General features: G+C 44.6%; 1 protein-coding gene across 3 annotated transcripts; it reads right to left on the bottom strand.

Annotated features, from left to right (window-relative positions):
- Positions 1-233: 233 nt before the first annotated feature.
- Cpvl (carboxypeptidase vitellogenic like) lies at positions 234-104,194 on the bottom strand. Of its 3 annotated transcripts, none has more exons than XM_032905160.1 (13): positions 104,178-104,194; positions 100,113-100,298; positions 93,275-93,393; positions 80,451-80,565; positions 79,464-79,522; positions 78,534-78,613; positions 73,378-73,444; positions 60,771-60,893; positions 60,306-60,437; positions 55,603-55,701; positions 53,880-54,053; positions 25,810-25,992; positions 234-485 (listed from the first exon to the last, which is right to left on the bottom strand). In XM_032905160.1, the coding sequence occupies exons 2-13, from the start codon at positions 100,285-100,287 to the stop codon at positions 375-377; spliced, it is 1,437 nt and encodes a 478-aa protein (XP_032761051.1). In that variant the 5' UTR covers positions 100,288-100,298; positions 104,178-104,194; the 3' UTR covers positions 234-374. The 3 variants fall into 3 exon arrangements, with proteins under 3 accessions (XP_032761051.1, XP_032761050.1, XP_032761052.1); XM_032905159.1 differs by lacking the exon at positions 104,178-104,194 and adding an exon at positions 70,035-70,040 and having other exon boundaries at positions 60,771-60,944; positions 100,113-100,287; XM_032905161.1 differs by lacking the exons at positions 60,306-60,437; positions 104,178-104,194 and having other exon boundaries at positions 100,113-100,287.
- Between the last annotated feature and the right edge of the window lie 2,406 nt (positions 104,195-106,600).

Genomic DNA, 106,600 nt, shown 5'->3' with positions numbered 1-106,600 from the left:
GCCGCCAAGAGCAATAACACAGAGTCACTAGGACGGATGTGTCATGAGATAAACTGTCTTAGTATTTACAGAACCAGATGATGTTATGAGTCTATTAATTTATTGCACTTTCTGCCCTGAAAGGGCTTAGATATTCCATTAGTGCCTCAGAACCCATTTGTTTCCCTCCCATAAATCAAGATATATGACTCTCACTTAAGTGTGCTCATGAACCCAAACTGTCACTCAAAAGGTCACGTGTTTCAGGGAAACTTTTATTGATAACAAATGCCTTGAAAATATAAAAAAGATAACATTTTTAAATTTACATGATATCTTTAGTCTTTTAAAACAGTATTCTTTGGTGATTAAGATTCCTGTTTCAGGAAAGTAGCTTATGATTTATAAGGTTCCCATCCTCTGTCATAGATGAAGCGATTGATCATATCGAAAGACCTCAGTGGCTGGTCATAGGGCAAAATGTGTCCTCCACCTCGGACGATTACCTTGGAGAACAGAGACAAAGGAACACAGGGAAATAAATAAACACTATTTAAAATATATGTGAGATTCAGAATGGTGTTGCTATGTTGCTCAGTGGTAATGCCCTTGCCGAGCAGATGCAGGTTTCTGAGTTCTGTCCCCAGACAGAAAACAGAAATAAGTATAAAACACTTCCTTCCACAAGCCTTGGAGTTGTATGCTCTCCTAGTGATAAGTTACCTTGGAGTCCAGAGTCCAGAAGCTTTTCAGCTCCAGTTCTTAGATTTTATACCAATTTACATCAATTTCAAAATGACTTCTCTTGCCCACTTTCTGCTCCAGAGCTCCTAACTGAGAGTGAGTGCTGCATTCTTAAGTTGTACCTAGATGGACCTGGAGGTAGGAAAGTTTCTCCATCTAAGTCAGGTTGTAACCGAACAGAACCGACTCTGTCTTTTAATTAGCCAGCTAAGTCTCACCACTCACAAATCAAGGCTGCAAGCCACTCAGCAGCTCTCAGAGGTGAGCGACCAAATGTGGTAGGCTTGTGATTACATATGTAAATGTGACAAGAGTAATCTCAAGGCTCCCCAGATGGAAATAGCCTCATCTCAGAAATGATATATTTTGGGAGCCTCTAAGCTCATGTGTTCCAGATGTTCTGGGGGGGGGGACATGTCATAGTGTGCCATGAATTTTAAAAGGGTTATGCAAACACTTAAACCATCACTTTAAGGTTGATTTTAGTAAATGATTTCAATTCTCCCTGGACCTAGAGATATGGACCTAGCAGGAGAGGCTTCCCAGTTGCGGCTTTTTCACCATCTAGAACGCAGAGGTAGTCACAGTGGGCTTGTGATGCAGACATGTCAGGTCATACTTCTCCAGAGTCTCCTGGACTTACAACAGTGGGCAGGTAGGGATGCAGGGATGCAGGGATGCAGGGGTGTAGGGATGCAGGGGGTGCAGGGATGCAGGGATGCAGGGGTGCAGGGATATAGGGATGCAGGGATGCAGGGGTGCAGGGATGCAGGGGTGCAGGGGTGCAGGGATACAGGGATGCAGGGATGCAGGGGTGCAGGGATATAGGGATGCAGGGATGCAGGGATGCAGGGATGCAGGGATGCAGGGATGCAGGGATGCAGGGATGCAGGGATGAGGGATGCAGGGATGCAGGGATGCAGGGATGCAGGGATGCAGGGATGCAGGGGATGCAGGGATGCAGGGATGCAGGGATGAGGGATGCAGGGATGCAGGGATGAGGGATGCAGGGGTGCAGGGATGCAGGGATGCAGGGATGCAGGGATGCAGGGATGCAGGGATGCAGGGATATAGGGATGCAGGGATGCAGGGATATAGGGATGCAGGGATGCAGGGATGAGGGATGCAGGGATGAGGGATGCAGGGGTGCAGGGATGAAGAAATGTAGGGGTGCAGGGATGTAGGGATGCATTTCCAATAGAGGAATCAGTTCCTGCATACACAGGAAACAACAGGCACGCACACCTACATGCAGCCTCACTCATTAGGAATGGGATGAGACAGAGGAGAGCTGAACTAGCAAACAACCACAGGATACAGGCCTACTGGGATGTGCTTTGATGAACAGATTAGATGTGTGGGGAGTTATTTTTAGTTTCAGTAAAATATACTTAACATGAAATTACATCTTTAATCACTTTAAGGTGTAAAATCCAGTCCCATTTAGCGCATCCTCTATCACTAGTAGGGAATTGTGGATTATTTTCATTGTCCCAAAGGAAACAGCAGCTAAAACTCTGACTGCCGAGTCCTCATCCCTCCCGTCTCTGGCCACCAAACCAACTCCAGTTGTCTGTGGATCTGCCTATTCTAGGCAGAGCCTGGATGGCTGTATAGAGGGAATGCCGGGCTCAGATTTCCACTGTAAACATTACTTAATATCTAATAAGGAGGCTTTGAAGGGACTGATCCCTGAGTAAGCGGTGGAGGACATCAGCTTGGATGAGGGACAGTGTAGGCTCAGAGGAAAGAGTAGAAACGAGAGTGAGGGGGTGCCTGCGAGGAACCAATGAAAGTAAAGATTAATCAGATGTAAAGGCCCAGTGACAGCCGTCCTCCTCCACTGCCCCACTTCAAGCTTCTGAGCCGAACAGATTTGCAGAGGATGGTACTGCGGTTCAGGACAATGAAAAAGGACCCGTGGAAGCTGTAAGAGGTAGGATGGGTTGGAGGAGCCCAGTGTCCACCACAAACTGATGCACGAGAGATAACCTGCTTGTTGGGTTTTCCGATTTAAACTTAAGCTGTCTTCATCACACACCCTCTTGTGAAATCTTGGCCTCTAGCTATCAGACGGGAGGTAGCTACTGGTCAAACTAAGACAAGAACACACTCAGGAAAAGTCACATTGACAAGATAAAGTAACTGAAGACGAGCGTCAGAAACAAGCCATGGACCGTCCGCAGACCCCTCTGACTATGAGTGAGGCAAGAACTATCTGGTTATCCAAGATAACCAGAGCACAGGTCAAGGCAGGGTTGCTTCAGCAACACCCAGCAGGAGCCATCTCCGGGGTTTCCCACCATACCCTTGCAGACTAGCAATGACTGTTGAACAGGAGGTGAAATGTCACTTCTAGATTCCTCAGTGGATCCGAATGTAGCTGTCACCATACTGCGTGATCCTAGAGAAATGCAGACGGAGCTTTGGTGTGGGTTGCACCAGTCATGGGTATAAGAGAAAGGACCTTACGGTTTGACGGGTGTGAGGAGAAAGACCGAAGAAAAGAAAAATGCAGTCTTGGCACTGGGAAACAGCAGAGGGAGGAACAGCCAGAGACGGAAAAGCCTCGGTATCCCAGATGCCAGAGGAAACCCTCTCACCACTGAACTGAGTAGTGACACCTTCTTCTGACCTTCGTAGGTGACATGCTCACACAAGATTCATAAACATGCAGGCAAACATAGCCTGTAACACATAAAAACATACAATGCATACATACATGCATATACAATAAAAATAAATTCTAATAAACCTGAAGCTGAGAACTTAACAGAGGTATTAGAGTAGAAGGAAACACACTAGAAATAGAAGCTCATGTTAATAGGTCAGCAACAGCCAGGCTGGAGCACTGGGAATAGCAGCATCGCATATACAGAGCAGAGAAGAAAGGCCAGAGACTTCAGCGAATCTGGTTATCCTTGGCTGGACTTCACGGATAAAAACATATGGCACAGGGCAAAGGAAATAATTGTCCTGATTGGAAATAACTGTTCAGACCTTATAAAAGCTACCTGTTCTCGGTCTGGGAAGCTCAGCAACCCTAAATCGGATAAATACAGAGAAAACGGCACCTAAGCACGGGATGGTGCTGAAGCTGAAGGCAGGATCGGGTGGAGAGCCGACCCAGCAACCAAAAATGCCAAGTGCTCCTGCAGAACAGCGAGGTTTGCTTCCCCTGGGAAACCTCTTTCCTACAGAGCAGCACAAAGCCACTTGCAACTCCAGTTCCCGGGAAGCTGATTCCCTCTGCTGACAACCTCAGGCATACACCGTGTGTATATATACACTGAGGCATACACACACGCACACAAAACACACACGGAATCAAATAAAACATTGTTTTTTTTTTTTTAAAAAAAGAAAACCATATTCCCAGGAAAAGAAGGAGGGTTAATTATAGAAATGATGAAAATTGGAGAGTGAAAAAGTGTCCCCAGAAAGATTTGCCGGCCTAGCAGCACCTCTTACACATGGAGGCTCACGGAGACCTTTTCAAGGAAATGAGAAGCAGGGCAGGGGTGGGGGGCACATTTTGCCAACCAAAAAGATTAAAGGTTGTTCATCCAACAGAAGAAAAGATGGTCCCTAAATGAGGGACAAAAATAATGGATATTAATAATAATGGGGGGAAAGCGCCACTTACACAAAAGTGGTGTAAACTGAGTGAAAACAGTTAAGGTCTCCTTTTGTGTTTGAAATGTGGCAAATATACCAAACTGGTTCTATTTCATAAATGAGGCTTTCTGTGGCATATGTCTTAGGCAAATACTAAGTGTGGGTACAGGTAAAAGCACATGTTACTAGCAAATTATAATGGGGGAGGGTGATGTCTCAGAACCACTGGATGGGATAAAAGGAGGCAAGAGAACATGGCAGGGGCATCACATGTGAGGGGAAGAACAAAGTTCACAATCAGGCGTTAAGATAGCCGAAACCTCACCATCAAGAACAGACTCCTTTTCAGACAACCCATGGTCAGCGCAGAGGCAAAGGCTGGTAGATCAGGTCGCCCAGCCTCACCCCGCCAGATCAGCAGCGTGTGAACGTACTTAACATTCACTTCAGTTTTTACTTCCTACATTATCATACAAGCCTCTCGCTCACCCTCACTCTGTGGTCCCGATGGGGACTAACGTCAGCTTTGACACTGTGTCAGCTCAAACTGAAGGGGACAGTGCAGTGCGGAAGTGCAGAGCGACTCAGAGCCCGCACAGCTGGGTTCAAGCCCAGCTTGGGAAATCTACGGTGTCTTGCTGACCTCTATTTTCTTACTTGTAAAATGGAGATAAGATTTAAGGTCACCAGGTGTCCCATTTTGCTCAGGATTGAGGGATCTGGGGGAAATAGGACTTTAGTTTTAAATGTAAAAATAGTGTCAGACTATCTGGGATGGGTGGTCACTCAAAGGGGAGAAGAGACCCAATGCTACCTTTCCTGTCTCACAATATCATGTCAGGCCTTTTTGTTTGTTTGTTTGTTTTTCTTAAATTTGATCTTTATTTTTATTTTTTCTTTATTTTATTTATATATTGTTTTTCTTCTCTCTTTTTTACTCTACAGCTCCTTTTTGTATATGTCATGGCTTCCAGTTTAGTGGTTTTATGGGATTCCTGAGTGTGCAAACGAGCAGGTCTCTGTTGCCTGTGCCTCCTCTTGAGCTCTTTTCCTTCTGTTTTTTTGCCTTGTCCAGTTCCTATGTGCTGGTCTTTGTTTTGTCTTATCTTTTATTACATTATATTTTATTTGGTTATTATCCCTTAGAATCCTGTTGATTTTGTAATAAGAGACAGAGAGGGGCAGATCTAGATGGGTGGGTGGGGTGGGCAGGAACTGGAAGGAATAAAGAAAAGTAAACTGTAATCAGGATGTAGCATGTGGGGGGCATCTATTTTCAAAACAGAAAAAATGTTTAAAAAAAATCAAAGAGAGCCTGCACTAGAAAGAATACGCTGTGCTCTGTCTACAACAATTACTCCAACTCCATTTGCTGCTAAGAAACGTCATAAGCACTCAACTGGCCACGAGCTATTATCTAAGTTTTTATGGTCAAAGAAATATTTTCCCTTTTAATTACCAGAGTAAGAGAAGGATTTGCAGCAGTTTAAAAAAAACATATTAACATACGTATTTAGAATGAAAGAATTACAATTCACTCATCGGGGGTGGAAATATTAATCTTCAGATGTGTTTTGATTCCCACATTCGAGATCCCTCCTGCCCTTAGGAGCAGGAGAGCAGCTTGGTCATGAGGTCAAATCTCCATCAGCGGCTTGCTTAACTCCCTCGGGAGCGGGAGCTTACCCCTTTCTCTGGCCACATCCATCATCCATCCCATTCCTTCCCCGTCCCCTCCCCCACTCCCAGCAGGTAGTGCCAACCCCCTTTTATTGTACAACAGACAAATGACAAGCAGGGAAGGAGGCAAGACCTTACTTGTCTTAGCAGAGAAACTGTTCTGCCTTTACCCTTTTTCAGAACTCATTTTATAACACAGTTGTTTGATGCAATTAAAAAGTAATTGAAAAGTCCCTCCCTCGTGCGGCCGTTCTGAATCCGGTTTTTGTACTTGCTATCCACAGGAGGCTGGAAAGCACGACTCAGCTCATTATGTTTCCCTACCCATTCATGGTCTTACTTCACGATCTACATTTCTTTCTTTTGTGTGACGGTTGGGGGTGGAGGCGGCGGGCTAAGACATCGGTGCCCTCTACCAGTGGGGAGGGCTCACAGTATACTGGATGCCACACGCCAGGAGGCTGCCACCCCACCGGCCTTTACTTCCTGCCGAAAGCAAGGTGGGCGGTTCTCACAGGGCTGTGTTGAGCCTTTCCTATGGAATCAGATAGATGGACCACTCGGACACTTCATTGCTCAGCTCCAGACTTAGCGGCATAAAATCAGTACATAAAATTAGCTGAGGTAAAGGTAACAGCCAGCACGGAGCCTGACAAACAGTGCGAACGAAGGCCTCTGATAAACCCCTGGACAATAGTTCTCTGACACTTTTGTCCTTCCTAGACAAACAGAGTACATTCTGGCATGTTTCCTCTTTTTCAAAGTAAACTCAAGTGTCATCGTTTGGATATAAAGTATTCCCCAAACACTCATGTGTTGAAGGGTTGGTCCCTCAGCACCCCTGGAAGAGAGATGGTAGCGCCTTTAAGACAGTGGTTCTCAACCTGTGGGGAGAGTTTAGCAGCCCCTTTTGCAAATCTCTATCTCCAAAATTATTTATATTACGATTCATAGCAGTAGCAAAATTGCAGTTATTTAAGTGGTAGCAACATTAAAAATAACTTAATGTTTGGAGGTCATCACAACATGAAGAACTGTATTAAAGGGTCGCAGCTAGGAAGGTTGAGGACCACTGGTTTAAGAGGTCTCAGTGGAAGGAAAGATCACTGGAGCTGTTGCCTTCTAAAGAATGTTGGACTCTGGCCTCTTCCTGGTTTGTTTTTTCTTGGGGGGGAGGGGTGTTTGTTTGTTGTTTTCCTTTGCTTCCTGGTCACCATGAAGTAAGCAGCTTTGCTTCCCCGTGCAGTCTCACCAGGATGATCCTGTCCTGTCCCTTGGAGAGTGGGATCAGAGTGACCTCTGCTCCTTTCAGTCAGTTCTCTCATTGTGATAGAAAGCTACCACCACACAAAGAAATGTTCGCTGAAACATAAGTTACAAGGCCCCAAACTTCACTGAAACTTTGCCTCTGGAAATCAGATGGGCTAGATTTCAAATATTTGCAGAAAGATGAAAAGACCTGTTACCTGCTTGCCTGCCTGCCCATACCTGCCCCATGTATTCTGGTGTAACTGGCAATAAGGAGTGTCAAGGCTGCCCACCAGGTCCTGGGCATCTATAGCAGAGTACTGAGCATGCTCCAAAGCTGGGCTGTTTAGGGTAACATCAGACCAGACAGGTTATTGAATTTAACTGTAGTATTGACCCACTGTCTACATGGATCCCAGAACCCACAACTGTTCCTGGGTCCCAGGGGTTTGAGGTAAAGAACTTGCTAAAGGTTAGAATGTTTCTGATGACATTTCCTGAAGTAAAACATTGGAATGCAGAGCCCAAAACTGTGAGGAGAGGCAGTTCCTTGGTCCAGCTAACAGTGTGGCAGTCACCCTGCTCGACTCTCCACCATTTTTTTAAATTTCTGATTCTGTTTAGCATTCCCACGAGTGATTTTGTGACTGTTGGTTACGCTTTGAATCCAGACAACAGAAAGTTACTGTTTAAAAAGCAAACTCAATTCTTCGCTGGTTCCCGAAAATGCCATTAATTTTTAAAAACCCATTCTCCATGGGAAGATAATTCTTTAAATGTTGGACTTCACAGTATTTACTCACTTCCCATTTAATGAAATGGTTCTCTTTCGGATTTCAATGGATTATTAAAAACCACTCAGCAGATAAGAGGAAATTATGCATTGTTGCCTAGCTATAATAATACATCAATAAATAATCCACTAGCCAGTGTATTTAAATCATAGAATAAATTAGTTCCCAGAGTATTAACTAAGCGCGATTCAGACAGCTTAATTTAGAAGCATTCTTGTTATACTAAGCAGTGCTCGCTAATGAAGAAGAACCATGTGAGCTAAGGAGGCTGCTGGCAAACACTTAGAGTCAAATTGGGAGTGGCCATTGTTTACGGTTTCCTTTGTTTTCAGGATGCAAGCTGTGTGTGTGTGTGTGTGTGGGTGTGTGTGTGTGTGTGTGTGTGTGATTTTTTTAAAAAAGCTAAGGAAACCAAACAAAAATCTTTTCAAAAGTCTTTGAAAGCAGAGGATGCCGTCCTCAGCGGCAGGATAACAAAGCCCGAGAGTTCTTTCATAACTCCGAGTTCCAGAATAGGGAACACAGAGGGGAAATGGTCTGTGGCTGAAATAAACCACGCAGCCTGGAATATTCCAAATATTCATTATCTCCCCATGTCTAACCTGTCGCCTAGAAGACACCCTGCCCTATCTAAGTGTGGAGAAGACATCAGTTTCACTGGGAGATGTATTAAAACTGGGAGATGTATTAAAATGCACCCACGTGTAGGAGAGGGGGAATGAGAGAGGGAGAAGGGGAGGAGAGGGAAGACAGGTCTAAGGATGGATGAAACTGAGGCAGTTTGGTTTGAATGTGCCGAGTATGCACTCAGTGCTGGGGACTGTGGTGAGCAGTGTGCAGACAACCACCACGCATTAATTCAGTCTCAAGGGCCTTCATGTCCATCAGAAGCCGGCTCTCCTGCTGCCCAATGCTGTGTATGCAATAGGGGATGTATCTAATCAGAGCCATAGAGAAGGAGCTGTGACTGAGGATTGGAATCAGGGAGGGCTTCCTGGAAGGAGCCTGGGAGTTGAGTTTGATAGGCAAAGGGAGGTATTACAGTAGCTGAAGCAGCAGGCACTTTATCAGGCAGGTGTGGAAGGAACCCGGTGGGACTTACTGGCACAGCACTTGTGGGGAGTGACACAGTTCAGGGTTCTAATTGGGAAGCAGGGAGAACAGGATTGAGGTCCTCACTAAGCCAAGTAGAGTTTAGACTTCAGCCAAGGAAGTCGGTGAGAGGCTCGAAGCAAGGAAGAGGCAGAACCAGACTCGCAGTTTGGAAAAGTACTGAGGCAAGGGTCAACAGATGAGTTTAGATTCAGCTAAGAGCTCCTGGGAAAGGAAGGGATTAAACAATGGCAGTTTGAAATACAAAGTCAGCGAGCTCCGAGCTCTTGAGCGGCATCCTTCAGAACACTGCCGAGAGGCAACTGAGTTTCATTTGGGAATTTTCAGTGTGGGAAAGCCTTTGTGCTTTTTCAATGCTCCCCCAAACGCCGCTCTATTTTTACTGCTCTGTGTGAATGCAGCGTTACGCTTTTTACGTAGTTCTCTGCGGTTTCTATGATGAGCGTTAGGGAATGAAGCGAACCAGGCCAAGGAGCAGGAGACTACAAAGCAGATGTGAGAGATACCAGCTGAGGGCTGGGTGTGGGGAGACAGTGCTGGCTCTCCCTCATTTTCTTGTAGGGCTAATGGCAAAGCAGGATCTCAGCAGAGCAAACCAGCTGAAGCCTGTCTCCTCCTTGTCTGGATGGACAGGTGCTGGAAATGAGAAGGATTCTGAAAGAAAGAGTCCAGTTCTCTTTCCCATTGTTTAAGCCTGGGCTGTAGCTGCAAGGAACCGCCGAACCTGATGATTTGACTAGTTGTTTTGTGCTGCTGACTAGTTGTTTCTGATTGCCAAGCCACTGGCTGGTGGAGTTGAGTTGAAAGGGCACTGAAGGAAGCCATTTCTGATTTTGTTTTTCCTTGAATCCAGCTTCAGTGGGGGGATATGTAGAAAGAAACACTATTACAGCTAAAGCACCGGGAGACATGGGCATACCACAGTTGATGGGGACCAGAAAAGTAAGCCGCAGAAGGCAAGAGGGAGAGAGAACTTCAAGCATTAAGACACAGAAAAGATGCAAAGCCCCCCCCAAAAAAAGCCCAGGTAAGTAAAGGATAAGAAGGAAGGAGACCGCATGTTCGACAACCCGACCTCTTAGACAACAAGGACACAGTCATTGTGGAAGACACATGCTATCTAGTCATGTCAACACTGGCACACCATGTTGGGAACAAGAATGTTCACAGTGAGACCATTCATAGGCACAAGGTCTCAGGAGTAGCCTAAGGGTCCACAGCAGTAGATGGGTAAATAACACAATCATGGCACATACTGACAAAGAACAGCAATGCTGAACCCGCCAACATGGGCGAACCCCACCAGTGTAGGCCGGCACGAGGGACATTACCACAAGACACACACTGACTGGGCCCTTTATGTGGGCCTTGAGCATAGAAAGAAAAAAAATACATACTTATAGAAAAATATTTTACATGTAGAGGACTGTTAATACAAATAAACAAAGGAAGAAAACGATAAACTCAAAACACAAGACATTTCCTTCCAGGGGTGGTAGGGACGGGTGGGAGAGGGAGGCCAGGGTTACAGGAACGATGGATCCCTTAATCTGGTGGACAGAGATAATGGGGCTTCACCTCTGCCTTGTCTCGCCTTTCCACAGCATTTGTGCTACCAAGCATGCGTTCAATATTTAATTCTAAACTAGAAAAACAAAACAAAACAAAACAAAAAGCAAAACCTGCCTATTGATGCGGTCACGCTCACAACCAGGAATCTGTGGGAGACAACGCTGTTTCTCTTCTCCCATCAGAGAGCTGAGGCTAGACCCTGTCTTAGCCCAGTAGGTGGGGAGGACACAGCAAAGCAACAGAGCTGAGACAAAGACCAACGCTGGACGTCCCCCGTGCACAGCAGCTCCAGGAAGGCAGAGCTGCCAGAATCTAAACCTTGGGACTCGGGCCGCTGTGTAAAAAAATAAATAGTAGGAACGAAAATAAATACTGAGATCCCGCCCTGGACAGCGCAGGCCCAGGAAGGTTGCCTTCTTGTTTTGAAGCTTGCCTGCTGCTTGCTACATTTTCCTTCTTTTTTCCCCATATGTTAGAAATTTGGAACAAATGAAAAGAAAATGAAAGGCTGTGTGCTCGTCCCTTATTGTCAACAGGTGTGTTTCAGATCACTGTTGAACCAGGAGAGACTGAGGGCTTGGGAATAATTCAATACTGGATGCAGGCATGGCGATACACATCTGTGTTCCCAGCACTGGCAGGGCCAGAGGAATGTAAGGTTGAGAGCAGTGTGGGCTATGTGGTGAGCCCCTGTCTACAAACAGACAACTAAAAGAAGCTAGGAAAGAAATAACTTCTTGCTTAATTTAGACACTTGTACCAGTAGAATACTTTATAGAAAAGTGAGTGGCAAACTCCACCTCAGCTCTCTCATCTCTAATTTAAGTAGAGATGGTTTTCCCACCACAGTGAACCAGTAACCGGACAGAGCTCCGGGTCAATCTGATAAGCATTACTGAAGTAATTTAACCGCTTGAACTTTTAACACATAATATCAGTGACTGACCCCGTGAACACAGAGGGGAGCTTCCTGCCCATTGAAAACAGACTAATGCAGGAGGCGTCCACACAAAGAGAGGCAAATACCACATGTTCACTGGGTGTCCAGCAGAGTGCAAAGTAATCAGTGTACGTTATCTCAGCCATCACAACGCCAAATCTTCCTGTGCACTTCCCTTTTTCTCTTCAAGACTAAATATTTGACTGTGCACTCAGCAATAATGATGCTTGTGTAAGAGAAAGTAGGTCAGAGATGAACACCCTTATCCTGGCCAGCCAGTGTAAGAAATCTAATGTGTCATGGGTGAGGAACCACGTGGACAGGCTAAATAGCTTGCCTGATGTCACCCTGCTAGGGAATAGAGCAGGGACCTACCCAGGCATAGCACGGTTTAGATAGGAAGTGTCCCTCAAAGGGTTCAAGTATCGATGGCTTTGTCCCTGGTTGATGGATCAGATCACTGGAGAAGTAATGGGCCATCCAGGTTCAGGTCTAAACAAAGAAACAGACAAAGAAACTCCACTGAGGAGTTTGAAATCTGAGGGCACTATTGAGAGGTGGGGTTAAGTTGGAGGAAGCTGGCCACTAGGAGCATGTCATTGAAGGACATGTCTCAGCCACTGTCCCAGGCATTCTGAGTCTATGCTTCCCAGTGTCTGTGATCTAAACAGCTCTGCTCTACAATGTGTGTCCTCTCTTACCATGCTCTGCCTACCCATAGGCCCACAGTGCCTGGGTCAATGCCCACGGCCTAAAAGCTCAGAAACAGAGAATGTAAGTACTACCCCTCTCCAAAGTTTCCCTCAGATATTTATTTGTTTTGAGGAACATGAGCACACTGCATCTGTCTTCTCATCCCCTACTCTACAGTGTTACCGGAAGATGCTAGGTAACAGCAGAAGTAGATAGGCTCCCCAGGGTGATAATTTACCTCTCAGCTTCTCAGCATCCCATCGCCAAAGCTAGGCTGGCATTTTGATTTGGGAGAGCCTGTACATTACTTTGAATAATTCAAAACAGTCTAATACATGGATACCTAATCTTTTATGTGTGGGTGCTGCAGGCCCTCTGTCTATCTGATATGACTGTGATGTTAGAATGGGGATGAGTCAGGCTTTCCACAGGGGATTGATTGATTCCAGGACTTCCTAGAGACAGCAAAAATCCATGGGTGCTCAACTCCCTTGACATAAAATCGTGTGGTAATTGCAAATATCATTTATGCACACAGTTCTGAACACTCTAAATCACTTGTGAATCAGGTAAAATACTGACCTTCTTTTTTTTTTTTTTAAATCACTTCTGTGACCAAACACTTGATAAGAAGAAACCCAAGGGAAGAAAGCTTTATCTCAGTTCACAGGTTCATGCTGGGCTAAGGCATGGCAGTAGTACCTGCTTCCTCCCCTGGTAGCCTGGACTTGTCCTCAGAGCAGGAAGCAGGGGGTGGATCAACCAAATATATTTATAGATCACAAATGAAGCTATTATAATGAAATAATAAAGTAAAACACCAACTTGCAATACAATGTGTATGAATATATACATATGCTATTAATGTAATCTGAAACCATTGGCTCTAGTAAGGCTGTGACTTTAAACTAATGGTGAGCATAAAAGTCATTTCCAGATGTCAAAAACAGTACCTGTGACAGGGACTCTGATATGAAAATAGCTCTTCTTTCTGGTGAGATACTCAAAGATACTGCCAGCACTACTGGGATTTATTGCCTACATTCAAAAATAAAAGGAAACGCCAAATTTCATAATTCATAATGGAAGGAAATACTATTTCAGCAAAGGGTTAGTAAAAATAAAGATACAATTTTTTCCCCTTCTAAGTTCAGCAACCTCTTGAATCCAAGCCATAGAAGACCCTTGTCCTAGGCTAAGAAGCTTTATGGAATAACTAGGAAAGACATTAAGTTTACTCATTAAAAGACTACACAGACTGAAACAATAGACTTTCTCCCCTTTGGCATAGAAATCTACCAGCCTCTTGTGGTAGTTGGGCAACAGTGAATAGAAAGGAATTCTGTGTCCAGTGGCCAATGGCCAGGGCTTTGGTTGAGAACCAGCACTCTGGATGGCATTTAAAGCAGACACTGCCTGACACAAGTCCTTGTCTGTCAGAGAGGGACACAATTGCATTACTCTCTACAATCACTGCACACCAAACCTCCCATAATTGCAGTGCAGAACAAAACTGCTAGCTTTTGAGAAAGGAAGCTGACGCTTTGAATAAATAAGAGTGTTTTTCTATGAGTCTAAATCAACAGCCTCCCAGTGGTTAGAGAACAAGGCCCACTTGTAAACCGAAAATGAATGGCAAGAACAGAAGGTGAGATTTTAGCTTAAGTGTTTGGCGGAAGGTTTTTGTGAGCCAAGTGTGGACTCTGCTGAGGGGTAGAGAGGCATCTAATATTGTGACGCTTGTGACCACCTGCTGGTGTTTCAGCAGCAGAGCCCTGCTCTTTGATTCCTAGCTGGAACGCTAGCCAGTAAATTAGGGTAGGATTTCTCAATGTCCTTGTGGATCAGAAGAAGTTTGTCCACACACAAGCCACCTGAGACTCCTGCAAGACGGAGGCCAAAGTAGAGTCAACAGGAACCAAAGACAATATAGGTTCTATTATCAGATTATTTGCTATTCTTTTCCCCCAAGAAGAATCTGGCCTCTCTATGGGATTTTCTTGACGAAGACAACACAGTAGAAAAAGGGTAGTTTGTGACTTTTGACTGCAGACCTTAAAAAGACAGTCAACTCGTTAGTCTCAATTTGACAGACCTGCTGCCATGTAAAGAGTTCCAGGCTAGCATACCACCTAGGAGGCCCCAGAGGGAAAGAGCTCTAGAGAGGGACCCGCACTGGCTATCTCAGCTTTCACCAGGATCTAGATGGATACAGATGTGTGTGTGTGTGTGTGTGTGTGTGTGTGTGTGTGTGTGTGTGTGTGACCTCAACCAACCCTGTCTGAATAAAACACCCAGCCAAGTCCAACCTCTCCAGTTTATTATTGTGAGAAATAATAAACTGTGGCCTTATGCCACTGAGTTCTGGAAGCAATTGTTATAACACACACACACACACACACACACACACACACACACAGAGAGAGAGAGAGAGAGACAGAGAGAGAGAGAGAGAGAGAGAGAGAGAGAGAGAGAGAGAGAGAGACTAGAAAATATTCATGGCTAAGATCAAAAACTCAGGTGACAGCAAATGCTGGCGAGGATGTGGAGAAAGAGGAACACTCCTCCATTGGTAGTGGGACTGCAGACTGGTACAACCATTCTGGAAATCAGTCTGGAGGTTCCTCAGAAAATTGGACATTGAACTACCCGAGGACCCAGCTATACCTCTCTTGGGCATATACCCAAAAGATGCCCCAACATATAAAAAAGACACATGTTCCACTATGTTCATAGCAGCCTTATTTATAATAGCCAGAAGCTGGAAAGAACCCAGATGCCCTTCAACAGAGGAATGGACACAGAAAATGTGGTACATCTACACAATGGAATATTACTCAGCTATCAAAAACAATGACTTTATAAAATTCATAGGCAAATGGATGGAACTGGAAAATATCATCCTGAGTGAGGTAACCCAATCACAGAAAAACACACATGGTATGCACTCATTGATAAGTGGGTATTAGCCCAAATGCTTGAATTACCCTAGATGCACAAAACACATGAACTCAAAAAGGATGACCAAAATGCGAATTCTTCACTCATTCTTTAAAAGGGGAACAAGAATACCCTTGGCAGGGAATAGGGAGGCAAAGTTTAGAACAGAGGCAGAAGGAACACCCATTCAAAGCCTGCCCCACATGTGGCCCATACATATACAGCCACCAAACTAGATAAGATGGGTGAAGCAAAGAAGTGCAGGCCGACAGGAACCGGATGTAGATCTCTCCTGAGAGACACACCCAGATTACAGCAAATATATAGGCGAATGCCAGCAGCAAACCACTGAACTGAGAACGGGGACCCCCGTTGAAGGAATCAGAGAAAGGACTGGAAGAGCTTGAAGGGGCTCAAGGCCCCATATGAACAACAATGCCAACCAACCAGAGCTTCCAGGGACTAAGCCACTACCCAAAGACTATACATGGACTGACCCTGGGCTCCAACCTCATAGGTAGCAATGAATAGCCTAGTAAGAACCAGTGGAAAGGGGAAGCCCTTGGTCCTGCCAAGACTGAACACCTAGTGAATGTGATTGTTGGGGAGAGGGCGGTAATGGGGGGATGATGGGGAGGGGAAGCCCATATAGAAGGGGAGGGGGAGGGGTTAGGGGGATGTTGGCCCATAAACCGAGAAGGGGAATAACAATCAAAATGTAAATAAGAAATACTCAAGTTAATAAAGATAAAAAAATAAATAAATAAAGCTAGCAGACAAAAAGAAAGAAAGAAAGAAAGAAAGAAAGAAAGAAAGAAAGAAAGAAAGAAATTCACTGATAAGTCTTAGCCAATTCTTTTTCCCTAAGAGACTAGAGTTCCTAACTGATAACCATCTTTCTTTGCTCTTGAGTTAATTTTTTATTAGACTCACAAGAGGGTTCATTATCATGACTTTGATACATTCATAAGTATTGTACCTTGCTCTTGTGAATTCCCTGCCCTACTATCTCTCTATGGCAGAGAGAAAACAAAATGTGTACCAAGAGCTTGGATAGTTTGTAGACCACACAGAACAAGAAAGACAGTTTCCCGTGTGGTCTTACCCAAACCACCAGCTCCCACTGTCTTAGCCTCCAGGCCAGAGAAAGCCATGGGCATTATATGGAAGCAGCCAGGCTAACTATAGTCAGACTCTTCTCAAGGGTGCATGTTTTCATCTGGCAGTGTCCCACCCCTGACCTTTTCTCAAGATGATGGTCACTATGGCCTACCCCCATCTCATGGCTGAGTGACTGGGATATTTTGACCTATGAGAAGCATCCCAATGAAAGTCCTCTCCCAGAGCTCCCTTTTGGCCTGTCTTGACTACATTTTATTTCATCTTCCATCTTTCCAACCCTACTTTCCTGCTCCTATACATAATTCCTAAAGTCCTTAACATCTGCTTTTGGAGACTCCAATTGTAGCTTCCATAAAATCTTATTCTCTGCCAAAGCTTTCAAAAACAAAAGTTCCCAGGTGTGATGGTTTGAATATGCTTGTCCCAGGGAGTAGCACTATTAGAAGATGTGGCCCTGTTAGAATAGGTGTGTCACTATGGGTGTGGCCTTTAAGACCCTCATCCTAGCTGCCTGGAAGTTAGTATTCTGCTAGCTGCCTTTAGATAAAGATGTTGAACTCCCAGTTCCTCCTGCACCATGCCTGCCTGGATGCTGCCATGTTCCTGCCTTGATGATAACAGACTGAACCTCTAAACCTGTAAGCCAGCCCCAATTAAGTGATGGCCTTGTAAGAGTAGCCTTGGTCATGGTATCTGTTCACAGCAGTAAAACCCTAACTCAGACACCAGGTCTGGAGACGCAGAATTAGGATATACCTCTCTACAGAAGGCAACAGAGTTGGGGGATGGGTAAGGATGAAGGACTTTTTAAACAAATGCTGTAACAAAGCCAGGGCACATTATGAGTATTAATCTATAGCTGGTAATATAGATATAGGTATATATGTTCTGAATATTTGTATTTACTCTGTTTTTAAAGAACTTCTCATCTTCTCTCATTTAGTCGAATGCCAAGGTTGCATGCATCACTCTGTCTCCTTTCATAATGTCAATACCGCCAGTGGCTTGCTAAAGACCTTTCTGGAGTCAACTGTCCATAACAATCTCCCAAAATATTTTAAATTGTAAAAACAAAACAAAATGCAGTAAATTGTCACCAGGGAAGTACAGGTATGGGTTTTGGCATTTTCTGGGTGACTTTCCTTAGAAGCATCCAAATCCTTAGCTGACTTTCCTTGCCATTTAGAGGCCTTTAGTGGCCATCCCCACTTATTATTTTTTGAATTGTGTGTGGTCACACACACACAAATCTAAAGTTAAAGTTAGTTTCAAAACAGAGTAGCTAGATGGCTGAGGTAGTTTTACTTTCTGTCTGCATATTCATCCCTCTCCCTTCTTTCTTCTCCTCCTAAGACGTACTCTTGGCTTTTAGGTTGCAAAGTTTTGTATGTGGTCTAGATGTACTGCCCAGTACTATGGACATCACCATTGTATGTGCACCCCATGGGCAAGCATGCAGCCTTGGGTCTGCTCACCCAAGTATTCCATTCTTCTCTGCTTCACTGTCCTCTCAGCATCTAAGCACTCTCTGTGGTGTAGTGGAAAGACCTAGATGTACTATCTAACGTTATATACAATGACAGGTCTTTAAAGCATTGAACAAGTTTCTCAGGTGAAGTTTCCAGTTCCTCATTTATATATTAGAAAAAATATCACCATAGATTATAGAGTAGCACCAGGGATTCCATAAATCCAAGGATTAAGATGTACCTGGTGGGCCACAGCACAAGGTCTTGCTAATGCAGGAGTATTGTCAACCATTCTTAGCGTCTCCCCTGGATCCCATCACATCCCTACTGAGTAACTCTTCTTACTCTTGAGTTTGCAGAACAGGTAACCAGACCATAGCTAGTAAGTGGCGAGACTAAATTCAAACCAGGCTTACCTAAACCAATAGTCTGCCTCTTACTCACCAACCAATGACCTCCATCCAACAAGACCACTCTCTGGAAGAGTCAAGCTCTGAGTCACTGTGTTCCTTCCTTTCCTGCCAAATGTCAAGGTATTTTGGAGAAGTTCCAGAGACAAGTCTGAGAGTACTGCGGGGTAGACCTCCCTCAGGGTCGGGCATAAGCTTGCCCGGGGATGTGCTGCAGGGGCTGGACGCTTAGGACTGCTGGGAAGACAGAGGACACAAGCACACTTCCTCTGATCATCACTAGGTTTTTAGTGACATGAACACAGAGAGGGCAACATACCTCCACCAGGAAGCCCATCGTTATGGCCTGGACATTCCAAAGCTTATTTTGTCCATGTCTATGTAGAGCTGAGAATCAAGCAACCTCATGAATAAGCCACATTCTCACAGCAAAGCTCCTAACGGGACAACCTATTTCCAGGGCTTCCCTGGCCTAAACTTATCCTATGGCTGCTGTGTGAAAGTTCTCTTACAGCTGCAAATATGTTTGTAAAATCTCTCAATGTTTTCCAATTGCCCAAATAGAACATACACCCTTGAGCCCAACACTAGTCCCCATGACTCCCTTCTAGTTCTTTCCTTCAAGCTCCAGACCAGGAACCAATATGCTCTCTCCATCTCAGATCTCTTATCCAAGTTCCCATCCACGTTCTCTCTGCTTACTTAACCATCCGACATTTGTTAGTTTATTAATATCACAGGTGCCAGTTATACCTCTTCTTACTAGTGGATGAAGCTGTTCTAACTCCCAACCCAGCTCTACAGCTTTGTTAAAATCCAGTGTCCTATGTCTACTGGACACTGTCACCACCTGGTGCAGGATTAGTGGGGTTTCGAGTCTGCTCCATCACAGGGTTCGGGCCACTTGGGAAGGCAGGACACAGGAAGGTAACCTCACTTACCCCATGCTGCCGCTGGGCAGGCGTCGGGCTGTGGGAAGCCACGTGAGGGACACTGCTAGGGGGGTGGGGAAGCACCGTCTGTGGCATGGGACACAGCTGGAGCTGACTGGGGTCCCTGGGCCTGCAAGAAGGCCAGGGTGGTGGGGTTCTCAGGCTCTTGGGCATCCAGGTGCCACTTCTGGTACTTGGTGTCCTCACCTGGACAGTGAGATCTATGTTCTAGTCGTAAGATGCTACCTAGTTGAAATAACTCATCCCATGAGTCCTAAATAAATGTAGATTGATCCTGATACTGAAAATGTATATAATATAGTACTTATGACTAGCTGAAATCAAGTAAATTAGATGTATTAATTATGCAAAATTTATGTTAACAGAATTCTCACTCAGTAAAATCTACCGAAGAATGAAAATAGACAGGTAATTCAAGCTTTTAGTTCGAGGTTCACAGGGAGAATAGTGTCAATAAATATTTTCAGTAAACATTCAAAAATGGATATGATTAAATTGTTTTCTTCAAAACATTTAGCTTAGTGAAGTTTACAATAGAAACATGTTCCTCAAGTAGTTCAGCAGTGTGCCTAGAAACCTGATACAATTTTAATATATTCCTCACTGAGTCAAATAACGTTGGGGAAAAAAAATCATTGGGGCCTAGAACAGACCTGTAATCCAGGAAACCGAGGCAGGAGGATCATAAGTTTAAGGGCATCCTCAGCAGTGTAGTGAGATCTTGTCTCAAAATAAAAGTAGCAAGGAGTGGAGGACATAGGTCAGAGGTAGAGCACTTGCCCGGCCTAGGGAAGACCCCAGGTCTGAAGCAAACAAAAACCAATGAATCATCCATGAGCTGGCATGATGACCTCTTTTCCTACCTCCAGTCCTTCATCCCCAACCATCACCAAGCAGCTCCAAGGCACTGAGCGGGAGTTGGGGAGAAGGGGTGGTCATCCCAACACGCTTAAATTATGATGCAGAATGCAGGTTCCCTGTGTGAGGCATCTGCTCCCTAGAGCTAGGATATGTGGGCCTCCTGCTTCTTTTGTTCATCCTTTAGAAACCAGCTCAGCACCGGTTTACCTTTCAGTGTGTCGTGCTTTCTTGGGAGGAGTCAGATGGCTTACTGTGATAGCAGCCATGGTTTTCTGGCTGGTGAGTGGCCAATTCCTCTGTGACACACAATGCCCTGAGCATCAGTCTGGCTTTCTAAATGGGTAGACTTGTGCAAGATGTAAAAAGGACATGTGTGAGTCTCAGATAATATAGCAATTAGCAAGATGGATTGGGGGTGAGCTTGCCTGAGCAGGTGGCTGAGGAGATCTCCGTGTGCTTCTGAGATTTACATCTCTAAGATGAGCATGGTGTGTCAGGGAGGTACCATCTATCTGCCCTTCATAGCTCAGAGTACATATCTGCCCCCACAGCCCAAATATGAATATCTAGCTTCCCCTTGTGAGCTGGCTTTGAATAAAAAGTACGTTCTTAGATCATAAATTTCACCCTTTATAATTTTCTTTTTGCTATATGCATCCTTGTAAGCAACCCACGGAAGGACAATAAAAGTAGAAAGAAGAACACTCTCTGTGAATCATGTCAAAGGTTCCTGGCAGGAAGACAGAAGGGACATCTGGGATGTTCATGATCGAGGCACCGACTAATTTAGCCTCTGGAGATGACACTTTCCCACCTTGCAGATAGCGGCCATCTCCCTGTGCCATGGATCATGTTTCTCTTGTGTCCCCCCTTCTAAGGGCAGGAATGACATTAAATAAAGGCCCTACCTTTGTGCATTCATTGACCTCAGGTGCTATCCCTGCCATGTATTTACATGGGGTAGAGTTATAGCAATGGGGTATGCGTGCTTGTACATGTGTGTACACAAAACATGGTCCACAGCAAGCAGGCTACATGAAATCTTAAAAACATGAACAGCTGGGTTAACCAACATGTTTAAAATAGGAGTTTAAAAAAAAAGAAGTATAGCAAGCCAGAAGAAATGCCAGTAGAAAAGAAACTTGAAGCATGAAGAAGAATGTGGCATGGTTTCTGGTTTTGTTTTGTTTTTGTTGTTACTTGTTTCATTTTGGTTTTTTTTTTTTTTTTTTGCATGTGTGTGTTGTACGGGGGGTGATTTTAGGAGATCTTTGGGTAATTAGTTTTCTTTCTTTCCAGTCTAGGCATCAAACCCAGGGCCTTAGCTGGGTGAACACACCTAACACCTAAATACAATCTTGGGGGGGGGGTGAGAGAATAGAGCAAGACCGGCCCGTGAAGGAGTAGAATCTGAGAATTATATGAATATGACAAAAAAAATATACACCAACTCAAACCCTTACTTTCCAAAAGCTAAAGAAAGCCATGAAGCATGCACTGCCGTTGTCCTAGTTTCTGCTGCCGAGACAGGAACATGATCAGAAGCAGCAGGGGAGGGAGGGTTTGCTTCAGCTGACACATCCTGCTAACAGTGGATCACGGAAGGAAGTCGGCACAGGATCTCTAGACAGGAGCCTGGAGGCAGGTAGTGACACAGGAGCCACAAGGAGTGCTGCTTGCTTCCACTGGCTTCCTCCTTTGCTTTCTTATGCACCCTAGGACCACATGCCCAGAAGTGGCACCACCCACAGTGGGCTGGACCCTCTCACATGAATCCTTAACCAAATAAATATAAATAAAAAATACATACATACATACATACATACATACATACATACATACATACTATGACTTACAGACTTGCCTACAGCCACATTTAATGAGAGCATTTTCTCAATTGCCATTGCCTTTTCCCAGATGTTTCTAGCTTGTATCAAGTCAGAATAAAACAAGACGAGACCCACTCAATGAGGACAGGAACAGGGATACTCATCTTCGTACCTTCTAAGTCAGAATAGTAGAACTGCTGGGAAACAGCATGCAGAAGACCTTGAAAGGCCAAAAGCAGAACAAAATGAAACACAAGTCACCTTCAAAGGAAGATCAGAAACGCTAATGTCTGACGTGGCATCACAAGGGTACGGGGAAGACAGAAGCCACAGCCTTCAGGAGCTCGCAGTAAACAATTAGATCCCATTGCACTAGCATGGCCTTCCCAATCGAAGGAGGCAGAAAGGCACATACAGGCAGAGATGCATGAGCGAGCGTGTAGTCGATGTACTTTTAAAAGTAAATACTAAAGATGTGTTTGAAGGGACAAGATATGTACAAAAGACTGGTTTGCCGACAGGTTGAATGTGTAGTGAATTTTCAGTGAGTATTGGTTGGACCAAATGCTATTAGTAATGTCTCTTTAAAACAGACATAGAAGTGTTTTGTTTTTAATAGCAAAAAACTGGGAAACAGGTAAAGATGTGACTATTCTGAGGTTCTCACATTTATCTGAAAAATAGTAAAATTCTAATTTATATTAGCACTAAGTAAGCCTACATTCATAGTGGGCTAGTACTGTTACAAAACAATTTCAAAAGATTGATAACTCACACATGTATTGATAGAAATAATAAAATGACATAAAGCTCCAGGGAGTTTTAAAGCTAAAGGAAACAGAAATATAGAGCCAAAGGAACAAATAGAAAATATATAATAAGACAGTAGATTTAAAAAAACAGTGATTATATTAAATGCAAATGTACAACTCTAAATTTAAAATACTGTCAGGATCCACAAAAAATAAAACCCACTATACTGCATTAAGAAGTATATCTTAAATATGGGTGCCATAAAATGACAAGAAGGGAAACACTGATTTTTTTTAAAAAATGTATCCCATGTGTACACTTTCAGAAGAAAGTTTGTATAGTTACACTACCATCAATCAAGTCACCTTAAAATGAGAAGCATTGCTACACACAAACAGGATGGTTCATAAGAAAGGAAGATTTAGTGCCAGGAATGTGTAACAAGGAGTCTATGGCTCTAGGCAGCAAGCAGCACAAAGTAAAAGGAAAAACAGAACAAGCTTCACATATAGCAGCAGATGCTAAGGGATCTCTCTTGTTAACTGTGGGCAAAGAGAGGTAGAGGATGGGAGGAAGGGAGGCAGGGAGGGAGGGACAGAGAGCGAAACAAAGAGAAGAAAGAAAAGGGAGAGAGACAGAGAGGAGAGAGACAAACAGAGATAGAGAGGAGAGATACCAGAGAGAGACAGAGACAGGGAGAGGGAGAGGGGGGGGGGAGGGAGGGGAGGAGAGAGAGAGAGAGAGAGAGAGAGAGAGAGAGAGAGAGAGGAGAGAGGAGAGATGGGGTGGAGAGAATTGTTATACCCAGCTATGAAGCCCATGAACCACAGTGACTGTAGGGGTAAGATACAGCTGAGGGTGTAAGAGTAGATTTTCTTTGGTCAACAAGCAGCCCTCCAATTGAACTGAAAGCCCACTCAACAGGAGAATCATTCCTGGTTTTATCAACCTAGCCATCCAAGCACCATGGCTGGTGAGGTCATAGAGCTTAGAGAAGAACATTCTTTGCCAATTCTCTAAACTAGTAAGTGCATTCTCAATAGTTTATGCCCTATCCACAGATACGTGTGTCTTTGACCACTCATCAAAGAGGCTTCTTTGGTAGCAGATGGAGACATCACCAAAATCGATCAAATGTGGAGAACAACAAACTGGGGCTTTCCCGCTGACAGCACAACTCCTACTTCTAGAGTTTAGTGAACATTGTAATAGAGGTTATAGAAAGAGAGTAAAAGCCAGAAGACAGGACATCTGCTTCTGGATAATGTGTTCTATATAAGGCAAAGAGTTACATCCATGACATTAACAATATGACTGCTTAAAGAAGATTCACACAACGACAGCACCAGTTGACATTTCAGCATAGATGGAGGAAATCTCACAAGGTCCTAATCCCAATGAAGAGCTATAGCCAATTAGTGGCTAATAAGAAAGACTGAGTCAATCTCCTCCAGAGATGAGCTGTCCATTAGGCTACACAGTCTCACATCAGTCTTAAATATATATGCATATGAGCAACACAAATGGACTCAGCAAGTTATATTCGTATATTTATATGTGCATATATAACAATAATTTGAAGAAGAGGAGGTCATGAACTTGAGAGGGAGTAGGGGGCACAGGAAGTATGGGGGAAGGCTTCATGGAAGTGATTTTGAATTCTCAAAATATTTAATGTAAAAAATGTTTTTAAAAGACCTTGATTGGCATAGAAAACATTACAACCAACAACTGAAGAGTGTGATTGCTTTAAAAGTATAGAGAAAATTTTTGCCAAAACAACCACTTTGAGAGCTGGAAAGTAAATTTTAAATGGTTGAAACCATAAAGAATATGTAGGGTTTTTTAAACCACAAAGCTACAATAGAGTACATTCCCTTCTGCTGATAGTAAATGCAAGAAAGGAAAAGTCAAAATGTTTGAAAATTAAACAGTACACTCTAAAACAGCCTACTGGCCAAAGGAGATAAAACACAGTGGAAACTGTAAATACTTTAAATCAATGAAACTATAATGAATCTTTGTGTAGGCTTAATACCAAGCTAACATACATATAACATACATTGATAAGTACAGGCTAAAGCTTCATCTTCTAAGCCTCTGTCTTAAAGAATTTTAAACGATGGCAAATAACTCACAATAAAGACAATAATATGATAAAAGCATACATAATGAAACAGGACACAAAACTCTAACAGAGAAATCAGCAAAGACAATGTCATTTGTCACTTGAAACCAGTAATAACTTCATTTTGCCTCAGGCAAGAGAGAAATAAATTGCTGATATCACTACAGATCTTTAAGAGGAATTTAATGAAAGTTTTGGGAGCTCATAAATTCTAAATTTTTAGGTGAAATTGAGTAGTTTGTGGGGGAAAAAAATCCCCTAAAGCCTATAATAATGTTTTCTTAGAAACAGGAAAAAGTCATTAATCCTCTGTTCAATTGCATGCATGATTTGAAGTCTTTTCTTAAGGAAACCTTCATGTCCAGATGGCCTTACCTGTACAGTTTACTAACACTGACAGCTATTACTGGACACCGGAATGGGAGAGGCTGACCAAGGCGTGTTACAAAATTCACAGAAGTCTGTTTTCAAAACTCAAAGAGAAAGGAAAATTCCAGGAGTAATACTTAAGCCCTAAGTGGAAGTCACTCTGCAGGGTCAGCTAGCGAGAGAGCTTTTTCTAGTTATCTCTCCATATGGCTTATAAAAACATGTTCACATATGGCGGGAGGAGGTCACACTGAATTTCCTTCAAATAACCGGTTTGAAATAATCAACTTCCCTTTGATTCCCAAATAGACTTGGATTTTCTCATTAATGCTTCTCCACTTTGAACTTTTCCAGCATCTCATTATGTCTTCGGCAATGCCTAGACGCCATGTCTGTGATGACATCAGTGATCTTAACTTTGATATTGGTGCCGTATCTTCTCTGTTGAAGAGGGGGGCTATAGAACATGCATATTTACACCTTGGCTGTTTTATGACTTTGCTTACAGACAGCCATAGCTTACTGGTCTCTGTGCTTCGTGTTTATGTTTACCAACCCACTCCCATGACCCGTGTGGCCCAACCGCTTGCCTACCTGATGGAATTTACCCACGCGCCGCACATAACCTGCCACTTCATCATCAGATTCGAAGATCTTCCAGACCTTTTTATGTGCCCTTCTGTATGCGTATGATCCCTTCCAGTCCATGCTCATCAAGGAGCGTTCTGTCAGGGCAGCGGCCACAATGATGTCCAGCTGGCCATTGTAGATGAGAACCTGAAATGAAATCCCACCCTCAGCAGAGGTGGAATTCGGAAGGAAAATCAAGGGGCAGATTCAGGGATGGAGGGTGCAGCTGAATCAGACATAGGTCCCTAGAGGCTACCCTAACAGACCTGAAGCTCGCTTGCTCCCAGACCACCACACGAAACAACAACCTGAAAGAAACTCCAGTCATGCCTCAGCTAGTACGTCCTTCCAAAGTTAACTCATCATAGTCAACAAACACTTGGGTCCCCAAAGATAAGCAAAGAGGTTTTCCTGGACTCCTTACAACATTGATCTCTTTGGTCTTCAATTTGGTCTGAATGCAGACTTCTGGTTGAGCTCTCAAATTGGATTTCACTGTGTATAGTATCCCCGCCTTCATGATGCAGCCTTCTTAAAGGGTGTAAGCAGAAGTTAAAGGTTGTGTGTGTGTGTGTGTGTGTGTGTGTGTGTGTGTGTGTGTGGTGTTCATGTGTGCATAAACCACTCACTTGACTCTCTAGAAAGAGGCTACATTTTAATGGAACCAAGAGATACTACACCTTGAATTCCATATTCCTCAGTCCTCCTGGGTCAGGTTTGAAGCAATTACAGCTTCTTGAAACAGGAAGATAGATACAAACTCTCAAATCCATTGGCTCCGTGCACTTAAGGCTTCTTTGCTTTGCTATGATATCCATGCAAATCTTTTCCTCCCACATAAACATAGCAGAGAGAATGCCGGGACAGCTTGCTTTCTCCCACACAACTCAAAATTGACATAGAAAGGATTTAGAAATATGGATACTTTCTGTTCCCAGTGACCCCATTTTGCACTCTCCAAAAAGAAAGAAAATTAAAAGTCATACGACTATGCTTGCTGAGTCTTATTATATCCACCAATGTAACAAAAGCCAACAGCCTGGAACTGATGAGTCACCCAAGGGTCAGTGCCTTTGGAGCTCTCTGGGATGCTGTAAAGTCACTTAAGTGAGGTGGCTATGCTCACCATAGATTTGAAATGCGAATGCTGAAGGACAGACATAAGCCATATTACAATTACCTAAGCTGTCTATACACAAACACACATATGTGAAACAACACATTTGGAAAATAACATGGTTCCTGAATTCACACAGTAGAGACCTGAGCCACTTCCTCCTTTACTTCCTGTACTCTGCCATTGTTTTCATGGATCTAACCTGATCTCAATAAAGCATCGCGAACGGAGAGGTTTTCCCAGATTCTGTGCAACCTTGGGTATAGTCTCAGGCTCTGTTTTGGCCTGAGTGGAGAGACCTTTGCTTCGGTCTTCAAATTGGTCATCAAGGGTTCTGCCGCATGTGTTTCCACCTCTGCATGGCACGGACTTCCTGGAAGGCTTTAATCTAATTAAAACCCCAGGGCTTTGACACACGCCCAAGCCTCAGAGAGAGGTGGGCTAGGATCAGGCTAAGATGAAAGTCCTGGGCCTCCTCCACAGCAGCACCCAGCCTTTCATGCTGCTCAGACACCGTCGCCACCCCCTCTCCTACATGGGAACCCAAAGGGGAAAGTCCTTGATAGATTTAAGGCCATTTGTAAAGATTTGACCCAACTGAGCAATAAAATACTTGCCATTGTTTATACAAAACACCGCCTCAAAGGCTCCTAGTACTTATGGCCTGTGTGCAAAGCCTCCAAAAGTATGGAAACAATTACACGTGATGGGGACCAGTGAACAAAGCTCAAATTCCTCACCATTCTCAGAAGGCCTCATTATGGCTGATTAACAAAGATAATCATGTTCAAACTAAGTCCTTCCAGAGGTTCAGTGAGAAGATGCGGATTAATTAGCAACTTGCCAGGTTGTTCGTTCATCTGGGCTGTTCATGGCCACACTGCATACCAGCATCTTTTCTCAGAAGTCACTAGGAGCTATTTTTTAAAATATCATCACTGCATCTTTACCATATATTATTCTGTAGCTGTTGTCAGATACACCAGAAGAAAGCTTTCAATCCCATTAAGATGGTTGTGAGCCACCATGTGGTTGCTGGGACTTGAACTCAGGACCTCTGGAAGAGCAGCTGGTGCTCTTAACCACTGAGCCATCTCTCCAGCCCTCACTACTGTATCTTTAAAACCAATGTAAGATGTTTTGTTGTTGTTGGCTTGTTTCTTTCTTCATTCTTAAGGGACAATAACAAAAGTCATAGCCTTCAGGCTCCTCTGCTCAGTATTGCAGGATCTTGGTGTTTGCTGATCTAAACAGAGACACAGCCTCTCCCTGAGCTGCTTTCCTTATTATTTCAAACTCCAAACAAACCAGAAGACCAACATTCTGCAACAAGGCAGTGAGCATCCAAGATGCATAATCGTGTGTTTGGGGAGTGATGTAGTCCGTTCACTTTGGAGAGCAGGCAATGAATATCCCCTTTTCAAAGCAGGGCAGACACTTTTAATTTCTAAAAGGCACACAAATCAAATGTAGCAAAAGAGAAATCAAAGAAATGGTTGTGAATATCTTGATTACCAACTTGGCTAGCTGTCTAATGTAAGAGAAGTCTAGACATTTTTGCTAAAGCATGATTCTGCATGTGTCTATGAGGTGTTTCCTCAGAGACAACTGGGGTGTAGGTTAGTGAACTTAATGCATGTCTTAGAACCCTATGTGTTACTGCTATGAACAGACACCATGACCAAAGCAACTCTTACAAGAACAACATTTAATTGGGGCTGGCTTACAGGTTCAGAGGTTCAGTCCATTATCATCAAGGCAGGAGCATGGCAGCATCCAGGCAGGCATGGTGCAGGAGGAGCTGAGAGTTCCACATCTTCATCTGAAGGCTGCTAGCAGTATACTAGCCTCCAGGCAACTAGGATGAGGGTCTTAAAGGCCATACCTACAGTGACACACCTACTCCAACAGGGCCACAACTTCTAATAGTGCCATTCCCTGGACTGAGCATATACAAACCATCACAATGGGGAAATGCCTTCCCTAAACATTGAATGGTACCCTCCACCATGTTGGGGGTCCAGATAGAACAAAATGTCAGGAATAGGGGAAGCCTGTGAGCTGCATGCTCCGTCCTCAACAGATGCAGGGTGTCATTGCCTAGGGTGTAGTGACCCTAGACACCAGACTCAGATCCTCCAGGTTTTCAATGCACATTCATACCTGTCACTCCCTGGGGTTGGGGTACGTGACTTCTTGGTCTTTATCAGGCAACCTCTGGACTGAATGAGTAGGTCAGAGAGCTCAGGACCTGGCAGTGGTGAGTGGAGAAGCCCAGATCCATGTAGTCTGGAAGCCATGAGCACAGGCCATCTATTTGCATCCAAAGACACACAGCAGAGGGCTGTGGCAGGTACCATATGCCTGCAGTGAAAGACACGTGCTTGCCCTGGATGCTCAAACACTAGTCAGTAGTGATTTAACTCTATCTGTACTAGACTGAGGAGTTTCCCAGGATCAGCCTTTCAGTGGGGAGAGCATGGAGTCACACATTCTTTCCCACTGGGTGTGCGAGTAATTAAAGCAAGAAACTCTAGAGACAAGGAGAAGAGAAAGACGTGAGATTTTAGCTACACGCCCTTGTCCCATAGTACATCAAATTAAGCAAGGAGCAAGGAAAGACAGTTGGAGCTGTTTTTCAGAGATGATCACAGGCAACACCCTGAACACCTCAGCTCTCCACACTCCTGCCTGTCAGCTGTGAGGCCAACAAAGGGCGAAGTCATTCCTGCCGCATTTCCCTTGCTCCCTGGAGGGCTGGCTGGTTAGCTCAGTAGAACTGGTTGTTTATGTACTAACATGGACAAATGCTTATTGTATGAAAAATGTCAATCAAAAACTGCAGTCTACTTGTTTCTACTCTACAATTGCCATGTTGTTAAAGCACAGGCATGTGTTCCACCTGAGAGAGAACAAGGAAACGTCAAGGCAGCTGCAAGGAGGCAAAAGATGTTTGACTTGTTTGGGCTTGATCAGTGGTCCGAGTCTTTTTGGTCACATGGTTATAGCACTATCCTAATGAAAAAGTTCATAAAGGCAGGGAGACTCAGAGCAAACCAGGCACTGCAGTTTGACAAAGGATATGACTGGGGGAAGAACCAGCAAACTTCCAATACCACCAGTCCCCAGTTTTTCATAGAGACTAGATAGAACAGCGTCATTTTGGTTCGTAGATAATCAGGAAGAAAACCTCATCTCATAACTGAAGCACTCTTGATCAAGGGATTAAGTGATAAGGGTGGCAATTGTCTCTTCATCTTTGATAAAAGGTGGAGGGTGGGATGGTGGATGACTCAGCTGGTAAAGTGGATTGCTACCAAGCTTGACTGACTGACTCTCCCCCACCCCAAGATTCTACACATGGAAGGAGAGAAATTACTTCATTTTATCCTCTCTTATTACATCCATGTGTCCTGTGGCACAATCATCCACGTGTACACAGATACACACATACATAAGTACATTTAAAAAGTGCAAACACGGCACAGCAAAAGTGTTTTCATCTGTATTCTGTGCATCCCTCTAACCATGGCGTTATTCTTACCCACATTACTGAGGCAGGAGCTGTAGGCAATAAAGACACTGTGCTGTTATAGAAGCCACGAGTGTATGAGGTACTGGGTAACCGCTGGATCCCAGACCTTCAAATTCTTACCTACAGCTCCTTCAGAAAGCAACTGCGTCCCTCTAAACAAGAAAGCACTGATTCCCATGGCTAAGTGACTGGTGTCACCAAAAGTCCCTGGAAACTGCAGGTGGGTGAGTGTGAAGCCCAGTTCTTGCCTCTATCAGCAACCTTTGGCAGTTTATCCATCTCTCCTGAGGGTGGCTTTCCTTGATTTTTATTAGAATTTTGTTTTTAGTATGTATTCATTATAAAAACCGTAGGTTACACTATGACATTTCTGTACAAGTATATGTTCTGTTCATCTTTACCTCCATATCACTCTCTAATCCACCCCTTTCCTTCCTACTTCTTCGCTTTACACACACACACACACACACACACACACACACACACCTATAATATATATATGAAAGGAAACATCTGATATTTATTTTCTGAGCATAGTTTCTTATACCATGATCTTTCATTCAATCCACCTCCCTGCAAATGCAAAATTTTATTCTCCTTTCTGGCTCAATAAAACTCCACTGTGTACATATCTACTCAACATTTGCGATATCTGCACCTGTTGGCGGACATCTAGGCAGAGTCTGTAACTTCACTGTTGTGGACAGTGCCTCAATAAACATGGATGTACAAGTGCCTCTGTGGAATGCTCACTTTGGATTCCTCTGGTTATGGACCAGGTGTGATACAGCTGTGCCACATGGCACTTCTATTTTTAGTTGTCTTGGGAACCTCCATAATGACTTCCATAATGGATGTGCCAGCTTGCACTCCCCCAAAACAGCACAGAAAGTTCCATCACCAAGACGACCCCATTCTTGCTTGCCAGCATTTGTTCTCAATTTTATTTTTTATGAAGACCTTTCTCATTTGGGGAAAATGGAATCTCCACTTAGGTTTTTATCAGTGCTGGCCGTGTGTGTGTGTGTGTGTGTGTGTGTGTGTGAGAGAGAGAGAGAGAGAGAGAGAGAGAGAGAGAGACAGAGAGAGAGACAGAGAGACAGAGACAGAGAGAGAGAGAGAGACAGAAAGAGACAGACAGACAGACAGACAGACAGAATGTGTATGTAGGTGCACACATGCATAGGAGTGAAGAGAAAAAACCTGAGAATCATTCTTCAGGGACTGTCTACTTTTGTTTGTTGTTTTCTGTTTCTTTTTTTTTTGTTTGTTTTGGTTTTTTTATTAAGATAAGGCCTCTCACTGCCCAAGTAGGGAGGTTAGCTGGCCAGAAAGTCCCAGAAATCTTTCTCTCTCTACATCCCCAGTGCTGGGATTGCAAATGTCTACTTTTCTATATAGTTTTGGTTTATGTTGCCCTGAGGATTATGAATGCTGAAGATTTTTAATAGATTTCTTGGACATGTGTACTATTGTCGGGTATTATCTGTTTCATTCTTTTGACTGGATGATGATTGGATTAATATTTTAGTGTTTAATTTTTGAGTTCTTTATGTAGCATAGATATTAGCCCACGGTCGGATGTATGGCTGACAATGATTGCCCCATATTCTGTAGGGTGTCCCTTTATTGTAATGATTTCCTTGGATGTGCAGAAGCTTTTCAATTTTATGGGTCCACTGGCCATTTCTTGCTATTATTTCACGTGCTAATGGAGTCTGTTTGAAAGTCTTTGCCTCTGTCTACATCCTGAAACATTGTCCAGTGTTTTCACATAAATACTTTCAAAGCCCATGTCTGTGGTATTCCCAGGGTTGCTGAGGAATTCCAAGAACTGCTTGAGGAGAGGACTTTCCATGCTGTGCCTGCCCCATTCCCTCCTCTCATGAAATCGATGGATGCTTCCAGGGTGGAGAGTCCACTCTTCAAAGCTTCTATGCCTTGTTATGTGGGATCATCTGCTGTTTTGTCTAGTCAGGTCCACTCTGTTTTCTCTTGGTAACTACTGTTGGTGCCCTGTACACACTGGACACTCACTCAAAAACTACACTCACAGTCTCCTCTGCAGGAAGCACTGATATGTGAATTAGGATGAGAGGCTCAAAGCTCTTTACTTACAACTTGGCTGGTGGGCAAAGGGACACAGGGGACCCTGAACAGTGTACAAACTCTCTATCCTCTTTGTTTCCTTTCTTTTCTCAATCCTTCATGTACTCTGAGAACTTTGTAACCCATTAACATCTTTCAACCAATAGTCCCTTGTTTCCGCTGCTAAAAACTACAAAATCTAGATGCAGCCAGCACTGGACCAGTGTCATTCACACCTGGATGAGAGGCCAGGAGCACCAAGATTTGAATGTAACATATCTCACAGAGATTCTGCATGCTTCTCTGTGCACAGATCTGGTGACATCCACACAACAGATGTGAGAATCAATGTGATTATTCACTCAGAGCTCCCAGCAGGAAACCCAGCCTGCAGTAGTTCAGAGAGCTTTGTCTCCCTCTCATCCAGTGTGCTGATTTCCTTACAATGACTTGAAAGGACATGAAGCACTTTTAAAGTAATCCTTCATGATCCATGATGGGTTTTAGACAAAAATTCATTTAAGATGAAATTCACACACAGCTCCTCAGCAGGAGTCTAAATGGCCAGGATAAATCTGCGAGTGCACATGAGCACACACACACACACACACACACACACACACACACACACACACACGTACACACACATGTATACACACACACATTCCAACTCTCAAGAGAACAGCCTTCCAATATTTATTTTATGCACGTTGTTCATAACACCTCAGTTTTCCTTGAAAAGTTGTAGCCATAAATTATTAAATTATTATTACTTTAAAAGCACTTAAAAGTCTGGAATTCAACATCACAAGGAATTTCCCCACACTGAATACTATGCAACTGTGGTCAATGTCACAGAAGGAAGAAAAGAAATCTGCCTTGGATAACATGAGAACCCAGTTTTGTTCTGTCTTGGGAAGTGTGCTAAGCATCTTACAGAACTCCCAGAAAGCCAGGGTTATTGGTCCCATTTTAGATGCAAGGAGGCTAAAGTTCAGGTCTGCTGAAGCCCAGAGCATCTAACAACCTTCTTTTCACAGTGCGCCTCTGCCAAAGGCCCCTATTTACAGATACAAAGCTAAACTCACGGCAATACAAACCTTCTGAATGAGGCGCGTCTGCTTGTAGCGAAGACCACAGGCTCTGCCTGCATTTGTACACGAGCTCTGCACTAAGTAGCAGATAAACCTCAACTAAGCTACCAGGCCTAGCCACCAACATTCCCTCAACATATCAGTAATAATCCCATCGTAGCCACCTTTGAAGCAAAATATACAGCAGCTTAGTATTTTCCGAACGAGATGTGTAACTAAGGCCATAGAATTAGAATCTGACATGGTGGTGCCAGATAGAGCACAGTATGACAGCCAGCAGGGGAGGCTTGTCAAGGCCACATGAAATGTGCAGACGGAAGACTTGAACTCCAGCTCTGACCTTAGCAACCAGGCCTGTGCTCACTGAGTGAGCTTTGTTATGTCACTAACTCATTCTCAGCCCTAGATTCTCCTGGGAAAGTAGAAGTATCTAGAGCTCAGAGTTGGGGGGAGGGGAGATCATGTCATCCTTAAAAGCTTCCTGTAATCTGAAAGGCAGGGTTCTCCCAATGCCATCGTCACTCCTTATCAACAAAGGCAAACTTTTCAGTATGGACTTCCACTACAGGACAAAGGTCTGTATTGGGTGCCTGAGACCTGCATTCATCATCAGGAGCAAGAACGTGGGGTAGATGTCCAACCAGGAGGCAGAGAGCGAGGCCAGAATAGTACATTATCTTCAAAGACCCATCCTACTGACTTATTTCTGTCAGAGAGGCCCCACTTCCTAAAGGTTCCACAACCTCCAAATTTAGTGCCCCCAGTGACAGAGGGGGAGCATGAACTTGCGAGGGACATTTCAGATTCAAGGCCCTGACAAATTCTAAGCCACAACATCATACACTTAAGAAGAGCCTTTGGATGTGACAAGTCATGAAGTTGGTTCCCTTAACAAGGGAAGGTCCCCAGGAGAGTTCTTTTTAAACAACAACAACAACAACAACAACAACTGTGATGATACCAGAAAGGAGCAGCTTGAATTCCCAAGAGGACCCTGGCTGCAGCCAGCCACACTGACGAAGTCCTATCGTTTCCCAATCTACCAAATATGCAATAGGAGCCCAAAGGACAGCAGGGAAACCTGAGCAACCTGCACTCTTCCTACCCCTTAGCCACAGCGAGCTTCCCCACAGACATGCCTCTATCCTCCTGTAACATCCTCACACACAGACCACAGAGCGGTGGTCTCTTACAGTCAGCATTAGTGCTGGTACTGTCTTGTTATTTTTAAGAAAAGAAAAAATATATTTGTCTGTATCCATGTCTCTGTCTGTGAAAGAAAAAAAATCAATAGGTCTCAATCCAACCCAGCTCATTTATTTCCTCCCTTTACTGGACCTGCAGGCAGCTGGGTGTCTCTTCCAGCTGGATGGAAGGAAGTGGCCTTTTGTCTGAGATGGAGCTGAGAGCGTTCTCACTTAGATATGTGACATGGTGTTTGTTTGACTGTTCAATCAGTACATGTTTGTCCAACAGGCAAATATTTATACAGGCAGCTGAGGGGCCAAGCACCTGGGAACAGATGTAAGAAAGGGGTGACCCCTGTCCTGATGAAGCCGACTTTCCTAAACTTTGCAAGACAAGGGACAATTAGAAGAGGAGAGACAAGCTCGCTTTCATGCTTGATGTTTTCCTCAGAAGAGTGGCCAGCACCAGTCAGTTTCACTCTGGCCTTTCTGAAAGGCTAGTCATTTTAATAACTGACTCCATAAACATTACAGATTCTCAAAGCACATAAATCATCAATTCACTCAGGGAGTAACTCAGCAAGGAAGCTGCTTTCTCCTCTAAGGGGTAGAATCAGATGACAATGGTTTCCTTGGGTCTGTCTTAAGGTCATAGCCAGATACCCTGCAGAAGCACCCCAATCCCCAGAGGAGCACCCCACAACCCCAGAAGAGCACCCCACAGAGCCATTCAGAGAGGCTCCATGCTCTCTCAGCCTAGACTTTGCCTCAAATTAAGGATGCATCAAGGCAACCAAGATAGAAGGAGAGATGTGTGCTCATAACATATCCTCTATAACCGAGAAAGGGTTGAGTCAGATCTGTACAAAGGTTCATTTTGGTATGTTTTCATTGTCACAAATATAGAAGAGTAAGAGAAAATAAGATGAATCCCACTTACGGACCTAAACTTTACCAAAAGACAACTCAAAGTTCTCTCCTTCTGTTCTGACTGCCTGTCCCCTCAGTAGGAAAATTACAGAAATGTTGCCGGAGGCTGCTTGGGCCCCTTGGTACAATGGAAAAAGCAAATTAGGCTTTCGTGCGAAGGGTGGGATTTTGCTGTTGCATTTTTCGATGAGAGATTTATGCTTCCATTTTGGCCCATTCACAATACATCATAATGCTTTGCAGACAAACTTATGCTCTTTTTCCCAATGATCTAGTGACCTTAATCTCTAACATTTTGTGGTTTCCTGTTTGGGGAAATGATTGAACAGAAGCCTAAGCTATTCCAGGCTGCACAGCATTCCCAGTGGGCCTCTATCTGTCTTCCTTTTGAATGTCCTCCTGTTCACTAATCAAAAAAAAATCTCTTTTAAAAGAAACTTGCTCTGCAGATGCTAAATCATCGAAACCCCTACAATGCCGTTCTTCAGGATTCCTTTTTTGGCTGCTTTTCTTATCATCCTTCTATTGCAGTCTCCAAGGTGGCTGGCAATTTGCTCTGCTTGAAGCAATTAGCAGGACCCACTGGTGCCTTGCCTCTGAACGGAGAGAATTAATCGCACTAATATCCAGCTCAACAAAAGATGATTCCCGAAGGTTCCTTCAAAGGATGATTCCCGAAGGTTTCTCAAACACCAAGAAGCAAAAGAAAAACTTGAGTATAACATTTAAGAACTGTTCTGACTCAAGGCACAGCTAGTATACTTTCTTCAACAAAGACTTGGCTCCAGCAGTCAAGGTTCACAGTCTTGGCCCTTCTCCTTCCCCGGTTTTGCGGGGATTCGGGATGTATTGCACAGAAAGTCTGAGTCCCCAAGGTTACCAGGAAAGGACTCAGGCAGAACAGTAATGCAATTGTGGAACGAAACAGTAGTAATATCTGCCACCAGGCCATTCTTAAGATGAGAGATTTTGCTTCTGAGTTTAGGCAAAGGGGAAGACAAAAAGTTAGGGAAAGAGAGCTGAAAATACCTGGGAGTAAAGCTGAGAATAACTACTCTCTGGCCCGCCATTCTGCCACTGGCTGGTTTTGCCAAGAAAAGTGAAGATGAACAGGCTGGAGTGGTGTCCAGTTCCCCCTTACAAACAGTTCCCCCTCAGCCAAAAAGTGATCGCCGCTGCTCACTAGCTCATGCTAAACCACTGAGCTGCTAGTAGAGCGAGAAGCAAAGCCAACTTGAAACGCGTTCAGAAAGCCAGCATCCAACACAGGGGTCTCACCAACTGAATGGAACAGCACAATGCAAACGATGTTCAATGATGACCTGGTGTTATGTTGTTCTCCTAAATCTGAATATGAAAATCCTGGTGGTTCATTCTAGGGGACATTTTCTCTCCTTGTAGACCACCTATCTCTCAAGAATATCCACTGACCATTATCAATAAAGGCATTCAAATGAGCAGGACCTTCTCCTAGGAGTAAGCCTCTCCACTCTCACACAGATCTTTCCCCCAGAAGGAGTGTCTTCCTTATTACCATATATATGTATGTATATATTAGGATTTTATAATTATACAGTTAGTCAGTATATTATCAAAATTGATTTCATTGCTACTCACATTTTTAATGAACCTCCTAGAAAATGTAAATGATATGTGTATCTTGCACTCAATTTCAGTTACGAGGCACTAGTGAGCCTTGTGTTAAGTCTATGCTGTCAGGAACTGATTCCTTCTCCACAGTTGCCAAATGACAAAAGTAGCTCTCAAGGTTAGCCACTCTTGGCTGCAATCTGCAGTATCATCAAGCTAGAATAAGGCATCTGGAGACATGGCAGTGTAGGGGCACAGCAGATACTCCAAACTATGTCTGTCAACATGGAGGGCATGAGCTGCACATTTGAACACACACACACACACACACACACACACACACACACACACACACACACACACAATGCATCCTATTGACTCCTCCTGATCCTCTGCCATTACCACTATTCAAATTCAAAAGTAATAGTATTGCTTGCTAGACATGGCGAGGCTTTCCCGGGATGGTTCGAGTGTTTTGGGAAGCGAGGCCCATTTCCCAGCGAGAGTTACCCCAGGTGCAGGACAGCAGGGTGACTTTGCTAAGGGAGAAATCCTAAGCATCCTGCAAAGGACACCAACTGGAACACTGAGGGCCCCGAGAGTAGTAGGGAGAGTGGAAGGGGCTTCCTTCAGTGTTCCGTGAGCAGAGCGTATATGGGCTGCAGACCACCATGGATGCTGGCAGCCCACTGGAACTCTTCTTCCCTGACGCTCTTGCCTTTCAGTTTGAGGGGATGCAGCTCCCTGTGAGTGGAGATCACTTTGTCCTCCTTTACAAGGGGACAGAGCATGAGAGCAAGTAGGCATCCCTTCAGAGAGCCAGCAGCCACTTCCAGGAGTCCAACTCCCATCTGGAGAGATCAGTCCCTAGAGCCCACCTCAGAGGGCAGCAAAGTCAAGGAAACCATGCCAACTTCACAAAAGAAAGCAAAAGCAAGTACCTGGCTTTTCCTTATCGAAGAGACAGTTTTTATCTCCACCGGAAAAGCCGGTGTCAGTCAGGTACAAGAGCCTCCCCCTACACCCTCAAAGGCACCATTCATCAAAGTTACCCCATTAGTTTGCAATTAGGTTAGGGTGGCCCACTTTCTTCTAAAACTACAGCTCCCTCATTTGGAGAATAAAGCATCGCTTTCCCCATTCTTTCTAGAAAATGTCAAACAGGCTAAAAAGATGGCACGAATCGCAGTAACAAATACAGAGACTGTCTGGAGGCTGCAGAGACAATTGAGCAGCAGACTGATAAGAGGCCATTGGGGGATAGAGCAGGAAAACGAGGCCAGGAAGGCCAGGGCCACATCCCTAGGGTTCAGCTTTCATTCAGTCACATGTCACACAGGAATCCTGCCCTCGGTTGCCCTGAGTGTTCTCCTGTAACAAGTCTTGTTTGCAATAACAATAGCACCAACAGTTAATAACAGATCGACCCACAGCAAGGGCGAGGTGGGAAAACTCCCACAGTATAGGTTGGGAAAATCCTTCAATAAAGTCCTCCCAGGTTGCTGTTCTGGCTTCTTCCTTGGGCAGTGGGAAACATGGGAAGCCTGTTTTCTCTCCCCATCTATAGACCAGAGCCAGCTACCACTGAATTAAGTTATGGGTTCTCAGAAGGAGGAGTACGGGGCTGAGTCAGACTGAATGAAAAATAGTTTGCATAATCATGCAGGTGATGATGATGGTGGAGGTGGTGGTGGTGATGATGGTGGTGGTGGTGATGATGATGGTGGAGGTGGTGGTGGTGATGATGATGGTGGTGGTAGAGGAGGTGATAGTGATGGTGGTGAGAAATAGGGGTGATGATGGAAGTGGTAGTGGAGGAGGAGGGGGTGCTCAGTGTAGTGGAGGACTGGAAGAGGAAGAAAGGGATGAGGAGATGGTGGTGGTGGTCGTGGTAGAAGAGGAGGAGGGGATGGTGATGAAGGAGGTGTGGTAAATGGAGAATGCAAACAAAACACAGGTATTAGCTTTGCATCCTGACTCTAGACTGACAAGTGACTCTTTAACATACAGGCCCTATTAGTACCCCAATTTAAGCATTAAATATGAGTAAAGATTATTTTGTTTTTTGAAAACTTTTAATGGCATTTTACTGTCTTCTTCCCCACCCCAGGGGGTGGTGTTAGACATTTCTGTGAGATCCACTGAATTCCATGGAGTGGCCCAGTCATTTTGAGCATTTGCATCATTGGTCGTACAATCTCCGACCCACACCATCTTTGTGAACTCATCCGGCAGAGTTGTCTATTTGTAGCAGTTGGCTTTCACAGCCACTGGGTTTAGACAAGACACTCTCCGTGAACAGCCATCAGCTCTTTGGCTCCACAAAACAAATCCTGTCATTTATTATCTTTCTTTTCGAGCTACCCTCACACTGCCACACTCGGGTGATTCCAGTGTTGCCCTAATCAGCAGCATATTTGTTACAAAAACTTTCTAGTTTTCTTGTTACCCTAACCAACAATATACTTTTAAATTTTTTCTTAGCATGAAACATGTTCAAATAACAAAGTAAATCCCTGGCAAAATGGCTGTGCTCACCAAGCAGAGCAACTTAGCCAAACCATTCCGGGGTAAATCTATCACTGGATGGCTGGACGCAGGAAGAGAGTAAAATTGCACACTGGCTTGCATCTTGAGCATTTTATGGTACTTAAATTTGGAGACTGACCATGAAGAGATGCTATTCAGGTGAAAAATCATACTATTTCATAACTATGGCTATGGGCATTCTTTTCCCTTTGTTTGCTTACATGCTTAATGATTTTAAAAAAGTTGCAAGGCCTGAAGATTCACCTCACACAACCAATTCATTCAATTCAGTACAGTCTTTGCTGGGATTGTGGGCAGCACAGGTAAACTGACTTCACCAGGAGCCAGCAGGAGGAAGTGGCTTCCGTGACTCTACTATTTTTATATGACTCTAAAGGGACAGTTGCTTGTCTGAGGAAGGCTAGGCTGCAGATATAAGGGAAGACTGTCCCAGGATGAGTATCTTTCTCCTTCATGACAGTTCACTGGAAGTTACTTTCTCTTTCCTGAAACTTCTCAGGGAACAGTATTAACATTGCCTTCACTGTCTTCAGAGGGCACGGAAGAAGGGGAGTCCAGCACCAGTTTAAGGTCAATAAAGTCTGCTCCCCTTCCTGCTATCCCTCGGTGACTGAAGAGATGCCTGGATCCAACCAACAGTTGAAGACCTGGGCTCATTTAAATGTGAATGTTGTTCTTATGTTCTATCATTCATCAGACCCAGACTCCTGGCCTCTAGTACCATTAACATGTGTCACTAGGAGATGTTCTTAAGGAAATATAAACAATTAAAATGAGTGCTAAAACAAGCTAAACTAGAAAAATGTAGCCTTTCAACTTCTAAGTCATGTTCATTAATCAGGGACTACTCGGCCCTAAGAGAAGCTCTTTTGATAGCCTCGGTAAATAAATAAAACACCAGTGGTTTGGGTGTTAAGGTTTCAGTCTGCTAGTGAAGCTGGGAAATGTTAGGACCCTGAACTCTGAAGATGCAATTAAGGGGCATTTAATGAGCTGTAGAATGATACTTGACAGGGAAATGTAACTTTATATTTACAATTTCCTGACTAGATGAACTTTTAAACACAGCACATTAAGCCCTATCCTGAGGCCACTTAGCTTTTAAAAGCACGAGTGTGTGTTGGTGAGAATGGCCATTTAGCTAAGATACCTTTCTCCAACGCAGCCACTGCTGGCTGACTTGCGAGAGAGGCAGGTTCCCATTCAAAGGCAGTGTATAAGTTTGGGCCGCACTGGCTTGGTTGTAGCAATGTGTAGCTCTTGTTTGCTGACATGCTGATTTCACAGAGAAAGGCTAACATGATCCGGGCTGCCTTCGGACATTCAGCCCACGCACTTTGTAGGGAGATGAGAACGACCATCAGATGAAGGGAAATTGAAAACTTTTCTAGACAATGAGCACAAGGAAACGTCTTTCCTATAAAGAGCCAGGGAAACTTTTTAAGGAGCTGAAGTTTCAAGCCAGCAGCTCTATGGGAGGAATATAGGCCATGTTTCTAAGATTCTAGAGTTGTGCTATTTGATGGCCACCAATTCTACTATTTTACAATTAGCATACAACCTGTAATCTATACTTACAGGAATATTTACATTTGACTTGTTTGCAAATGCTGTTAAAATAAGAATGGAGAATCACATCTGCAATATAATCAATGGTAATTAAGGTGGCAAATGTCATGTACTTGCCATTTACTGTACACATGAACAGTCCGCCTTTCTGCTCTCTGTCACTCCACCCTTTATTTCCTCCCTTCATTCTTTCCAGAATGACTGCATGCCACTACATACTTCTTGCTAGGACAGACAACTAAGGACACCAGCACCTTTACTGGGGCAGGCCATGGCTGGGTGATGGCACTGGCTGAGCTCCTCCTGTGCTCCAAACGTAAAGGGAGTCATGAGAATCACAGCTGCAGTGGAAGTGGAGCTTTGGGACAACAGGAAAGGGAAGATTAAAGGAAGCGAAGTGTATTAGTGACATCTGCGATCCATCAAGACTTTTATCGCTTCCTTTGTTCCCGTGACAATTCTTTTTCCATTTATTAAGGGTTATTGAGTTGTCTGCCATGCACCTGGCCCTGGACCAAACTATGGATCTAGAGTAGTGAACCAGGAGGTGCCCAGCTGCCCCGAGAATGCGTGTTTTCTATGAGACAAAATACATTTTTTACAGGTCTGAAGTAAATGGGAAGGGGGATTTCGAATTCCGAGAACTGTGACTTCTGACCCTGAATAATCTTTAACACCACCACCAAAACGATGTAATAGCATATAATTTACAGGGCTAATCACAGGCCCCGCACTTGGCTGGCAGAAGCAGGCACAAAAGATCGTGCTAGTAATGCTATTTGGAATTATGGGATCATTTTGTGTTAGTTAGGGAAGATGACAGAATGTGCTCTGGTGGTAGATCAGAGTCTTTTCTCCACCACACTGCCTCACAGTTCTTTGCATCAGGTTGAGAGGATTTCAGGACGTTTTCCAACAAAGCAGCCCAAATGTTTACAATGGTGTAAGTTAAATCTTTGCATAACAGTATCAAATGTGCCTTCATTAAAATTCATGCACACACAGACCCATGTGCATGTGTATTTGTGTGATACATGCTGAAGAATACGTAGTATCATAGCTTATCTATAAGTTTAGAAGCATGATATAAATCATACATGTGCAATCCCCTGGGTACATTGAACCATACAGGGGGATGCAGCCCTGCCCACTGGACTCATGAGCATGGCCTGACGGGAGACTCGATCTCCACCCATCATTCTGGCAAGGACTACACAAGAGAGGCTCCAGGCTTGGCTACACTTTCTTATAGTTAAAAACATCGGGAGGTGGGGCAGGGGAGACGGCTCTGTGATTAAGAGCACTGGCTGCTTGCTCTCTCACAGGTCCTGAGTTCAATTCCCACTGGTGGCTCCTAACTATCTGTGATGGGATGTGATGCCCTCTTTTGGTATGTCTGAAGACAGCAACAGTGTACTCACATACATAAAACAAATAAATCTTTTAAAAAAAATTCTGTGCAGCTTCAGCCCTGCTTCTCAATACGGTGGGGTCAGTGTATCAGGGAAGCTTCAGCCCCACCCATTCATTGCCCTGTGAGGTCAGCATGCCAATGAGGCTTCAACTCCACCACTCATCCTAGTAAGGATTCTACACCAGCAAGGCTTCCATGCTATCATTGCCCCAGGGAACAAGGTGCCAGTGCACCAGGGAGTCTCTAGTTCTACCTGTTGTCCAAGTGAGGAGTGTGTGACCAGGCTCCAACTGTCCATCATACCTGTGCAACCAGTGTGCTCCTCTCATTGCCCCAGTGATCTCAGCATACCCATAAGGCTTTGGTCCCCATGTTCATGGGGTTGCTAGAAGGTAACTGTTACCCCAAGAGGATTATAAGTCCATATGGCTTCAATGCCACCCATTGCCCTAAGGAAGACTAGGCATCTAGCCCTGGGTGGGATCAGGGTGCCCAGAAGACTCCTCAGGAGAGTTATATGATAACAATAAATAATGTAGAAATACTAAAGAAAACCAAAAGTGGGGTACTAGAACTGAAAAGTGCAGGAAGTCAAATAACTCTGCAGAAAGGTCTCACTAACAGATGGGAGGATGGTCAGAAAATAGAAGGTTGAAGACAAGATGGAAATATTGGAGCATTCTAACAAGAAGGAAGATAAATTAATAAGAAATTTTATGATATTTGGGAAACTATGAAAATTCCAAATCTAAGAACTGTGGACATAAAAGGATGTAAAGTACTCTATCCCAAATGCAAGGAGAATATTTCATGGAAATGGTTGCAAAAATACTGCCAAACTAGGGAAAAGAGGCCCGTCAGGATACAGGAGGCATTCAAGATACAAGATAGACAATATCAGAAAAGGGCTGCCCCTCGTTGCCTTAGAACTAAACTATTTATGTAGGAGAGAATGCAGGCATGACACAGCTTGGCACACTGTAGTTCTAAATAAGAGCAAAGCACACCATGCTCCTAAAGTCTGAACACTGACTTCTGCAGTAGTGAGTAGCTGGTCATTGGCCTGCAGAGGAGTCTGCCCTCTTGGATCTCCTATAATGTGCTTTGTCTGCATAGATGTCCTGGTGGTCTGAGTACTCCCTATCTAATCCGAGGTATTGTGCTTACCAACCACAGTTAGAGGCTTCCATTATGCAAGTGGTTCCTCGTGTTCGATAAGGATATTCTGTTCCTTGAAACCTTCTCTGGAGTGCTTTATGTTTACTGACCCGTAGGCATTGCTGTCTTGTCAGGGAACAGCCCTTTAACAGTGACACATTTAGAACAACAGAAATCTTGAAAGTGACAAGAGAAATACTAACTCACATGTAAAGGGAGATCTACCAGAATAACAGCTCATCTGTCAACTGAAACTATCAGCTGTCAAGAGAGCTGGAAATGATGTCTTGCAGGTTTTGAAAGACAACAGCAAGGGCTACCCTAAACCTAGCAAAGACACCTGTGTTTGGAAGAAGAAACCGTCTATTATAAAAATGGGATTAAGAAATTCATGACCACTAAGCCTACAGAAGATCCTTGAAGACCGAAGAGAAAGATAAACACATCCGTAGGCCTACAAGGAAGAACAAACCACTCTTCTATAACAGTTAAGCAAGAAAGAAATAGGAAGACTAGCAAATACTACTATCCACTCCATGATAGGAAGTAATACGCAGCTTTCAGTACTAACTCTGAATATTAATGGTCTCAGTTCCCCCATCAGAAGATGGAGACTAACAAATTGTTTTAAGAAATAGTAGATTGGATAGAAATGCCAGTGTCCCTATAGAAAGACAGTTAAATATATAAAGGCACTTGCTGGTACCCTGGCAACCTTGAGTTCAACCCACAGAACCCACATGGTGGAAGGGAAGAACCTTCTCTCTCAAGTTGTCCTCTTACCCATCCACATAAGCTTGGCATTCCTGTCCAGCAAAATTAATTAATTTAAGAAATCAACAATATGATTCATCTATTTGTTGTTGCCAAGAAACAGATCACATCACAAAGGGCAGATGCTTCCTTAGGGTGAGAGAGGATGTAAAAACAAAAAAACTATCCCAAGCAAATGGATCCAGGAAGCAAGCCAGTCTTGCTAACCTGATATCTGACAAAATAGACTTAAAACAAAAACTAGACAGAAGAGAGAAATAAGGTCACTTCTTCATACGGCTAAAGGGGAAAACTCATCAAGAGAATGCTACAATTCCAAGCACAAATACTGAGCACAGGTGCACCTAATTGCACAGAGCAATTGTTACTAACAGCACAGATCAACTTCAACACAGGAATCATGGTAACTCTGGTGCCCTATGCTCACCAGTAGATAGGACATTAACCTGTCATGAGAAAAACAGAAAGTTGGGTGTGGTAGGTGTTCTAATCCCTGTACCATGGAAGCAGAAACATGCAGCTCTCTGCGCGTTCAACACCAGCCTAGTCAACTTAAAAAGAGCCAGGCTGGGGCTAGAGAGATGGCTCAGCAGTTAAGAGCACCAACTGCTCTTCCCGAGGTACTGAGTTCAATTCCTAGCAACCATGTGGTGGCTCACAACCATCTGGAATGGGATCTGTTGCCTTCTCCTGGTGTGTCTGAAGAGAGTGACAGTGTACTCACATATGTAAAATAAATAAATTTTAAAAAGATCCAGACCACTCAGGATAATATATTGAGACCCTGTCTTATAAAAAACAGCCAAATAAAATAAATATATTAAAATAAACAGAGAAACGGCTAAATTAAATAACATCATGGATCAAATGGACTTAACAGGCCTCTACAAATATTCCGAGCAGTGTAGAGTACACAATCTCTCAGCAGCCCATGAATCGTTCTCTAATTAGATTGTATCTTAAAATGCAAAGGAAATCTTCACAAACACAAGAAAATTGAAATAACTTCTTGTATTCTATTTGCAATGCAACAAATTTCCAGATCATCAGCAGGAGCAACTACAAAGCATGCACAAAATCTCAGAGATGAGATAACACTGTTGAATGGGTGCTTGAAGAAATCAAGGAGAAAGTCAATACATTCCTAGAAACTGAAAATAACAACACCGCAAACAAAAAAAAAATACAGATTCTTAAGAAGGAAGCTTATCGCTGTAAGTGCCCATGTTGAGAAATCAGAGAAATAGCGAATAAGTAACTTATTTATATATCCTAGGAAATTGGGAAAACAAGAACAAGCCAGGCCTTGAATCAGTAGAAGAAAATTAACAATAAGATCAGGACAGACATTAACAATGTGGAAATGAAAAAAAAAATCAATGAAACAGAGACTCAATTCTTTGAAAAGAATAAGTAAGATTGACAAAGCCTTAGCCAAGCTAAACAAAGGGGAGAGAAGCTTTAAGTTGACAAAATTAGAGATGAAAGGGAAGGGGTTGGGAAAGATGCTGATGAAACTCGGAACTCACTAGGGTACATCTTAAAAGCATATATTTTATAATTTGGAAAATCTAAAACACATGGATGATGAACTTCTAGATAAAATGATGTCTCCAAACCAAACCTAGACAACTTAAAGAGATCTACACCAAGCAGTGAGACCAATATCGAAAACAACTCTACTGCCTACAAGTAAGTCACAACCTAGACAGATTCATGGCTGAACCCATCAAACATCCAAAAACCTAATACTAATGCTTCCCAAGAATTCCATAATGTAGAAAAAGAAGGGACTCTACCAAATTCCTCTGACAAGGCCAGCATTATCCTGACACAAAAACTGCATAAAGAGACAGCAAAAACAAAACGAAACAAAACAACAACAAAACCCTGAAGATTAATCTCCCCAGTGAACATGGATGGAAAAAAGTCAACAAAATACATGCAAAACATTTTCAAGAAAATTGTTCATCATGATCAAGTGCGTTCGATTGTTGACATTCCTTATGTTTCAACATATACAAACAAATGCAGCATATCAGCAAATGGACTCAAAGACAGGTAGTACGAGGTCATATTGATAGATCTGCACCGATCAGAAAAGGTTTCTTTTTTAAAGATGTATTTATTTATTATATATAAGTACACTGTAGTTGCCTTCAGAAGAGGGCAGCAGATCCCATTATGGATGGTTGTGAGCCACCATGTGGGTGCTGGGAATTGAACTCAGGACCTCTGGAAGAGCAGTCAGTGCTGTTAACCACTGAGCCATCTCTCCAGCCCCAGAAAAGGTTTTGAACAAAGTCCAACATCCTTCCATGACACATCTATACTACTACTGGGATAGCCCAAGGATTCTGTATCTTACAACAGAGATATCTTTTCATTCATGTTTATTGCTTTTTCCATTCATAATGGCAAGAAAATAAGATCTATCAGGAGATGAATCAATAATTATACATAGTGAGATTTCACTCAGCCATAAACAAAAACTAAGTTATAAAATGCCCAGGAAAGTGGGTAGAACTGTAATTTTTCTGTTAAGTGAGTTAACACAGGCTTAGAAAGGTAAACACAGAATGTTCTTTCTCGTATGTGGATCTTAGCCTCCAGTGTGTCTAAATTCAGGTTTGTCTGAACAATCATTTTTACCTCCTGAGTCGTCTGACTGGCCTGACTTCAAGATATTTGATAGTTTCTTACATATTCTGTGATTTCATTTTACATATTCAAGTATACTATATGTAGTTATTTTATAGTCCATGCATCATATTCCCTGCATATCAACCTGTGTGAGTCTCCACATCTGTCCTTTCTGTATGGCAGCCTGTTTGTGTGTTAAGTGACTATTTTTAAGTTATAGACTGTGACGCTTACTGTTTATTGCCAGTTTGACTGCGTTTAGAATCACCTAGGAGACTCATCTGAATAAAAGCAAAAGCAGGAGAAAGCCACATGAGCGTCAACGTTCCCCTCTGTTTTCTGATGCATGCAGATATGAGCAAGGTCCAGCTATTCTGGGGACAAGCCACTTCCGACACCCGGCTGTTCTTGACATGATGGACACACGCTGAGTCTAAAGAACACACCCTTCCTCAGGGGACTTACTTTTTGTCAGTTATGTGGTCACAGAGAAAAGGAGACCTACAAATTGCATGGAGGTAAGTTTGGCTAGGAAAAATTCCAAGAGACGAATGTCCCTCTAGGTTTTAGGTTGTTTCCGCTGGTTGAGTGGAGACTACCAACATGGGGACAGAGAGGATGCTTTATACCTCCCAGACCTGGTGTTGGGCCCAAGGTTAGTAACTACACTTTGTTTGGACCCAACAGCATGGTCCCCAGCTGCAGACCCTAGAATGCTGAATCCTCAGGATTCAGGCTTCCGGTTTTCTGGTGTTGTCTTTGCTCTAGATCTGCACGTGTTATGACAGCACTTGTAGTGTCCCTGGGAGTTTGCAGTCTTCCGAGTGCTTGAATTAAAGGTGTGCCCACTCTGCCCTTCTCCCTTTCCTTTCTTAGGGCTGAATTTTCCACAGAATGTTTTGATTTCTTCCTCTTTAAAAACCTTATTAAAAGTCTCTTGCAACGCAGATCGACTGACAACCAATTCCTTCCCTTTCTGTTGTCTAAGAACGCCTTGCATATTAGATATCTCCTCTGTTTATTTGTTGTGCGTGTATCCTGTCTGATGTACTCTGAGTGGTTTACATACAGCATTGATTTGCATAAATTTCCTGTCATTAACTGTTTACAATGTTGCTTCTGTCGCTTTTTAAACATTCTCCCTGTGGTAATAGCGTTGCATGAAAATCACTCTTTTCTCTCTCTTGTCACTTGGAAGCTGTGCTACGGGGCAGAAGCTGTTTTGTTCTGTTGCGTGTGTTGGTTTTTGCAGTTTCTAGTGCCATATCTATAACTTAGTGATTCTATTCTTCCTCGAAGGGTCCAGTCCACTAATGAACCTGCCAAAATCATTGTCCGTTACAGCATCCTGATCACAAACTGCTTTTACTCTTATAATTTCCACATCTCCACATCTAGTATCTTCCTGTTCGCACATTTTGTTTTCTAGGAAAGTGCTAATCAAGTATCTTTTTTTGTTTGTTTTAAAATTCCTCATCTGGTATGTTGCCATTCTTTATGTGTTTTGTTCTGGGTCTAAGGAGTATTCAGTGTCTTCAAACCATACTTGCAAGGTTTTGTTGAAAGGTTGGCACTGTGCACTTGGGAGTGAGATGAGAGGAAGAACTACAAGAAACAGGTCAAGATAAGCAGCTGAAAGACTTGAAATGGAAGCACTTTGTGGTCTCTATCCCATGGGAGCCTGTGCTTACAGATTGCAAACTTCACAGAACTGTGGGCCCCTGCCACTCGCTGGTGGAACAACATGCCTAGAGGGGGCTGCAGATGAATAAAGAGAGCTCCAGACTTAGGATGGTTCAGTTTAGTCTTTTTCAACTTTCTGATGGTGGTAGAACTCTTCGTTCATATTTGGAGGTTGATCTTTTCCCAGGTCTGTCTCTGTAGGGACAGCAAGCTACAGCATGTATCATCCATGCAGATCATGAGGCGACAGCCACCTACAGTGTGCCGCAGGACTGGTGGTTTGGATTATTGCATTTTGTGGTTTCAGATGCATTGAAAAATAAAGTGCACAACTAGTTAACATCTAGCTAGAGGAGTACCATGTAAGGTGGCTTCCCAGCTGAAGACTAATGAGAGTAGATTGAGAATGTTGAAGGTAGCCTGGACTCGAACACTAAAATCTGTTAGGTTGTATTAAATGCATGTTCAACTAGCACTAACCTAGCATGTCTAACCTACCATGCTTTAGGGTGGGGGTGGGAGGTTGCATGCAAGCCCTCACCTTATGTAAAGTAGAAGTACCAGCAGGCTATGATCAAACTCCAGTAGGTTTGGTGTTGGGAAAGTAGTTGATCTCCTGGGCAGATCTTGTTAAGATCAAGGTACTTGGGCAAGGTTTACAATGTTTCCCTGTCCCTTCGTCTTACCATCATAAATGCCAGGGAGATTCCTCCAATAGTCTCTGGAGAACCTAAATGAACAACTGCCCAGCTTGATTGGGTCCCCAGTGCTTTGACTAGCCTCCAGTCATGTGCCAATCACAGTTCCATTTCCTTCTGGGGCCCTGTTTCTATGGAGGTTCCTGTCCTTCTGAGGTTGTGTTCCAGACAAGGAGAGAGGCTTCTCTTTATTTGCCTCCATTGTGCTTCTAATCTCCACAAGTTCTAGACAAGAGAGTGGAAATCTGTGAGGCCTTCTCTGTTTTTGTAATTTGGGGGGTTTCAGGTATAAGCCTGTAGGGGAGTGAGATGGAGGGAGAGGAAAGGGGGAGGGGGGAAGGAGAGAGGAGGAGGATGGAGACAGAGTGGAAGAGAGAGAGAGAGAAAGAGAGAGAGAGAGAGAGAGAGAGAGAGAGAGAGAGAGGACAATGTGCGTGAGCTTGATGTGGAGGTCAGTAAATAACTTCAGGAGTTAGCCCTTGACTTATATCTTTTTGAGATAGGGTCTCTTTCTTTCTTTTTTTTTTTTTTTCCTTTTCTTTTTTTCGGAGCTAGGGACCGAATCCAGGGCCTTGCGCTTGCTAGGCAAGCGCTCTACCACTGAGCTAAATCCCCAATCCTGGGTCTCTTTCTTTGTTGTGAGCTATGTACTCCGGATCAGCTGATACACGAGCGTCTGGGAATCCTCCTGTGTCTAAATGCCATCTTGCCATAAGAAGACAGGGACTGCATAAGAGTGGTTTCAGGAGGTGTGCATTCAGGTTCTCAAACCTCCCCATGGGTGAGAGGTCTTTACGCCCTGAACCCTGTCTCCAGCCGCCTCGCACCACTGCTTCGCTTTCTGAAGAGTGGGTTCTTGGATACTTGGGGTAAAATTCTTGGTACTAGGTTACGGTTATGTACATTTCTATCCACCAGGGACTGTTTTCAAATGTAATCTCTTAAACTCACAGAAGCTGGCCTTTTTCTCTCCCATTGTATAATGAGGAAACTGAATTCATGAAGAGTTGAATAAATCACTCAAGCCACAAGCTCAAGTTCACTGTTTTCCCTGCCCCTTGAGTGTGAGCTCTAGGCCACCATGGTCTTCTATTACGCAGCCTTTAAAGATCCTGACAAGATTCTGACCTGATTTAATCTTGAAGAAATTTAGGTCATCTACCAAGTTATTCTAACTGTGCGTGCCTCAGTTTACCACTCTACTACCATCCAAAACCTCAGCGTCTGCATCTCCCATGAGCCTTCGCAATAGCACAGTTGTGCTTGATGTTCACCAACAAACACAGACACCACTCCTGGAGGCCTCCCTCATTCTATCCGAGCTACTGCACAATTGGCGTGCGTGGAGAGAGGACTGGGGAAAGACTCCTATGCTCTTACGAATATAAACAGGCTTGCTACTTTCTATGACAAATTAGAGCTGGGTCTTGCATAAATAAAACCTTAAGGACAGTAATGTCTTAAGCCAATCTATGTTGTTCTGATTCTGTTAGATACACATTGAGGTTCACCATCAACAGTGGACAAAGCCAAGAGTAACCACTGCCAGGAGGGTTCCACCAGCTGTCTCTCCATGAATGCCTGGTCTGTTCCACAGCGTCCCTGTTCATTCAGCATTCAGACTGACTGCACAGTTTGTTCTTTCTTTATTGCCGCATGAATTATCGGCAACATTAAACAATTCTCTTTTGCTGGAGATTGATTCAAAATGGAAACATACAGAGAATAATCCTATTTCACTGGAGTTTACGTTTATAGGTGCCAAGGTCTGAGCATTTCTGTCTTTTCCCCAAAATACATATGTTGGTACCCAATCCCCAATCTGGAGACTTGAAAAGTAATTGCATCATGAAGGTGGAGCTTGTGAGTAGAACTATAAAGCAGTGGTTCTCAACCTGTGAGTCATGACCTTTGGGAGGGTTGAAGGACCATTTCACAGGGGTCCCATATCAGATATCCTATGCATCAGATATCTACATTACAATTCATAACAGTAGCAAATTTACAGTTATAAAGTAGTGATGAAAATAATTTTATGGTTGGGGCCACCACAAAATGAGGAACTATATTAAAGTGTCCCAGTATTAGAAAGGTTGAGAACCACTATAAAGGAATTCTAGCTCCTTCTGCCAAGGAGGACCCTGCATAAGGGCAATAGGACGCTAACTCCCACTCCCACCACATAATTCCCCCTAGGCAGCAGTGTTTGGTGCTGTGAGCAGTAAGCTTTTGTAGAATGGAGATTACTCACTTGAGTGTTTTGTCATTGCATCCAGGAAGACTGAGACAGCTGATTTGAGTAATCAAGGCAGCAAATGAAGACGCTGGGATAACCAAATGCTCTCTAGTCAGTGTGTTTCCCTTTAGCATCCAGTGATCAGCTTGAAGTGATGGGTCAACATTGAGGACATTATATCACCAGGAATGCTGGATGTTGCACCCTAGCCTCAAATGCTTTTCCGGGATGTGTGTGTGTGTGTGTGTGTGTGTGTGTGTGTGTGTGTGTGTGTGCACATCCCAGGGCCCAAATCAAGAAACACTTTGAATTATGTTATGATATCTAACTTTTTATGTCTTAAAACACAAGTGCTAAGTATTTTTTGGTTTAGTAAATTGGGGATGACAAATACCTAGTTCATTATGACAGGTTTCCTTAGTATATCTTTGGCATAGTTAAGGTTAGTCTTATTTATTCACTGGGCATGGATATGCTCATGTGCTTTGGGTCTGCATCTACATAGGTATCAAATACCCAGGACAGGAGCAGTATGTTCTAAGGATCACCAAAGGAGAATGCACTCAGAGAGGAGGATGGGCTTAAAACAGACAAGTACCGCATCTTAGCAGAGCCAAAAGTGAGGATGGTTGAAATGCTGGCCTGATATAGTGAGGTTCCTCCTTCCCTAGAATGTAGGGTCTCTGTATGTTCTGCAGGGGAATAGACTTTACACAGGCGTTAAACCCTGTGTACTAGGACCAGAAAAAGGCAAGCCTTCCAGGTAGGAATATTCTAAAACACAAGCTGGTAAGTATGTGTTTGTTCAGAAGCTTCCTACACCAGAGTGCATACTGTACACTGAAAATCCACCGGAGCATTCCTACCACACACATCATAAGGAGTATGTGTTCTTCATGTTGGAAAGAAACAGTAGGGCTTATGTGTCTACAGAAGCAGTATGTGGGCAACTTGCAAACAGTGGAAATTGAATAAATACCTTGAAGACTAGACTTTCTTGTCTAATTCATACAAGGTGCCTTACAGCACTGGGTGTTGGGCTTTTGTGCATTTTGAGTACCACTCTTGCCTCAGTAGGCAATCCTTCATCACTTCTGCACTCACCCTCCAGGGCTGCCCCACCCACAGGCCATCCCTAGGATCAGAGACAGGTGAAGAGAGTGGTACTAGGAATGAAGAGATACACAGGAGATCTTTTGCCAGATCACCTGCTCTGAATATTCTTCCTGATAGTGGCGACCCAGGGATAGCTCACTGTGATGGCCAACTAGTTGGAAGATGTCAATCCTAAGCATAGTGCCTGCCTTGCTCTGTTCAGAATGGAGTCATTTCTCACTCCAATACAACAGCCCAGTGGGGCTGGGCTTGTGGCTGATCTGAGCAGGATAATCCCTGATCAAAGCCAACAAGAACAATTCCTAAGCAGATGCAGTCTTAGATTACCTATGATGAAGGTGCCATTCACATGTTCACATCATAGAGTAAGCAACAAGCACTATTGATTGTCATGCAAGGCTAGACATCTTCTTGGCTTTATTTTCTTTAAATAGGTAAGTATAAGAGCTTTACTCTGGGAATTTCATTTTTAGAAACCATTAAAACAACAAGTTGGAGAAATAAAATAAAGATGGCCATTCCTAGGTTATAAATAGGACAGTTGGTGTTTTTGATAGGAGGAAGTAAAATAGGAAATAAAAGAAATTCCCCTCTGATCACAGTAGCCCAGGAGTTTGGGGTGGAGCCCTCCCTTCCCCAGGCCCCTGCTCACCTTGTAGTAATTCATGATCTCCTCTAGCCAGGGTTTCACTGACTTCACTGTGTCCTCTCGTAGGTGCTTCTCAACCTCAGCACCATCACTGAAGTTCTGGTTTCCCACATGGATGGCTTGTCTCACTTGTGGGAGTGACAAGAATTTCGGAAAGTAACTTTGGTCCTCGGGTTCCTGGCAGAAGGTACATTATAAGGTATCATGGAGGAAGATGTTAGGCTTGGCCTACTGGAAAAGCTGAAACTCCCTCAAAACACACAGCAGAGTAAACAGGATAAGACTAAACCGTTAACTTTTCCTCATGCTTGACATGCTAATGGGGAGTCCCAGGTCAGGTAAGAGGGACCCTTTCATGGTCCAAACACAGAGAATCACCTTCCTTTGCAGTCAATATCCAATTTGCCCGAGAATGGATTTTCTTTCTCAGACACTAATCTTTTGCAGTCCTGCCTTCTAATTAGCCAGCTCATTGGAGAGAGTGTTGGAGAAAGGAAAGAGGTAAGATTATATAAGGTAATCACTCCATGACCTTGACTCCAAAGAAGAAGGTTAAATGGCTTTTAAGGAACCAGGGGTGGCACCATGGTTCAAAGCCATTGTCTCTATTTGTCCCTTTCTGCTGTTCATTAATATCTATCTCACCCCCACAAATCAACTGTTTATGATTTAGGTGGAAATTATATCACATGTCAAAAACTGATACTTACTAAAAGACATAAAACAAGTTACCCACAGCCCTTATTAACAAACAAAAACACCCCTTAAAAGTGTCTGTAATAGTCATTAAATTTTAAAAAAAGGAATAAGTATCCATCTCTTAAAAGTCCTCCATTTAGGATTTATGTTCAATAAATCTATGCATCATCCGTATTTTTATTTGGGCTGTGAATACATTACTTTCTACAGAAAAACATTATAATCACAAATTTTGTTTCTGCATTTCCTGCCATGTTTTGTTATTGGTAGAATATAAATCCAAAACCACAGGGCTGGGAAGCCCACCAAAACTGACTTCATCTTTTACTTACAAAGAGCTCATAAATAAGTCAATTTAAAAGCTGAATGTATTGTGCTGGTCAGTAGACAAAGAGTGCGCACATCCAAACTGCCAAGCTGGCTTGCTCTGTCTCTTATTCACTTAATTCTGCACAAAAGATATCAACTCTGGCCTACTTTTATGAAAGAAACTACTTGAGTACTTTAAAAAGTATTCCAGAGGGCTTGAAGTGAGCGCTGCCCCGAAGGCTGCAAACACCTCAAGTTAAATGGAAGACAAGGCAAATATTTTCAGGGAGGTTGGGTAGTGCTATTACCTAAGCCATCTTAAGTGCGGAACAAAGAATGTGGATGTTTTCAAGAGACTCAGAGACTGAAGCCTAGACCCAGAACCCAAGGCTGCAATCCTAGCCTGGATCCTTCACAAAACTGACCCAGGGACAAGGTCCAGTAGGGATACTGGGTCAATCAGATATCGTTCTAAACTATCTAGAATATCACGTAATATGGACGGCAACCTAAGAAGCCTAATGGGAAACAACCCCCAAAGGTCAGGAGATGAAATTACCCAACAAATGTTGGGCACGGTCCTCTAGTTTTAAATGAGCTATATTTATATAGCTCATATATATTTTTTTTTTCATATATATATATATATATATGAGCTATATATATTTATATATATAATATATATATATTACTACGTTCTTTAAATTGTGGCCATTACCGTGCACTGTAAAATGTTGTAGTAATTGGTGCATCCTGTCACATTCTGGAAGAAAGATGGACCGGCTGTTAAATCTCCATCTAGCAGTTTATCCAGGACCTAGGTCAGAGAAGGAGAAAGGGGAGGACAGTGTCAGGGAGTGGTCACTTACACGGCCGCCATTGTATCATACAGTCAAGACATTTTTCCTTCTTTTTTTAGGATATCTGTGTCTATATGTGTGTTCTTATGCGTGCAGACATTCATTCACATGCATGATATACATATGCATGTGTGTGAACATGTATGTGCATGTGCACACATATGGAGGCCAAAGACAATCTATCATTCCTCAACCACTGTCCATTGCTTTATTTGAGACAGGTTTCCTCGTCCACCCAGGACTCGCCAAGTATGGTAGATTGTGCTCCTTGGCACAAGTCCACACCACCACGCCCAAGCTCTTGCTTTTACTTGCGTAGTGAGGCTCCAATTCAGGTCTTTAGGATTGTGTGACAAACACTCCACCAATCAAGCTACTTCTCCAGCCCTTCTATTTTAAAATCTTTTTCATTCTACTTCCTAAACATTCATAGCAGGCAAATGCCATCCCTCCTAGAACGTATATTCTAGAGAAACAATTAAGCATGGTGAAGCAGATTATGTCGAGTGTTAGAGCGGTATTGCATTAGGGAACAGTAAGGAGAACAGGAGAGGGAGGTGTTATGGGTGTTCAGGCCTACGTGTAGGGTACACTGAGAAAAGAAGTTTCACTTACAAATGGCATTCAAATTATGACCATTGGCTGGAAGAAAGTTAAGAATATAAACAACCAGGGAAAGAATATTGCAGCCAGGAGATAATAAAACTAGATGCATCAACTTGAGGGATTGTCTGGTGAGAGGGGTTGCTTTCACATGGCCCCCGGTCACACCCACAGTATGAGCAGAGAGGGCATGGGTTGTGTGCTGAGATTCAAGGAGTTGGTTGAGTTTAAGGTCTTGGAGCCATTGGAGGGCATCCATGACTCCAGGTTCAGTTACCAGAAGGGAGGAGTGGTCACCAAGGCCATTTGTTTTTCTCCAGCTACAGGCTACTGCACAAGGGCCACCATGAAGGTAGCAAAGCAGCAGCACCAGCCACGGCTGCAGCTTAGCCAAAGATGCTGAAGGGAGTATTTGTGGAGCTTTGCGGCTTGACTGTGTGAGCCTGGGTTTAGGTTGGATAATCGGAGAAATGAAGTCACGGGGCTTAGGACTCATGAGGAGATGGTGGCTCAGGGAGCTGCACAGTGGGCTGGAGGGATCGGGCATGGCAACTGAAGAAAGGTGTTCCAGCTTCAGATCGTGGGTGATGGATGGTTCTGGAAATACTTTGCTTGTTTATTTATTTGGTTGCTTTTGTTTGTTTGTTCTTGGTTTAGTTTTGTTTTTATAACAAAAATAAGCAACTCAAGGGGAGAACAAGGTTGCAGGGGGGAAAAACAGAGCTAAAGGACAGAGGACCATTCACACGGTCACCAGGAGTTTTGATGGGGGTGATGGAGAATGTGGAGACCCACTGTAGACAACTGCCCTAAACAGTGCTTGGTGATGCTCTCTGAGGCTATGAAATGCAAAGCTCAAGGCTTTGGGACGGAGAAGAAGGTGCCCTGGAAGCGGGCCTGGGTTAAGGCTGGAAGATGAAGAAAGGAGGAAGTTGAGAGTGGGGAGCGGTAGTGTTTTCTTTCTGCTCCTGCTGCTGCTGCTGCTGATGTATTTTAAGTGGGCCCTCTGAAAGGATTGTACAACATGAATTTCACACATTCTTAGAAACCATCGATCAAGAATGAGTTTAGTTTATTAGAAGATAAAACACCATCATCCTCATGTTCTGTGAGGACACTAAGATTCTCAGAAGTGCAGTAACTTGGCCAGGGAACCCACACTGATAAGAGCTCTACCTCCTCCATGCCCTCAGCCTGTGCTCTCAACCACACGCCTGCTGCTGTACTGCCTGCCGACGGCAGTGCATCCTCTCCTCAGTACCGCTGCTTGTGCAGGGTCCCTGTCTAGAGATGTAGGGTCTGGGTGAGGATCGAGAAGGTTAAGGAACCATCCAAAGTCTGCTAGGCATGCTGGGAATCTACTCTGGGCTGCATCTAGAGATATGTCCACACTCCATCTTCAACCACAGAGATACCTGCTTATTTAATAAGCGTATAGGTTCATCACCCTGAGCAGGTGTCTTTAATTTGCCCAGTAGATGCTAGAAGTTGTACTGAATGCACACATCACTGGTGGAATCAATTGGCTGGGGTGAGGGTGGTGGGCCGGTATTTGGCACGCAAGTGTGAGGGCCCACATTCAATCCTCAGTACCTGTGTAAAACCCCTGGGGTCGTGCTACTCACCAGTAATGTCAGAGATTTGGAGATGGGACTAGGTAAATCGTTGGGTTTTCTGATCAGCTTCTGTACCATTATCTAGGAGAGCCCCAGGCAATATGAGAGATCCTGTCTCACAAAGAGAAGTGGAGGGAACATCTGGGGGGGAGGTCTGACTTCAAACTCTGGCCTCCCATATGCATGCTTAAATACACGTCTGTGATAGCGTGTGTGCACAGGCACACATGTGCACAGACCTCACACACATACACACTCTCAATTTTAATTAAAAAAAAAACCCAACAGGTTGTTTTCACCAAGAAACAAAACGACTTGCTGTGTAACACATAGTAGGACTAGATTATTTTGAAATCTACTTCATAATCAAAGCTCGTTTCACAGAGAATGTTCTGTGAGTCAGAGCGTGGTTGGGAGAGATCAGCCATTCACCCTTGGAGAATTGTGGGAGATCTGATGGCTTGCTCTGGCCTCTAGGGCACTAGGAATGCAAGTGGTGCACACCATGCACATGCAGGCAGACACTCGTACACTTAAGATAAAACAAATACAATTTTAAAACAAAAGGGTGGAAACATCAAACAGGCTGTTGGACTTGAGATTTTGACATCTATGTCCTCTTGAATTTCAGGATGTCTTAGCATCTTTAGCTAACCTACTAGGCGCTGCTTTGTCCATTTCCTTTGACAACTCAGAGGCTTTAATCCACCAATCAAGATCTTGGACCAGTGATTGGAGAGACATCCCATACCTTCAAGGACTGGTAGGGGAAGTGTTTTAATTCTAATTTTCTACTGAACTTGGTTTGGGATAGACGTGCCATAGTCTCACGGACTCTAACCATAGAAAGCGTCATACTTTTCAATAGTTTTCCCAATCTCTGAGTGCTGTGGCTGTCACAGCGCATGCCTCAGACACCGTTTTGCTTCCTTCCTTCTTCAAGCCTCTCAGCTGGTCTTGCTTCAGACACTGCTTAAAAATCTCTGTGTGCTTCTTCAAAACCGTAGTGAACGTTTCTCTCTTGCAAACCAGCCTCGCACAACATGAAAGTTCTCAATTCTCAAGCTTTCCTCTTTTCCCCATCTTTTCCCTCAGCAGGTAGCCTAAAGCCCAAAACTTTTCCAGAAGATACTATTATTGCCAGCGAAAGCTGGATCTTACATGCTCCCGGGACAATCCCGCTTCCTTCGTGTTTACAGCTGCACAAGGCATCCGGACTCCACATTTTGCAGCCACATCTGGTGCCCTGACCCAGGAAGGAGAGTCTGGGCATCCTGTCTAGGGCTGGGACCTCCCTTTCCTTCTCCACCCATCTGCACAGCTTGCTGCTATCAGACTTCAATGCAAACCACGTCACCTCCTCAAGGGATCTCAGTAGCATCCTGGTACCCTGCTGGTAAAATGAGCATCACTTTAAATCGCTTCTTTTCTCCCCAAGTCTGTATGTCTCTTGTTTCGATACAATTGGCATGTCTGATGGTCCTGAAGGTCTATTAATATCAGGCCTTGGTGTAAACAGTCACAATGGCTTTAGGCACATAAGGCACATGAAGTGCATGTCTCAGAGCAAGCAGATGGAGGTCCCCATCCCTTGCTCCATTTACCCGTGTGTCAGACAGGATGGTTCAATAGATGCATAGCAAAAGGTCTGAGGGAAGATCGTTTGCTTTGCCTTTGCACTGGCTAAAACATACGGGTTCCTGTATCTTAGTATTTAGTGAAACGTTACACCGTAAATAACCAAAACCCAAAGAAAAACAAGTAGGTAAAGTCTCAAATCACATCATCATTCTCATGCTCAGGTGTTAGGTTACCTGTGTAATAATATTCCCCCACACTGCGTCTCTTAGAAGCTGTCTCCCGTTACACGACATGTTGTAGACTTTGATCCTGACTCTTGGAGGCCTATGCCTTAGGTTACACACCAGGTCGTCTCTACGGTTGAGCTACCGCTTGTGGACATAACCCTTCGAAATGTGTGCAAGCATCTGCTGAAGAAGCTCAGGCATCCACTTCCCAGGTTACCTTGCTCCTAATTTCCATATGTATGCTACAGAATGCCTTCGGGCCCCACACAGCGTTTAAAGAAATCAGGACGACTAATGAGAGCCACAGTCAGATAAGCTTGCCAGAGAGATCTGGGGTTAAAAGTACAGCCGAAGTGAACTCAGAGAAATGCAGGTTGTGCTTTTCTGCGTGTTCACTCATTCCACCTCCTGATCACAGACAGAGGAGAGGATAGATGCCATCCCAAAAGCTGGATCACCGGGGTGTGCCTCCTGCCCCTCCTCTCCTCACATGGTTCTAGTTGCTCAAGGGTATCCTGGGGTCCCAGCACTCACTTCAAAGGCCTTCATCCACTCCTGCTCTTTGATGTATTTTATGCACTTGCGACACTGCTTCCAGAAGTGCCTTCGCTGCTGTTCATCCAACAAGCCAACTTCATACAGGAATGTCGCGTACCCTCCTATAATCTGGTGACAGAAGGGATACGTGAGTGCCATGGAGAGAAGGTTGGGCACCCATTGCTTCGAGAGGAAACATTTGACGTATTAATTTTTGCTGGGATTAGTCAAGTCAGGCAATTAGAAACACAGACATATATAACAGAAAAGTCACATATACGCACAATCTCGAACTGGTTGTAAGTTGACCCACTGAAAGGTTTAGCTAAGAATTAGATTTGAGTGAAGTGAACCTTATTTTTTTAATCAGTTAGGCCTCTAGGGCAAGAGGGGTGTTCACTCAATTCAAAGGAATTAGTCTCTGTAAGGGACGGATTAAGAGAGAAGAGACAGGACGCCAACCGTTTCAGGATCAGTGTATGCATCTCCAAGGGCAATTCCTTTCAGGCGGATCTTGAACCTTCGCACAGGGTTGAGGGAGTGGATATAGTATGCTATGGCCGGAACATATTTCCCTGCATAAGACTGAGAAGGACAGATGTTGAGATGGCAGTCCCAAATCGATCCCACACACAGCTGCACTCGTTAACAAGTACTGCCCACTTCTTTAGCTCACCTTGAAAGTTCTACAGTAACAAAACGCTCTGACCTAGTATGCTGTTCTCAAACCATATGGCCCAAGTGATGTGGAAGCATGCAAATACCATGCTATATGCAATCGTTCTAATGGTCCTTTCGAACCAAAATGACCTGGACCACGCAGGCCAGGTGTCTCTTCCCAGGAACTTCTATTCCAAGCTCTGTGGGTCCCTCCCCCCATCAGCCATCACACACCTCACACACCTGCTGTCTCAGGATGTGGAGCAGCTGGAGAGCAGGGCCCAGGTGGCAGTGAGTAAGGCAGGGATGAACCACCCAGGAGTCGGTTTTGGAGGACAGCTCCTTAATTGACATAGCAGGGCCAGATTATATAGCTCAAGTTAGTGAGGAGGGGAGAAAAAAAGGACAAGGGGGGAGGTGCTCCAGCTGGGGAGGGCCCCTCCAAGCCACACTAGCCAGATTAGCAGACTGCCAGTGGCAGGATTTCTGAGAAGCCAGTTCTCCAAAGGCAGGAAACAGAAGCCTAACTGGCTTTATTACCTCAGGGCCTTTGTCTCTATGGAGTTGAGTAGGCCTAAGCAGGATTTGGGTAGGGAGCAGCCCCACTCCTGCTGTGCTCTCTGAGAGATGTCTGGGATATGGGCAACACACTCTACCGACATTTATCCGGCTTGGGAACCCACAAAGTTCTACTAAAGGAAAGAAAAAAATCTAAAATCTAAACCTAAGACAAGAATCTGCATGATGATGCAAAATTTGAAATCAGCATATAGTAAAGGAATAGAAGAAGGTGCAAACAAAATAATATTTATTAGTCACAAATTTTCATTGAACTTATCCGTGTTTTCATTGATCTTTTCTGGCACGGGATCCTTTTCTAGGGCAAAATATTTGTGAACCAATTCTCCTCTAACAGACATAATACTTCCACTTCCCAACGATGTTAGAAAGTGCTCTTAGTGACGCAATTACACAGATTAATTTGTTTTTATCATGTAGGACTATTTTTAAGAGTCAAGTCTCTCTTTCTACAACATGGGTCTCAGAGATGAAACTTAGGTCCTTGGACTTAGTTGGAAGCACTTTCTCCTTTTTTTTTTTTCCGGAGCTGGAGACCGAACCCAGGGCCTTGTGCTTGCTAGGCAAGCGCTCTACCACTGAGCTAAATCCCCAACCCCTGGAAGCACTTTCCTGCCGAGCTCTCTCTCTCTCTGGTCTGCTCAGTAATATTTGAAAACCCAATTTTACTAATCCCACCAAAAGCTTCCTTCTTGGCTTGTCCAGTTTAATCCAACTATAAACTCCATGTGTTCAGAATGAAGTTCTTGATCCCAATGCTTCTGTGACATCCCTTGCCACTCAAGTTAATCCTGCTCTGGATGTGCAGATCAGAAATCTTGGTGTTTCTTTCTCTTGTACCCCTCAAAGTTTGTCATGGAAGCTCAGTCCTATTTCTTCTGTCATCTGAGGTACAGTGTCTTCTTCAATGTCTGCTTCCTTGCCTTACTGCAGCCTGGGTTACTGTAATGGCTTCCACACTGGTCTTCTCTAGCCCTTATCCACTCTATTGTTTCAGACAGTGGTACACGTAAAACCAGACCAGACCATGCCACCCCTCTGCTTAAATCTTTCAGTGACTCTGCCCTGGATGAAAGCAGAGGCTTTATTAGAGACAGAAAGGCTAATGTGACCCACTCCTTTCAGCAGCCTCACTCCCTGCCACCTTCTCCCTCATCCTTCTCAGGCCCCACTGGGTACCAGAATGTTCCCTGCATGCACCGGGGCTTTTGTGCTCATTTCTCTTTCCTCCTGGAATGCTTCCTCCCAAGTATCTGAATGGTTCATTGTCTCAAGCCCTTAAGTGAGGCTACCTGAGCAGTGTCCTTTTTGGCTTCTTAACAGAATTTTTTAATGTTCCTATTTTCTTGTTTTATAGCTTTTAATTTCCCTCTTAATCCTTAATCTTCTTCAAAACCTCGTACCTACTCATCATTTTACGTCATTGTGCTTCCTCCCATCCTAGAAGATGCCTGAACACAGGTGTAAGCATCTACTTTGCTTATTTTTGTTCATTGTGCCCGGTGTTCTTAGCACTCAACACATAGCTGTGAAATGAACCAGTCCATGTGCATCCGGTAAAGGGCAGTGCACGGGCATTCACAATAGACCAGAGGCTTTATACAGGCATCTGTGAGTCCACTCCTGGGACATTCCCAGGGCTCTTCATAGACTTGGAGCATCTACCTGCTCCTGTAAATTGATCTATACCATAGTCACTCTCACAGGTTGCTTCAAGCTAGGACACAGGACTTGGAGAGGTTAAATGGTAAGAGTTGGAATCCCACATGGTCTGATCTACTCCAAAAGTCTAAAGTCCTTTCGAGCTGATAAAAGCAGGGTAATTCACTAACTTATTTGGGACCTTGTTTGCACAGTCCTCTTGTGCAACAGCAGTTTCTTAGGTAAAGCAGTGAATCAAAACACTTCCAGCAGTTATACTCAGGCATCTGGTTTAGTTTCCTTACGTTTACATGCAGATGGGTTTACGTGTCGGAAGTTTAGTTTGGTGCATAACTGTGCAGTGTGCTCTTGGTGGAAATAGTGAAGATTTATTTGATAAATTTCCGTAGGATAATACATTTTCCTGAGTAATCACTTAACTGGGAAATATGTCACCCAGCCTTCAGTCAGCCAAGGCTTCTGAGACAAGCTATCTGCCAAGATCATCGTGCTAGATACTTAGGGAGACACAAAAGTGAATTAAACACAAAAAGGCCCTTTGGAAGATTACAGTTACTTCTAAAGACAGATTATAGAAACTGTGTCTCCAATCCACCAGAGCAAATAGACAATTCATGAATTACATTCCCATGGTGTGCACAATGACCAGTGTAAACAGGCTCTCACAAGCACATGCGATACATGAATGACTGATCTCACATTACCTTTAATTATTTTTCCTTTGTGGAAATTGATACAAGTGCTAAAAATGTATACACTTGGCAATAGTATCTCTTGGGTTGTATTCTCCATACATTTGGTAGATAAAATTTACTCTTTCTGAGATGGAAGGCCATGTCTTTTACACGGTTATGTAGTCAGTGGAGGTAAATTTAGCCTAAAATATGCAGTGTATGGAGCCTTCCTGGCAGTCATTGTACATGGCATATAACTGGGTAAGAAATGAAAAGGGACAGTATATTTGTAATACCCATTCAAGATTTTTGAGCTTCATCCATGGACCAAACTATTCCACGTACCCTAAATATGAGTCCAGTTTACAAGAAACCTCATCTTCCTGTATTTCACACCAACAGGAGATGCGGTCTGTGAATGCTAATGGCGTACCTAGTTGGAGTCCCCTCCCCAGGCTTGACTGCTTCTGCAGTTCTCATTTCTCCTAGCAAATCATATTTCAGTCAGTGGCCATAGAATGTCCTGTGGCTCTCAGTCCCATGCCAAGACCTGCTTTCATCTGTCCCATACTCGCTAGGCAGACCACTCAGGACAAACAGAACAATGAGATGGGTAGTCCTATAATTGCTTCGAAAACTGCCATGTTCTTCAGTATTCTGCCCACACCCACTCTCCTGGAGCTGGGGGTGTTTATCTCGTCCTTTGTCCCCAATGACTATCACACACTTCCTTGCTTTGTGTCAGTGTGACAAATCCTTCGTTGTCTTGTTCATTAATCATTCCAGCCTGAGTGATTCGGGCTGCCACACCGTAGACAATTACAGGATTATTTTGTGGGGAATCAACACATTACAGTGAGATTTCTAGTATTTTTACGTTCCCCGTTGGGATGTTATTTCTTTGTGCAAAAGCAGACTTCTCATCCTGGAGTCATTCATTTCACAGTTTAACAATTCACCGCCTGTGACACACACTTGGGCAGACAACAGGTTAACAAATCAAGTATATTCTATTTCACCTCCCCTGACATATATATATATATATATATATATATATATATATTTTTTTTTTTTTTTTAATAGAGCAAAACTTCATATCTGAGGGGCAGGGAGTGTAGTTTCTGCCTTTAGGTTAGAAATACGCTATGGTTGTTTGTGCTATTCCTTTGGACCTGAAGACGAGAACACCCACCCTTTGGTTCTGAATTATGTCCTTAATGGCGACAGGGGTGACCACAACCAGAACTCCAGTCCTGAGTCTTCTCTGACCTCCCAGTGGCACTCCCCAGTGTGGGTGGACCGACAAAGCCCCAGATCCAATCATAAAAGCTCAGAGCAGCATCAAAGCCATTGTGATAGGGAAGAGGAAAGGTGCTGCCAGGAACAGACTTGTTATGTTAGCGGTTGGCAGTGACCTTCGAACAAGGAACTCAGCCAGATAACCATATATGTCTCACCACCCAAACTCGACGAACGTTAGTAATCAACACATCTGGATCCCAGTCCCGCCTTCTAGCCTTTGCTGAGATTTAAAGGAGCTGTGAGCTGCCAATTCTAGCGCTGCTTGTGCTTAGGACACTTTCCCCTTGGTGACCGTAATCACATCCACCTCCAGCAAGACGGACAGGAACATCAGTCTGTGTGTGTTTGTATTTGCTTTATTTCCTGGAGCTCAGAGTAGCAATAAAGCTCTAGTTCTTCTTCATCAGAAGCGTGGCAGAGTTCAGCTCTCAGTCTTTTATTTTGCCCAGGAGAGAAAGGTCTTGACATCACAGCAGCGCACGATTTTGATTCTTGGCCTGCAGTCCTGTGAGTATTGGTGCTGGGAACGGTTTCATGAAAATCATGTCAAGGGCTGCTGTGCTTGTGAAAACAGTCTGCAGACGGTATGGTGCTCACCTAATTATCCATATGTGTAAATGTACGATGAGATGCAACGTAATTATGTATTCGTCCCTTCTTCCCTTGTCCTTTCTCCCTTCTCCCATGTTTCAACTGCATTCACTGCTGATTTACCTTTTTCCTGTTTCTCAGGTATTGAGAAGGAGGAAAGATTTTTAGGCCTAAAACAAGCTTCATTCAGCTCCTTCAAAGTGGGGGTGAGGCAGATAATAACAGTGTGCTGGAAAACAACGCTTCTTTACACAAATGTGTGGCCATCTGCAGTTTATAGTGTGTTTAAGTCACATTTACCTGTGTTTCATAGCTTTTTAAAAAATGCAGTTATATTCACTTGCTGCCTTGCTTCTAGGTATAAATTTTGTGGTAAAACTTTTCATAGCTTTATCAGTAACGATGATTATGTCTTTTCAAAGAGAGACAGCTGCCCTGGACAGGGTTTCTTCACTCACAGTTGGACATAGTCCTCAGCTCTGCCTGGTAGAAAAGGCCAGGGGATTTGCCACCTCAGTGGTAGTATGTTGAGCCCCCTCAAGGCCATGCTGAGCACCCTGCCCTGCTCAGAACATCACCCCATTTCCATAGTCACATGGGGCAAGATGCCTCTTTGAAGAATTCATGGCTGGACTGAGGGAACTCTCTCTCCAGAGGGTGCAAAGTTGGCTACCTAGAAAGAGTTGTGCACATGTAATGGGGCACAGGTCTCTCCAAACACAGGCTTTGGAGCAGTCACACTCACTTACGGGGACAGATCAAAGGGGAAAGCACCAATGCCATGAACAGAGTTCTTTATACACACTGAAAACACAAGAGAGTCACAAAGGCCGCAAAGACCAATGGAAGAGCGAGTCAAGATGAGGCCAATGCAATCCTGACTTCCTCTCGCCTTGAGGTAGATGGGAATCTCACTTCAGCTCAGCACCACTGTTTTCTCTGCAGAGGGAGGTGTGACTTCAAATGGTCAGGTTGGAGAACGAGCAAGCTGTGCCAGCACCTCCACGTTTTGTGGTAATCTCAACTTCCTAGACATTTCTAGACCGTGCGTCATCTGACTGAGACTGCACTGCGGCGATGAAAAGGGAAGCTTTTTACAAGAGCATGGTATTGTCAGCCCTCTCTTCCTCTTGACTGGGAGCTTAGATAGAAAACAGCAGAATCTGCAAGCAGAGACATGGGGCAGGAACATTTTGATCTGCAGCCAACTTGCAGTCACACCAAGCCATGCAAAGGTATGCGCTGACCTCTACGTGATAGGTAATTTCACTTTTAATACCGAGGGTGTGTCTTTAAAAAATATGTCACCCACCGCTGCTGTCTGGTGCAGGGACACAAGATGCATCCCATCCCCATCTTATTCTGACCTCAGAGCCAAACTGGAAAAGCCCAGCTTGCTGCCAACGGCAGATGAATAAACTCCTTTGTTTAAAATGGAGACTCCAGTTCATTTGACTTGGAAATAATGAGTATGCGCAAAGGAGACCACAGACACAAGCTGAGGCCTTGGAGCTCTGTGGCTAGGATTTAGAAGGTTGAAGCTGCATAAGTGATTTACCTTCGACTTGCTGCCCCCACCCTGGATATCTCTAACGGGGTCCCGGTGTTGTGTCTAGACCGTACTCTCCAATCCAGCAGGACGGTTCACTTTAGACAAAGCTTACGACTTCTGTCTGCGCACTCACATTCTTCCCCGTGCAATTTGAGAATCAGTAAATATGAACTGATTTGATTTGGATATAATCTTTGAAAGCCAGAGGCCCAACTTGTAAACATTTCCATATGCCCTTCTTCAGCTCTTTGGGTTGCAGCTTAAACCTTTATTTTTTTTTTATAATATTAAACTCATTAAACAGTCACAAATCCGTTTTCAATTCTAAAAGAAAATATTGGCAAGTGCAGATGGATATAATTGAAAATAGACGTTTGTCATAGACTGAAGAGTTAAACCAGCTTGAATGCTATCTCATAAAATTCAGCAAGTTCCATGGCCAGGAAGTAATTGCATTCCAGGGACCTCCAGTCCTTATATCACTTGAAACTTCCATTTGCTCTATAAAACTTTATGATCAAAGCTAAGTCTTTGTGATTAAAACTAGGTCTTGGCCAGAAAGACAGACATCCGAAGAACTAGGGTGCCTCCTCTCATTTGTATAGAGGTGTAACCCTAGAGAGCTGCAGGAAATAGGAAGGGGGTGTCAGACTCCGTTCCAGGAGAAAAGGGTCAGCTCTGAGGGAGGAGAGGCTTCCTGAGATGATTTGGTTTCCAGAAAACACCTCCCCATGCAAGGCCGTGTAATCCACGGCCAAAGTCTGCATTCCAATCGTTTGCCCTGGAGTCTCATCAGTAGGTCCCAGTTTCGGCTTTCCTGCTTTTTGGCCGGGTAACCTTCCTAAGGCATGCCTAGCCTAAGTCTCAGTCACTTCAACCTCAAGATTGGGATAATTATAAGGAGGCTGTTGGGACTAAAGGAAGCAATGCATTAAACAGCACTCAGCAAGTGAGGGCTCACGGCTGCTGTGCGTCCCAATCTGAGCGATAATTCTTACGATGAAACACATGAACATGATGCTCTTCAAGCTATCTTCTAGTCCTCCGATTCAGTGATTCAAGAGTGAGGAGGCTGATGGAGGCTGACACGGAATGGCTCTTGGCCTATCACTAGCACGTTTCTCCCACTCCACTTCACAGGTCACCCTATCTCTCGCACGTCAGTGCTTGTGAGTCACCGCTTATAAAAAGCGGGTCAGCACTTAATTCAAGCGGAAATATGTGAGGAGGAAAACACACTGAGCGGAATCCAGCTGATCTTCTCTAATGAACGGTGACAATCCTGATGGAAAGGCAAGGTGTGTGGAGAAACAAACCTGAGCATGAGGTTTCCATAGTGAGAAGAAGAAGAAGACAAAGAGTGGAGACTGGAGACTGTCCAAGGATAGTAGACTGGGGAGTCTCCAGGGACTTGGGCAAGAGAAAGAGACAATGACAGGGAGATGAAAAGCAGCTGAGGAGAAACACCGATGATAGATTTATTTTATCTAATAACAGCCTTTCATGAAGCCACTCTGTAACATCCACTTAGCATGTGCTTAGCACTGCACAAGAAAAAAATGAAACAAGCAAGACTTTCGTGTGCTGGGCTGCCTTCAATGATATAGTCCAACACCATGCTCCCAATAGGATTTTCCCATGCAAATGAAGATAAAGTACCCCCACTCGGCTTACTAACTTGGTACTAACTTACTAACACATAAGTAGCTTCAAGGCTCTGCCTGTATTTGGGCCTCAATTTACCTATGGCTACAAATCTACTTGTAAAGAGATTATACCCTTTTATGCTATGGGGAAGAGATGCCCAGCTTTCAGCATATGTCCCACCATTTTGGAAGCATCTCCATTTCTAAAACCACCCACAGCATTGAGTCTTTGCCTGGACCGGTACATATAACCCAAGCTCAGAGAACAATGGACAGTCCCCCTTCATCCTGCCACCTGCCTCTGTCCCAATTAGGGCTGTCTTCCTTTAACTTCCAGCCCCGCCTCTAGATGCTGGAGAGGGTTCTGCACTGAGTTGATGCTCCAAGAACAAGAGCTGTCTCACAAATAGTTACAGGCTTGGGAGGGAAATGCTTAGAAAGAAAGTTAATCACAGGAATTAAACACAGCTTGTTTCTTTTTGAAGTATTTTTTTTCCTGCCTCAGGGAGGGTGATTTACAGACACATTTGTCTCTCTTTAGAGAAAATTAATTCCAGGTTGGTATTCCGGGCAGAGACGAAAAACAGAAAGGAAGGAGAGAAGAGGCTTCTCCCTTGTCCTTCACACTCTCAGTGGACCTAAGCTGTTCTCCCTACTGCCTTGTCAGTTGGGTGTGGGTGGGTCCTCACACATTCTGATACATATAGAACACACCAACCAAACTTCTGACACCATCGTCAAGGCCCTTTCATGTTTTAGGCAAAACAAATGCTTTTAAAAATGCCTCTGGCTGGAAATGAAGCAGTCGTAGAGCTTATCATGCTCAAAGTCCTGAGTTAGTTCCTGACACACACACACACACACACACACACACACACACACACACACACACACACACAAGCACGCATGCACACACGCACACAGCGGAAATAACTCAACGGAACAAGCAATGCTATAGACCAATGCTATGTATGAGTAAGCGAAGCTTCTGTGAACACTTTCACCCCAGTCTGCATGCCGAGGGTCATAGGCTTTGAGCCCTAATGGAGGCATCAAGCGCTGGATGCTGTCCACAGTCAGTCACTATTTGAAACATGTAAGGAGGATTATCTAATTAAACACTCAAATGGTGTTATGCAATCATTCCTGTGCTCATCCCCGGACTCTCTTAGACCAACGCCAGGGCTCTGAAGGCCTGCTGAAGATCCCTGTGCAAGCTGCCTTCATCCCTAGCACGCAGATGTAAAGGGTGCTAAACATTCCTTGAGTTTATCTATTATTTTTCAAGGCTGCATCTACAAATTCAGTGGTGCTCCCTATGACTCCCTAAAAAGGAAAATCAATGAACATTCAGAAAAGGGGGGACTTTCCAATGAACGGTTTGCGGAAGGGTTGGAGAGAGACAGGAGAAGTTGGTATTACATTCAAACTTCAAGGATGTGGAGATGCTGTAAGAGTAGGCCCGGGTGACTGCCTCTGAACACTTAACAAATAAAGCAAAACAGCCATGAGGGTTGATCTCAAAACTAACCACTGCGGTTGCAAGATAAAGTCCAAAGACTCCGCAAACTTAATGACTGGCCTGGAACTGCCCAGCGAGACCCAGCTCTCCAATGATCAACACAGGATTCCTCCACTCCATTCCAGGTCTCCAATTATCACACCAGAACTCTATCTGCTCCCCCAACCCCCGTGAAAAGACAAACAAAACAGAATGGTGAGAACTAGAGAAGTGGGGCATCACTACCTGGCGGTTTTCTTTCCAAAAAGATATGAGGTTTCTAGCGCAGGTATGTACATCTTGTCGCCTGAGGGCGGCTTGTGGCCAAATGCAGAACCCTAAACATATTTAAGACATGAACTTACATGTTTGCTTTTTTCTGTTGGTTTGTTTCTGTAACCCAGTTGTACCATTCTCAACTGTGACTTTGGGGATGACATAGGGTCTCGGTGATAAAAGATTGGCTATGAATGGACAAATCCACTGAGTTCTTCTGAAGCTGGGGTCCTGAGGTTACCGCCTCTCTGCCTCCCTTTCTTTCCTCCAGCTTATCTCCCTTTATCTCACGGACGGCACAGGCTTCTTTCAGCATACTGGCAGCAGAGCATATAACAAGAAAATCTTTCTTTCCCCACACACATTTGGAAATGACATGCCTAAAACCACAAGGCACAAATAAAACAGACAAGTCAGAAATTTCCTTCAGGATTTGGCAGCTGTGCTGAGCGTCATGGTTAACGACACTGCCGCATTATTTGTTAGACAAGGAATTACACACTGAGCAGACCAGTCTTCTGCTCCGTGGGGAAATTCGTGACTTCCAGGGTTACTCTGAAATGACAAGAGGGCCACTTCCTGCTCTTCTTCCAACTCGCCTCTGAAAATGCTCAAAAGGCAAGGGACAGCGGAAGTGTTACTGATGGAGGGATAGAATGTGATTTGATACTGAGCAACTGAGTATTAAAATATATATATATATATATATATATATATATATATATATATATATATATATATATATAATGCTAAACCATTTTCTCTGACAGCTTAGAAGGAGAAGACAGGCTCAAGAAATTCCTTGTTCCCTGAACTCTCCATTCCCTAGGAACTCAGCCTGTTTTTCTCTTTCGGTCTGTTAATGTGCACATCTGTAGACCACTTGCCGGCATCCTTCCAGCCCTTCCTCTGGCACCATCACTTGGGCCTTCCTATGAAGATCAAGCATTCCAGAGTTAAGCCTTATGGCTCAGAGGATGAGTGGCCCAGCAGGATCCTTCCTCTGGAGAGCACCAGGGTAGACCTCAGAGGCTGATTTTATTTTATTCCTCTAGCCCAAGTTATTGGTTCCCAAATAGGATGGGACCTAACAAAACCCTTAGAGACTCAAGAACATGGATAGACTTGTTGGTGAGTTAGACGGGTAGAATGCGGGGGCTGTTGAATATGAAAAACACTTCCCTGGGAATGAACTGAGACAAGATCCAGGGACAGACCAACAAAGAGCGAGAGGCTAAGTCCTGGTGAAGGAGACGTGGAAGGTTTTTTGTTGGATCTGGTAATGATGGAGTGATTCTAAAGTCAGTCAGAGTATAAGGTGGGAGTGTGCACAGGAGGAAAGCTATGCTCCTTGGTGTAGGAGAAGGCACACAGAGACATCAGCGGAGGAGAGAATTGGAAAAGCCCGTGATGGGGATCAGAGTTATGGGACTAGCCAGAGTCACAAGGTCTGAAAAAAGTATCATCATCCTAGCAGCAAGGAGCACTTAGTGCTCCAGACCTGGCTTTTCAATACCGCTCTGCCCTGGAATGAGCCAGAGTCCTGAGGAAAGCAATGACCGATCTCAGGAGGGCAAGGGATGTACAGTGTTTGTGATAAAGGGGAAATTCTCAAAAATTATCAAACCTGTCAAAAGACACAAGAGTCAGCTTGAAGGGCCTTTGTCAGGGCAGAGGAAGAACAAGCATCTAAAGAAAAGCAATCCATGGGGGTTGGGGATTTAGCTCAGTGGTAGAGTGCTTGCCTAGGAAGCGCAAGGCCCTGGGTTCAGTCCCCAGCTCCGGAAGAAAAGAACCAAAAAAAAAAAAAAAAGAAAAGAAAAGAAAAGAAAAGAAAAGCAATCCATTCATAGATCCTATAGAAATATCAATGCTTGGCTCCATCGGGATATACGTGAACCCAGAGAGGAGATAGACGAGATCAGCACTGTAGGAGAATGTGGGATTACATCCACACACGCGCAGATGAGAGAGCTGCCATTTTATATAACTCTCATTTTAGTCAGAGACGACATGTGTCGTCAACTGATCTAAAACTGTTGTGGGACAGATTGGGGAAAGAGTCATTCATGTGGTTATGGATTATGTATGAATGACAAACAGAAGCAGATGTCCGCCAATGCCATCTTAATCTAGTGATCAAGTTTGCTATCACCCGGGAGACCAAGTGCTCATGGTGATAGAAAGCATGGTGGTGAGAGACCAAGTGCTCATGGTGATAGAAAGCATGCCCGTGTTATCCGGGTGGAATCCTCACTGGATCTGATCTCTGAGGAGAGAATAAGACAAGTTTGGAAGGCGGAACGTATTACTTACAGACACCTGTCCCCCACCTAAAGTCACTGATGTAAATGGCAATAGCAAAGGAGAGGAATCCTAGGCCCTAGTAACCCGTTGCACACCTCCCAATACATGACTTCACTGATCCCAGACTGACACCACTGTTAGAGAGGCCGTTTGGGGAATTATTGGGAAATTATGAAGGTGGACTGGATACACACACACACACACACACACACACACACACACACACACACGACTATGCACATGACCGCTGTAACTGTCCTCATACAGTTCAATCCTCTTGCTACTTCGAGGCACAAAAGAAAATGAGACACCAACTCACCTCGCCAGTGATATAAAAGTCATTCTTTGCGTACTCAGGAAACAACTTGAAAAACTGAACCAGTGCACTGCGGAAGAGAGCGTAGAGATGGATTGATTGAGGGAGTTAGAGTGGCCGGCTACCCACCTCACCAGCTGGGGGCACGCACCCTGGAGGAAGGAGACAGCGCTGTGCTGTGCATTCCTCTGGTGCATGCGTTTCAGTCCCGAGTGGGTAATGATACTACACACCACAGGGAGGGCTAGGCAAAGCAAGTAGGTAGGCTGGCGCTGCCAAACTAAGTGTGGGCACCGGACACCCACACTGTCACTTTTGTAAAGTTGCAACTGCCACTCAGGGTCATCTAGCTACCGAGGTTCCCTTGTGTCCATGTGCCGGCTTCCACACATTGTTTAGCAATTTTCATTTAAACCTTATGACGATGCCATTAGGCCAGCTTTCTGGGAGGAAATAGGAAGTTCAATCGCTTGTCCACGCACTCACAGTGAGCGAACAGACTAATTTCTAGAGGAGCTTTCAGAACGCCAGTGCTTTAATCAGAGCACCAAAGCTGTAAAAGAAGTGAAGGAAGAGGGGGTAGGAGGAGGCAGAGGGAGAGGGAGAGGGAGAGGAGGAAGAGGAAGAAGGAGGAAAAGAAAACAGCCAGAATCCCATGGTTACTTTAGTAAGTGTTCTTACTGTAAGTGTTCAGTATGAAGTGTTCTAGGATGAAACTGATTGAAATAGGCTGGCGGGACATTCACAATAGTAAGAAAAGTCTAGCTGGTTTTTAAATGTCTTTACCAAGGTCATTCCAAAAAGAGAAAAAAAAAAAAAACCCAAAAAAACCTCCTAAAACTCAGGCACTCTAAGAGTGTCTTGACCTGTACTGTGAGGCCTGAGAGAGCCAGGCAGAGCACTCCAGTCCAGCTTCCTGCTGAGGGACTAAAAGCCACGAACCTTCCAGGGAAGATGAAAGGCAAGGTTCTGAAAGGCCAGGAGTGGGAGAGAGTTCAAGGGTTACAGAGAGGAAAACTCAGTCATTATGGCCAGCATGATCCCTGCTAGACTTGATTTTCAAAGGTTCCGCAAACCCCTCCTGCGAAGCACCTCGGAGGGCTTCAGTGCACTCTCCGTTTGTTATTTATAGTGGCTTCAGGGAACTAAGTTTGCTGCATGTTGATAGTTTCCACGTTAAGGCTGGTAGTACGCTGGCTTTAGAACAAGGGTAAAAAGAGGAGTTCGGTCTCCACCCTCCCCTCAGCAACCTTCAGGCTAAAAACACTTCCTTTCCTCTCTTCCTGCTCGTTGAAACGGCACCAGCTCATTCAGGACAGCGAGTTCAAGTCTCCTGTTTTAGCTTATAGCTTACTTCCTTGGTATTCGACGGGGAGCCTTTAGGCTTGACAGGTTCAGCAAATGAAATTTCAAGGTGTTCTATTAAACTGAAAGTTCAGATAAATAAGCATAAGTATGTCCACATATTGTGTAGAACATATTATGTATGTGTATATATATATGTGTGTGTGTGTGTGTGTGTGTGTGTGTGTGTGTGTGAAGCCGGAGGTCTGTGTTAGCTGTCTTTCTTTCAGTAGTTTCCACCTTTGAAAGATACTTATATATAAAGAGATAATCATTGTTTATCTGACTTTCAAATTTAACTGGGCATCTTGTGCTGTATCCAGCTACCTAATTTGAAGAAGATAATCTCTCCACTTACATCTGCCTGGGAAGCACCTGCATAGCTGAGGTTTCTAAATCAAGAGCTCACGCAGAGAACCTATTACTGTTTTAATCTCACTGTTGCAGTCTTTCCATGGACTCTTTCCTCAAAGTCTTCGGTAAACGGTTCTTACACAGCAGCAAACTGTGAAAATGGTAAATTCAGTAGCTAGAACCACACACACCTTGCTCATCTAACCGTACTTAGGTCAAGCACTGTCCCAATGATGTGGTGAGGTCGTGCTTAAAATAAAACCAGGACTCATGTCTGCTTGCCTTTCAAAGCTTAGTGTAATGTTAGTGTGTGCGATACACAAATGTGTGTGTGATTTATTCAGGTACGAACGTCACCTGGCACGGAAATCCAGTATCAGGTGACTCTATTATAAATCCCCGCTGGAACTCTGCCAAGTACTTCCCCATAGTGGAATTTTAGTGAAAGGTTGTTTGGTTGAAGAATGATCCGCCATTGAAGAAGGAGTGGCTGGGAGAATACTACTCCTCGGGTAACTTTTCGGAAAGGTCCTTCGGTGGATGTAGGGAGAGAGAGTGATGGAACAATCACGTGCAATAGAGCCGGTGGCTGCTCTCTGTCAGTTCTGGTAGAGGGGGAGCAATGTGAGCTCCAGAGATATTCAGGGGCTCAGGACTCAGAGGGAGAGGTCCACAGTGAAAGGGTTTGGATCCCACAGGTTTGCAGAGCTCCAGAGTTGACAGCTCAGCCCCAAGGCTCAGAGGTGGGGCTTTAGGGAGGTGATCGGCTCCCAAGGGCTCTGGCTTCAGGAGTGGGTTAATCCACGTTTGGATTTACAGCTTGGTGGGCCGTTGGGAGATGGAAACTTCAGGAGATGACGCCTCGTTGGAAGAAGTATGTCACCAAAGAGTCTCTTTGAAAGGACGCAGTTTGCCTCGACCGACTCCTCTTTCTCGTTCTCGACATCCTGGCTGTCACGGGGTGAGAGCAGCTTTGTACCACCTCCATTCAACTCCCGGGAGGTAACCTCAGGAGCTCTACCAGGCCATGAGCTCTGGGAGGGCAGGGGCTGAGTGCTGCCTGCTTCTATGTCACCAGCTCCAGGAATATATCCAATGGGCAAGGGAGACAGGGGGACAGCAGCACCAGGCAAGAGAGCAAACTGACTACATTTCATTCACATTTTTCTAAACCGAGAGGAGGGCCGCCACCGTGGCTCAGAGGCATCCTCCATAGTGTGTCTGAGCGTGAGCGAAAAAGTTTCTGAGCACAAAGAAAGCCACTGGAAAGATGAATGCTAAATGGCTCTTTAGGAGTCCTTTCCTCCCAGGCCGGGCTCTGTTCACAGGAAAATAGAATTTCATCTTCAGAAGGGAACTAGTGGGGGAAGGGAGCTTTCAAAGGGAGAAGAAAGATCTGCTCTTTAAACCCCCAGTAGCCCATTTACTAGGTCCAAAGCAACCTTCTGATTGCAGACACCCATCTGGCAAGCCGGAGAGAAGGATGCGGTCACAAAGGGAAACGAATAGCGTAAACTGTAAAAGGAACAGCTGAAATCCGTTTTCTGCACTACTCTTGATTAGCTATTTTCCAGTTCTAAGAGCCCGAAGCAAAGGAAACCGAAACAGCCATAAACAACTGCTACTTTGAAACCCGTTCTCTTTCCATGTCATGCAAGAGGAGACAGACCACATGTCAGCCATGACATCCACACACAGGGTCAACCGCTGGCTGGAAACATCCTTCCTTCCACCTCAGGGAGGGGGGTGCGTTTTGCAAAACTCTGACTTGCAAGGGATGGACACATTTCTTTAGTCTTTGCTAGTTAAACAATGAAGCCAAAAGATGGTTGGAGTGAGGAGCGGGGGTAGATGTTCAGTCAGGAGAACTCACGGTGTCATTGGTGGTGGTGGGTGCTTGAGTAGACTTCTGGGGACAGGCACCACAGTTGTGGCTATGCAGGGAGAAACACACTGGACGTCAGAGGCTAAAAGAGGTCCCTGTGGGAGGATCAGCTAATGTGGCCCCAGGAACCACTGTACCTGGGTGCAAAGGTGTAGGGAACCTGGGTAACCCTGATGGAAACAGAATACAAGTGTTGAAATCTTGAAACGTGGGAAATTAAAGAACAGACATCTTCTTTTCTGGGTCAGCAGAGGGAAAGAAAGAGATGTCCTTGGCAGGAAATAAAGACCAGGAAGCCACCAAAAGGCCTGTCCCTCAGTCCTCTGTCTGATCAGACTTGGAAGTCACTCAGATACTCTTTCTCTTTGCAGTCCTGCTAGATGCCAGGTTTGCTCGCTGGGCAATCAGCAGAGCGGGCAGATGAAACTGGACATCGGGGCTTCTAGGAGATTCTCAGAGCATCCAAGGGTGCTCAGGAGTCCTGGAGGAACTCAGACTTGTTCTTAGTTCGCAATTTATAGCTTGGAAAAATTTGACCAAATAAGAAAGGTCAGCTTAGTTTTTAAAAACGCACTAAAAATAGATGTTAAGAATGCAAGAAAATGAAAGGAAAATTTATGTGTATATGCTTTAACCAAGCTCACACCTTTACACACACACACACACACACACACACACACACACACACACACACATCTTTTTTTAAAGTGAAAGACAAACTTTGTAAGATGAAGGAGAAAGACTGTTTTTAGCCTGGAAAAGTCATGGCGAAGCTACAGAGTAAAATATACATCTAAAGCCACAAAAGCAACAGCTATGGGAAAGAGGACAAACACCTGGAAAAGACGTTATCTCCTGGCAAGAACAAAGTTAAATAGAATTTTAGTAACAACCAGAAACTTCTAAGACATTGAAAATGTGGGTTGTGTCTCTATTGTCTTATAGAAAATTGTTGTAAAACTACAATTGGTTACATTCATGATTTTAGCATTGTTTACTTTGTCTGCTGTCCATGTAAACAATAATCAATAACAGGGTAAGGAAGATCAGAAGAACGAGTGCACGCACATGAACGTGTGATACACACACACACACACACACACACACACACAGAGGCACACACACACATAGGCACACACAGGCACACACACATGCACACACACAGACACACACAGGCACATACACACACACACACACGGGCACATACACACAGGCACACACACAGAGGCACACACACAGGCACACACACATAGACACATACACACAAGGCACACACACGCACACACGCACACACAGGCACACACACATATTCTGATAAGCACACACACACGTACACACACAGGCACACACACACACACACACATACAGGCGCACACACAGGCACATACACACACACATACAGGCACACACACACACACACACACACACACACACACACACACACACACACACACACACACACACACACACGCACATAGAAATGTTCTGCCTCGTTTTACAAGTTGGACAATAAGGACCAACCCATAGTGAGTCTGCCATGGGATTCTTTTCCATCTGCCACAGTTTGCGTGCGTACCTGTACAAGTCTTGGGCTACATCGTCCTCATCGATGGCGTATCCCCGGATATGATCAGTGAAGCTGAAGCCTGTACCCACCTTAGGGGGAGAGAAATGAGGATAGCATGAAGACTCATGTTTCTTGAGGACTTTCAGCTTGGCCCCTCACTGGGAGGTGGCTTTCCGGATTCCAAAACCCACACCTCTGACTTCCTGTCCCTGCCATCGCTCCACGTATCACTGAGGCTTTCCCTCTCCGAGGGGAAGCTCACCAGTGTTGGCTCTTTGTGTCTATAAGTCTGCATGAAAGATAGGGGATCCATTATTAAGCAACAACCCAGGAGACAGGGAACCCACACCATCAGTGAAAAGCCATCCGCCTCTTATCCCAGGGGTGACATTCAATGCGAGGGATCCTACGATGTCGCCTAAGCTAGCCTAGAGCTCACAATATAGCTTAGGCTGGCCTTGAACTCATTATTCTACAGCTCCAACCTCCAAATGGGATTATAGGTGTGCCTGACTTGGTGGCTTTATGAATTAAATTCTAATCTAGAAAGTAAATACTACATTTTAGAAAATTTACAGTAATGCATTGCTTCATGGTGAGGATAACTCAGGTGTTTGCTTTGTTAAGTCTCTCATAGTGAGGGCTTATGCAAACCTATAAGGCATAGTCCACCACACCCTGGAGGCATGTGCACAATAATAGGTAATTCTACTGGATACACGAAGCTTTGGTCCAATGGCAGTATTTGTGTCTCTAAACATGGGTGATGATCGAAGGGCTAGAGGAGCTAACGAGGTCAGCTCAGTTCCCTGATGACCTTATGGAAATGTCATTGTGTATGCAGCTGCTGTTGACCAATCACCATGCAGCCATGGCTGTAGTGAATGGAAACACACAGGAGGCTGGCACTGGTGTTCTGTGGTATCCTGTGGTACTTACCGGATTATCAATGTAAAGCATGGAAAGGGTAAAGGTCCAAGGGAAGTCTCTGGAGAGAACTGTCAAAACAGAAGAAGGGGCTTAGTTTCTAACAAAATAAGCCAGGCAAGGCATCCTTGCTCTGGACCCCAGCGAACCCTGCCGAGCTCTCATGGACCCTGCCCTTCCCCCCACCACTCTACCACCCTCTTTCTGGAAGACCAGCATCCCTGCCCTTGACCTTTCTCTTCTGTACTTTTGCCCAATACAGCAATACTGAACATAACCAAGACTGAAGCATGGGGCAACAAAACCTCATGAAGAACTGACATGAAAAAACCCATTGTCCTACACCCCTAGGTGCACGACATCTGATACTTAGCCTCTTGGACCCTCTTCCTCCTCCCCCACACTAAAGAGGACACCCCTAGCAAAGCTGGCACCAAAGCATTTACACTGAGTCGCAAACTCATTCACACTCTGAATGCTGACCCAGGAAAAGCAAACTATCTCCCCCATGAGACAAGAATAGAGTGTGCCCTGAGACACAGACAGCCAGAGGCCCTTTCTCCATCCCTTCCTCCACCTCAGCCTCACCCACAGCATTTTGCTTTCAAGGCAACAGCTCATCGAAGTGACAGACTCACAAAGCATTCTATTCCCATGGATGCTGAGGGATATAATTCCACCATTAGGACTGTGAAAGAAGGCTCACCCAAATAGTAATAAATACCAACTGTTTTTGTAAGCCAAGAATGCTTGAGTCAGCAGCTGGCTTGCAGAAAACAGCTTAGACCCTTTCACCCACATCCTCAAGAGAGACCAAGCCGGGCAGGACACTCATCCTGGGGCTCCTCCTTCTGGACAGACATTGCTACAAAGTTGTGTTTCTATAATTTGGAATCATTCCCCTATTCCTAGTGACTCTTATGTTTATTCTAAGTTAGTTTTAGAGCAGATACTGGCTGGAAGGACACCTGTGAGGAAAGCAGTCGAACCATCTCTTACCGGTCATGTTACTTGTGATAATATAAGGCCCGTGTTCTACAAAGAGTCCAAACATGGATGAACCTCCAGGACCGCCCTGAAGCCAGAGGACTACTGGGGCATCTGCGGGCTGTGTCTGGAGAGAACAGAGAAGCTAGTGAGCAAAAATGCTCCAAGGCACACCTGAGTGCACGCCGCTCTGCCTTCCACGTCCTTGGCGACATTCTAGAATGGCTCTGGCCCCCAAGGCTCCCACTCCACCATAAATAAAGGCTGGTCACCTTTTACTGTTCAGGATTTACATGTGCCCCAGATGCTGGAGTCTTTCTGTGAACTTGACAGCATCTTGACATCTGCATGCTCTATCTTCCAAGGACCAGATAACGCCTGCTGTTGTTCCCTAGTTGGCCCAGTCCCTCACACAAATTGTAGGTATCGCCAAAACCTAGGTTAGCTGTACTCCTCCTGTCAGGACATTGTGAGGAGGCTGTGGTGGGTGGGAGGCTACACTAACTTATGAGAATGTCCCTGGGAGCTGTAGAATAGCTTTGTCATGAGGGGCTAGCTGGAGACCCACTCCCAAATGTCAAGACATTAAATGACATAGCAAATGCCCTGGAGCCTTCAGATACAATAAACATAATTGGCTATAGTAACCAAAGGTGGACAGGGGAGCAGAAAGTGCTGAGGCCCACCGTGAGTCTGGGCTTTCGGTCTACCAGCCTGAGGCTCAGTAGTCAGCTCAGTCTCATGGGCGAGTGAAGAACACCTACGCAACTCTCCAGAGGTAAACCCAGGCTTTGCTTGTCCCCAACTGGGTGATTCTGGGTAAGAGACCAAAGCAAGGTGGACTTTACTTTCCACAGTGGTAAAACAGGCATGGGCACCTTTGTTTACAACGTGTACTGGAGGTGAGGGGGGAGCACTTTCCATAAAATCTGATGCGTGGCTGTGTTCTGCAAATGGTAGCTGCGGATGTGACGGGTGGACATTAAGAACTTAGAGGGGACCTGCACTCAAAGAAACCACAAATAGAAGAAAGACTAGGAGAGTGTTCTGCTTTCTAGCTTGTTTGTTTGTTTGTTTTTATTCTCTAGCCCTGTCATCCCTGGTCTATTTTTCATTCCTTTATGGTCCTGCCTCAAATGTTGACATGCCACAAACAAGTCTGGTAGGGAGCTTCTCTATCAAGTCAAAGCAGAAAACCCCAAGAGCAGCGTGTCCAAGCTGCTGTGAGGGAGGCCTAGAACCGGGGTGAGGGGTGGGGTTGGGGCTCTGGCTCTACATCCCTACAAAGGAGCTGTGGTGGCCTGGCCCTCTGTCTCCTCCACCTCCTCACTCCCCCACCTCCTCCCCATGGCAGCAGTACAAGCCTTACTGGATTCTAAGATGAAAATCTGTGTGTGGACAGGAGTGATGCTGTTCACCTGGCCCCACGCTCCCTGGACCCACTGTGTGCTTTGCCTATCCATATGAGTAAACCTTTCCCCAACCTTTGTCACTCACCAGGACCCCCCAGTCCCCTATGCTTTTATTCACCCACTAATGAAAGCAAACTCCAGGCAACAAGGGGTAGGAAAACCAGAAGAACTAGAAGGAAGTCATCCCCATTCTTCCCAGCCTCTTGGAAGTATGGGGTGTTGGGGTGCATTGACTTCAGGATGCCCAACCCTCAGAATCTCCCTAGGTTCATATATAGCAGTAGACCAGTGGCTCTCAAGCTTGGTCGTAGAATAAAACAATGTGGAAACCTCTTTTCAAATGACTTCTGCCTTGACTGAAGCCACAGGAATTGTAATCCTCCTGTCCCACCCTACTGTAGGGTGGCACTCTCAAATTTTCCTGGAAGTTTCTTACAAGAAAGCAAAAAAAAAAAAAAAAAAAAAGGCTAGATGATAGGAAGCTTGCTTTTTTCAGTCTCCTAGGCAACTAATCTCCAATACTCTCTTCTTCTCCCCCAATTTCCTGTGACCTGGAAGGGTTAAGGTTATCTCTAGACACTCAGAAAAATAGCCTGGTCCTGAGAGGCCACACTACAGGACAAGTCAAACAGCAACGTGCCCAGCAGGGTTTTCAAGAGGCTGTGAAGCATTCTTGGAATGCTGGAGTAGTAAGAGCTAGCAGGCTTCCAACCTCAGCTGACCTGCCTCCTCCGCGCTCGGCAGCCCCGGAAGCACCTGTTTGTAAAGAAAGCCTTACCTATTCCAGTGAGCCAAGCAGCCTAAGCGCTGATGCCATGCCTAAATCAGGTACTGCGATATGAAGGTGCTATTTCACGCTGTGGACCCAAGAGTCAGCCATAGCAGGTCATGCTTGCATGCTGAATCATGGCACTGTAACCATGATAGACAATACTTGCTATGGCCCACATGAGTGGCATAAAGTTCTTACAGATAATCCTCTGTGACATATCCAGTTCCCACCTGAGAGGTGAGGCCCTGCTCCTAGGGAAGAGGAAAAACCCATGACAGCGTCCTGAACAAAAACCTCACTGCAAACGTGGGGGCCACTGCAAGAAGGAACTTCTGCTAATTAGTTCTAGGTAGGATGGAATTCGGACCTTTGGAAATATTAATCTTACCATAGTTAAGATTCAAGATATTTAGTTCTCCCATCTCAAAGCTTAAAGTAATTTTCCTCAATACTTTTTATATTTCAAACAGGGTACTCCCTTTGAAATCTTATCACGTGTTATTTATTTATTTATTTATTTATTTATTTACACTGCACACCTATGAGCGTCAATAAACAAGTTTTGGGAGTTGGTTCTCTCCTGCCACATAGCTCAGGGGGCCGTCAGATCCTTAGGTTTGATGGTGGGTGAATTCAGACCCCACCATCTCTCAGCTCTAGAGGACATATTCTGAATTAAGGAGTTTTAAAGATCATTTTTAAAGAACTGCCCCCCTGCCATCCCAAGTCTCACTCCCTAAACTCATCATGGACACGTCTGAGGAGCCTTGTCTGTGCACAGGCCATGTGCATGCTCCACTCGGGGGCTTCACAAATGCTGTAGACAAGGTTAAGTGGTGAGAGCTTGCTGTTTCTCACTGGACCCCAGGTTGTAGGTGTCTCTCCACAGCAGTGAGTTATAGCACCACCATGCTGCATGTATCCAGTACAGTGTGTAAATTCATCCTACTAGCACACACTGTCTGCTCTCTCAAGCTGTGGGTTAGCTCCTACTCACAGCCGGGAAGGGGGGTGGAGTTTGGGGATGCACTCTGAGAGCCACAGGGCCAGGACTGGAGTTGCATGTAGCTATTTTAATATTTGTGTGTTCTTGAGTACATGCCTTAATTTCTCTGTGTCTCCATGCAGACACAGGTTGTTATACATATGAGCAGCAGGTACTGGGCATAACACTTCATTCAGGCAGTGTCTCGTGTATCTTTTTAAAGAGTCAGTTCTGGTTGGGTTTTGGTTTTTTGTTTGTTTGTTTGTTTTTTGTTTTTTGGGGGGGGTTGGGGTGTTTTGTTTTGTTTTTGTTTTGTGTTTTGTTTTTGGTGGGTGGGAAGACAGCTAAGTGAGGCTACATATGTGGACAGATAGGCAGGGGAACGCGTGTTCGAGGAATCAAAGGCAGGGCTTTTGAGGTGGTTATTAAAATGTCTTGGGATGGACCCCTGCTAAAGAATTATCTGGTGGATGATGAAGAAAAGAAACCCTTTATGAATGAGTCAGGGGCCTGAGTATAAAACCATTTCGAGCGCTACTGAAAGAAGAAGCGATGAAATGCGAAGGCGCGGAGGAATCCTAGACTTGTGGGATCCACGCCTACGCATGGATGAAGTCCATGGCTGAGCGGTTCTGGTGCACAGATAACAAACGAGGCGGTGGCGGCGGTGTTAAGACTCGCCTGCCATCCCCACCGCTAGGGAAGTGAAGATAGAAGTGTGACATCCCGGGCTACACAAACAGACGGGTCAAGAGGAGGGAAAAAGAGGAGTGGGAGAGGAGGGAAAGGAGGCCCGGTTTATCCATTGCCCTCTTAATTCTCTGGCGACCCCTGGTGGCCAGTCACAAACTTGTCTACTCCTCCGACTGTCTACACTAGCACATTCCACTACTGTCAATAATGGGCAAAGAAAATTATCCTGTGCCTGCATGGATCATCACTTGGAAGCAAAATTCCTGAAATCTAAACTGGTCCTGACGTGGCCCATTACTTTCCAAGTATCAGCTCTGCTCCCAGACATTTAAACTGTATCTCCAGCCAGACGCAGACAATCAAGACAGAGAACAAGACACAGTAGACATAATTTCTATTGCACAGATTTCTGAAATGGAGAGTCAGTAGGTGGGAAGCAGGGACTAAAGACACCGATTTCAGTTCTTTCAATCAACACGGTTGTTCTAGCTTGCTTTCTGTTGCTGTTACAAACACTAGGACCAAAAGCAACTGGGGTGGGAAAGCGCTTATTTCACCTTACATTTTATAATCCATCATTAAAGGAAACTGAGGCAAAAGCTCAAGGAAGGAACTAAACCAATGACCACAGAGGAATGTTGCTTATTGGTTTGCTCAGCCTACCTTCTTATAACTCCGAAGATCACCAGCCTAGGGGTGGCACCTGCCCACATAAATCACTAATCAAGAAAAGCCCCCACATTCCAATCTGATAGATGTAACTCTCCAATTGGCATTCACTCTTCCAAGGTGATTATTTTGGGTCATGCCAACAAAAATCTAACCAGTGATTAAGGGCCCTGAAGAGGATAGGAACTCCACAGGAAGACCAACAGAGTCAACTCACCTGGACCCTTGGGGCTCTCAGAGACTGAACCACCAACCAAAGAGCATACACGGGCTGAACCTAGGCCTCTCCAAACATCTGTAGCAGATGTGCAGGTCAGTCTTCATGTGGGTCCTGAACAATTGGAGCGGGGACTATCCCACTGTATACAGCCATTGGCTATATGTGGGATTTGTTCTTCTAGCTGGGCTACCTTGTTTGGCTTTAGTGGGAGAGGATTCACCCTGTAGAGACTTGACGTGACAGGATAGGGGTATATCCAAGGGGGAGGAGCCTCCATTCTCTCAGAGAAGGAGAGGGGAGGGACTATATGGGGGAGGGCAGCAATCGAGATATCAAATAAATAAATAAATAAATAAATAAATAAATAAATAAATAAATGAGAAAAGAAAGAATACGGCAAAACAAAATAAAACAAAACAGTGTAACAAGTGATTGTGTTTTACACAGACAATTCTATCAAGGTGGCTCTAGGGAATTTAAACAGCTTACCATGTGTGAGGGCAGTGTTTTGGCCAGTACCCAACCTGCATCCATTCTTCTAGCCAACCTTTTCTTCCATCCCACTAAGAACCATCACTCTAAATAGGAGGCAACAGCCATCCACTGCCAGACTTCAAGCCGGGCTTAAAATGGAAAGTGTACTTTGGTAAATCAATGAGACCTTCTCTATATTTCTCAATGCAAAGATTGGAGGCTTGCTTACTTTAAGTGACATGTTCTCTTTTAATTGAAGTCATTAGTACCCAAAGTAAATGTCTTTAAATTCCCCTCAAGCATATGTGAACGGACTCCCACTCTGGCCCACAAATCTCTGCACCGGTGATGCCTCAGCTGCCACACCATGTTAATCAAAGAAAAGGATTTTTATTTAAAGCAATTAGTTTTGTAACCAGAATCATTAAATAGCTTTGCAGAACCATTTTAATTCTGCACACATAGTCCCAACACATGTGAACAGCTTGCTTAAGATAACCGTGTGCTCCCAGGGAAGGTTGCTTGTTGTGCTTCCTATTGACACCATTAAAACCGTCCTTTCCTGTGATCATTCATAGGGAAAATTAACTTTTTAAGCTCCCTCCCCCCATCTTCTTAGATCATCCCCAAGCTCCCCTGAGTTCTTGTCAAGCGTTGATTTATCTCCTCATCAAGGAGCAGCTCCAAGCCCATAGACTCCTCACAAGGCTCTTCCCTAAACATCCTAGGAGGTGGGGAAAGCTTCTTAGAGCCCCAGGCAAGAAAGCCACAGCTTAGAAGGAATGAGAGGCAGTGAGGATGTGAGAGTCTGGTCTCATTTCTGGATCTAGATAAGATGAAAGATGACTGGAAAGGTTAATAACTTCTGCCTTTGTGTGGAATCTTCACTTCCCCACGTGGAGGACAATTGGGCACAAAACGTCTTCTGCAGCGTCCTAATGTACTTATTAATAGAGTGGTCTATAATTTACAATTTTGGGCTACGTTGGTTTGTTTCATATGGCTTTGTTATTTCGGGTCCTTGGTACCTCAAGGACACCAAGAAATAGGAAGACACTGACCCATGGCCTCCAATGCCTTGGCATTGCCAATGGTTCTGTAGCCACCTGCAGTGGGTATAGTTTGACAAATCCGTTGACCCTCAAGCCTTTCACAGAACTGGTCCATCCATTCAGCATAGAAAAGGTCCATCAGTCATGTTTATATCACATGATCCTTGGCTGACTGGATCAAGGAAGATCACCTGATGTGAATGAACTTGGCTAATCACACTATACCTTTAAACACACATTGGTGAATCCCTGTTGGTTCCATAGCTAAGGCCGAGAAAGCCTGGAACTACGGTTCGGTCATGTTGGCCAAGTGCCTGAAGAAGGAAAGCCTACTGATATGTCAAGAATGAGAGTCACATAGCCGTTTCCGTGTGACTAACAAGTTACTTGGTTTAGCCAGGAACGCTGGGCTGTAAGCCTGCTCCAAGAGGCATGTCTGCTACAGCCACAGGGGACACAGACAGCATCAAGGAGAACCAGACAGAAGGCCAGAGAGCTGACCCAAGATCAGGATGCTGGTAAGCTTCCTGTGTCTTCCAAGGGATGGGGAAGACAGTGTAAAAAGCACAGACACAATGGGATTTCTCCATAGGTGTGTAGAGAGGACTCTGGCCTAAAGTGTCCTATATTGAGGGTCAGTCCCATAAGGAGGAGTATGGGCTACCTAACACCGTGCTCCAGACCTCCTTGAAGAAGGCCCAGGAACAACCCTTTGGTGACTAAGTGCCCTGGGTTTCCTGGCCGTAAGCTGACTGCAGCTGGATGGTCACCTAGGCGGAGGGTCTTGGTGGTCTGAGTGAACGAGTAATGCAGAGTGTCACTGAACTGAGCAGCAAGACAGAACAGGGAACAGAAAAGGCAGCTTTGTGCTGTGGTGTCCCTCCAGCGCCCTCTACTGACCTCATCGCCCAACAGCAAAGACGTTTAAAGCTGTTTTGGTGGGTCATGGTAAATTAGACCAGAGATGCAAAACAAGCATGGACTTGGGCCCAACCTATGCAGCAATCACCATTGCCTAGATTTCATCCCATGGTTTAGTATGTAGATGCCAACGGTCACAAAATACCATAGCTCACCCCAAAGAAGAAGGCCTTAGCCACCCAAAACCTACCAGGCTTTAAAATAACACAGCATCCCTTATGCTGACTGTGGGTCAGATGTCTAGCAGGATAGCTCTGGTTGAGGGTCCCTTGTAGAACTAAGGTATAGCCCTAGACATCAACTAGGTTGACAGTCCTTACTTTAATGAAGCCCAAATCCCATTTATTAGGGAGAATAAATGCCCTATACCAAGTTAAACAACTAGAGTTTGCAGGCCTGGAACAGAGTCCCTGTGGCCTAACCTCCAGTTGGTTTTCCCTAAGTTCAAGACCACCTGCAAGCTGTACGAGGATAGACGGAGCACATCAGACATGCTGCTTCCACCCTCCAGAACCTGGATGGGGGGGGGGCTGAGAGGGAGCAGCTGCCACTCTTCTGAAGCTTCCAGCTGGTTCTAACAAACAGCAAGGGTCTGGGCCCTCTCTTCTCCTCCACACACTCTCTGCTCCTAAGGAAGTTCTGATACCCTGAGGAGGGAGTACAGGCAACGGATCAACAGGCCTCTGATTCCACCTTCACTCCCAAGACAAGCAGTCCAGTGGGTTCTCAGGACAGTTTAGAACATCTGCCTCCACTAACACAGAAAACACCTGTGTAGACCAAGAGTATCGAGCAGCCCTTTGCCATCCTCTGGTGGCTGAGTGCAGAGTTCCTGAAAGCCTAATCCTGTGTCACCTTCCTTTTCCTGCTATCAGGCTTTGGAGGGTCCAACCTACAGGTTCCTCGGTGAGCATCTCTTCATAGGCTAACCCCAGGCCACCCTCACAGACATCAGTCTCCCGGCTCTTTTATAAGCACTCCCCACTACCCCAGCAAAGAAAGAAAGAGAGAAGGAAAGAAAGAAGGAAGGAAAGAAAGGAAGGAAGGAAGGAAGAAAGAAAGAAAGGAAGGAAGGAAGAAAGAGAGAAAGAAAGAAAGGGAGAAAGGAAAGAGGGGGAGAGAGAGAGAGAGAGAGAGAGAGAGAGAGAGAGAGAGAGAGAGAGAGGGGGGAAGAAAGGAAGAAAAACACACACACACACACACACACACACACACACACACACACACACACACACCAGGAATCATGCCTTGTCTCTGCCAGAAGAGCAAGGGGTGGACCTCAGGAAACGGGTTGGGCTAACTCTGAACACTTCAAATTACTGGTGTTCCTACAAGATAAGGTCAAAACCTGGCTATCTCTTTGCAGCGAAGACAGCTTCAGGAGCCTCTTTATCTTCTGAAGTGAGACAAATCCCGATTTCACTTAATAATTCCCTTATCCAGTAGCAATTAATCCACATTCTTGCTTGATGATTGGGGCCTTCTGACTTGCAATTTCCCTCTATTTTCTTTAAAGCCCACAAACCATAATTTATTTGGTTCAGCATCGGTGGCAACTGGTGTCACCAAAGTGATAGTAATCACAAGGACACAACAATAAAAGTATTGTGTATTGTAAGTCGGCCATTCCTCTAACTGGCTCCATAACCTCCATTGTCCTGAGACCCAGGTCAGGCAGTGCTCTGAGTCTCACTGTGAACTGAGGCAGCAGATGTTTGATGCTGTTACGGAATGTGGGTAAGTGCTGGCTGGACCCACCACGTGCACACAAGCTCGACTAATTCAAGAGACCCTACTTCCAACCTCTGCACCTCAGGACTTTCTGGGATGACTTTTTTTTTAGAGATGTGGCATGAGGTGGACAAAAGCAGAGCTGTCCGCTCAAAAAATGAGCCTTAAATTCTGGTTCAGGCAAAGGAGAAAGCGGCTATGGTACACACTCATGTCCCCCCAAGCAGCGCCCACTGGAGGTGTGTCTTCTATTGGGTACAGTGCGATGCCCAGCCCCCAACCCAGGCAGAGCGCAGGCTGATTCCCCTACTGTATTTCCACTGCACGCTGATTTTGACTTCTGGAGTTCATTATGCACTGATTTGTAGACAATAACAGGGGAATCTCACAGAAATAACAGGAAAACAGAACTAATTTGAGAAACAGCATCCAGAAAATGACTCAGAGGATGCTCTGAGTGCAGCATCCTTCCTGGATCGCTATTTTCGATGCCCTCATTTCTAAAAGGGTGTCATTTTCCCCCTGATGACAATGCCAGCTGTTCCCCTGGGACAGACAAGGAACTCATATTTCTGCCAAACGAAAGGGACATTCCTCATGGTTGGCAGCTGCTTCTCCATGGGTGCTGTATCTGCTCCACCATTTTTCTAGCTGGAAACCTTGGCCTTGCCTGTGGGCACCCCAGTGAGATGTTACCCAATCTTTCCCTGCTACCCCTGCCCACACTGCGGGCCTTTCATAAACTCTGCCTCCTCAGCTTACACTCACTTCCTACAGACTGCTAAGCACGAGACCTTTGATTTGAGAGGGTAGGTACATGGGCAGGACTTCCGGAAGCATCTTAGGATGCATTTATGGCTATAGAATTTGATGGGAAGGACTATCACTCAGCCAGTGGGTAACCAACTAGGTTTTCAGTTAATTAAGGGGGGGAGGGGACTAACAAACCATCAGACACCTCAAACCCATGGGGCTCTGGGAACTGCACCCCTTTTGCAGTCTAGCAGACAAAGCCAAGCTAGAGCAGGCCTGCCAGGTAGAAACAGAAGAAAAGAAAACCTCCTTTTTATTGTTTGGTTCTAATCTTCTCTCGTTGCTAGTTGCTGTTTTCCCAAATCTAAATCATTGCTCAAGATGCAACACTCAGACATCGACAGAGATCTTCTTGGTACAAAGCCAGGTTGGACAAAGTAGGAGAGAAAGGAGAGAATGAGGCTTCATTCATCTGCTGGGACAGAGTGGGGGTCACAGAGAAAGAGAGGGTGAGAGGAAGGCTGGCTGAGCCCCCAGACACCTTCATGAGACACTAAGCAGGACTTGGAAAGCTGCCCCCATGTTCACCCATACCCTGCATATGCCTCCCACCTGGGTTTATCTACTATGAGCACTTCTTTCTGATGAAGACGGGACTTCTGTCGGACAGAACAGGATCCTGAACAGAGGAAGGGGGAGGGAAGGCTGGACAAGGTTTAGTCCCTGAAGTTAGCTCCATGGGTACCACAGTACAGTAGGGAAGACATTCTAGGTGTCTGCGAAGTATCATGTCTGAAGATAATAGCAGTGTATGGTACAATCCAAAACAGATAGAAGAAAATGGTCTAAACATTTTCACTGCAAAGGAATAAATCCATGTAAGAGATAAGCACGCACTTACACTTTAACATCACACTGATATTTGAACATCACACAGTATGCAGATGCATCAAAACATCACACGGTAGCCAGTAAAGGTGTATGGCTTTTGTGTGTGCATTAAAATTTGCTAAATAAGCAGGTGTGGTGGCACGCTGGGGAAGGCTGGGGCAGAAAAATCACCACCAATTCACGGTTAGTCTAGACTGTATAGCAAGACCCCATCTCAAAACAAACAAAACCTCAATAAATGTATCTGTGTTTCCTAAGTCAGGTGTGAAAACCTCAGAGAAACTTGGGGTTTGAGGAGCAAATGAAGACACACAGGAGGACAAAGTGAGGAGAGGAGAAACACACAGGATGGAGACAGTAAGTTAAGATGGAGTCTGTATGCTATTATTTCTGCCCCGTCTGGAATGAGCTGTCCCCCAGCTCTCCTCTACAAGACAGAGTCCTGCTAGGAATCCACGGAGGTCCTTAGATAAGAGTTAAGTATACAGCTGAGTCTGAAACAAGTACAATAGAGAAACATGAGGAAAGCCTCTATGCAGTGAAATGACGTCATAGTTTTAGGTCTCTTGTAGGTCAAGTGGCCTTGAGACATCTGTGCTGTTTGTTGCTGAAGACCCATTAGCATCTTTCATCCCGCTGGGCTCCGCTGTGAGGCTCAAGGGAGCACACCTCGGTCTCCCTGCCAGCTGGAACCTAGCAATGGCAGGCAGCTCCGGAGAAAGACTGTACCCATGCCTGAGTGCTGACCTTGGACATAGCCACTTCTCCCCATCTGTCCCTCATCCTCAGCACAAAGCCTCTCCCTAATCTCTGGGCTCCTTACTTACCTTGTATCACACAAAGGAAGAAATGAGAACCCCTCCAGAGCCCGGGAAAGCCTACCAGAGACAGTGAGGGTCCAAATATCCAACCATAAACACTGCCCACCTCCACTCACCAAAGGGCAGACTACTATGAGGTGAACCACGTCAGAAGTTAGGAGAGAGAAGTAAGTCAAGGGAACACAGCAGGACAGTACCAGTAAAAAGCTATTGAAGTTCACAGTGACACTGGCTGAAGCAATTTACCAGGTTATCAAATATGCAACACTGTTGTATGCAAATCATATGCAAATATGGATACCAACCTCCACAGAGATAGGCCTTGCTTTGCTTTCTCTAGCTTCTAAAGCAAATCCAATTTGGCAAATGTGAATAGAGAGCAGCTCTGTGGTGGGCTTCAATGTGTTTCTGTACCTCAGCATCTGCCCCCTCTCCCCCTGCCAAGGTACCTTCAACCTAAATGTATCTTGTTGACAAAGAGCTGTGTGACCTGGGAATGAGCTAACCCTCACTGGGAAGTTTCAAAAGATTCTTTCCTCTGTTTCTGAGATGGAAACAAACTAGCCTCTGAAAGACCACAGTGAGCCTACTGACTAAACTGTGATCTGACTAAACTGCGATCCAGCAGCTCCTCATTCTTTACCTTCCTTGGACTCTCTCCAATCCCTGCCCTGCCCCAAGTATTATTTGAATAAAACAACAGTTAAAAGATAAAGGGTGCTCTGTGTGTCTGGGGGGGTCTCTATAAGGAGCGGGTGGGCCTAAGTTGGATTCTCCATACCTCCTCCACAAATATGTGTTTATTTTTAAAAAAAATATTAAAGTTTTCTTCAAGGATTCTTAAGTCTTTTGGGAAATAGAAGTTTTGAAGAGAGATCAAGGGTAATAGATCGTGTGTCCTAAAAGCAGTAAATGAACTATTGGGAACAGAGGGGCACATGACAGGGGTCAGAGAGGAGGAAGACAGAAGAGAACCAGCAAAAGCAAGTTGTGTATAAAATTTCCATAATGAAACCTGTTATGTCAATTTTAACCTGTTGTTTACCCTACTGTATGCTAATTTTAAAAAAGGAAAGCAAAACAGGGCTGGGGACATGGATCAGTGCTTGCCATGGGGTTGTAAGGACCAGAGTTTAGATCCTCAGGGTCCACATAAAAAGATGGGTTTGTAACCCCAGAATTTTACAGACAGAGGCTAACAGATCTCTGTGGCCAGCCTGTCTAGTGGGTTCAGTGAGAGACCCTAGCTCAAACAATAGAGTCAAGGGCGTGCATGCTAGGGCACACACACTCGCACAGATGCACGCACACGCACGTGTGCATGAACAGGAACACACCCAAAATCAAATAATAACAAAACCCACGAGTCTGCAAGCTAATATTTCCACCCCATCTGAGTGAGCTGCCCCCCCAGCTCTCCACTACAGGCCTTGGACACCTACCCGAGCCGGAAAGAACCAGAAGAAGAGGTTGCTGTTGTAAGTCTGGTTCACCGTAATGTAGCCAGCATAACTCTTGTCATACATTCCAGGGAAAGGACTGACCATGCTCTTCCTTTGCCCTGGTGAGGAGAGAGAAAATATAGGGAAGGATTAGAGAACATGTGTCTAACCAGGAATGGGGAGACCTTGGCCAGCCACCAGCTAAGAGGAGAAACTACGAGGAGGCCAGCGTGAGGAATATTCAGAACACAGGTTCCCACCTCCTCCAGCTGCTCCCAGACTCCCCATTCACAGTGAGGCCAAGGTCAAGGGAAGGTGAAAGGAGTCCAAGTCTTTATAGTTCTGCTGTTGATGTCACATCAGTACCCGGGGGTGTTTCCACTTCACCCACTGAACAGCAGATTCACCCACAAGGTACAGGGAAAGAGACTAAGCAGCCTATGGGCCCCACCTTTTCGTTAGGGGCACAAAGTCTACTGGTCTCTCAAGGATCAGGCCTGAGGGACTCCAAGCGGCTAGAGGCAGACATCAAACATGGGTGTCCTGATGGTTTCACAGGGCACCAAGTAGAAGAGGGGCATTATGGAAAGCATTGTGGAAACCCTGGATTCCTTATTCTAGCAAAGGGATAGGAAATGAGACAGAGGGTGAGCTCAGCCAGCCTTCAAGGCCTTAGAGGAGATGACGCTGATGGAGCTAAGACTTGCAAGGCCGTGGCACCAGAGAAACAGAGAAAGGTTAGGTAACTTGCCCAAGATCTCTCAGCATTAAAGAGGAACTGAGGCTCACAGCCAGGCTTTTTGCTATTGGAAGATTCACTGAGTCCTAGGTACAGGGGACAAGAAGTAGATGAGAAGAAGCAACCAGGAACAGGGCAGAAAGGGAGCCGATAGTGGGCATTAGAATGTGTGGGAGGGAGCAGAAAGAAGATGTGGGAGGAAGAGAAGTGTCCTTGAGTAAAGCATAACTCTGGGAAGGTTTATCAGTCTGAGAGACACATTAGACTGCAGACTGAGAGGTCAATACGCCATCAAATAATGATACTCAGTGTGGTGGGCATTTTTGCCCTACCTGGGTCCATCACTGACAGGAAGAAGAAATCTACCGTAGTAAGAGTATTTAGCCCCACAAGGAGTGATATAAAGCCCAGGCCCTTTCTCTCACATACCACACTCCGAGGCCCTAAGTCCTGTTTTGGAAAGAGGCAAGCCTTTCCAAAGAGGTGCACTGCTGACCTCTCCCCTTGTATCCCCCAGCAACTGCCTAATCGGCTTTGTGACCCTTTGTGCTGCAGTTCCTCAACTAAGACAGGCGCATCCCTTATGGGTCTGCAGGAACACAGAGTCATCATGTACAAGCCTGTCAGGAGAAGCCAGCTTAGGGGCTCAGGAGATCGCTCAGCTAAGTGTCTGCCTCACAAGCATGAGGACCTAGCTTGGATCCCCAGCACCCACATAAAGAGTCGGTATATGTGATGATTGCTTGCAATCCCAGTGTTGAAGAAGCAGGGTAGGAGAATCCCAGGGGTTTCCTGACCTGCCAATCTAGCCAAATCAGTGTGTTTCGGGCTGGCGAGAGACCCTGCTGCAAAGGAAATGGATAATATCACTGAGGGTGATAACATTGTCCTCTGGCCTTCACACTAAGGCTATACATCCATACACATGACTCCATACACACATGGGGGAAAAAAAGAAAAGAAGAAGAATCTGTCTCGCACAGCGCGTAGCTACTCCTGTCTATAAATTTCCTGTGGTGATTGAGATAAGGCAGCAGCTGCAGGAGGAGACAGGAGTGGCACAAAAGACAGATCTCGATGGAAAGTGGTCTGAGGGTCCAGCTGGACTAGCCTGCTCCAAAGTGGGATTCCTGGTCAGACAGCCCTGGTTTATAATCCCTGATGAAGGCACTTCTTCTCCAAGACTGTCTCTCTTCCTGTATAAAATGCAGGCACTGATTATTGCCCTCCCATACTACAGGCTTTCTGTGAAGCACAACTAGAAGTGCCCATGAACGTGCCTGAAAGGGAACCCAACGTAAAACAAGATTTCCCTCTACAGGAGGTGGGTCTCATGAGCCTGTGGGGAGTTACCCTGAAGGAGGCATAGATGCCTAGAGACTTTGCCCAGTGTACGCTCCCCCAACTTGTCCCCAGCAGAATTGCTTAACTAGAGCCCAGCAGTTCTGCCCACTCTCTCACCAGGGGCACTTGTCTCTCTTGTGTCTGAGTGTCCCGACCAAAACTCATGTTGGGAATTGAGCCCTCATTTTGAGGTATCAAAAATTTAGTATTTGAGAGCCAGGCTTTGGTGGGTAATGTGACCATCAGGGTGGGCCCTAATTCAGTAGGGCTGGGCTGTATCAGAAGAGAAGAACCACAAGCTAGGACCTTCTGTCTCACTGTGATGCCCTGGGCTGGTTCAGGGCTCTACAAGGTACCCATATCCACGATGACCTCACCAGATCCAGCTTCTGATCCTGTACTCTTCAGCCTTCAGAACTGCAAGCTAAATAAACCTTCATTGTTTACACACTGCTTGCTTGATCTATGCGAATCAGTTACAGCAACAGAAAATGAACTAACATCTCCACACCAGAAGTAATGAAGGAGAAAAGGGAAAGAGTTGTGAGAAAAAAAGAAAAAGAAATACGATGTTTTCTGACAAAGGTGTTTTGAATAATAATGTCCCCCATAGGCTCATGTATTTGAATGCTTAGGCTCCAGGGAGTGGCACTATTTGAGACAGATTGGGAGGCCTGGCCTCGTTGGAAGAAGAGTGTCACCAGGATGGACTTAAAGGTGTCTCTCTCTCTCTCTCTCTCTCTCTCTCTCTCTCTCTCTCTCTCTCTCTCTCCCCCCCCCCCCATTCCCTCCCTCCCCCACCCTCAATCAGGCTGTAACTCTCAACTACTTCTCCAGCACCATGCCTGCCTGGCCCACATGCTATATCATGCTCTACCCATGATAATGATCTAAGAACCTCTGAAACTATAAGCAGGCCCCAATTAAATGCTTTCTCTTATAAGAGTTTCCAAGGCCATGGTTTCTCGTCACAGCAGTAGAACACTGACTAAGACAGCTCTAACTCTTCCCTCCAACCATCACGTCTCTCATGTCTCTCTCTTCTGGGTTGGAATGCCATTGAAGTGCTTAGGAGATACCTTAAGCAAATCTACTAATCATCGTCTCAACATTAAATGGATAAACATCCATCCCCCCAAAAGAATGAGCAAGAATTAAAACTGAAGGCTGGAATGAGCGGGGCACAATCCAGAGTGAGGCACAGGCAGCACGGGACACGGGATAGAAAATAGAGAAGAGAGAGGTCAAAGTATGAGAAAAAGAGAAAGTGGATAATAGAAGGGGGGGCACTATGGGCGAGAGACTTGGATCAATCCGTCTCTGAGACCAGCCCAGCACAGGCTGTGTAGGCTGACTCTAGATCGATTTGACTGCCCACTCGTCCCTCCCTCCTGGGAATGCCTAGGTTGCATCTCTGCTAACTTGTACTTAGGACTGTCCTGTCCCTTTTCTCCTCCAGCTGGAGCTGTGGGAAGGCAGGGACTTTGTCTTAATTAATCTCTGAACCCTTGGGACATAGCATGATGGTTCACATACTTAAGACACTCCACAGATGCTTTTTAATGAATGAATAACAATGAATGGGCAGATGAATGAATGGGCAGCCACTGACACTGCACCAGGATTGCTGTGTTTCTACAAACCCCTGGAAGACAGACCTCGTCACTATCTTAACAAATCTTGAAGACCCCTTTTCCAATGTAATGGAAGAGTGGTTTTGCCCTATTTCCCATTCACCATATCACATAAGATAACCAAGATTTCTCTCAAGTAATGTGAGTCTTAAATATGTTTGAATGTGCCTTTCATGCTAACACAGACTGGTCTGCTAATAGAGTATGAAAAGCAGGCTCCCACATGCAGTTTTTAATCTTTCTGTCAGTGTGACGCACAATATAAATGTTTTAAATCAGTTAAGGCAGGAAAAAGGTTTCTTTGAAATCATCTCACTTCCTCCTCTTCTGGTTACTGCTGTTGCCAGGGTTTGGGACATTAATACTCTGAGGACAATTGGAGTGTGGCCAGAGAAGGATTCAACCAGCCAACTGGAGTATATATACATTAGATCCACACCCCAGCCACCCCCCTGCCCAGTATAGACAGCACACTTTTGGTCCACAAGCAACAAATTAGGACCCAATAGCAAACTATCCTTTAGAATTTGGAAAAAAACATGATGCTAAAGTTTGCCTTCTGCATTCATTTTATTCCAGAATGGAAGGATTTATTTTAGCCTCAGAGAGAGCAAACATGCAATTACAATTATATAAAATTAAGCTAGCTAATTGGGTATTAAAAAATTAAAAATTCCCCTTGTCTGTCTTTGAACTACTGTTTATCTCGACAGTGTTCTGTCGCGATGTTAAGGCTCCCATTCCTGCAGCTTTGACAGATCCCATTAACAACAGGGATTTAAAGAGGGAGCTGACCATCTGTCCATAGCCGCCTGAACTTTCAGTAGAGCGGATGAATAAAATTATCCTTAATTATGTTGTCGGGCAGCATCTGAGTCCCCAGATGTGCCAGCTTTTGGATCTACTGCTCAAATCCCATTCAGAGATTCTGAGTGTGAAACACAACTTTAGCAATGGAAGTTACATATCAGTCAGTGTCACCAATGCTGCCGCTCGTAGGATGCAGATCTGCTAGGCTTGCTACCAAAGCACAAAAGATCAAACTTTCTCACTTCCTGTGTGTACTCACAAGGCCGATGGTGTGCACCTAGGCCAGACAAGCAGCAAGGGGAAGGATGGGGTGAGTCATTGTTCATGAGAATTCTGCAGTGTTCCCCACTTGGTTGAGCCACATGCAGGGCACAGACATGTCATGGCTTCTCTGACTCAGTGCCTTTGATAGCTGCCTCCCTTATTCAATATGCACGAAGACCCTCCTTGTGTCATTGGTCTTTTACCCACAGCTTTGAGTGAAGAGATGGTCATGTAGCACATTGGTTGGTGGTGTGGTTGGGAAGCAAGAGGTTCTGACTTCTGGTCTACCACTTCCTGGTTTTATAGCTCTAGGCAAGATACCTATTTTCCTAGAGTCTCGGTTTTCTCATCTTCACAACGGGAACAGTAAATATATTCTTTTTTCAGGTTGCTCTGAGATCCGTTTCCCCTTTGGGTAAGTGCTGTACAATGCTTGAGTCTCCACTGCCTTGCATGAAGCTGGGTAGGACATTAACTCCTTTTCTACTTAACTACAGTAAATGGTTTTCTCTTACTTCTTAATGAGATGGACTTGAGCATCAGTCTCAAGTTATTAGGGAAGATGAACCAAGTGCAAACTGGTACTGCAGGGTCAGGGACATGATGTATTTCTGACTCAAACACGTCTTTATATGTGACCAGGCGGCCATCTTTCTGTGCACTTTGTGCAGAAAGTGAAGGTGAATCATTTTTTAAAATATTCCGATTACACAATGGAGACTCTTTCATCTTCTTGCAACAAAGAGTTGGTAAAATCCCAGAGCTTACACAGATTTCACTGAGAAGCCATGAAGGCGAGATTCATAACCCCTTGATTGTCAAGAAACAGCAAGGGTGATGGCCTTTTGATTATGAGGACATTTCCAAGCAGCAAACTCTGCCTTATTTTAAACTTCCTTGTAGAGGATTTAGACTTTTGATCCTTGAGCCCATCGTTTCCCTGTAACTTTTGGTCTCATCCACCCGCCAGCCCATCTAACCCTCCAACTGCACTAGGCCTGGCTTCAGGTCCTGAGCAAGTCCCCCCTCTATGTCTCTCCCACTCAGTCCCTGCCAGCAGCTCCTCAGATCCCACCTCACCCACCCCTTCCTTCAGCAAACACTCATTGTTTGTCTCCTCTTGGAGACCCTTCCCCGACTCTTTCTGGCCACCAGCCCAGTCCTCTGCTTCATTGCACAAACAATTCCTCGACACCAGAGCCTGTGTACTATTTGTAGCTCTGGGGTCAACTGAGTTCCCACAGATGAGGCTCTTTGTGACCGTGGTGACTTACCCAAGGACCAAGATGCAGAACAAGTAGATGCAACCATACACATTAGTCTAATAAGACTAAATGCGACTTCTTTCTATTAACTGACACATATTAACCCCCTGGTGGTCTCTTCATGAAGTCTATGCAAACACTAAGATAATTTACAAATAAATGTATAAATATATAAATAAACAAATTTACAAATACAGGACTTCTCTCAGTTTCTTTCTCACTAGATTTCCCTGACGTTCTTGCAAGTCGCGCAAGCTGTCAAACCTCCACCTTACTAACAAGGAGGCTGAGGTGAAGGTGAGGTAGCATGCCAGGTGAGAGGCACAGCAGAGTGGGCGGAGGGAATCCCTGCGAGTATGGAGCCCGCATCTACCAGCTGGCATCCCCGTGAATTCTGGCAGGTCCTTGGACCTCCTACCTCAGTCTCCTTACTTGGTTGACAAGTGCGAATGAGTTCGTGACAGATGAAAGTTGCAAGGTTCGTAAAGGTTTTGTCAAACACTGTCCCACTGAGAGACACTCACTGGCTTTATGGAGAGAAATGCTTAACCACATAAATATTCCTTCCCCAACTACCTCATTTTTGTTTCAAACTCAGATAATATATGGCATCGAGTCATATAGTATTGGTATTTGGAACAAAGCAACTGAATAAAATCCTGGCGTGTATTTTCCATCTCGGGGCATAGAGAACAGCTTTCAAAACACCATTAAGTAAGGAGCAGTAAAATGAAATAAAATGCATTTTAAAGGGTAGCAGCAGTTTTCTGACCGTCACTCACCCTCCTTGATCTTCCCAGTTCTGATGTACGGACTAAGAAATAGAGGCTGTCCTGCATTCCCCTTGAACGGCTGGGTAACAAGGATACTTCGGTATATGGAGTGGAATAGTCCATCACTAGGGATGACCATCAACAGGATCAATAAAACAATCACCTTCCACTGGGCACGGACCATTTCTCGATGGCCTAGGGTGAGAGCAGTGACAGATCACACCAGTCAGGCGTCAGTTTTTGCCTGTCCCCTTTACATGCACCAAACCCCTTTGCTTGCCTAAGACAAATGTCCCTATGGTGTATAAAAGCAGTTGGCTAAACACCTTGGATGTCACCAGGAGATAAGCAGGGCCAACCCAGTCCCTGTGGATTCTGACCTCAGTCACCTAGAGGTAGGCTCTGCAAGGGATTTACAATGTACCCAGAACGCATCTATTATATTTAAAAACTGTGGCCTGAAAAGTAAAACCAGTAGAGAATTAGGAAAAGCCTGGAAGCAACCAGGGATCTAAAAATGGTCACCGAGGGAGTAAGTGGGAGGGAACATTCCATCGCTGCAGACTGGCGGAGGATCTGGGGGACATTTTAGGGGGAAATGATCTACAAGGTGGGAGATGATGACCTACAAGGTGGGTGGAAATGAAAGGAGTTTGGATTCAGGCATATGGGAGCAGCAGAAAAAGCACATTCTTCCCCATCCCACCCCACACCCCGATTCCCTGGCACAGAACATACAAGAGATGGCTTAAGCAAAGGGAAGACCATGGGCATACAGTGAACTTTGCAGGGGATTGAAAATACGCTACAGGGCTGGCTGGTTGACTGGTTGATTCATAGTTGTTTGGGTGTTCGGTTGGTTGGTTGAGTTGGGTTGGGTTGGGTTGGGTTTGGTTAACATCACTTTGTCTCTCACAAATCCCAAGTCTTATAGCCAACAACAAAACAGAGAGAGGGAGGATCCTCTATTTCCAAGTCCCTTGGCTCACTATCATCTGATAAGCAAACTAAGAACTCAGGCTCCACAGGGCACACGCAAGCCAGTAATCCTAGTGCTGGGAAGTAGGGGTCAAAAGGATCAGCAGTTCAAGTTTATCTCTGGCCGCATAGTAAACTGTCAGCCATCTGGGGCTACGAGTAGGAGACGGCTCCTGTCTTACAGAACAAACAAACACAAAGTCTGTGTGGAAAAGGACAAAGAGGTGGCTTAGATGTCTAGGGCTCCTGCTGTTCTTGAAGAGGACCAGAGATTTCGTCCCAGTACCCGTGTTGGGGGCTCACAGCCTCTTGTAAGTCCAGGTGCCCTCTTCTGGTTTCTGTTGACAATAGTACACATGGGTGCACATAACCTCACACAGACCAACGAGCGCGTGCCCGTACACACACGCACACACACAAACGCACACACGCACGCACAGTTAAACAAATAAAAGTAAATCATTTTCTAAGAGAGAGAAGAAAAAGGAGAAAATTAGCAACAACCTTGAAATGCATTGTTCACTGAGAATATTCGCCTGTCAAGTCATCAGGACGGCTCGAAGTCGTGTCATCTGCCAGCCAGGCTTTGCACAGAAACAGAAATCATGTTCGCAATGAGCCTTTCCCTGTACTTTCAATGTCTTTTTATCTGATTTGAATACCTTAGTGACTCCACCAGAAAGGCAACCATAACTAACTTTAATGTTAGGTAACAAAGCTAGACTCAAGATGGTGTCTCTCACAGGGATAGGAAGTAGAGAAACCAGGGCCTGATTTCTCCCCCCTCCCCCATGTGCAGGTACATGAAGCCTGGCTTCAGGGGCCCCAGAGTATATGGGGGTACATAAAGCTTCTGTGAAGGACAGTCAGGGGTTGTTCTTACTCAAAATCTTGATTTATTTCATCATAGGTTTTTCTTTTCATTACATGGAGTCTTTATGTACTGCATTAAAACACTGTTCCTCTTGACTACTGAGTTTCTGACCATCTTAGACCTCCCACCAGAGGCAGATGCCTCCCTTGCCATACTGTAACCCCTGCCCTGCCCGGTATTACAGCAGCTGCACCTGCCAGTGCCTGGCTCCACACCACTGCTACTGAAGCATGATGGGTAGGCTTAGCTCTGAATTCTAGCTGAAGTGGTTTTATGTCAGAGCTGGGAATGGAATCCAGAGCCCTTGCACATTCTGGACAAGCATGCTGCCACTGAATTACAACCCCAGCAGCTAAATTCCAAACAAATATTGTTCAGTGAATAAATAGCCCATTCACTCAGGTTTCTGATTATAAAGGGAAATATACAATTATGCAAACACAATGTCTGCTTTTGATTTTCGATGCTTCAAAATGTCAAGCCATTAGAACATTTTAAAAATGCAAAATGTGTGAGTGAATCTATTTACCACATGTTTAACACAACCCAGTTTAGCGTAATACAAAATATTGGTTGTGGCAAATTTAAAAGGGTTTTCCACAACATTTTCTCATTGAGGTAAGGGTGTATAATCATAATTTGATTGAATATATGACCCTTGTCATATCTCTCAGGGTTAACTTAATAGAATTCTCATGCTTAATGTAAATAAACCCATTCAAATATAGTACACAGCTAAAAAAGGATTTTGCCCGTTATTGACTATAATAAAGAAGCAAATGATTTTAGAAATTGAAATTAAGTTCTCAAGAGGCCCAAGGGTAATGGGCACTATGGTGCTGTTAAGATATTGTTTTTAATTATGTGAATTTGTTACACCAAGGCTTTAATAGCATAGCCACCTTCAAAGAATGGCTGGAATCAACAGTTCTACTGATTCAGAAAAGAAAAGCGTAGTGTTTAAAAAATAATAATAATAGAAAAGGCTCTTCCAGGAAGAGGGTCCCCTGGGTAGACACAAGAAACCACCCTGTTGTCTAGTTTCCCCGTCTTCCAGCAGCGAGCCTCCAGCCCCCTTAATGGCACCATTAATATTTAAGCAATCACTATGGTCACAGTATTGCCTCAGAGAGCAGAGCTTCCCTCAACGATGGGTTTTTTTTTTTTTAATGGTGAAAGCAGGCTTGTTTTAATTGACATAAATTTAGTAGACAAAAGTAAGAATTAGGTCAATTTAGCAGAGCTCATTAACATTTAATCAAGTAACTACTAAAGTCATGGTGTTCCACGTCAGTGAATTAAGGCAACAACATACTTCATTTCACAGTTCTCATTTAACAGAATTCCACAACTGCTCAGCTGTCACCTCTCCTAAGGGAAATGGAAACCATTAGCATGAATGGAGGAGTGAGGTTTTAAAAAAGAGAAAAAAGAAAAAAAGACCTTCTGCAAGGCTTTTGCTGATCCTAAGTTGAACTAAATCTCTTATTTATTAAACATTGAGTGCTCTCTGAATAAATAAACCTATGCTACACAGAAGCTGTGACTCATAGAATCTAAGGAGAAGAGAGAGAGAGAGAGAGAGAGAGAGAGAGAGAGAGAGAGAGAGAGAGAGAGAGATCTACTGACCACACATTCCTACTTGAATGAATATGAAGGGCAGATAAAAAGCTTCAGTCTAAACCATCATAGCGACAGGTTGAGGGAAGCTAGTCCTCTTGGTGTTTGGGAAGACAAGCCAGGTGTACTCCAGCCCTGTCAGTAAATATCAAGGCAGTCCAGCAGTGTGTGTCTGATAAAACCACCACTAAAGAAACCGCCACTAAGTTGCCATTCGAATCCATGTGTCATATGCTATATTAAACAAAGCTTTTTAACTCAGTGCTCTCTAGGATGAGAAAAAAACACACCCCACCCACAGGGACACACCAGATTAGTAAGTTACCACCCAATAAAGTTGTTACAGACAACAACTGAAGTGATTACGGAGAGCACTTGGAAAAGATGACAGAGCTTTGGGTAAACATAATGACCACTGGAGCAGATACAGGCATTTCCTCCTCGCTTTATACTTCATACAAAACCCTAAGTTTTCAACAATAATCATATGAATAAGAAAGAGTAGATTTTTTCCTCATATTTTGATTTTCCTTCAAATAAAACAAAGCAACGGATAGCCGTGGCAAAAAGCAGGGGGCTTGTTCCTTATTCCTCATTACTACCTGGTTATGACCTCTGGCGTTTCCTAGGAATAAGGTTCTGTTTGTTCTTTTTTCTCGAACATTCTATTCAGATGTATCCCGACCTAAAGCCACAGAACTTCGGAGGCTCCATGTGGGGTTTTCCTTGGTAACTTAGAAGGCTCTGGATAAAAGTGAGATGCTGCTGCCAGTCATCCTGATGGCATTTGTACCCGGTTCTGCCTTGCATCTGTAACAAAAACGCACTAAGCATTACTAAGCAGACGTGTGTGACACTGGGGGATCTAAATGAGGAGCCAAGGGATTGTAGATCTATAGAGGACGTTAAATGTTCATATGATCTGATTTAGGTGTTGGATGGGGTTAAAAACAAAACAAACAAACAAACAAAACAAAAACCAAAAACACGCCTGACCGACTTGATCAGTAGGATCCCATCATTGATGAAGAGTGGGGCTGAGGCCCGAAGCCAGGATTCGTTTATGGTTCCAAATCTCATCTGATTCCGCTGTCCCTGTCTTGGATCATTCAGATAATCTTCAGATATTCTGACTCTGGTCTCAATAGAGCACAGTCTTTAGCCTGCCCCAGTGATCCATTGTTGAACAATACACAGAGATAGATGGACTCTGGAGAAGTCGGTCTTCCTGGGGAAGGTCCGCCACCATAACTCAGCAGTAGGCCTTGGTTAATAACGCCCTCTCCGTGTCTCACTCAGTGTGACGCACCATCATCAGGACAGTGGCCAGTTACATCTGTGGGAGTCCCAGAAGACAGTTCTTTAACACAGATACTGTTTTTAAAACCCAAACTATAAATACTTACCATGGAATGAGTTTATATCTTAAAGCAAGTTTTAAAAGATAACCCCAAAACTTACCAGTTCCGGGTTATTTTAGTACTGACTTCTGTTTGGAGTCCTGCTATGTTTTTATGTGTCTACTGGGTGAATGAATAAAGGAATAAAGGAAACATGACTGTCACCAGGTATGCTGAAGGAGAAAGGCTATTGAAGATAAAAGGGAGAGAGACCATAGCCAGAGGCATCTGGGAGAGTCCAGAGTGGTCATGACCAGTCTGAGCTGGGCCACGTAAGGAGAAGATGAGGGGAAGAGAGGGGGAAGGGAAACCAGGTGCAGCAGCCACGAGACCCATAAGAGTAGGCAAAACAAAAGGGGAGATCAGGGAATCAAAATGATTGGCAGCTGGAGGAAGGGCAGCCTAGCCCCTGGACTGGAGGTTTAGGATAGGAGGTGGGTTATGCTAGCATTCCCTGTGACAAACAGGGACTAAGGGCTGCTGGAAGAACCTGGTGGCCAGGTCCAGTTTGATATGATAAATAGACACCTCAGCCATGTGCCCCAGGGTTTGAGACTTAAAGTTGGCAGTCTGGGTGAGGGCTTCTTTCCCTCACATTATTTATTGACTGTGTTCCCCAGCTCCTGAGAACTTGACATCAGCTATGTCAGCCGTGTTACACCATAGAAATTGGCAATGTCACAAGCCAGGCCTCTCTCCCTGGAGTCCATTACTACAGAGTTCTCTGCACCTCTTTATCTATAAAGAGAGCTGGACACTACTCCCCATCATTTCCCCCTCCAATCTCCACTGAAGTGGCCAGCAGGAGAGACATCAGTCCTGCCAGCTGCCCTTCTGTACATTGGAGCAAGCTTGGTACCCTCCGGCCAGAACCCTCAAGAAAAGAAACCCAAAGAGGCCACTTGGAAGTGCTTACTAGTGAGTTAAAGGTTCAATTCTAGAATGAGAACGCACAGGGGCACACACACACAGGAGCACACACACAGGGGCACACACAGGGACACATAGGGGCACACACACAGGGCTACACACACACACACACACACACACACACACACACACACACACACACCCCAGCAAGTTGTTCTCTGTCTCTTCTTTACCACTCAGTTCTCCACTGTACCATATGACTACACCAGCAAAAGGAACACTGTTTCATGTGATAAACGTTATTGCCATGATTAAAATAGGCATTTGGACAACTTTCCATTTTTCACTGCTTTTTAGATTCCCAACATGATGAAAAAATATTTTGAAAAATAAAAATAAAACAAGTCAGTAACAGCACTTCCATGAAATCTGTAATTTAACAGGGTCCAAGTAAGCGGTTTTGCCATTTAGAAAACACCTGGTTACCTTGCGGGGTTCCGTGAGCATAAACGAACCATGAGAACTTGATCATAAAGGCTATTGTCTAACTCTGAATTAAGTAGCAGCCCAAATTCTAAATGTAGCCATTTTGATAAAAAGATTTCCATGTAAGCCCATGAATAAAGCAAAAATGACTTCCAGATCTCCATTGTTCATTTCCTTAAGACATCATTTCCATTTCTAAAATTGATATTTGAAGCGGGACACTCCCCTAAGGTGAAGGAAAGGCTTTGGCTGAAGTGGCCTGGCCTGCC

The sequence above is a fragment of the Rattus rattus genome, chromosome 6 (assembly GCF_011064425.1).
Source record: "Rattus rattus isolate New Zealand chromosome 6, Rrattus_CSIRO_v1, whole genome shotgun sequence".
Taxonomy (NCBI): Eukaryota; Metazoa; Chordata; class Mammalia; order Rodentia; family Muridae; genus Rattus; species Rattus rattus.
This window is presented reverse-complemented; position numbering and strand designations above follow the sequence as displayed.

Bases quoted from the DNA above. Each gene is read 5' to 3' on its own strand.
- Cpvl (XM_032905159.1), bottom strand. From the start codon at position 100,287: ATGGTCCGTGCCCAGTGGAAGGTGATTGTTTTATTGATCCTGTTGATG. The intron at 60,438-60,770 runs GTTGGCGTCCTG...TTCTGTCACCAG, and splicing joins CATACACTGATCCTGAAACG to ATTATAGGAGGGTACGCGAC. The intron at 486-25,809 runs GTAGGCAAGCGG...CTGTTCTCCAAG, and splicing joins GCGTGGGTAAATTCCATCAG to GTAATCGTCCGAGGTGGAGG.